Raw genomic sequence first — 144179 nt, 5'->3', positions numbered from 1 at the left:
AGAGCAAGACTCGGGTGGATCTACCACCTGGGCCAACATGTCCTTCAACTTATCTTTCAACCCCCGATAAAACAAGGTACTGCGTTTCTCTGTAGGCCAACCTGCTTCTGCCACTAACCTATTAAAAGTCGAAATATAGGTAGCTAGATCTTTATTTCCCTGTCTTAGATTCAGGAGATCAGTGTCAACAGAACGGACAAATGAGTGTTTATCAAAAAAATTTCTAAACTCAGTTATAAAGGCAGAATAATTCTGCAGCAAAGGAACGTTTCTCTCAATTAAAGGCATGGCCCAGTTAGCAGCAGGACCACTAAATAGGAAACAATAAATGCCACTTTGGGTTGATCTGACGGAAAACAGGAAGCTTTACACAAAAAATGTAACTGGCACTGGCTGATAAAGGTTGAAAACTTCTCTGCATCCCCTAAAAACCTTTCGGGTGAGGCTAAAGGAATGGATTGTGGTGTAGTGCCATGAATACCCGGAGGACCTGCACTAGACATTTGAGTTGGAGGCAGAGAAGTTCCCCCAGAACCACTCATTGGTGCTTCTGCCCTTAATCCATGTTGTATTGTATCTACTCTAGCTGAAAGGGCCTGTGTTTCCTTCTGTAAATTGCCTATCATGTGTGCTAAATCCTGAAGGGTCACCTGGTTCAAATCCATGACGTTCAGGCAAGAGAACTACTTTTATATGGCTTCGCGCTCTGTCAAACTTCTGTCTTTTTCCTGCAGGAACGTCAAGGACTTGAAGCAATATCCACTACCTCCCTTCACCATCCATAGCACCCAATGAAAATCAAAGTGCCAAAGGTGATTCGGGGAAGGAGGGAAACAAAACAAGGGATAGAGGAAATTCCTTCACTGGATGTTTGATGACTTCGGACCCGTCAGTAAACAAATAACTAAGAAGAAACAAAAAGATAGAAAACAGGTCAACCACAAAGCAGTGTACAAGGTATCCTATATCCTCCTAAGGGATCTTTCTGTAGGCGTTTAATTCTTACCTCACACTAAACTTAAAGGGGCTTGCTTTCCCTTCTTCTAAAGGTCGTCATAAGGTTCTAATCATACTCTGTAACACAAGAATAGTGGCAACACTAAATCTCTAGGAAACTATGACGAGAATAAGACTGTAAGGAAAAGAATATATAATTTGGGACCCACCTTAAGGAGCAGCTTTGCTGTAGTTAGAAGATGTTCAAATGTAAACTAAAAAGGTAAACCTTAACTCCAGGTTTTATGTTTCTTTTACAGAAATATCATAAGAAAAAGGACGGATTCCGCAGTCGCAGGACTACACAGGTAAGTAAATAACAAATTAATAGAAGTAACATAAATATAACAGCGCTAATGCGCTGGTACCGTGATAACTTTCTTTTCTTGTCTTTCTTGGTTAATCTACCCGGCTGGTTGCAACACATCCAGTGCCAGAAGTCCTTCCGCAGAAACAGCACGATGAGAAAACAGTGCAAGCCTGGGGGTCGTCCACAGCAGGACAACGCCGACGATGACGCCGAACACGAAGGAAACCCACCGAAACAAAAGGTGCGACAGGGAAGAAGCCGTGACGCCGACTGGGACCCTCTGGAACGAGGTTTGCAGGTAAGTATGTGCAAACGCTGGATTCAGGACGCTGAAGCTCTGAAACCGGAAGAGCGCGAAGCGTCTTGCCGCCTCGGGAGGTCGGGTTTCAAATACACGCCCGACCTCCGCGCAGGCGCTCTGCATCAGCCGCCATTTTAGTAGTTCTCTATCAGCACGCCGATCGGGACGGGCGGACGAGCCGATCCTGACAATCCCTACCTGCCTTTGTGCTACTGTAACTAACCAACCTGGTTACCCTTTCTCTGCTCCTGCTCCCAAACTACCAACATATAACAAAAAACTACAGCCAATCCCGGCCAACTGTCAACCACCCCGCCACCAAGAAAAAGGCGGGAGAGTAGGCGGAGATGCCGCCTCCCCCTTTTTCTGCCCCCCACAACACCAGACCAACTCACTTCTCAACACCTGTAAACACCCAGTAACCTGGCCAATACCTCCCACAATTCCAATAGGTACAAATTCATTCCCATCCGTGATAAATGGACCCCGTAATCTCCAAAGAATTCCGGTGTGTCATATCTAATCTCTTTATGCGCGATCCTGCAAATCCCCGTCTGCCTACAAAACCTCACCATTTCCGTGTTCAACTTTTGCCTGGCCTTGTCTACCGCACCCGGGTTTACGGCCCCTCTCTAGACCCTGCGAGGAACAAACTCTGTCTATACAATAGAACAACCAGCCCACCGAGCGTTAATCAAAGCCAAATCCCTCTTCATGCAACGTATAAGTGCCGAGCCCGTCTCCCTGACCATGTCGTTTTCGCCTAAGTGAAGTACCAGAACATCAGGGCACCTACCAGCCACCAAAATCCCATTGAGAACCTGCAATAGCTCACTCCAGCGCATACCGCCCCTGCCACACCATCCCACGGAAAACAGATCTTTATTAAACCCCAAATTTTCCCCAAAATAGCTCGAGCGGGCCTGGAACTGCACCCGTTTCACAAAAAAATGGCCGACAATCCAAATGGACATCTCCCTGGCGAGAGGACCCATCACCGAACCTGCAATGAGAAACATGAGTGAATAGCAGGAAAAGAAGAACAAACGCGCTAAACCCCTCCATGTACGCTGTGCACATAACGTTGATTGCAGTCCGAAGACCACCTGCCCAACCTCATAATGTCCCCTCGCTCCCAGCCCCTAGAGTGAGCTTCTGAAGCTGCCCCAATCCGGAACGAATGCGTCCCAAAATCCTTTCCATCAATCCCCAGCCTGCTCATTGCTTTCCGCAGTACCGCTAAAAGCTGGAAGCATTGACACACCGCCCATCCCCATGCCTAAAGACCAAACCCACCACAGCCCCAGAAGAAGACCTCCACCTCAAGCCCCACTGAAAAGGACAAATCTGAGGCGCCAGCCCCTTTGACAAATATACCCATTTGCCCCTGCCTCTCTGATCCGTCTTAGCCTTCCTGAGCCAAATGTGAACGCTATTGGCACTAAAAGAAACCTCCCTCCAAAACAACCCCTGCTCCACTTTAGTCCCCAACAGCTCCGAGACCCTGAAAGCCCCAAAAAACATCCATGACATCAGTGTGGAGAAAAGTATCACCTCCCCATGTCATAACAAAGACCAGGCAAAACCCCAATCACCCCCTGCACCAGCTCCCATGATAAAGAATTCCGCACCCGGGATGCGCGCCCACATTCCCGCGTCCGACCTTCCAATATATACGTGCCCCAAGTTCCCCCGCAGAGGGGGCATAGCCCCACAATAGCTTCCCGACAAAAGCAATTCCCGCTAGCTTGCCTGCTATCGTCACTTTCGTAAGACCCTTCTCCACTAAGCCCAAGATAAACTGAATAACATCTTCCTGCCTAGCCGCTGACGAGGCCCGCCGCCTTGCACCAGAACGTAAGAAATCCTCCCATGCCGCCCGATACGCGACTTTCGTGGTGTGGGCCAGGGAACCTAGAACCAGTTGTAACATCCTGTGTTGCCTACGTACCACAGCTGGTGCGGCATTCTGGTCGGGGTCCTGTCCGCGTCCTTGGCGAGCCCATGGAATCTCCCCCACTGAGAAAGAGACAAAGCATCCGCAATGTCATTGTCCACTCCCAGCACATGCACTGCGCGAAAAGCAATATCATGCCTCAAACAGCCCAGCACGAAGACCCTCAACAACTTCAGAACCTGCTCATCTCTGGCAGACTGGCGATTTACAATGTGCACCACCGCCATATTGTCAATTCGGAACGTGACTTTCTTATGCACCAGGAGTTCCCCCCAAAGTGTGATTGCCACCACCAGAGGGAAAAATTCCAAGAAAGCAATGCACCTGACCCCTTCCAACCACTCCTCAGGCCACTGCTCGGCACACCACCTCCCTTGCCAGTACAAACCAAATCCAGTATTCCCTGCTGCATCCGAAAAAATGTGAACATCCCACAGTATGTCAGCCTCCCTCAAAGGAACACCATTGAAATGTCGCAAGAAAAACTGCCACATCCTCAAGCCCCCATGCACTCCTGCTGACAGTCGTATGTGATGATGCGGAGGCCAGTGCCCCGCCAGTGCCCTACACAGTCGCATACAAAAAGTCCGCCCTACTCTGACCACCCTACAGGCAAAATTGAGGTGACCCAGCAGTACTTGTATGTCCTTCACCGTGACCTTCTGCTTTGCCGACATGGTCTCCAGCAGCTCCAACATTTGCTGCTTTTTATCTACCGGAAGGCGTGCCTCCATCAACCGTGAATTCAATTCCCAAAAAGAAAGGGCCATGCTGGATCCCATCATCTTCTCGGGAGCCAACGGCACGCCTAGTTCCCTCATGATCTCATTGAAACTGTCCAGAGCTGTCTGGCAGTCCGTGGAGCCTGAGGTGCCTACAAGAAAGAAGTCATCCAGGTAGTGCGTAACTCCTTGGTGACCCGTGCGTTCCGTAAACAACCATTGTAGGAATGTGCTAAAACACTCAAAAAGCACGCATGACATAGAGCAGCCCATCGGCAACGCTTTGTCCACGTACCAGTGACCGCCAAACTGGATGCCCAAAAGATCCCAGTCATCCGGGTGGACTGGAAGCAGCCGGAAAGCCGACTTTATGTTGCACTTTGCCATCATTGCTGTTGCGCCTGCGATCACTACCAGTGACATGGCTACGTCAACAGACGAATACGACACAGCGGCCTCCCGCTCGTCAATGAAATCATTCACTGACCCTCCTTCAGGCCACGACAAGTGTTGAATGAGCCGAAACTGACCTTGCTCTTTTTTAGGCACCCCAACAATGGGTGACACAATCAAATTAGGTAAAGGCCAGTCATGAAAGGGACCTGCCATGCGGCCCTCACGCACTTCTTTATCAAGCTTGTCTTGCACTACCTGAGAGTGCTCTCTTGCCGATTTTAGATTGTCCGACCACCTCCTCACCCTAGGCCCCTCGTACCCGAGTCTGAAACCCTATACTCAACCGCTCCGCAGCCTCCCTCTCCGGATACCCCTGCAAGGCTGCCAACAGGTTCTCCACATTAACCGGAGTACGAGCCCTTGGACCCAGGCCCCTTAGCCCCTCGCCCCCCTCCCGGCTGCTGCTGCTGACCCCCTGCTTTAAAACCTCCCGTCTGCCACTGCTGGGAGCCCTGCGCCACCCCAAGAGTTAACCAAAGCATGTCTTCCTCCACACCCGGACCACTCATGTTGGAAACGGCAATACTCCCTGGTGCACAACCCTTTGTTGAAATCCCAGCAAGCCCCTTTTGCCCCCAACTGTCCTCTGCCTGTGCCCCCCACCTCCCCATGGGTGGGGCCTCCTTGAAAGGGCCGATAAACGAGCGGGAGCCCGCTAGCCGTAAAAATAGTTATACCAGACCCCGCTAGCCCCATCGTATGTTGCCACAAATCAGAATCAAGCTCACCCCATTTTGCCTCCGGGTCCCACGCCATGCGTGCCCGGAATTCCTCATCGTTCTGCACCCAGGCGTAGCCACCACCCGTAATTTGCGCCTTCCTGATGACGTCCATGTACTTAAACATGGCTACCGACCGGTCTGGGAATTTTTCACAATATATGCTAGCGTATATGAGAAAAGCCACCGTCCAATTTTCTATCGTCAACAGCACCTTCGGCCTTTTTGCCAACACAAATTCCTCCTCTTTGGAACCTTCCTTTTGCCCTCACTTCCCTATGGAGGAGATTAAGTATCTCCACATATTCCCCTTTCCAGATCTTTTCTTTGGTGGATAACATCAGATGTGCACCCAAAGGTTTAGTCACCCCCATGTATGGCAACCGTTTTATTTTCACCTCCTTGCTCTCCAACTTTGTCTCCCCTTCCCCTGTCTTAGTCTCCCCCGTCACCTTCTTGTCCGTCATACTCTCCACATCTTTGACCTTCTTACCTGGCCCGTCAGCCGCACCCTTACCTGCATCCTCGGTTCCTACCACAACGTCCACCACGTAAGCACCTTTGTTTAACCTACCCCCCTCCCCACCCTCAGCCCCACCCACGCCCGCGGACACCATCACTGGACGCCCGAGCAAAGATCGTTTACCTGGCGCCAATGACTCCGTCCTTCGTTCTACCCTGCGTCCTGGCTGAGGGTCCGATCTGTCCTCCCATCTTGATGTCCGACCCGTGGGCAGTGCCGGGCGTTGTGACACCTGGAAAATACTAGACACAACATTACTCGTCCCCCCTCTCCCGCCATGTCAACATCTCACACCTCTCCCTCTTCCATACTATCCTCCTCATAATCTAACTCCTCCTACCTCACGCCCCCAGCGCTCCCCGCTGGTGGCGCAGAATGAACTCTGCGAGACAAACACAGCTCCTCTGCAGCGTTGCTCCGACTACTGCGTTGTCCCCCGGGGCGCTGCGACCCCATGGGTGTTGGGGCAGGCGAGCCCGTTCCGGGCCTACTTGTGCCAGCCACGCCGGGTATCCCTCGACGGTACTGGGTACGCCGCCCGAGGGTCCACCCTCCCTTCTCCTTGGTGCCCAATGGGCCGTTCCCAGCCCTACCAAGTCTGGCGCCCCGTGAAGATCTGTGCGTTGCTCCACCGCCTGCAACAAAAATGAATGGTCTGGTGTGCTGGGCCTACCTCTCTTCTCTTTCCCATCCCAACTCCTCTTACTCGCCACCCCCAAAGTGCACGCAACCCATGCCTGCCCCACCGCGCTCAAATCTACAACCTCCTCCATGTCCCCCATGTCCCCTTCCCCTTCACTCCACTCCCATCCCCCCGCCCCATACCACCCGAAACTTTGCTCCGCACCCCCTTCTCCCAAGTCCTCGCCCCCCTACTGCACTGAATCATCCTCAACCCCCTTGCCCAAAACCTCATGGCCGGTACCCAAAGGAAATCCTTCCTGCGTCACCCTCCCTGGCACCCCCGAAACACCCTCCGCCCAAGATGGGAAAATGTCTAAACCCGCCCAATCTCGGTCGCTTCCGTCCGACTCTATAAGTAAGGGAGAGGCCCCCCATCTGTCACCTCCCATGGGACCCCACACTCCCCCAATATGCATGTGCCCCCCTACCACACCTCCAGATAAGTCCTGCACCCCGAGTCCAAAACCCCTCCCTCCCTCCCCGCCTGGTAAACTTGCCACCCCCTTTCCCCTACCTCTAACTGAGTCTCCTCCACCGTTTGACCCCCAACCCCCTCCGTGGCCCCCAGTACCGATGCCTGGCTTTTTGCCTTAACAGGGGCCGCTCTTCTGACACGGGAGCGGCCCCTCTCCAAACGCGACCTCAGATGGGAGCCACACGCCAGGCTCCCTCTCCGCTCAGCAATCGGGGCAGCCTCTCTCCCAAATGAGCCTGCTTCCCCCCCACCCCGCCTCCCTTGAACACTGCAGGCAGCGCGTGCCTCGCGCACACTGCCTCGCTTACCTCCCGCCTCCTCCCGCAACAGGGCCGCTCCGCTACTCGGGCGGCCCGCTACCCCAGAATATCTCGCCGCTGGGGCCGCTCTCCTCGCATACGAGCAGCCCCCATACCAATGCCTACCCGGCGGGGAGACGTGGGACGCGCTCCCCCGCCGGGACACTTTACCTGCTGACTGCAATACAGAGTGCGCCCCTTCCCCTGCGCCTCCCGCGAACCCAAGCGCCACACCCTCCGACATCGGGGCCGCGCTCCGAAGCAACGCGCGGCCCCTCCCGGTCACCTTTTTGGGGGGCGAAGATGCCGCGACGGCGGCCGCACCTCAGCAGCCACGCGCCTCACCAGGCGCAGAGACGCGACCACCTTGAGGGCCAATAGATCCGTCCGCCCCGCCTCACGGAGCAGACGCATTGTCTCCACCACTCGAGGGTCAGTGCTGGCCATTCTATATCAAAAAGGAAAAGCCTGAGAGGAGCCTAGCGCGTGATCAAGATGGCCGCGTAAGCTCAGAGCTCCCGAGACCCTCGCTCCCTCCGGCAAATATCCTGTGAAGAATCCTGTTTTTAATACCCGGAATATTGGAGGCGAGCCGTTGCTGAGGCGATCGTCGCTGTCCGGACTGAAATCGCCCACCAGAGGCCGAAGTTGTGCCACATGGCAGTTTGCGGCCTACTCCCAGGAAGATGCCCGGGGCTTGCGCTGGCATGGTGCCCGAGCACTAATTGAACAACAGCGGCCGTGTGAGGGGCGAGCCATCGGAAGGACGGTGTCATCACTTTCGCTTTCGCTTTCCTGTTTTCATCGCGCCCTGGCCTGGGAGTGAGTCGCGCCGGTCACTTGTTGCATTGTCGTCACGTGCCCGGGCCCGGCGTGGGTACTGAAGGTTCAGAGGGCCCCGTCTCCTCTGGATGGGCAAGGGGATTGTTTCTGCAGCAGATCACGATGTCGGCCAAATCGGAAGCCGAAAAACAGAAGCCCAAGAATACCAGGCGGGGAGGATACACCCAAACCAACAACATGGATCGTTATGCCCAGCAGAAGGGGTCACCGGGCGGATCGGGATGGCCATTGGAAGCCTTGAAGGATGGTTTGCCCCCCGCTACGGAACCAACCCTGCAGGATATCATGGGGGCCATCGAGGGGATGCAGTCCTCTATTGGGCAGCAATTCGAGACCCTGGCACACAAAGTGGACACAATCTCGATCGACGTCAACTTGATTCGGGCAGACCTGGGGAAAACCAATGAACGGGTTCAATCCTTGGACCTGAAAACCTCTGGCCTCATGGGAGATGTCTCTGATCTGCAGCTGGAAGTCCGTAATTTGAGGACCGCAAACGACCTCTTTGCCCGACGGCTGGAGGACTTTAAAGGCCGGGCACGGCGCAATAACGTGCGCATTATTGGGGTCCCGGAAACCTCGGAGGAGCTGTCGGTGGACCTGTTCGTGGAGGACTTGGTGGTAAACCATCTGGCGCCCAAAGGCCTCAGTAAGTTCTTTACTGTTGAACGTGCCCACAGAGTCCCTGGTGGGAGGCCCAAGGTGGGGGCCCCCCCGAGACCGATTGTCGCCAGGATCTTTAATTTCAGGGACCGTGATGCCATTCTAGCAGCATCACGAGTGTCCGGCCCGATGACTTTCCAGAACACCACAGTGAGTTTTTATCCTGACTTTACCCAGGTGGTGCAGAAGCAAAGGCAGAGCTTCCTGGCGGTTAAGAGACGGCTAAGAGGGATGGGACTGAAGTACGCCATGCTCTTCCCGGCCAGGTTGCGTGTGGTGTATGAAGAGCGGACTTTCTTTTTTGAATCACCGGACATGGTCGGAGACTGGCTGGACACATTGCCCCAACGACGGACTAGCGGGGAGCATGCTGGTGGAGCAGAAGGTGGCCGTGATGAACAAGAGTGAGGACTCTGGTGCCAGATCATTTTGACTTTGCCCAGGACAGTGAATCACAGTTTTCGGTCTTTCCGGGAGGGTAGTAGCCCGGGGGGCGGCGGGGGTATGAAGGGAGCTTTTTCCTCCTCTGGGGTTCTTTTTGTAGACTAGTTTTAGAATAGGGCGACAGGCACACTGCAAGTTGGGGGGGCTTCTTAAGCTTACGCAGGGGTGCAGGGTGGGGGGTGGAATGGGGTTATTGAGGTGGTTGTAGTTGGTTTTTGTTTTGCTTCTGTAGCTCGAGTGCGGTTCTACGGGGGGGGTGGAGGTCTCCTTACATTTCGGGATGGGGGTAGGGGCTTAAAGATACTCAGTTGGAATGTTAACGGCTTAGGGGATCGTATTAAGCGAGGGATTGTCCTGCAATTTCTGAAGCGATGCTCCCCTGACATAGTTTTATTGCAAGAGACGCACTTGATAGGTAACACGTGCTACGCACTCAACAGGAAGGGCTACAAATTCGTTGCACACTCGGGGTTTTCCTCGGGCTCTAGAGGGGCTGGAATACTTGTTAGGGCCTCGCTGCCGTTTGAGGTTGACTCCACCACTGTTGATGAAAGGGGGCGATTTGCGGCTGTGGCGGGGAGGTGGGAGGGCAGGACGCTGGTCTTGGTTTCTGTTTATGTTCCTCCTGCGCTGCAGCCCTCCACATTTGCGGACCTGGGGAGGGCCCTGTTGGATCTCCCAGAGGGAATGTTGGTGGTGGGTGGTGATTTTAATGCGGTTGGCTGCGGATTGCTTGATAGACACCCGCCAAGAAGCTCTGGGGGGGGCGCAGAAATGGCTTTCAGACTTTGTGGATACCCTTGGTCTGGTTGACTGTTGGAGACTGCTGCATCCCACTCAGCGGCAGTACACTTTCCACTCCGGGGCGCATGGCAGTCTCTCTAGAATTGATTATGTTCTTACTTTGGCTGCACACGCCTCCTTTGTGTCCGAGGCTAGGCACATGGCTAGGGGTATTTCTGACCATTCGCCGGTGTGGATCTGTATGGATGTTGGTCGAGGAGTGGTGGGCAGGGTGGCTCCGATTAACCCCTGGTATCTCCGTGACCCTAGGACTCGTAGCGCGGTGCTGAAGGCGGTCGATCTCTACTTCCAGGAAAATCTAGGCTCGGTCACGTCTGTGGTGTCTTTGTGGGAAGCGTTTAAAACTGTGCTGAGAGGAGAGGCCCTTTCCTTGATAGCGGCAGCCAAACGTCGGAGGGATGCGGAGGTCGCACAGATCGAGGCGGAGATAGCGGCTCTAGAGTTGGTTTTGGAGGAGGAGGTTACGGCAGCAACGCTGCATAAATTGAGCCTAAAGCAGTCGGAGTATAAGGCCCTGGTGACGAATGCGGCCAAAGCCCTGAGTAGGGAGCAGCAGGGGCGACTGTATGATGTTGGGGACAAGGCCGGGAAATTAATAGCGTGGCTGGATAAAAAAGAGCGGGTTAATCGTGTGGTGCCAGAACTAGTAACAGAGGGTGGCGTTATTGTCACTGAACCGGATGGCGTAGTCCAGTGCTTCGCAGAATATTTCCGCACGGTCTATACCTCTGTGTCGGACAGGCCGGTGGAGGACTCGTGTGAACTTCTGCGCGATCTGGCTCTGCCTTGCCTCTCTGACATAGACAGGGAAGATCTAGATGGTGACATCACAGCTGACGAAGTCGCGGGTGCTATTCGTTCACTGCGCCCGGGCAAGGCCTCGGGCCCGAATGGCCTGCCAATTGAGTTGTATAAACTCCGTCCGGACAAGATCGCTCCACACCTGCGAGCTATGTTTGTAGAGGCGCGGGAGATAGGATGTCTTCCATTCGACCAACGCCTGGCGACAATTGTGGTCATACACAAAGATGGCCAGCCCAGGAATAAATGCAGCTCATATAGGCCGATCTCGCTACTTAATGCCGAGCCGAAAATCCTCGCTAAAATACTGGCCAACCGTTTGATCAGGGTGATCGGGGACCTGATCCACACGGACCAATCCGGTTTCATCCCGCACCGTAACACTGCGTTGAACCTTAGGCGCATCCACGGCGTGCTTGCAAGGACGGGGACGCTGCGGGAGTCGACCATTGTGGCTGCACTTGACGCCACGATGGCTTTTGACACGGTAGAGTGGGCATATCTGTAGGCTGCACTTGCAAAATTCGGCTTTGGACCTGGCTTTGTTGGCTGGGTGAGACTACTGTATGAGGGACCCTTGGCTAAAGTCGCGGTCAATGGTAGGGCGTCCTGCCCGTTCGAGCTGGGGAGGGGCACCAGGCAGGGTTGTCCCCTGTCGCCGTTGTTGTTTGCTCTCGCTCTTGAACCGCTGGCGGCATGGATACGATGGCACCCGGACATAAGGGGGATCCGATGGTCACCAGATCATGAGGACCGCATTTCTCTTTATGCCGACGACATTTTGCTATACCTCACTTCACCCAGGAAGTCTCTCATAGTAGTCTGTGACGTTTTGACTTCTTTTGGTAGGAACTCGGGTCTCACCATTAACTGAGGGAAGTCGTATCTGTATGCCCTAAGTGGAGACGTCCCTGTTCTCCCGCGGAATTGCTCGATCCAGATCGCCCAGGAGGGCTTTTTGTATCTAGGGATCTATATCTCCACCGATCCAATTGTTCGATATGAGAGAAACCTGCTCCCTCCATTGACGCGCCTGCGGCGGGATGTGGCGGGTTGGCGGCGGCTGCCGCTTTCCCTCCTAGGCCATGCCGCGCTGTTCAAAATGATGTCTCTTCCCCGCTTTCTCTATGCCCTGCAGAATACCCTGGAGCTGGTCCCGGCCAGCTATTTTCGGGAGGTCGAGAGCCTCCAGCGCTTGTTGCTGTGGGATGGCCGACCGCGTATAGCTATTGCAAAGCTGACCCTTCCGTGGTACGATGGGGGTATCGCGCTTCCTGACATTAGAAGATATTATTGGGCCACTCAGTTGAGTGTGATCAACCATGGAGTCTACGGTCCGGCGCTGAGCCCCGGCTTCGCTATGGATCGATGGTTGCTGCGCGGGGGTAATTACTTTAGAGCACTCTACTCCAGGTCAATGGATGGGTCCCTCACGGGGCCAACCAAGACGGCGGTGCACGTGTGGAAGGCTGTTACGAACTCCCTGGGTTGGAAGGATAGGCTTACCCTCGCTACTCCGCTGTTTGACTCTGATATGTTGGGGAAACTTTGGCACACGAAGGGGTTCGAGAAATGGGACCTGATTGGGATATCCAGGGTGGGGGACCTGCTGGTTAAGGGACGAGTGAAATCGTTTGACGAGCTACGGACGGAGTATGATCTGGAGGGTACGGAATATTTCCGGTATGCACAGGTACACCACGCTCTGCGGTCCGTCCTCGTCGAGGGGGAGACTGTGCCTGAGTCCTCTCCCTTGGAGGATCGGATCCTGGATGGCCATATGCCGGAGAGTACAATCTCCTTAATTTACAAGAAGCTTGTTAATGTCCGGACTGACCTCCTCCTAGGGGTGCGTGATCAGTGGACTAGGGACGGCCTTGAACTGGATGATGAGGACTGGCAGTATGCCATCTCCTCTCCTAAGGAGGTCGCGATCCCGGCACGACTAAGGCTGGTGCAGCTTAAGATACTTCATAGAGTCTATGTCACGGGGCCCCGACTGATTCATATGGGTTTCTCCGAGGATGGCTTATGTAAGAGGGGCTGTGGGATGGTGGGCACCTTCCTACATATCATATGGGAATGTGGTGTGATCACGGAGTTCTGGAAGCGAATTCATGTTGTGATGCAGGAGGTCACGGGTATTGCACTGCTGCCAGAGGCACGGCACTGTCTTTTGAATGTCTGGGGTCCTACTGACTATGATGCGGCGCAGACTCAATGGGTGACCCTAGGAAATATGGTGGCGAAGCGTGATATTGCGCGACTGTGGGGTTCTCAGAGACCTCCCGCTATGGAAGCATGGATGGAAAATATGGACTGGAGCATGTTTAGGGAGAAAACGGTGTATAGTGCCCGGGGGCGGCCTAAGAAATGGCATAAGATATGGGGGCGATGGAACCAGTATCCAGTATAGGGGTGATATATGTCTGCCCCCGGCCACTGAACCGTTAGAGGAGCAACTTTCCCCCTAGCTTCACTTCCAACTTGGGATTTTTATGATGATTATATGCTAGAATGTTAGCGCCTCTGCTTCTCCCTCATCCACCCGACCGGTGGCTTTGTTCTGACTTTGGGAATGGGGCCGCGCCCCCATCGGGAACTGGCACGAGTTCATTGTGTATACTGCCTTGCTTGTGTTATTTATTTTAGGTTGTTTTAAAAAAAAGGAACCTTTGTTTTTTCCTGTACCAGAGCTGTGGACACTTCCATGTGTTGTACTTAATTGGCTGCCGGACCTCCGGGATGTCGGCTGAATAGCTGTGTTCCAGACTGACATAAATAAAGGTTTTTAAAAAAAAAAAAAAAAAAGGAAAAGCCACAGCAAAACCGCGAAAGCAGCACTACGTGACAAAAACCTAATCTTGTGACAGCGCTCCCAGCCACCAGGTCACCAAACCTAAAATGGGGGCTGGGGAGGCGCGAAAATGACCTATATACCTCCTGGGCTATATTTACAAAAATTGGGCTACATGTGGGCTAGTCCCAAATGTAGCCCAAAACCTACAAAATGGCGCTCGCCGGCCACCCCCCCCCCTCCCAATCTGCCCGGGGGGCAGACCTCGCCGTGCTCGGCTGCCCCCCAAGCCCCCAATCTGCTCAGTGACTGGACGCATGGTTCTTCCTAGTGACAGGAAGGGGTTAAATTTCAATATATGGCGTTGAACAGTATACCCTCCCCTTGGGCGGGAGTATGCTCTGGAATCCTCTATTGAATTTTGCTGAAGTTGCCTGAAGGAAGGTCACGCCCATTGTAGGGAGGAATTCTCTGAAACTCGGCGTCAGAGAAGCAACCTCTGACATACTTCGAGAGAAAGGCCTGCCTGATTTTTAAAGGAATAAATCAAAACGCTATGAACCAGAGGCCCCGGACTCCATTTCCTGGCATCCCTTTGTGGCGCCGGTGACAAGTTCCTGCCGCGCCAGGAGGTGCTCTAAAGGGGCCCAACACTCCGGCAGTGTGGGACATGCGCGGGCGTGGGCAGGCGTGCCCAGACCGTGCCCATCAAAGCCCAGAAGAGGCTGGGCTGTGCCACCCCCCCTAAGACCTGTTGCAGATCTCTACTGTCTCGAGTAAGCAGCCATCACGGAACAAGGTAGTGTTTTCTATTCTGTCCCAGATATTTCTTCCTCATATTTACGCCTTGAGATTGGGGCTAGCCGTGCTTATCTGGTTTAGCCTTCGCTTGCCTATTTGCTCCTGCTTTTATTGGTCCACGTCTTTCCAACCAGGCTTGTAGTATGGACAAGAAAAAGGGTGCTTCATGTGCTTCCAGCGCGATACCTCCCCCATACCCGCTCAACTATTGACAACTACCTAACTCAGGCTGTGGACATGGGTACTAATGAAATTCAGCTGGTGGAACGTCGCCTTTCCCTCACGACCGTAGTGATCACTCATATACCTATTGACCAAAGCTCTTGAGAGCTGCTACCAACGCAGAATGCATCATTAGTAACAAGCCCAACTGCAGCGTTAAGTGACTATGTTTGTTCTGCAGAGCTAGTTCAAAATGTGGGTGACGGCCTAGATTGCATGGGGGCTGGATTGGGGAGACTGAGCTCGGTCCAACCAGCACAGAGGGTGGCGACAAGTTTTGTGATTCTGAGGGGGTGAGTGGCCCAAAAGCTAAGCGCAGGAGGAAAACTGCCAAATCAACCAAGTCTAGAAATTCTGCCACAACTAGCAAAATTGTCTCGTGCCATAAGGCTGGTGATGAAGATCGGATTGGGGGTTCAGCAATGGTTAATGAAAACACCTGGTGTAAACTGAGCAAGTGTATAGGTGAAATTTTGGACTCCAAGTTTCGCACAATTCTTGAACGCTTAGCTATAATTGAATCCAAACTGGCGAAGCCCCTGGATTTCAGGACTTCCATTTGTACTCAGTATTTGAGCTCTGATCTTACCTCTACTATACCTGTCCAGAGTCCAGAGTCGTTCTACATCCACATGACAATTTACCAGCAAACCAACCTGCAAAACAGCTGTGCCCCAAACCAGGCTTCTTTACCTGTGATAGATCTTCCCCAGCATCTGCCCCTTGTGTCGTTGCCTTGACTAATGTCCCTAGGCTCACAGAAGACAATAGGGAATCCACCAGGGGCCTGATGAACAAATCCATTCATTGGCTGAATAACGTCACTGGCAATTGGGACATATCAAAAGAGTTCTTGATGGCAAGACGGGTGGGGGCATTGGTGTTGGGGGTTATGGGATCAGTGGAGATGTCATTGTGGTCAACTTCTGTAATCCTACGGTTGTTCAGTGAATACTGCATAAAGCAAGTATAGGAATGGTTAAAACCAGCTCTATTAAGATAGTCCCACTAGGCTTTTTTTATCAGCTCCTTGTGAAGCAATCCTGTACTCCTGGCAGTCTTATTCCCCGTATGACTGTGTTGCCCAGACTCCGCCCTCAAGTGGCTCTCCCTTTGAACAACAGATTTTCTACACTGGCTGGGCTAGAAAGGTATTGATTGACAGTTTAGGGAGGAGCCTATCTACTACGGTCCCCAGGAGGTGGGCAGGATATTTAATAGTCCAATTTTTGTTGCCCAAATGCCCCCCATTCCCCGACAGAATCTTCTGCCCATGGTTCCAGGTTCACTAGAGAACGGTGAGACCTCTTACAATTTCAGTTCCGCTGTACAAACAAATATTACCCTCTCCCAGAACCACTTATGTGTAGGACCCTGCATTTCAAATATTGATGAGGCACCTGTCAGTGTGACCCCTGCTGTCCACTTGTCCATCACTCCTACACAGAACCCTCCCCCTTTAGGGGCCAGTGTGAGCATACAGTATGAAAAAGGTCCAATTGGTAATGCTTGCTTGAAATTTTTAAGCTGAAACATAGCGGACCTGGCCATAAAAACCTTGATAGATGGATAGCAATCCCTCATCATGAACTACGATATAGTATTCATGCAAGAAACTTGTGAGATTAATGACATTGCATTTAATGGGATTATGTGTCTTAGCTTGCCCGCTACTCCATCCGCATCGGGCAGAGCCAAAGGGGGCGTGTCGGCCTGGTTTAAAGTGGATATTGCTGGTTCGATTGTACAGCTTTATCAGGAACAGGGGGAGGCGCAGGCCTTCTACCTCACTTGGAAAGATACCCATAAGATATACTTGCAAAATTTTTATAACCACAACTTCTCGTCCAAAGGTGACTTTCAAGGTCTATTCGTGTTAATTGATTTGCTTGTAGAGAGAGAGGCTCGATTGGAATGCCCCCTTAAGCTGTTGGTGGCGGGGGAGTTTAATGCAAAATTGGGGTACCCTCCATCCCTTTCTCCAACTATATTTGATCCATTTACTCGCGAGTCAGACCATAATGTGATGGATGCTAGGGGGCAGATTCTATTCTCCTATCTGGTAGAATGGGGCATGGTTAATACGGTTTCTAAATTTACTGGTCAACACATCCCAACCTTTATAGGGCAGGGTGCAGGAAGCACTATTGACTATATTTTCACCACCTGGAGTATGTCTCCACTTATTAAGGATTGTGAGGTCCTCATTCAGTCCTATAGTGACCACAATCCTATTTCTGCAAAGATAGTGCTACCACAAATACTACAAAAGCTCAAGCCTCCGCCTTCCCAGGTACTATCTACTAAGGACTCAGGGCGTAGGGTGGTATGGCGAACTGCGAACATGAACAGCATAATGTCCCAGGTGTTATTTAATAGTTCTGCCCTGGTGTTTAGCTGTAATTGCATAGCCCCTGTTCCGGTCTGCATCCTATCTGATTTCACAGTTATCCTAGGCAAGATCAAAATTCTGCTTTCTAGACCCATTCCCCAGTCACATTAACATGTACAATCATGGTTTGATAATGCCTGTAGAGAAGCCAATAACACACTACGTAGGGCCTCAAAGCAAAATCCTAGAGACCAGATCGCGATTAAGGAAAGTGGGAAGTTATATAAGCATGCCATTAAAATAAGAACGTGGGCCCTGAAGGAGGAGAAGTGGGATTCCATAGTGGGCGCATGCCATTCTAAAGACCCACAAACTTTCTGGAAAGCAGTACGGTCTGTCTTATCCCCCACCCTACCAGCTGATAAAGTAATCGTCTATATTTCGGCTGAGATTTGGCTGACGCATTATGCTGGTTTGTATTTCACTGATCTTATTGCTGTTGACGCCCTAGCACAGTTGAATACAGCGTGCCCAAACCTTGTTTTTAAAGAAGAGGAGGTCCTAAAAGCAATTGTTAATAGCAAAGGCAAGAAGGGTCAGGGGTAAGATGTCTTCCACTGGATTTATTCAAGGAAGATTCAGTGTTCTGGACCCCGGTGCTTACTTCAGTTTTTAATTTTGTTTGCAGCGAGGGAGTGCCAATGTCATGGTGTTCATCTGTTATAGTGCCTGTATTCAAAAAAGGAAATGTGCACGATCCTAAATGCTACCGCCTGATATCCCTTTTGGATTCCTCAGTCAAAATAATTGGGAGAGTTGTGTAGGACCGCTTACTGGACTGGATTAATGCCAACCACATTCTTGCCCCAAGTCAGTATGGGTTCAGGAAGGGGTTTGGCACAATTGAACAGTGCCTCAATCTCCATCTAATTTTGGCAAAATACAAATACGCGAAGGGCGTTTCCATTCTCCCGGCATTTATGGACCTAACCAGTGCATTTGATTATGTTTACCGCTCAAAGTTGTGGGACATCCTAGTAAATATTGGTGTTGATGCGGGTCTGGTCTCCTTCTTAAGGCTTCTCCATTATGATCTTTCTGCTTCAGTTAGGTTCTGTGGTGCTGGAGAATGTACAGAGCCATTTAGCATCAAGCACGGGGCGCATCAAGGTTGCGTCCTTGCCCCAATCTTATTTCTCCTTTATACCAACGACTTGGAGAACACCTTAGTCTCTGTTGGGGCGGACGTTCCTCAAGTGGAGCTTAAGGCTGTGCCAGCGCTACTATACGCTGACGATGCAGTCCTCTTGGCAAGGACTGCAAATGGTCTTAAAAAAACTCATTGTCACCTATGTTAGTTTCATGAAAGACCTGGAGCCAAACTAAAAGAAAGCCTTTACTATGATATGTGGTCCTAAAAATACTAAATCCCGCAGTCTGAACATAGAGGGCAAACTTCTGGAGAGGGTTAGCTCCTTCCCTTACCTAGGTTTGGAGTTTGATGAAGGTTGCACATGGCACACTTGTATAAAAAACAGAATAACTCGATATAAACAGGGACCACTTTCTCACTTAACCCCTTCCATGCTGCGCAGATTCCGCCGCTGTGCTGACGGAATCTTGCGTGGGCGTGGTCATGACGGAACGGTTCCGTCATGAGCACAGCTCAACCGTGGCTCATGACGGAACCGTTCCGTCATGAGCACCGAAGGGGTTAAAATTGCCATAGGTAAAAAGCCCCTTGCTCCAATATTAGAGATTCACAATCATAAATGTGTACCGATCTTAACAAATGGAATGGGTATTTGGTATTTGGGGCTGTAGGGATGTACTTGTTATGCAGACTGAGGAGAACAGATTTTGTCGTAGAGTCCTAGTGGTTACCCCCTCATCTCCGCATTTTTACCTCCATCTGGAGCTAGGTCTTGATTATGTCCGAGACACTATAAATGCAGCCCCCTTAGCCACCTGGTGTTCAATCTGGTCCAATGAAGAAGCTGTTTTTAACCGGGCGGTTATCAGAGACTGCTTAAGTTGTGCCCGTGGCCTTTCCATCCCTTGGCTCCAATATATTAAAACCTGCTTCACGGCACTTGATTGTGCCACACTGTTTGAGCACCCAGAGTTAATTGGCAAAGTAGGTTAGAGATAGCTTCTGTAAGCATAAGCAATCCTCATGGGAATTATCTGAAGTGTATAAACCCTTTGTCAGAGAATTCTGCCTTATTCAAGTAACTCCCTCAATTGCTATAATATCTATTATATGTAACCAATGTTTACGCAAGGAACTTGCGGACTAGATTCTGGTTGGGGTCATATCGCTGGATGATATGTTTTCCTCTGGGCCAGTATTCTCCTGAAACTATCGCCACTTGTCCATGTGATGAGCAATTGAGCCAAACTATTTTTTTTTCATTTTTTGTAACTGTTATCTTCCTTTTACCAGGAAATGTTTATCACCGCTATTGCACAGATATACATTTTCTACGTGCAAAGCGGCCTACTATTACCTTTTGCTACTCAATGACTGTAATGTTTGCTTTGCTGTCCCGAGCTTCTTGAAGTGCACTTTAGCAAAGAGAAGGAGGATGCTGTTTTAATACAAAAGCACTTTAGTAGCCCCAGTATTTATTGTATTTGTATTGCTGTTTAAATGTCTATTGCTGCTGCTATTTTTATTATCCTTTCATAAAAATGATCTTAATATTGATCATTAAATGTCTAATACTCGCTGCTATCCATGGATCCAGTAGAGGTGCACTGCCACTTTAGTTACAGCCAAATTACCGTCCTTGCCTGCTATTTTATTTATCTTAATGGAAAATATGATTGCAATCTTTCTAATGAGTCTTGATTATAATGTTGTTTGTCTTTTTTATCTATTGCTGTGTGTATCTTTTATGATCTGTCCTCGGAAGATCGAATAAAGACAATTGATTGATTGCAACGTCCAGCAAATTGAAAAAGTAACTGAACAGCAAATTATACGCTGCCTGAGAACATAAAGTAGGGTAATTTTTATTTCAATATTTGAAAACATAATAATTTTCATAACTCTCACCATAATTATAACGTAATGGAATATGCCTTTACCATTCATGCCGTTACAATAACATTTTTGTTGTAAAGGCATGTGCAGTGAATGCATAATCGATAAAAAGTACTGTGGGGTAAAGGCTTACGTCTTAAAGATGCATTCGTGGTAAAGCCTTCGTTGTTAAGGCATGTAGGATTCAGCCTTCGTTATAAAGGCTGTTACTCATTAAGTCGATGTCTTCATGTAAAGTCGAGAATTGAAATTGATCTGATAATCTGTATTTATTTAAGTATTTATTTGATCACATTAGTAGGCGTATTAGTTAAAGTGCGATGGCAGTGCGATGGCAGACTGTATCACAAGAGGAGATGGGATAACAGGGAGCAGACGCTGCAGTTACAGAGATCCAAGGGCATGCGCATAGTGTAGGAGAAGAGGTTGGTGTCTCAGCGGCATAGATAAAGGCAGGGCGTAATATGGGGCACAGAAGTGCTAGGGATAAAACAGTAGTGGAGTTGTAGAAAATTGTTTTTAGGAAAATGGATGGGAGAGAACTGTAGACGAAGGTAGGATGATCGATATGTTTGGAAATCAATGCTTAATTTGTGCCAGTGGCTGCAGTTGGCGGGCACCAACGCTTGTTTTTGGGGACTTGGATCACTTTTCATCATCAGGTTTTGACTCTGATCAAGGATCAGAAAGGCTTAAATGGGTGAAAGAAGGAGGAAGAGAAAGATAAGAACACTGTGACAAAGGGAGAAAGCAGGGATGACAAAGATGTGGAGGCAATACGGCACTGCCTTGGTACTCATCACTTCCAGCATTCAGCAGTGTCAGCGGCAGGCACTTGAGAAAAACTGGAGGAATAAATGAGTGGCACTGCCCACCACCTGCAACCACCAGCACATTTAAGCAATCACACTGTACCCAGGGGTTCCAGGAATAAATTGAGGAGGTTCCGGGCAAGCTATAACCATATAGAGCCATAATGGTATGAGGGGAGGAGATTAATCGAACTATCTCCATTGCAGGTGTTTGTGTACAGTTTTATGGGAGAAGGCAGCCATTTTGGAATGTCACATGAGGAAGTGACAGGGTTGGTGACTTGATACTTATTGGGCCTAAGGTCAACAATGCTGAGAAAGAGATGGATTCTTGGATTTCTGGCCTGAGCGAGGGATGATATGTGGAAGGAGGGGAGTTAACAGAAATAGTTCCAGATTTTAATAGGACTCCACCTCATTTTTGGGCTAGAAAAAATAATAGGCGACACTCAGTCTTTGCTTATGTAATGGCTCATATGTTAGCTTTGAAAGCATCTTTCACTGTGGTGGTGACAGCAATTGGGATTCACACCAGATATTTTCAAGTGTGTGACCGATTCTTTTATTTACTTTTATTTCCTTTATGCTCCATGGAGACATCTTGGAGCTGAGAGGTCGAGTTCCTCTGTTTCGGTTTGAAAGGGTGCATGGGAGTCTGCTGCAGGGGATAGTGAAGAGTTTGTGAGTCAACGTGTTCAGAGGAGCTAGGTGATACAAACGGGCATAGCTTCGGAGGACGGGGGGTTTGGGCATTACACCCCCCTAATAATGTTTTTTATGATAAATAGTTGGGTACAGGTTCTTTTAGCTGGGTATGGTGAAGTGTCTGTTGGATTTCACCTGGAATCTTTACACACAGACTTAAAACACACACTCCCTCTCTCTGTTTGGAAAGCAAATGGAAAAAATGTTGGTTATTTCTCAAAATAATGTGTTTTCTCACTTAGTACACCTACCAATCTGCATTACTTTCCTTTTTCACTGCCCTTAAGCCACACTTGTGACCCCTGCTTGTCGTGTAATGTATTGTAACATTATGGGGTATCTTTACAAAGATTTTGTGGTGTGCTTGTGTGACGCAAACCAAAATAAAATCTTTTTGCCCCAATTTACTTTACAGCACAAAACTTGTTTTGCACTGGAAATTCACTTGGAAGTAATGCAAAGGAGCACATAGAGCTGCTTTACCTTACTTAGCACCAAGCGGACGTTCCATGGGTGGTGCACGGGCGTTCCCATGCAACCAACCATGGTTTTTGATGCACAACCCTATTTACTAAAAAAAACAAGAGAGTTTTATGCCAAAAAATAACACCCATTTTAAATAGACACTATCAAGGAGAAACACTTTTATTTCTCCTTTCTTTTCGACTTTGCGTGTTTGCTGCACTGTACAGCACACACACTAAGTGGGAAAAGTTTTAAAGTACATCTATGCATTGTATTTTGTACTGGAAGGGCATCCTTCCAGTACAAAACCTATGCTAGACTCACGCAGACACCCTTGAACTATGGTATAGAGGTTTGTACATGGCACAAAGCTACCAGATTGTGTGCCAGCGTAGGTGCTATATGTCAGTAAATATAGTGTTCTTCTGTTCTCTCCTTCTTGTGCAGCATCGTGCAAAAAAATTCTGCTGCGCTGAGTGAGAATTTGCGTGATTGTTGGAAAATCTGAAGCTTACATTTCCCCCAACCTTACTGACCAAGCAGTGGCTGCAGCTTTAAAAAAAAAGGTAGGCGTGAACGTACACAACTCACCATTAATTCGGGAGCTACACTTGTGCAACACTTCTGTTTGCTGTCCACGAGTAGGAAAAGGAAGAATTTCCTTCCTACTCATGGAACACAACTTCAACCAGTTTTGGAGTTGATCTAATGCTGCTAAAGAAGGTCCAAGATTGGTGGGAGCAGGTTCACTCAGTGCTCATTTTGTGGCTGGGGGCTTGTGGCACCAATGGCCAGGCTATTTCACAGCCTTCGAATAGAAGGGTCTACAGTGCGCATGTCGAGCTGGCTGTCACAAGACGGCAAGCCAATCCGTCATGCGCACTGTAGACCGGTGTTGTAATCCTGGATTATAATATCAATGGGTACTTTAATACCAAAAGAATTCCAACAAGGATAAAGATAAGATACCTATTATCACAAGTGCACAATTTATCGGTCGGAATACTCTATTTCCCCTATATATATATATATATATATATATGATAATTGGATGCCATTTTTGTTCAATATATATCTCATGTTTACAGACATTATTCAAATTGGACCAGGCTTCCTGAAAGGCCTGTCTCTTGCTTGGATGATCTCAACCACCTCCCATATACTATGTCCAGCACCCTGATGAAGGTGGCATGACTGATGCTTAACTGTATCTCACCGAAACACGCATTGGAGCAAATCTTTTTGTGTCCAAGTACCCATTGATAATATTGATGATATGTTTTAAAAGACATTAATTTAGACACATTTTGTATGTATTATGTGGAATGCCAGTTGATTATTGTGCTATATATAACCAATCAAGGAATCCGAGTAATGCCAACATGGGAATTAAAGCATTGTTTTGAATGACTAGGTTATATGTATTTTTTTGAATGAATGTGCCAGGATGTTTTGATGTATGAGTATGATTTCTAGATTGTTGCAGGATAGGGAGCCCAGGATAAGGAGCCCATGAGAAACAAATATCCAAGTTTATGTACAGTAAAAAATAAACTTGTAGTATGTAATACAATAATTTTTTTTTAATATGTCTGAATCACGATACTGAATATATTTGGAGTCATACCTATCTGAAAGTAAGTGGAGGAGCACCGTTGTTTCCTTGTATTTTGATTTCCGACTAGGTATTTTCCTCATGGGCAGCCAATAATGTGGGCAGCTTGTGTCTTCCTTAAAATCCTCAATAGAAAAGGAGATGTCATTCCTGCAGTGCCTTCAAAAGACAGGAGAGCAGTCTGGCTGCTGTGATGGATCTTTGGCAGATTCTTGACCATGAAATGGATGCCATGGAGGTGGACCGCTTTGATAGCCTGCATTGATGGCCCATGAGAAGTGAGCATGTTGCATCTTGAATCCTCTGCCTATTATCTCATTCACAAGAGCCTTCCTGTAACCCAATAAAAGTAGTGTGTGAGACCAGTGATGAGCCAGGTGTAGGAGTAGGCTTTTTTAGCCTCCTGCAAGTTCCCTGAACAAGTATTACAGGCCTACACTACCTGCAGACTGAAACGGTAGCTGTCAGCATGACAGCGACATTGCTACCTAATGGAGCGGGGGGTGGCTGTTTTGGTCACTCCGCCTCTAGGAGACACCACAGTCTGAGGAACAAAGACCGCCAACAGTGAGGGAGTTCCTGGATGATGGGACCATCAGGCCCTGATTTGCTGCCGTGTCTGAGAAAAGGAGGCAACGCCTCATCCGCACCGCTGCTGAAGAACTGCACACAGGACCACCTGCGCTGTTGCTAATGGCAGACCTCACACTCAGAATCTCAATGCTGCAGATAAAACACATCCAAAAGAACAAAACATTGACTGTGTGTGTCTACTGGTAAATGAGTAAGTGATTGGTTTTACTTTATCCAAAGTTACCCTATTTGAACGGTATAGCAGTGGGACACCAGTGAACTGACTTCTAGGTTATTGATCCAGGAAGGCTGCTCATCCATGCCATAGGAAGCTTCCACCTCTGCCTTAATCTTGCCTTGTTACATTCTGCTGATTATAACCACATAGCGTCAGTTTTAGGACTGTGTGCCTCATACACCTTTTTAGGTCTCGCCTAGGCAGCGTACATGCGCTGCTCTGGGAGGGTCTTTAGCCATCGGTCTTCACTTTTCAAGCACTGAACTCGTGCTTGTGGCGGCATCCACCTTGCGGGAACGAGCAGCGGCGCACCACAAGCACGAGTGCAGTGCTTGAAAAGTGAAGACTGCGCGCACGCACCACTCCCAGTCTAATGGGATGCGCAGAATCACTCTGCGCTGGCTTTTTAATTGTATAATTTTTAATAAAATGCCTGCTCGCGTTGTTCAGTGGGGCACTTTTGGCACAGACACAGATCTATGCTGTGGAGCAGGCTGCATCGCCAAACTTTTGGGCAGTCCAATAGGATCCCTCTCAGCCTGCTCATCAAACACATCATAGCCAGACGTGAGACCGCGTCTTCTCTGCTCCTAGAGTTCTCACTTAGAGCGCTTCAAGGCCTTTGATGAATCATGTCCCCCGCTGCCATTGTAAACTCTAGGGAGTGAGATGAACTCCTCACCAAATGCCTTTAAACTTTATTAACATGTACAGGCATGGTACGGCCCTACATCGGGAAGCCCTGTCACAGTGAGCCACTGTTCTGCTGGGAGCGGACATGCTGAGATCAGGGAGGACAGTCTTCATAAAAGCAACTGCTGTTTGGTATGATGAAAAGGTAAGCGTCTGGTTCTTTTGTTAGCCTAAATGGGGCATTGTCTCCGAGAGCGTTTAGCCGATGTAATTACTTCAAGCTGCTTATTATTTTTGGCTTCTCTAAGGCGCTATATGGATTCTGCAGTCACTTTTACCAGAAGCGGTTTAGCATTTCGCCTCGGTTTTTGAGGCACATTTCTGAATTTGTATGCATGAAAGTGTATGTTGTTTGCATGTCTGCCGAGCCATATCTTCTATTTTAGAGGTCGCCCCCCCTCCTCTGGCATTGTCTATTTTGGTAGGTATGCCTCTGCTTTTCTTCGGTGAAACTGTCTGTTCTGTCTCGAGCAGAAGAAGGCCCAAGATGCAGCTTGCCTCTCGGCCGCGGCTTGTGTCACCAACCCATGCATTACCACTTACAGTGCGGCTTCTTTGGTTGTCCAGCACAACCTCTGCCCGATAGCTTTGAGTTTCTCCTAGCCATCTGTTGGCGGAAGCACCGCACTCAACACCTACTCTCAGAGAAAGGGGCAGGTTTCAGAGGGCCTCATTCCGACCCCCTGGCAGTTTCATTAGCTGCCACAGCATGCCTTGCACCGGGATGCCAGGAGCTGTCGTTTTGTTATTACAACTGCTAAGATTTGTAGGTCGTTTGGCCCTGAGGAGAGCGTGGTGGTGGTGCCAGTTTTATTTTTTTGATCATGCCAACTACAATTGAGCCCTGGCCCATTTGCCACGTGTCCGGTGATCTGTAAAGACAGTAACAGTAACATTATGAAGATTGTGCAAATGTTTTCTGTTTGTAAAGTCCATCCTACTTCTGTCTGTTTTTAAACTCTTTAATGGTAACGAAGTTTGTTCCTCTAACATAGAAAAAGCGTACATGTTCTTATTTTTGTGTGACATCGACAGCTGCTATGAAGTAATTAACAGATCTTTTCATTTTTTCCGCTAATGAAGATGCATCTTGTGTGGAACGAACATAAATATATGTTTTGTGTCTTTCATCCAATGATGCCCCCATCCCCCTCAGACACACGTTTTAAAACTATATCTTTCCCTTCAGATATAATGTCTCTCCATAATGCATGGTCTGTAAACTCAGCCTACCATATATAGAGGCTGTTTGAAACACGATCCACCTGAAATATTTTCAGTGAATGAACAGTATGAAGTGCACAGTAAAATAGCATACTGATGGCCACCATCGTCTTTCTTTTTATGACAATTTCATGGCTACTTGTGCCAATAATGCATATGACTGGTTTACATTACTCTAGCCACATCTAATGAACAAACTTTTTTCAAAAATGATTTGCAGTTTAAATATTGCGACCACTGTATAGGATTTTCAGGAGTCCATGACGATTGTGGGATGGCTTTAGGAGGGTAGTTGCTAAAGTAAGGGTAACATGAGCTTGTGGTGGTGGTGTTTTTTCTACTTTTCTGTGCGGGATTTTCCCAGTTTTTCCAGTCTCTAACATCGGGTTAGGGGCATGCTTGAAAGACATTTTGCCACTGAAAATCAGCATCTAGGTGGTCAATAATTTTATCCAATTGACTTTTTAAAAAAAACTTAACGTAGTCAGTAAAAAAAAAAACAAGCATTGGCTTAGCCAATAAGTCTCGCCTTTGGGACCTTATAAGTATTTAGTTATGCAGCACAATATCCTTGGTGCAACAACATCAACTGTTGCGTGGATAAACACTTATAAGGTCCCAAAGGCGAGGCCTATTGGCTATGCCAATGCTTGTTTTGGTGTGTAACTAAAGTACTTCGCTTTTAATATTTAAAGAAAACAACCCTGGGATGGACAGCATTTCATCATGTCTGTTGTACAACACTGGCGTTCTGAGTCTCTGCCCTTTACGCTACTTTGCTGAGAAGGCTTGGACTGCTCATCCTCGCTACCCTGATAGTCAAGTGCAGAAAGGGTGAACTTGTCACCAAAGTCACGGTGCCAAAGCGGGTCAGTTCCCAGAACATTAGTAGTGAGAGGCTTCAGTCTCAGGAGTTGAGTTCCTGTACACATGCTTTCCCTATGTCCCTACAAATTAGTCGTGACACTATGGAATTAAATGGGGTTGCTTTTTAAGCGTGCCTGTGATCACACCAGAAGAAGTGGCTTGCCGTAGTCCCACTGCCTTATGGGGCTGCGTTACCTGATAGGAGCCACTGCTGCCGCCATTGTGAAGGATTACTCTGGCATGATTTAGTGAAAGCTGAAGAAAACATATAACACTCTCACAGATACATGCAATAAACGTAGTCCAGAGTATGATTATTCAATTGAAACCCCAGTGGGCCGCTTCATGAGCACATTTTCTGGGCGCGAGAAGTAAGTTACTGCTCCTTTCTCCGTCACCCAGGTTTGACATCAAGAAGAATGGTCAGTGCTCCAGGGCCAAAGCGGAGGTTGATTTGAAAGCGAAGTTTCCACTCCTTACCATTCCAGTGTCCTGTCCTGGGCCAGAAGATACATGCGTGTCTCCACCTTTGTCCCCAACCATCTCGCGTGCAACTGCCCAAGCACACTCACATTAACAATGGGAAGGACTTTTTAAAATCACATACCCGACACCGCACTAAGTCTCCAGACTGGTAACCTCCACAGACAATCTGACCACATCACCCCTACTACACTGCAGAGCCTCTCCTGCTGGCCTGCATTGAACAGAAACCTACTGCATCATCTATGAGGCTTCAACACACACGATCCAGAATACCCTGCCAAGAGCGTGTGATCCATGGAGGCCAAACACAAACCTAATCTCAAGATAACCCATCTAGAACTCAATAGAGCCAATGAGGGAAGACCTTGAAAATACCGAAATTCCTGCAGTGTGACCAATCTCTGAATGAACTTCACCACACCAAAGACTGTCTCCATCAATTCTCCTGCTCGTTCCAGTTGTGCCTTCATCCTGCTGAGGACTTCTCATGTGAAAGGCCCCTGAAGACAAGTTACCTACTCATACTCTCATATCAATCAATCTATGAACAGTGACTGAACTGTAAATCCTAGAATCAATATTTTAAACGGTGTGAACTTATATAGATGTATTCTACTGAAAAATTGAATTGGAATCCTTCTTTGTATGGCACAATCATGGGGCCGCAGTAAACGTCTGCAAGTGTGTCATTCCCATCTCATTCATTGCTCTTTGCAGGACTCCGCTGCCCCCCTCACCCCCCCGGGGGCCAGGTTTGCACTTAACAAGTAACACACATAAAATAAATGTGAAAATCTACTATATTAAACATAAGCCATAATTTGAGAATGTCAAGTCCCTTGGTTAAGGGTGTGCTGAATAAAGCACAGGCATATAGTGCTTTGTATTCTAAATCCGGACTCAGCCAATGGGATTTTAGTGCTGGATATCAAAAGAGCCTCCCTGCTTTTATTTATTAACCAATTCAATTGGATGCAGTGCAAACCAGCTGCAGAGTTCCTGCCTAGAACAACCTTTCTGTTTACTGACAACATTGATCGAGGAGCATATGAAATGCAACCACCTTCTACCAGCAACTAACAAAGACATAAACGAACTCTGCAATATTGGCAACAGAAAGAACCACACCCTGTTGGCAAAGATGTGAGAAGGGTACAGCGCCATCTGCCAGAGAAAATGGCATACCAGCGAGATGCCAGCGGTATGAGGGCCTGCTACTTTGCAGAGGTTTCCCGGGAAGGTCATTTAGAGGACATTGCCATGCACTTTGCTTTCGCTCTGTACTGTAGGTTAAACTTCTTCAGGGAGTTTGCACAGATAAAAGGCTGGTAAACACGAATCACATTCCACCGGTATTAGGTGTACTAAGATGCACCAAAGATGGACAGTAATCGATGAGTCAGGAGAAGCAATAAAGACAAGAGCTCGTGTTTTGATCACAATTAGAATCTTACCACCTCCAGCATGCATTCCTCTAAAAACCTGGCAATGTCACGAGCTTAAAGAATTCTAGAGTTTATCGAAGTCTACTAATGAGTAAGGCCAAGATGTATCAAGCATTTTCCCGTTCGCAATCAGGCCGATTAGCAGAATCGGCCCGTTTGTGAACGGGGAAAAAGCCTTTTGGGATGTATCATCCCAAAAGGCAATTGAAAATGGGGAATCACAATTTTTGCGATTACCTTTTTGCGAATGCGTAACTTACCACCAACTTCAAGTTGGTGGTAAATTGCAAATCCTTGGAAAAATGCACAATTTTGCATTTTTCTAAGTGCCATGTGGCACACATAAATGCCCTTAGGGCATGTATGTGCGCCACATGTGATGTATAGTTCAGGGGCTCAACAGGGTGTCCTTTTGGCACCCTTGAAATTGCATGCGCAATTTGCGAGTACCTATTGGGTACTTGCAAATTGCGCATGCAATTCCCATTCATCCCTATGGGCCTCTAGGCCCACAGGAATGAATGTAATAGGCATTCCTTAATAGCGAATCACAATTTGCGACTCGCTATAAAGAAATATGTGGGAATCCAAAAATATTTGCAGAAACCTACATATATTGCATTTTGTGAGTCTATAATAGTGAATCAGTAAAATTCGCTAATATAGACTCGCAAAATGTAATCTTGATACATCTGGCCCTAACATTCAAAGGTTACAAGAAGGTATGAAGGTCGTGCGACTGTTAAAAGGCTAAGAAAAGAGAAGGAAAAAAAATACCTGAAAGTGATCACCAAAGACCGCAGAACCTTTTTGCACAACTACAGATTCAGAAACAGATACCAAAATCTCTGCCTTACATAAATATCTCCCTACAAAAAAAAATATCTGCACCATATGCCACTATCCCTAAATAACTCATGTTTGGAGTATACTAATAAAGTGACACAGCCTTTTATCACTTGGGATAGCGAATTGTGTTGGACGTAGGAATTGAAGGCTGGTCGAAATTTTTATATTGTGGAAATATGCAGAGTCACGATTTTAGCAGTCTGCATTTTGGAGTCAATGCATTTGCAAAATATGTTTTGAAGCCAATTTTTCCATCTGGGGCTCTTCGCCGCTGAGCTGTGGTGACTTCGGCAGACCTTCACTGCAGCAGTCAGATTGGATTCACAGCAGTATTATAGATTATTCCCCTAAAGCAGCCATTCAGATCTGAGCACTGGGAAACATCAGAGGCTTGATAAGTACTGAAAAAAAACCTTGAACAATCTTTGATAATACTATTCTATTTCCATATTATCAACCTATGAATTGGAGCCATTGTGTGCTCAGGAATAGCGCTGGGTTGTTGAATACTTCGGTGCCTCCGACAATTCCGGTTTGTTCGATTTCGCACAATGCTTTGTAAAGAGGCCTTACCTTCTTTGCTTCTCGAAGAAGCGATTATAATCCTGAGACCAGGTACTGCAGAGATAACTAGCTGCTTTTAAAGTGAAAAGATGAAAAGCCATGGGAGGGAGAAAGACTGCCTGAGCTTCAGTGAATCTACAGCTTGTAAATGACAGGATGTATGGGGTTTGTCAGCGTGTGAGAGAGGGTCCCATGGAGCACCCCTACAAAACTGGAGATGTTTAGTAGGAAAGGCAGCTCTCCCATCACAAGCACCATCTGTCGGAACACGAATAGCGACAGACCTACCCTCAGACTGGAATAGAAGTCAGCGTTTCGACTCCGTAAAAGAGACAATTACTATGAGCATTAGAGCAAGTTCACATTCATTGTGTTTCATATTTATAAATACAGACACATACAAGCACAGCAGGCACTGCGCTTTCACATCTGAGCCATACAATATGTACAGAAAGGGCTTCTCGCAATCAGTCCGTGCACGGATTTAAAAAAAAAATAATACAGAATGCCAAAGAATACGGACCAGACATGAGAACCTGGAAACAATCCGTAATACAGCAGGTGACACCCAGAGAGCACCTTCCCTCCCACCCCTTAAAATACTTTAGAAATGGACACAGTCTGGAAAACTTTGTTTTGGGCAAGGATCATGGCTGTCCTTCAGGACTATATGACCTTCCACGGTTTTGCAGCAGTTCTTGAAGACCCTGATTACCACAGAAGTAGGGAGCTTTCCATGTTAGCTTATACTTCTGTCAGATATCCTTGCAGAAGGTATCACACCCATGGAATAGCTTACATCAGAGTCTCAGAGGACCAATGTACTTTCTTTTTGTTGTCCAAGTGGTCATGTCCCAGCATCATCTCAAGCCATCTTCGGGTTACCACTGAGAAGGGCCACATCTGAGGAACATCTCACATCACTGTGTGTCCAAACATTTGAAGGGCTTTCTCTGCACCACAGAGCCTGCTTGAGGGTCATCATCTTACATCATAGGGTCTCTTGGTAGCAGGGATCCTGCCCAACATGCATCCTGCAACATCTCGGAGTCTTCCTGAAGCATGAACTCTGAACTTCTCACACCATCTCGGTGTACCAGCAGCAGTGAAGCTGACCGAGGCGCATCTTTGAAATTGTTTGTGTGAACTTCAAGTAGGGGTGCTGCTTGAGGAACATCTCAAACCACCTTATGCAGTCCTTACAGCAGGGACAGTGGTTGGGGTGGTCTTGCACCATGTTCTACTGTTCTTTCACCAGAGATCATGCCCAGAAGTCATCATACCATCTCAGGGACAGTCGGGGTGGGGGGAAGTTGCTGTAATTGTCACCAGTTCGCTTTGACCGCCTTGATGTCGCTGATGAGGTTCTGAGCCAAACAAATTCCAAAGATCTGAAAGGTAGAAATACAATGAATATCAACACTGTAGAGTGAGGGTCACTGATACGCAAGGCAATGAGAAAGAAGGGAAGTCACAGAAAGCCCCAAGAGGAGACACGGGCAGTTAGGGGGCTAAAGCGCAGACTGTTAGGGACATAAGTTCTATAGCTGGGCTATAAACTACAGACAACAGGTGAGAAAGCACAGGCAGCCAGGAGAGGAAAGCATGCTGGTAAGGGAGCAAAGAAATGAGTCTTGTGCAGGAAACATGGTAGCCAAGGAAGAACCTTAAGGCAGCTATGATTGGAAGCATAAGCATCAAGTACAGGTTCATGGGTTAAAGGACAGACACAAATATCAGTCTAAAGAAAACTGGGCTGGAGGAAGGTTGAGCAAAGGCATTAAACTTGTTAAAGGTCAGCAATGAATAGATCACAACACAAAGTAGGGGTGAAGTTAAGTAGTATAGCTGGTGTATTCCTGAATGATGTGCAAGGGAGCCCTTGTAACACTGAGAAGAGGGTGGCAGAAGTGCACGCAATGTACATGATGTATTGTCGTGTGAGTATGTAATGAAAGAACCTTTGTGGCTCCTGATAGACTCCATACAACTGTGACCTAAGCATTAGGGCGTGGTGATTTGAATGCAGGTTTAGAATGTTGAGTTCAGGGTTACACCCAGAAGAATAAAGACGTGTTATACTAAGCTCCATGTGTGGTGTAGTCATTGGCGAGTACCCAGGCTGAGGACGACGCTACAACTGGTGAATAGATAGGGCATAAGTAACCCGAAGATCAACAGTTCTCTCCCAGACAGTTTGCTGTGTTACAGCAAACTGCTCATCTGTGCCTTCGCCTAAGTGCGGAATTGACATTTGACGTATGTGGAGTCAAAGCATAGCCCCAGACTTGTGTATAGCAGTTGAAGTTGATGAAAGCTTCACTGAAGAGTCTACACATCAGTGGCCGAGAACCTGCTGGGAAGGCCACACAAAGAGGTGCTGGGCTACTATGCAATTCAAAGTCATACATTCATACAGCGTGATAATGCTCTAGGAGGATGCAACCAGGTTTTGAAAGAGAAGCAAAGTGCAAGATAATACTACAAACAGAAGCGCTGTGAGGCAGAGATCAACCAGGTGCCAGACAGTACAAAGAGACGCTTAAGGGCAAAGTGATGCAAGAAACAGTCATCTGCTTAACAGTGCTGAGTGAAGAGAATCATCATTCCACAGCGCTTGAGTGAGTGACCCAAGAAAAAGCACTCAGGGTTGTGTTTGCAGAGCTGTGCCTATCAGAAGAGGCACCCCATCAAGCTGCCGAGCGGGGCTCAGAACAACTCCAAAGGTTTCCAAAGTGCTGAAAGCTGAGAGCAGTGATTTCTCCAATGGAGATCAAGAAAGGGGTCCCGTTTTCCTGTCCTTATCAAAGATGATTCAGAATCCAGTAAATTGCAAGGCCGCAGAGATGGATTGCACAAACAAGATCAACAAGCAGCGGTGGAGTGAACTATACTCTCCACGTCAGTAAGTTCCACCAGTGTTTACAATGCCGCCGCCGCCTTCTTGAAACCACCACCGCCAAAAGGCTGAATATTGGCGACAGATGGACTGCCTGGATAGATACATTTGATGGATTCATTAATGTGATTGAAGAAGTAGATGACAAAAGATTTTCAAGTATCTTAATAATCTAGCTGGTGAAGGAGTAAAAGGAGTCAAAGAAAATGCAGTGAGCTGACGAAATTGCATACAGTAAAATCAGAGCAGCCTTAAATCTCAAAATTCAGTCAAGAAAGACTGAAAGCTGGTGAGACCATTGACGAATTTACTGAGGGACTGGATACGCTCAAACACTAAGTTCAATAAATTAATTATGAGGTAGCTATACGCCTCATAGTGATTTAAAGATGTTTGTCAGATTCGTACAAACAGATGCTAAGAGAAACTTTTAGTCTGGAGCGAGATCTCATGGCTGCCAGAGCTGAAGAGGGTGCTGATTGACAAGCTGCTGACATGGAGGCCAGAGGTGCTCAGAGTGAGTCAGTCATGAATATGAGAAATAAATCAAAGCACAAGGAAGAGGGACACTGAGGGAATTCTCCACGGAAAAAGAAGTTGTGCTTCAGGTGTGATGTTTAATTTCCGCACAAAGGTAAATGTCTCGCCATTGGGCAGATTTGCAAAGGCTTTGGAAAGGAGAACCATTTTATGATGGGGTGCAAGGCAAAGAAAAAATAGGTGTGTCATGAGACGAAGGCAAAATGGCCACCCAGGAGCGACGTTCAACGCACACCCACAAGGGTAAGCGACCACATCAGCGGAGGCAAAACGACACCAAAGGAACTCGATCAACATCTAAATCTTCTAGAAACAGCACTTCCCTCTCAATATCAAGTGAAAGTGTAGAAGATGGGTGTGCCTTGTCGAAGTTTACCTCAGGGAGGCATCCGCATGTTGGACTGGCCAACTGTGAGGAAAAACACAGGTCCAATTGACATGACAAAGCACCAAAGTCGTTCAAACATTGTCCGAAGATCACACTAAAAGTCAATGGCTGTTGGATACTTTTCATCAATGATAGTGGTGCGTCAATAAATATTATGCTTGAGAAGAAATATACTGAACTGCCTCCAGTGCCCCAACTTACACCATCGAAAGCTAAAGAGTATACGTGAGCTGTATCAACATCACTACCAAGTCAAGGTTCATTTGTAGCCACAATGAAGCATAAAAAACAAAAAAGTACAGGCACCTACTTATGTACTTCAAGGTACGGTGTCAAGAGCCTGCTCACTCAGCTTCGGAACAGCCGTCGATATGGGACTGATATCCATGAACTATAGCATGACTGCTCATTACAAAATTTTAAGTCAAATCCCTTCGTCGTTCAATGTGCTGGGTAAACTTAAGACTATGAAAGTCCAATTACACATTACCAAGGACGTCCGTACTATTGCTCAAAGACACGGCCAAACTGCCTTTCACTTACAGGAAGCTGTTGAAAAGTAACTTGAATCTTTACTCAAGCATGATATCATTGAGTATTCTACTTAGACAACTCTATAGGTTTCTCCCATAGTGGTAGTACAAACAAAGGACAGTGAAGGAGATGTACGCAATCATTTGTGGATATGTGTCAAGTAAACAAGGCAATTGAAAGAACAACATCCAGGTCCACACATTACCAACATGATAACACAAATGAATGGTGCAAAGGTATGCTCTCGTCTGGACCTGAATAAAGGACATGATCAGTAGGAACTCGAGAAGCATTGCGGGTACATTACAACCTTTTTTACACATGTTGCTCTGTTCCATTATAAGAGATTACATTTTAATATGTCATCAGCTGCAGAGCTATTTCAGGATGTCATTCGACATATCATGCAGCCTGTCATGAATGCTTTCAATTACAGTGATAACATATTGGTTTTCGAGTTACACAGAAGGAGCATGAGAAAGCTCTCACACAAGTGTGTCAGTTGCCCACTGATGCCAGTTTAACTTTGAATGCTGAGAAATGTGAGTTCCATAAGACAAAGTTAAGATTCTTTGGGTATATCTTTTCTGATGGGGGCATGACAGCCGATCCAGCTAAAGTGAAGCGCTGTCAACAGCCACTTCCCAGCAAGATGATTCGATGTTGTGTTCATTCCTTGGCATGGTCGGCTGTTGCTCTAGATACATAAGAGACTTTGCCACGGTCAGTGCGCCATTAAGAGACTTGACAACAAGGAATGATTCTTTTCTTTGGTCACAATAATGCGAGCACAGCTTCTGGAAAATCAAGAAAGATATAAAGAACCCTCCTGAAACTGCATATTTTGATCCAAAGCTTCATACTGAGGTTGCGGTTGATGCTAGCCCTGTTGGGTTGGGCACCATCCTTGAACAGCACAGCAGACACCCAAATGCGCGAATATGTATTGTGGCGTATGCCAGACAAAGTTTGTCCCAAACTGAAAGTGCTTACTCACAACCTGAGAAAGAAAGTCTGGCAGTGATGTGGGCGTGTGAACATTTCCACGTATTCTTGATTGGGAAGCATTCATGCTTGTGATCGATCATCATGCATTATTGGCTAACTAACATTATTGACTAACTAAGCAAAATTGCCTCCCTGAATTGAAAATTGGGGTCTGTGATTGCAAGAGTACAACTACACCATTGTGCATTGTCCAGGGAAAGATCAGAACACTGTCAACTATTTCTCATGAGTGCCTCTACAATGCCCTGGCACCCATTCTAAGGGAGCTGAAGCTTACATAATTTTCATAGTGAAATCCAGCACTCCAGCTGCCATTTCAGTGAAGCAAATTGTCACTGCCACAAGTCAAGATAGTGACATGCTAAATCTAAAAGACATTATTACGCATCTGTCTTGGCACTAGCACCCCCGGCCTCTTACCAGCAACAGTGAATATTAAAAGTTTAAGGACATCAACGAATAACTTTCTATTACTCTGGAAGATATTATTCTAAGAGGGTTGAGATTTGTCATTCCAGAGTCTGCAACAACAGATAATTGAAGTGGCCTATGAAGGACATCATAGAATTGCTGCCACGAAACAAACGCTCAGAGGCCGAATCCATTTCCCACATCTCCACAAGAGTGTTGAAAAATAATTAAAGGCCTGTCATCTAAGCAACTGCCTGTCATCAAAAACCACTCAACACCCATTAAGCATGTCAGAGTTGCCAATGCATGCATTGGAAAGAATTGCAGTGGGCTTCTTCGGTCATCTTGACAACAGACATTACCCGATGGTGATCGTTGATAAATATTCCTGTTTTCCATTGACCAAAGATCGCTCATCCATCACTCAAGAATGTGTCATTGATAGATTAGATAGCATATTTGTTACCTGGGGTGTTGCTGAGATTTTAACGTTTAACAACTGCCCACCTTTCAACAGTCGAGAAGTCAAAGATTTTCTCAGGCACCTTAATGTGAAGCAACAGAAGAGCACCACTCTGTGGTCATAGGCCAATGGATTTGCCAAACGTTTCACGAGTACTCTAAAGAAAGCTGTCTAGCGGGCTGTACTAGAAAAGCTCAACCTTTAAGCTATTTTAAATTCCACTATTCAAGCTTACTGATCGACCCTTCACTCGACCAGAGGTGAACGCCCTGCAACCTTGATGTTTGAGAGAGCCATGACGACCAAGTTACCTCAATGGACCAACAGAAGAGCAAATACTGAGGAAGAAACACGCATTAAAGACTTGGATCATAAGGAGAAAATGAAAGCCTAGGCAAACAAGCATCGACAGGCAAAATATGTCACCTTCACTAGAGGAGATCGAGTTCTTGTTCGTCAGCAGAGAAAATGAAAGTCTGATGCTACTTTCGATGCTGAACCATTTCATGTTGTGACCAGCAAAGGAAATATGGTGACAGCCCAGCATCCTGGTAGGTCAATTAAATGAGATTCCTTGCATTTCCAGCGTGTGGGCTCATCACTCGTCACTTACTGATGTCACTGTAGAGACTGGGTCTGAAAGTAAAAATGAAGACCCCTTGACTGCTGCTGTTTCTCCATCACCACTGCCAGCCATGGGCATTTCTCCTGCCTGTCCCCATTTTCTGAAGACACCGTTGACATGTGATTCAAGCACCATGAGGCCTCTCTGAAGAGCTCTAATTGGATATATTTGTGAACATTTTTTCATCTTTTATTTAACATTGGGGGGAGATGTAGTGTTGTGCACGTATGTAATGATGGAACCTTTGTAGCCCCTGATGGACTTCATAGAACTGTGACGTAAGCATTAGAGCGTTTAAAATGTTGAGTTTAAAATATTGAGTTCGTGGTTAAACGCAGAAGAATAAAGGCGTGTTATACTAAGCTCTGTTTATAGCGTAGTCATTGGTGACTGCCCAGGCTGGGCGGGACCCTACATATGAGGTACAGTGCAAGAACTAAGAGTGGTACAGGTGAGGAGCTGCACAGATGGCCACTCTAAAACAGAGTAGTGTAATTGAAAGGGATGTGTGCACAGGGTCCCTGAATCATTGAGAAACGTGATAGGATGCACATTGAGAGATGAAGAGAGAGGTGGAAGAAGTTGGGCACACAGAAGAGATTTCAAGTAAGAATGGTGTGGAGAGAGACTATCACATTTACGGAATGTGGCAAAAGTACAGGGTGCATATAAAGAGACTTCAAAACATAGGCCTGGTTGTATGACAGAACCACTCATTCCATTGCCATGCATGCCTTTACAATGAAAATGTAAGTATTTATCAGGTAAGGTTAATAAATATATATATATATATATATATATATATATATATATATATATATATATATTTATTTTTTCTTCCCTCGAGGTGGTTTTGCTGCCGGATCGCTCAACAGCGGGTGCAGGCGTTGGGCCAAAACCAATAGCCAGGGTCAATTTTACAACAAAGGACGCCGCACTCTGGAACTTGTCTTTTTAGATTTTATTCCACAGAGCCCAGTCTGTCACACCGACGCGTTTCGACTTGACGGCCTTTCTCACGGTAGGTGGCACTACTTTTTGCATCTGTTTTATTGCATTTCCTGTCATTACGCCATCCCCATGACTTCTGGAAAATGTAGTTTCAATATTATTAAATACAGATCACCTTCTGACAGATATCATCTTATATGTGTGAAACAAGGGAACGCTGTGATATTTGCATTAAACAGTTACTGTTTGAATTTTGCTGATATTAAATCCCAATTGCACATCATTATGAATAAATTCCAAAAATCAAAAGTTAAATGACTTTCAAAAATTGCTCATTAATTCTTAGATTTGTTTGAGCACTTCTGAGTGTGAAATATCAAATCAAGAGAGAACATATCAGTATGTGACAATTAAGCAATTCAAGCTTTGGCAAACAACACAAACATAATAATAAAGCCCGCAGATAAGGGCGGAAACATTGTGATTCAAAATACAAGTGACTATAAAAAAGAGGCATATCGACAACTACATGATCCGGCCAAAAACAGAAAGCAAACTATCAATCCAATACATAAAATGATTGAGGAAATCAGAAAAAATCTAGACAAATGGCATAAACACAAGTTATTGGATTTTGAGGAACGTACATTTCTCTTCAAGGAGAACCCAACAATTCCCACAATATATTTTCTGCCGAAAGTGCATAAAACTTTGATTAACCCTCCAGGTAGACAAATCGTGTCTTCATGTGATTCCCTATATGAGAATATCTCCTCATATATAGATCACTATCTTGCACCTATGGTCAGTAACCTAAACTCATACATCCAAGATAATGGAGCTTTTCTTCGGGTTCTCTCCAATATAGCATGGAACCCATCATACTTATTGATCACGATTGATGTGGTCTCCCTTTACACATCCATTGAACACTCAGTGGGACTAAATGCCTGTGCATACTTTTTGAAACAGAGATATATAAACAAACTAGAACATTCTGCTATGTTACTTACAATGATCCAGATGTGTCTAAATAATATTTTCTTTTTTGATCACAAGATATACCATCAACTATGTGGCTGTGCTATGGGCATGTCCTTCTCCCCCAACTACACCAATCTGGACTATGGGTTGGTGGGAGAAGGAAATAGCTTGGGGCCCCAATAACAGCACAGCCCTGGACAAAATAATACTCTGGACACGATACATAGATGACCTGTTCCTAATTTGGAATGGGAACAAGGAAGAGTTCATGAAATATTTCGATTCACTTAATCAAAACGAAATTGGACTCTCTTTCACATGCACTACCAGCTGCCACAAAATAGACTTTTTGGACATCTCAGTTTACATAGATCAGGGGTAAATACAAACAACATTATATAGGAAGACAACCGCAACGAACAGCATTCTTCACGCTGAAAGCTTCTATCCTCAACCCCTAATAGGGAGTATCCCCATAGGTGAATTTATGAGGGTGAGAAGAAATTGCTCGAAAGACGAAGATGTGGCAAAAGAAATAAGGAATAGTGCCAATAGACTAAGGAATAGAGGCTATCGAGAACGAGATTTAAATACAAGCATGAAGAAAACCCAGAAGATTACACGGACTGAAATTCTGATTAAAAAAATGACGCTACCAAGAAAAAAGAACAGCGAGTCAAAACAATCAGCTCCCAGATTAATACTATCATTTAGCAAAGAGGCTTACAAAATACGTCAAAGTGTGCAAAAATATTGTCCCTTGTTGCAACAAGATCAAGACTTGGTTAAAATCATTGGCACAAGACCACAAATCACCTTCAGGAAGGCACCATCAATCAAAGATATAATAGTCCAAAGCCATTTTCAATCAAAAGGGAAAACACAGAATTGGCTCGAACAACAGAATGGTTTCAAAAAGTGTAACACCTGTAAAGCCTGCAAGATTGGTGTAAATAAGAAAAACATAAGAGATCCAGAGGGAAGATTGATTCAAATCAATCAAACAATTACATGCTCAACAAAATATGTGCTCTATGCCATACAATGTAATTGTGGCATGCTGTATATAGGCAGCACTGTCTGCATGTTGAAGAAGCGGATCCTGGAATATATCAGGGCAGTGCAAAATAAAGACTTAACATGTGCAACTGCCAAACATCTACTAACCTGTCAAGGTGGGGACTGGCGCAACATGAGCTTCTTTGCTATAGACACAATTGAGTACAACGAAAGGATGGGAGACGAAAAAAGAAATTGAGACAGCTGGAGTCTAAGTACATTATTAGACTGCGGACCAAAAATCTGAGAGGCATGAACTTTGATGAGGAACTTTACGTTCGCCTATAATAGAACAATGTGGAACAAGATGAACTGTTTCTGGGGTATTGACAATCTCGGAACTGTAGTTAAATCTTGAAAAGCTTGAAAATATGAATTGCAAAATGATATCCTGCGTAAACATAACTGCATCAAAATGGGGAACGGTGTTGATTAGTTCATGGGTACCAAACCCTCTATTGCTGCATTTACAATAGTTAGAAATCCCAATGCACTGAGTATGGTTACATTTGTGTACTAAACACATTATATATATATATATATATATATATATATATATATATATATATACACTGCTATGCACATATACACATAATGGGCGTATCACACTAAGAAGTGCTCAAACAATTATAAAAATGAATGAGCAATTTTTTTAAGTCATTTAACTTTTGATTTTTGGAATTTATTCATAATGATGTGCAATTGGGATTTAATGTCAGCAAAATTCAACTGTTTAATGCAAATATCACCGCGTTATGTTGTTTCACACATATAAGATGATATCTGTCACAAGGTGATCTGTATTTAATAATATTGAAACTACATGTCCCAGAAGTCATGGGGATGGCGTAATGACAGGAAATGCAATAAAACAGAGGCAAAAAGTAGTGCCACCTACCGTGAGAAACGCCGTCAGGCCGAAATGCTTCGGTGTGACAGACTGGGCTCTGTGCAATAAAATGTAAAAAGACAAGTTCCAGAGTGCGGCATCCTTTATTGTAGAAAATATATATCGCCAGTAGGTAGTTATAGTTAGGACCTATTTTCCATAGGAAAAGCATTTTTTGTTTTCCCAATAACTTTGGCATCGTTTGACGAACCATTGCAAAATTTTCAAAACTAGTGGGGCGATTCGGTCTGCTCCAGTCTTGAAAGTCTCGGGGTGATTTGCCAAGCGGGGCCCGAGAAAAAAGGGGGTACCCAAAACATGTTTTCTCTATGTTAATTTCCATAGGAAACTTTAGACACAGCTATAGCCCGAACTGTTGAACGGAATTACACCAAATTTGGCAAAAAGGTAGCCCTTGGTTCAGAAAGAGTCCTTTTTGTTAAATGGTGTAAATCCATTCAGTAGTTCCTGAGAAATTCAAAAAATAGAGGTCAGAAAATCAATTTCCCATAGGAAACTTTAGCCAAAGTTACAGCCCGAACTGCCCAACGGAATTACACCAAATTTTGCAAAAAGGTAGTGCTTGGTTCAGAAAGCGTCCTTTTTTTTTTTAAATAGTGTAAATCCGTATAATAGTTGTTGAGAAATTGAAAAAAAAAAGAGTTTCGATATCTAGGGACGCAGTGGATTTGCGGCCCCTCCCGACCACGAGCTTCACTGTGATTGGCTGCCAACACTCCAAACCAGGACGTGTTGGCAGCCATCTTGTGACTCAGTAGAACCGAGTCACAAGAAAACAGTAAAACAAAGTTGAGAAACAAAAAAGGGGTCAGGGTAGAAACACCCTGACCCCCAGGCCTGCTCAGGGAGTCCCACAAGGACCCCTAGGGCCAAAAAAAGCATTTTTAAAAATAATTTTGGGGGAAGTCTTGTTGGGGTTGTGATTCCCACTGAAATTTTTTTTTAAAACAAAGCACGGGCTCCTGCCCCTCGTTTTCTATAAGCCGCCGGGTGGGCCAGGTCCCGGGGGCGTTCTCCATTTTATATTTTGTAATTGTGGGGGCCCTCGGAGCCCCGGCGACCGCCACCACCCGGGGCTTGTACTTTAATTTGTGGGTGGGCCTTGAAGGCCTCCCCAAGACCCGGGGACTACCACCCCCCGGAACTTTTCTAAAAAATGTGCAGGACCGCTTTTTTTTTTTTTTTTTTTTAATAACTTTAAAACTGTGTGGGGGCTCGAGCCCCCCCACAGGCCCCGGGGACCGCCACCTCCCCGGGGCACTAAAATGCAAATGCAGGGGTCTGTTACGGAGCCCCTGGGACCACCACCTCTCCGGGGCTGTGCAATAGTCGGGAGGGGAGCCGCACGGCCCCACTACAGGAGCCCTTGATGGCCCTGTAGACCGCCACCCCCCCCCCAGGGCCGGGTCCTGCAGTGTCCCAGAGTGCCCACCCCCAGGACACTGCTGTTTGCAATGACAGGGCGGGAGCCATGCGGCTCCCACCCTGTCATTGCAAACTCTGCTTAGGATTTTGGAAGCAAGAGCAGGTTTCCTGCTCTGACTTTCAAAATCCAAAGCAGATTGCTTTTCCACACGGGGAGCTGTATGTCAGCAGCTCCCCGTGTGGAAAATCAATGCCGGCTCCCGCAGGAGGCAGGAAGCCGGCGGGACCGTGGGGGCATTGGGGCTCCCCTCACGATCCCCAACGGAGTGACCAGGCCCCAAGGGATGGGGTACGCGGGGCTAGACGTGGCCCGGGAGGGGGTCATGCGGCGTGTTTTAAGTTGGGAGATTAATTCCCCTTCAATCCTGAGGGTCCCTGGGGACCAACTAGTCCACCAGGTAACTCTTGTAAACGCCACAGGGCTGCGTTGCAGAGAGGTGCTCCGAGGCCACACCCCTTTTTACACCACGCTGGAAAAACGGCTTCTGTGGGGCGATGAGGTCCTCTTGTGTCCTGAGGACCTCAAGACACAAGTGGACTTCATCCTCTGAGCAGCAGTGCACCAGAAGCCGCATGTGCAGTGTGGTGTAAAAAAGGGCGTGGCTTCAGAACACCTCTCTGAAACGCAGCTCTGTGGCGCTTACTGGATGTACCTCGTGGGCTACTTGGCCACCAGGGACCTTCAGGATTCAAGGGGACTTAATAGGGATGTCAGTTAGAAATAAGCATTTAAAAAACCATTGAAATTCACTGAAATAACCATAGGTTTCAGGTACGTTATTGTCAGAAATTAGCATTTAAAAAACCTTAGAAATTCACTGAAAAAACCATAGGTTTCAAGGACGTTATAGTTAACTGTACATTTCACTCTTACAAAACCATAGAAATTCCACCGTTGCAGTTAGTTCAGCTAACTAGAACTCGTGCACCCACAATGCACTACTCATGACGTCACTGACCATGTCATGAATGATGTGATATGTGACATCACTGATGACAAACACACAGTCACTGGATGATGTCATCAGTGATGTCGTTTGAGATGTAATCAGTGATGTCATCACTGATGTTACTGACCAGGTCATGAATGATGTAATATGTGACGTCATGAGCAGTGCATTGCGGGTGCGCGAGTTATAGTTAGATTAGGTTTTGTAAGAGTGAAATGTCCAGCTAACTATAACGTCCCTGAAATCTATGTTTTTTTCAGTGAATTTCTAATGTTTTTTAAATGCTAATTTCTACCTATAACGTACCTGAAACCTATGGTTTTTTCAGTGAAAAAAAATAATATATATATATATATATATATATATATATATATATGAAGAAAGGGTTTGCCCACCAGATAGGACGCTCTTGCAGGGGAACAGTAACAAGCAGGTAGGACAACTCAGGTGAGCGTTCATGCACAGCATTGTGGGATTGGAAGTCCTTACACATCAAGCCCATGTGGGCTGCAGTCATTTCCATAACCAGATATTCTCCAATTATATCACTCGCCAACAGTAGTCCTCCCCAGTGCAGACACCCTCACCTCTGCTCTGCCAAACACAGCCTGCCATCAGCTGTCACAGACCCGCTTTGAAGCGGTAGTGCATCCCGCGACCGGGCACGGCCGCCATAAATGAGAAGAAAGTGTTTGCCCACCGGATAGGACGCACTTGCAGGGGAACAGTAACGAGCAGGGAGGACTCTGTGATGAAGCACGTCTCAGCAATCCTGACGCGTTTCGGGCCAACGCCCTTTGTCAAAGGTAAACTGCTGGGAAATGATAGCAAGGGACCTTCAATATTTATCCTCTCTTTATTTCAATTTTGCAGATTCAACTCAGGTGAGCGTTCATGCACAGCATTGTGGGATTGGAAGTCCTTACACATCAAGCCCATGTGGGCTGCAGTCATTTCCATAACCAGATATTCTCCAATTATATCACTCGCCAACAGTAGTCCTCCCCAGTGCAGACACCCTCACCTCTGCTCTGCCATACACAGCCTGCCATCAGCTGTCACAGACCCGCTTTGAAGCGGTAGTGCATCCCGCGACCGGGCACGGCCGCCATAAATGAGAAGAAAGTGTTTGCCCACCGGATAGGACGCACTTGCAGGGGAACAGTAACGAGCAGGGAGGACTCTGTGATGAAGCACGTCTCAGCAATCCTGACGCGTTTCGGGCCAACGCCCTTTGTCAAAGGTAAACTGCTGGGAAATGATAGCAAGGGACCTTCAATATTTATCCTCTCTTTATTTCAATTTTGCAGATTCAACTCAGGTGAGCGTTCATGCACAGCATTGTGGGATTGGAAGTCCTTACACATCAAGCCCATGTGGGCTGCAGTCATTTCCATAATCAGATATTCTCCAATGATATCACTCGCCAACAGTAGTCCTCCCCAGTGCAGACACCCTCACCTCTGCTCTGCCAAACACAGCCTGCCATCAGCTGTCACAGACCCGCTCTGAAGCGGTAGTGCATCCCGCGACCGGGCACGGCTGCCATAAATGAGAAGAAAGGGTTTGCCCACCGGATAGGACGCACTTGCAGGGGAACAGTAATGAGCAGGGAGGCCCGAAACACGTCAGGATTGCTGAGACGTGCTTCATCACAGAGTCCTCCCTGCTTGTTACTGTTCCCCTGCAAGTGCGTCCTATCCGGTGGGCAAACCCTTTCTATATATATATATATATATATATATATATATATATATATGTCATTTGATCAAGGCCAGAGTGCTGGGCAGCTAATAACAATTCTCTGAATTGCACCAAGAACTTTGGGTCCGCTCTTCGTCTTTCCATATAGAAAATTGGAGCAGCTGTTGCTGAGGCGAATCCTGCGATAAATGTATATATGTATGATTTGTCGTGGTATTTAAACCAATATTATTCAATTGTTCATGACCATGCATTTGCACGTTGCACTTTGTTAAATATATATTCACTCTGGGATTCATCCAGCAATTATAAAAGCAATGATAATGATATTGCCTTTTTTTTTTTTAAATAACAATTTTAAAAATAACATGAATCTCACTGAACATCAAAATTATTTACCTAAAAAGTATTTATTCTACCTTCACCAAATCACGTGACGCAATGAGTGGTAAAAAAATGTGTTTAAATACTGTGGGAGACGAGAGTCTCGTCATGTGAACAAGCCCACCTGTTGGGCGAAATGCATCATGCCACCGTGCCAAAGCGTCTGCTTTTTTGAATAAAGACAAAAATCATGCACCAACCTGGAGTCCGTGTCCCTATCTTTGCCTCGAGTGTGGAGCAAGTTGTGGAAACTCTGGTGTATGTATGTATGTATGTATGTATATATATATATATATATATATATATATATATATATATATATATATTCTATTGGCGGTCGCCAGTAGATAGATAGTTAGGACCGTGTTTCCATAGGAAATCCGCAACATTCTATTTGGAATAACTTTGGCGCCGGTCGACGAATCCTCGCGAAATTTTCAAAACTAATGGGGCGCTACGCTCCGCTCCTACCCTGAAAGTCTCGGGGGGATTCGTCAAGCGGGGGCTGAGAAAAAAGGGGGGTCCCAAAACGCGTTTTCCCCATGCATTTTCCCATAGGACCTTTAGTCCAAGCTACAGCCCGAACGGCTGAACAGAATTACTTGAAATTTGGCAGAGAGGTAGTCCTCAGGTCAAGGATGTGCCTTTTGTAGGTCTGGTGTAAATCTGTTCAGCAGGTCCTGAGAAAATTGCATTTAAATCAATATATATATCTGTAAGCGCGCTCCGTGCGCTTACCGTAAGCTTACCGTACGCGTACGGTGCCGTGCGCGAGCTCAATTCTGATTGGTGGTTACATGACTGTAAACATTCGAATCGGTCGAAATCAGGAAGTGTCGGCCGCCATTTTCTGTCTCTCGCACTGAGAAACAAAGGTGGGGAACGTGAAAAGGGGGCAACGAAGAGAGTTGCAGACCCCCTAGTGTTTGTCAGGGGGTCCAAGAAGGACCCAAAAGTACGAAAAATACATTTAAAAATTTTTTTTTAAAAACCGCGGGGTGCGCGTACGGTAAGCTTACCGTACGCGCACGGGAAAAAAAAAAAAAATAAATAAAGAAGTAACAATCACATTTATTAAATAAATTAAAGGACCCACAAGGGAGAAAAAAACAAAATGTTAATGTGTAAAAAAAGGCGAGGCGCGCACGGCATGGACTGCGCAACGTGGGTGCTCGGTGCGCGAAGCGCACCGAGCGCCCACCGCGCGTGCACGGTGCGCGGCGCGGACCGTGCGCGCAGGGTGTGCGCACAGTGAAAAACCAGAAAAAAAAAAAATAAATAAATACATAACTTAGCATTTAAAAAACCGTACAAATTCACTGAAAAAAACATAGGTTTCACACACGTTATAGTTAGGAATTATCATTTACAAAACCTTGCAAATTCACTTAAAAAACCATAGGTTTCACACATGTTATAGTTAGCTGTACATTTCACTCGTAAAAAAACAATGAAATTCCACGTTATAGTTAGATCAGGTAACTATAACTTGCGCGACCGCAATCCACAATGTGTAATTTCAGATGTCATCATTGATGTCATGAGTGATGTCACTGACCATGTCATGAGTGATGTAATATGTGACGTCATCAGCAGTTTATTGTGGGCGCGCAAGTTATAGTTACCTGATCTAACTATAACGTGGAATTTCATTGGTTTTTTACGAGTGAAATGTACAGCTAACTATAACATGTGTGAAACCTATGGTTTTTTAGGTGAATATATATATTAAATGAAGCCATACACAAAGGGAACGCTTTAATGTGAAAGCGACTGCTTGAAGTACAGCACACAGCATCTGTTCGAGCCCGACGCATTTCGTGCACAGAATGCACTTCCTCATGGGCAAAGTCAATGAGCACTCGCACAGCGAAAGGAGCACTAATATACCACATGGACCCGCCCCAATGGGCGTAGGCAAAGCAGTTGCTTGCTGGTCCTCGTAGTACTGTGCAATCATCCTCATAGTGAGTCGCCTGTGCGGTGCGCATACACAACACTATATCCCCCAAATGGGTCAGTGAAATGTTCAAAGAACTCCAAGCGTATATCTTTTTTCCCCACTGACAAAAACAAAGGTTACAGGGACCTTATAGTTAGGCTCAGATCTCACTCGTACAATGCCAGTGAAATTCAGCAGTTATAGTTAGCTAAGATAACTATAACTTACACCACCACAATGCACTGCTTATGACCTCACATTACATCACTCATGACATGGTCAGTGACATCACTGATTACATCATTGATGACATCTAAAATGGCATCACTGATAACATCATCCACAGAACTACTCACCCATCCACTAATTGAGCCATAGAGCCACTCACACACCCACTTATTCACCCATACAACCACTCATATACTCAGTCACTCACCCATACAGCCTCTCAACAGAGCTAGTCACTCACACAGCCACTCACTCAGCCACATAGCTATTCACACACCCACTTATTCACCCATACAACCGCTCAGACACCCACTCACACCCATACAAGCACTCACATGTGCACTCTCACCCACACAGCCACTCACATAGACACTCACTCTCCAATACAGCCGCTCACACAACCAGTTAACTAAACACCCACTCAAACAGCCACTCAGTCACCCATACAATCACTTACGCACAGTCACTCACCCTAACAGCCACTCACAAAGCCACTTAATCACTGAGACAGCCACTCATATCCCCTCACCGACCCACACAGCTCTCACACATCCACTCACTCATCCATACAGCCACTCACACACCTATGTAGTCACTCACTCACCAATACACTCACACACACACTCACTCACACACCCACACAACCACTCACTCACCCATACACTCACCAATACATCCAGTTACACAGCCACTCCCTCACCCATACAGTTACTCACACACCCACTTATTCACTCATACAGGTACTCACACACTTATTTACCCATACAGCCACTCACACACACACACATATATAGCCACTCAGACATCCACTCACACACGGATACACACAGTCACACACATAATATGTTGGAAATAGTATCACTCATTAGTGGTGCGCAAAGTATAGTAATTTACCTTTTGTAGTACCTTAGTATATATGTATAACACTCAAAAACTTTTAGAACACTCACAATCACTGGATGATGTCATCAGTGATGTCATTTGGGAGGTCATGAGTGATGTCACTGACCATGTCATGAGCGATGAAATATGTGAGGTCTTAAGCAGTGCATTGTTGGGGCATACGTTATAGTTAGCTCAGGTAAATAACTGCAGAATTTCACTGGTTCTGTACACGTGAAATTCGGGCCTAACTACAATGTCCCTGTAACCTTTAGTTTTTTTCAGTGAATTTCTAAAGGTTTTTCTAAATTCTATTTCCGAACTATAACATTTGTGTAAACTTTGTTTTTTTCAGTGAATTTCTAGATATCTTTAATTTTAAGTAAGCTACCCATCGCAATGCACGGTGGGGTCTGGGGGGTGGGACACAGGGCCTGGCCTGGTATTGTGTTGCCCGCAGCTAATCTTGCTGCTCCTGTCCCCCTTCCGCCTTGCCATCCATTGTCCAAGTCCACGCTCCTGCTCCCTCATTACAGCCCCATGTGGATGTTGTTCTGCTACTGCCATTCCTGCCTGCCCTAAACAGATTGCTGCCCCATCCACCACCTCCCCAATCTCTGTTGTCCGAGTGCATGCACCAACCCCCTCCCTCCCTCCCTGTGTGGTCCAATGCGCTGCTTCTGCCCTTCTCTTTAGCGTGATGACCCTGCCCAATCCTCTTGCCCTCCATTGCCCAATTCTATGCCCCATCATTGCCCTCCTGCTTAGCTTCTGTGCTTAGCGTGCTGTCCCTACTCTCCTTCCCTCTGATGCAAGTGTGCATGCCCCTGCTCTTTCATTTTTGCCCACAATATTCCATAGACCTGCCCCCCTATCTACTCAGTGTTCTGTTGAGCTGCCACTGCCGCTCCCACCTGCCTAGCTTGGTCATTTGACTGCTGCCTATCCCTGCCACCTCCACCCAGCCTGTCCAAAGAATGTGCCCCTATCCCCTCCCTCCTGTCCTCAATGGTACATTTTGCTGCCACTCCCTTCTACCCTTCATGCTTTGTTCTGCTGCGACTGCTCTTTCTGCCTGCCCTGCGTGGTCTGTTGTAAAGCCCCTTCCACTGCCCTCTTTTGTCCGTGTCCATCACCTACCACCCCTTCTGTCCTCAATGGACCTTTGTGCATGCCTCTGCCCCCTCCCTCTTGGCCAGCATGGCCCTTGTGCTGCCGCTAACTCTTTCACTTGCCATGTGTGGTCTTCTGTGCTGCCACAGCCCCACTCACCAGCCCTGTGTTATCAGATTGCCACCCCTGACCCCCTCCCACCTTCCCTCCGTGGTCTGTGTGTATACAGTTTTAGTCTCACTGTTGCCCTCCATTGTGTGTTGTGCCTCCAGTGTCCATCCTGCCTGCCTTCCATGGTCACCTTGCTGCTCATGCATTTCCCCCTTTCCTCCGTTTTCTATGTGCAGACCCCAATCCCACTTTCCTGCCTTGCCTGGTCCGTTGTTGTGTCCCTGCCCCCTCCCTCCTGCCCTTCATGGTCTGTTATGCTCTAACTGTCCATGCTGTCTGTCGGGTATGGTCAGCTTGCTGCCCTTGCCTCTTTCCCCTCTGCTCTCTGTTGTCCATGTGCATTGCCCTCTCCCTATTGCTTTCCAAGCTCCGTTGTGCTGCATTGTCATACTGCTTGCCCTGTATGGTGTATTGTGCTGCTGAAACCCCTGCCGCCTGTCCTGTAAGGACTGCCCATCTCCCTCCAGTCCTCTGTTACCAGAGTCCATGTCCCTACCCTATTCCTCCTGCCCTCCGTGATCCAATGTACCATACTTGTCAATTTTGAACTTGGTAAGAGGGTGATTTTGAAAGAAACCTGAGGAATTGATTTTCCCCATTGACTTGCATAGAAAAAGAGGAGATTTTAAGGTAGGAGACAGATAAAATAAAGTCCTTTTTGGCTTAAAAACATTGGGAGTCTCCTGCCTCAATCGGGTCTGTTGGCATGTATGGTTGTACTGCCACTGCCTCTTCCATCTGCCCTCAATGGTCTATTATGAAGCTCCCTAATTTCCTCATTTACTGCAGCATTCTCTGAAGAAAATGCATTCAGTTTTTCCTTTCAATTCCATCAAGAGGGCGTACAGATGTGCCACACACTTTTGGCTTAAATTCAGAATGTTAGCACTATAGGTGCTCATTAGAAGACTGTAGTAAAGCTTCTGATCACCAGGGAGTTAACTGGCAGTCTGCTCCTGGTGTTGATAGTGCATGTTTCAGTATGCATGTTATAATGTTTTAATTAAAATGAAGATGAAGATATTTGAGAACTCACTTAAAACGTGACCTAATTTTTCTCTTTACTGAACTAACCATAATTTCGATTACAAAATAAACCACCTCATTTTGTTCCTTTTTCAATTAAACGTTTTACCAGTTTGATTCAAACAAGATGATTTCAAGTGTGCCACACTATTGTCATAGGTAAGACTATTAAGCGCTCTAGTTGTTCTTTAGATCACTCTAAGAGGCTGCAGTAGAACACAAGGGAATCAACAGATAGGCTGCTCCTGTTGGAAGTACATGTTCTGCTGAGAATGTCAGACTTTATTCTGACATGGCTGCGAAAGAAAGTGTGAATTTACAGAAAATATGCTCTCATTTTAGCTTCTGGAGCACCTTCCATAACCTCTATGGGAAATCATGAGAAAACAGTTTTATCTCAAATATGATTCATGAAATCCCAGCAGAAGGCTTTTTCACAGGGTAAATTCATCTTAGAACACACCACAATTTCTAAACTTACTATGGTACCATCAACAAGTGATTTATATTGTAACTAAAATAGGATAGCACCCTTTATACGTTCTCCTTTTTGTGACCTTCAAAACCTGCCATTCAGTACAATGCATTTCATTGGGGTGCTACCATGTATATTGGTCCCACGATGGCTGGCAGCACTTCCTGGATGAAGTGCTGACAGTCAATCAGATCTCACCATGAGATCTGTGCTTAGGCTCCTCCAAGATATACAAATGTATTTTTCCTTTAATTTCTCCAAAACTAATGAACAGATTAACACCAAATCCCAAAAAGCCTTCTTTCGGGACCAAGAGCAACCTTTCTGCCAAATTTGGAGTAATTCAGTCCAGCGATTCTGGCTGTAGTTGTGTCTAAACTGTATATGGAAAATTACATGGGAAACACTTTTTTTTTTTAAAACCCCTCCTTTTTCTCGGCCCCAGTTTGATGGATCACCCCAAAACTTTCCATGCACATCAAGAATCACCTGCAAACCTTTTATGGAAAATTTCATAAGGATTCCTATATATATATTCTATCATTTTTCTCTAAAAATCAATACTTTTAATCAAATGTATATTTTAAAATATTCCTGCAATGCAATGTTTAATAATATTGATTATTAAAACAAAATTAGGTAAGTTTTATTAAAAACATGTCTACATAGTGTTTATTTTCTACATATTGGGAGTGCAAATATGAAGTAAATAGTTGGGGACATATTGCTTTTTAAATTTTTCTAGTTTCCATTGATGAAGCGTTTTTTTTGTTCTGTTAATAACAGCGGCATTTGACAAATCTTAATGAAATTTTCACAACTAGTACGGCAATCACTTCAGCTGCTGTCTGGAAAGTTTCAGGGTGATTCGTCAAGCAGGGGACAAGAAAAAGGGGGGGTGGTCCCAAAACACGTTTTCCCCATGCAATTTACCATAGGGATTTTACAGACAACTACGGCCTGAACCGCTGGAAGGAATTACACCAAATGTGCCAGAAAGCTAGCTCTTGATCCAGAAAGAGCCCCATTTCTAATTTGGTGTAACTTTATTCAGTAGTTTTGGAGTTATTAAAGAGAAAATATTTATGTATACCTATAGATGCAAATCCTCTGCAGATCCGACAGATCTCATGATGAGATCTGATTGGCTGCCAACACTTCAACCAGGAAATGTGCCATGTCCCCCAAAAAAATGAAAAAAAATACATAAGGGTGCAGGGTAGAAATACCCTAACCCACTAGGTCTGGTAGTGGTGTCCCAAAGGGACCCTGCCTGGGGCCAAAACCGTTTATTTTTAAAATGTTACTGCAAAAAAAAATTGCAATCATAAACAAGCGCAGTTTCCCATGCTTTTGTGTTTTTTTATGCCCCCTGGTTTGGCCAGGTCCCAGGGCTGGCGGGTGATAGTTAGATTTGGGAGGAGGGGGTGTACAAGCCCCCCCCCCCCTCGCCAGGGCGATTTCATCCCTGGGGACCCCGAAGGCCCCAGGGCCCATTCCCCAGGGCCCAGCTTTTAAAATACAATGGGAGGGGGTTGCTGTGCCCCCCCCCCAACTGGGACTATTTCGGCCCTAGGGACCCATGCCCCAAGGCCATGCCAAAGGTTCAGAGGAGGCAGGGGCACAGAGCCCCCCCCCCCCCCCCTGCTCCTTGGACCGATTTCGGCCTGAGGACCATCTCCTGGGGCCCGGCTGTGAAGAGAAATGGGAGGACAGGCTGTGTGGCCCACCTCCCGGAGCCATTAATGGTCCTGGGGACTAGGTCCCCAAGGGTCGGCTCCAGCTATGTCCTGGGGTGCCTGCGCCCGGTCGGGGACATAGTAGTTTACCTGCCTGTACTGGCGCAGGCAAGGAAGGCTGTATTTACTCTCGCTTGTCTATAACTCGTGCCCTAAGGTAACTATAACTCGCACCCTCGCTATGCACGGTTAATTACCCCACGTTACATCAGTCATGGCATTTTCTATGATATCATTGATAATATCACTGCAGCATAAAATTATTGATGAGAAAACTGGCAAGGGTGCAAGTTATAGTTACCTTAGGGCACGAGTTATAGTTTCCTGAAATAAGGAGAACTGCTGAATTTCTATGATTTTGTGTGTGTAAAATCTGAACCTAACTATAACGTCCCTGTAACCTTTGTTTTCAGTGAATATGCATATTACCTTATCAACCCTCAACCCAACCCACCCTAAAAATACCATTTCCATCCAAATAACCCTACCTACTCTAAACCTTAAAAATAACCTTAGCACCCCCATAACCTTACCCACCCTAAACCCTAAAAATACCCTTGGCACCCAAATACCCCTACCCACCCTAAACCCTAAAAATACCCTTGCCACCCAAATACCCCTACCCATGCTAACCCCTAAAAATACCCCTGCCACCCAAATACCCCTAAACCATCTCAAACCCTAAAAAACCCTTGCCCTAATATTTACATATATTGCGTACAAATACGCACACACACATACATTATACAATTAGCTGCGAAATACTCACATTTTCTTTGCAAAGGCATGCGTCGTAAAGGCATAGGCGGGGTAAAGTTTTGCATGGTGAAGGCATATGCTTTGTAATGGATGTGTGGTAAAGATTTTGCATGGTAATGGCCGCATTGTAAAGTGTGTTTCCCTTAGACTCTCATTAAGAGTCAGCTAGGTGCAGGTGTTTCCAGCCTGTATCTCTGCCCCAAATTCTAGTAAATCCTTTCTCTCCATAATGACTGGACCCAGAAATTAAATGCCCTGTTACATGCATTTTTTCACCATTCCAGGGAGACAATCGCTGACATTTTCCTATTCCTATCACAGAGCAGGAAGAAAATGTCAGCAGGAGGGCCGGTGAGGAGAAGGGTTAGGGGTCTGGGTTTAGTGCTTTCTTTAACCTGTCTGGGGAGAGCATAGTTTGCTCCCCCAGTGCCACTGCAGGAGCCGGCCATGGGCCAGACTGTGCTGCTGCCCACAGCATGACAGGTCCAGCCCCATAATTATCTGTCCATAGTTTGTAAACCCAACAATTGCGGATACAGAAACACTTGCGATTGCGGCTGCATAATTCCACCTGGTGTGTTCTCTCTGGATATAAATGTGCAACTAAACATCCTATGGGGGTTGTGCAGGCACAGAGGTACGTGTAATGGGATCTCAGCACTAGGAAGTATGCCTAAAACAGGAAGGTTTGTGAAAGAGATTATCTTGGTGTCAAGTGCTCAGTATACTATATGGACTAAAAAGTGTACATTTCATGAAGCCTTGTTGTGGCCGCATCAGGGTGAATGACCTGTGTCTAAAGCATCCAATGGGCACGCAGCACTCACTTTTCAGTCATCAACAGCGTATGGATGGACTCATAGACTGCTCTATATAAAAGGTAAACATTCCTTCATGCCTTCATTCACTTATCCCAACAGCTCACACCCAGTATGCTCCGAGTTGACCCCTTGGGTGCTGCAGTTTTCAAACAAGCAATACCTGAAGCAAAGCTACTCCCACAAAAATTCCGGCTACCACAATTAAATTATCTTGCAGCCACTTCTCAAACTGTCCCACGCAGCCCTTGGTGTAGATATAACCCTGTTGCTCCAGGTCCTGCAGAGAAAACAAAATTGATAAAATGGCGAGAAGGAGTAGTGAGAGCAAACAAAGGCCAGAGAACAGACTGAAAAGGCGGAATCTGAGAAAAGAAAAGTCAAGGGGAGAGGGGGGTTGAAAGAGCAGGGAAAAGGGGAAAATTGAGCGACTCGCTAACAGACAAGGAGAAAGAAAAGGGCATAAAAGTAAGGAAGGTGGCAGAGAGGAAGGTGGCAGAGGAAGACATGGAGAGGGGGTAAGGGAACACTTATGGGAAGAAAATAAGCTTGTGAATATAGAGCAAGGGGTAACGCAAGGTCAAGATAATGATGGAAGAGAAGAGACTAGGCGGCAATCCCTGCAGTTTGCCATTTACAAATGGATTTGTACTTAGGAATTTGTTGCAGTTTCCACAGCACAGTTGCGATCCTTGAAAACAGTAGTGACTGCTCATACGCTATAGCAGGAGGGCGCTCACCTGTTTAAGGCGGACATCATATCCACACTGAGTGTTGGGTACGTCCTCCTGAGGAAAAAAGACAAAACCATCAATGGACTGTGACATGTAACTGTTCACTAGGGGACGTGGAGTCCCTTTCCCCCACACTGTAGATATTTCAGTCACCCCCCCACAGAATCATTGAATGAAAACTAACTTAACAATTGTTATTTCTGGTTAAAAGTGTTCGGCATGGGCGGGGTTCGCAGAGTTCTGCTCCGGGGAGCTCCGCCAAGGGCCAAAAAAACTCTCAGCTACAGCAACACCTGCTAAAAACTGGAAATACATTGCCACAGAGAGGGACCTAAGAGTATCGGATCTAGCATGGCACATATACTTCCTTACATTCCAAGAAGGGCTTGGACCGAGGGGCGGAACAGCCTGATTTCACGATGGACATCTCCTAGAGCATTTGTAATTCCTAAACACAAAATTCTCATAATTAAGCGGGGACAGTGGCTCCTATGACTGTTCTCCTTCTTGCGATTAAAGGGATGGATGGATGTGATATTTGTATAGTATGAACCTGGAAAGCCTGGAACACCCTCCCCTCCTCCGCACCACACCCTCGCTGATCCATTTCAGGAAGGAGCTCAAGACCTGGCTCTTCGACTGAGACCCGCAACAAGCGCCTGGCTACCCTCTCGGGTGATAAAGACACGCTATACAAGTACTACTTGATTGATCGATATGAACCTAGGAGAAAGATCAGAGAGAGCTGCACAGGGTTGAAGGGTGTAATACAATCAGAGAGTGAATGCAGTCCAGAGTGCTTGGTTCTGAGAGGTGGGGAGAACTTTTCATTACATCGGGATGTTGTGTTCTTTCAAGAGATCTGCCTTCAGTTAATTCCTAAACTGAATGAAAACAGGAGCTCTCCGGATGAATACAGGGATCCCACTCCAGAACTTAGGTGCATAAGTGGAGGAAACCTAGCGCCTTGTTTGCTTCATGCATTTCTTCATCTCCAGTATGATGGTGCCCTCGTCGCTGCATCTATGCAGAGAGCCACCAGCCTCTAGTCTTTCTTTGACTAAAGGCCTTCACTTCTGAATACACCTCTCACAGACCCTTCACCTACCCAGTGTGGGAACTCACAGATCAGCCATTTACAAGCAATAGATTCTGAGAAGTCTAGGCAGGGTAATTTACCACCCATCAAATCAAATTGTGTTATTTCTTTCACCATGCATAAAGCAAGGGCCGTTCAAAAACTGATATCTATTAGCATTTTTGTGAAAAGCGCATGTGCAGTGATCATGCCAGCCAGTGAAACACAACAAGAGTGCTTTTCCAAGTGTGCACAGAGTAGGGAAAGGCCCCTTTAAAATACGTGCAATGTAGCAGGAAGTTTAATCCAGAAAACACCTGTGAGAAAATATAGACTCTAGTCGTTGCTACATTAAATTCCTAATCTAAATGCATTTTGCTAAATTTTCTGGGAAGGGAGGAGGCTTGATGTTGACGAGGCCTCTCTGCCCACCGAAAGAGCTGGCAGAGTGCAAGTGACAGTCTAGATTGGGAATAATGACAAAGGGTGAGACAACCATTATAGGTGGCATTTCTCTGGACTCAGAATGATTTCTCCAGGGGAGAAATTTGATACTATTTCACACCTCTGGTCCCACCATGGATAAAAATCTCAAATCGAGAGAAATCATTTTGAAAGATGGGAAATATTGCAATGTGCAATGCTGATAGGCCCAAACCTTTGCCTAGAGTATAAGTGAAGGGCCCCGCTTGGCCACGTTCAAGGCGAGGCATCTACAGAAGGAGGATCAAGTGGCTGTCTTAGATATTTCAGACAACTGAATTTCAAGAGGACTATTTAGTGCACGACCAAAACTCTGACTGCTTCTAGGCAGTTCCTAATGGAAATGGTCCTGACGCAGAGGTGCAGCTTCAACTTCTTTCTGAAGGGCAGGTTGTGGAGCTAATGTTGGCAGAGAGCACACGGCAATGTCTACGGCTCTGAACTACAACGCGTCATCCACCACCTTTTAAGGTCCATGTTCTGGGGATGTACAGTAGACAGTGACTGCCTGAGGAGGAACGACAGGTCCACCATGGCATTTGCAAGGCTTTCGAAGGGTGCATCTGTAGATGGGGCAGAGGGCGTTGAATGTGGCTGCGGCATTCATGGAGGGGCAAAGGGAGTGTTGTAAGGGAGGGTGTGACTGGGTTCTAGGATTTCCTACCTACAGCAATCTGGAATCACCATTCAAGGCTACTTGCAAAGGTACTGATTACCTATGTTGACAGAGCTTGCCACGTGGCTTTGGGAGTGTGCTTTGGTTAACTGGACTAGTAATTTGTCTTCAGTGGATGAAGTGAATTCGTTTATGGTACTTGGTGTGTTGACCTGTCGCAGAATGAATGCGGAACGAGGGTGGCACGAAGTGATCCTTTAAATGTCCGTTTCATGGATTTCACAAATGGGAATCCGCCTTTGCGGCCCTATGGCCAGTGCATGGCAGGAGTGCCCTCTTATTATCGTAGCTCATGGCAGGACACTCACGGTCAGACTGCTCCGCTCAAAGGATCCAACTGGAGCTATGGGAATGGAGTCCTACAGGAAACATTTCCATGTCTAGAACCTTCCAAGTACTTCACCAAGAGACCTGGGGATAGCTGGTCCTACATAATTGGCATGATTGATTCATTCATTCATTCATTCATTCAAGATAAGGGAATGTTTAGAACGAGAACAATGTAGGGCAGTGATTTCACATGTCCATCTTAATGGACAGGGGTAATTGTCAAGTAACCCAGGTGGCTGCTGCTGCTGCCCCTTCCCTCCAACAACGGGTGTGGGGGGAATGGCCTCTTACTGGTTGCTAGCCACTGGACAGCATTCCATAATGGTCAGGCGGTCAAGTGGCCACTATCAGACTACAATATCTTCTGGTTATGGGATCTCAGGTTCCTGGAGCCACAGCTCACCTCACCTCATGCTATAGACCATCACTCCTTTCCAAGAACCTCAAATTACCCAAAGGGCATCTTCAGATCATTCTACCCTAGAATACGCTGCATGGGACCAAATGCTTATTTTCTCAAGTGCTCTCTTGAATGCTCAAAATCATGTGTGGAAAGGGGAGTCAGTCGAGCTGAGATTTCTGAAACACAACCATCTAAACGGGAGCCAATAATGCATGCCCATTGCTGCAGAGAAGCAGTTTAAAGAGAAGCTTCAGCACACTCCCTCTCAAGCTCAAAGAAAAACTGCTGCGGTTCCACAGAGGGCTGAGGAGTCACCCGTTCGGGGCTGCTTGTGGATAAAGGATGCCTCAAAGCTCTGAAGAACTAGACCATAGGTACTCCCAAACATTTTCCCAGGGGCCAAAAGGTTTTGTCTGTGATGTCACAGAGGGCAGCATTGATGCCAGCAGGGTAGTGGTCGGGGAGAGATGTGCCGGGGGCAGTGCCAGTAAGGTGGGTGTGGAAGCTAAGCATATACATCCAGCGGCTGAATTGCACCATGTGAAACCAGAAACCTGGGTTTAATCTTGGCTATCCCACTTTACCAAACTGTGTGATCCTAGGCAATTGTTTAATTTCACTTTCACTCCTTTTTAGGTCTTGCCTAGCGGTGCAGCGCATGCGCTGCTCGCTTTGCGAGGCATGCAGTATACACTATAGGTGAGGGAAGCCCCGCCCACTCCCCCGTCCACTCCCCCGCCCACTTTTTCATTGGCTTGTGGCGTTGGTCTTTCTAAATGCTGCCTTCTGATTGGTTTAGAGGCTGCTAGTCCCTCCTTATGACAGCCATTTCTCCTTCCATGGCTATTGACCCCTTTACTGCATATTTCCTGAGCACTACTTTGTGTCCTGCCACCCCTCCCGCTGTCCCTGCCTTCTCTCCCGCCCCCTCCCACTCCCGTTGTTCGTGCCTTAATCATGCCCGCCCACCCGCACTCTCGTTTTCAATTCAAGAGGTCTCGCGTAAATGCGAGTACTCTTGCATTGCAAATGCTTGTTCTTCATTGTCATATGTAAAACAACTTTTAAATAGATGACTTCTGAATGTGTATTGTACAAAATCTTCTCCTGCGTTTGATTTAATAAATTATGTTTTTCATGTATAATAGGAACCCAGCACAAAGAGGGCACTTAACAACTGACTTGCACCTTAGTTCACTATTGACATCACTGTCAGGGTAGAGAACCAAAAAATTAATGTTTGTAAATTCAAGTTTGAAAAATATTGCTTTAAATTTTTTGTATTTCTCAATGCACTGATGTAATGCGATGCACTAAGGTGAAACGAGTCTCCATGTTAATGAAATACACTTTTTGAATTTTGAAGAGACCTTATCATATTTTTTCAACTTAGCTACAAGATCTCTTTCAATATAAAGGTGTTTCTAAAGTAGGGGGTGCAGGATAACCCAGCTACTTTCTTTAACTTCAATTAACCTTTAAATAAAGGCTTGATGGCTTATTTAACTTATTTCTTAATGTTAGTGCTGAATCGAGGAAACAGCAGCTCGGTTCTGCTGTTGTCCAGGGGGCCGCATGTAAAGGTCCGGAGGGCCGTATGCGGCCCCTGGACAGTACTTTGGTAAACAATCAGAAATCTTTAAGATAGGATGGGGATGATGGCTTGCATTTGTTAAAGAGAAAAAACCCTGGCTGGCTGTAAGTAAAGAGAGCTCTTTCTTGCACATCAAACCCATAGGAATCAATGCCCTATGAACTGGCAAAGATGTCCGCCAACAATTGGGGTGAAACCACACAACAGCCCACCAACCACGCACCCCACCTCCTCACCGCAGGATCCTTGACACAGCAAGAGAAGGGAACCCCACAGCGCTCCCGGCTCGGGTTCCGGTCAGTGCAGTTGAAGTAAATATTGAGGTTCCAGTCGTTGGGTCCATGGGCTCCACAGCAGGACCACTAGGGGGCATCATGAGTGGCACCGAGGTGGCAGAGAGGCGCGAGGAGGGGGAGGAAAAGGGGTATGAGCAAGGAAATGCGTTTAGAACAGAGGTGCATGGGTAAAAGGGAGCGGCGCGAGGAGAAAGAGGTTATAGAAAGGAAACAAGGAGGAGGCGCCAGGTGCAGGGCAGTCCAGGGTGAGAGGTGCAGATTGTGGACAGAGTGCAGGGCCAAGAAGAGGAACGACGAGGGACCGGAGGGAAAGAACGTCCAAGGGGGAAAAAAGCAGGAAGAGGAAAGAGAGCAGGTTAAAGAGAGAAGGGTTTTTGATTTGTTTTTTTATGAGGAGGTGGCACGGTGCGAGGGTATAAGAGGCACAGGGTAAGGAGAATAGGAACAGAGGTGCATGGCGAGAAAAGAGGTGCAGGAAGCGGGGAACACCAGAGGAATGCAGAAAAAGGTAATTAGAGCAGATGAGGGAGAGGGGTGCAAGGCAAGAAAGCGCCATGCAAGGTCAGGAAGAGGAGGGTAGGAATGAATGAGAGATGGTATGGAGTAGGAAAATAAACATACATTATTTTTTTTAACAATCTTAAAATTTCTAAACAGTATCAGAACACAAATATGCAGAACACGTCGATTGGCAGTACCACAACACCACCAGAAGAAGTACAATACCAGGCGCAGTAAAGGGAAAACGTGAGGCAGGGCAGAAGTGCTCCCATCAAACTGACAAAACAAGGGAGGCTTAAGGCCTTATTATGACTTTGGCGGATTGGGATCAGGCCAGCAGGCCACTGCCCCACTCCAACACAGCCAAAGCCACATTGAGACCGCCCACCAGACTCCGACTGGAATCCAGGTCAGGCAGTCCTTTGACAGCTGGCTCATGGGAGTGCAGCACTAAAGCTCATACGTAAGCCTTAGCAAGGCTTTACAATGGGAAGGCCATTGCACGTTCCTGCAGGAACTGGGGGTGCATGCAGACAGGGGTGCACATCATGTGCCCCCCCCCCCCAATGCATCCCCTGGCGCACAGGCAACAGAGGGCCATATAGGGCCCCCTTTGTTTCCTCATCACAGAGCGGCACTGCCAGCATATTACCAGCCTCACACCGCTGCAAGACCGCTGGGGATCGCGGATTCCTGGCAGTAGCAGTGGATCTGTAGTGGTCCAATCACCAGTCTGGCGGTCCACTAACCGCCACCACAACTACGGCGGTCCAATAGACTGCTGTAGTTGTAATAAGGCCCTTAAAATGACAATATCTGTGTGTGTTAGCATGGTATCCAAGACTGAGGGTCTCTGAAGCACAGGCGTGGCAGAGACTGTGTGGTGTTCAGTGTTAGAGATAAAACAGAGTGGGAGCTTTGTGTGCGCGCGGTGTGCGAATCCAAGCCAACTAGACAACAGGAAGCGCTAATGTGAATGCAGTGTGGGAAAGTAATAAGGACTGGTCGGTGGAGTGGACGATGGAAGGTGGAAAGGCACATGTAGGAGGTGGAATTTGATGTACAGGGCCCCCTATTTTTTTATGGACAGAGGACCTTTGTAGCCTGAGTGAGTCCACTGGTGGCCGAGGGGTGATTATGGTGGTACACTGTGCCCCACCACCACCGACGCTTACAATAGCAAACAGAATAGTTTCACATACGGATGTAATGTGGACTCAGAATGGTTTAACCCTTCACCGCACTGGCAGCTTCATCTCATCTGTGTGAATGGCAGAAGGGAGGGCTAGATGTGGATCACTCAACTGCACACCATTCACCCTTCCACGGCTTGACATAGGATCAAACGCGCTAACAGCAACTGTTTAACCCTGTAAAAATAATACAGTCCGCACATTTCATTTACTCTGCAAAAGGCGCTTAAAGATGTATTTCCCCGAGTTCTATAGCAATTTTGAAACGTTGTCACTTCAGTTATTTCTAAATTCAGACATGCAGAAAAAATAAACGATTTATAAATAAGTCTCGCAGTTTCCCGTTTTTACTGATTTTACAGTAAAATACATTCAGAAAACAATGTGTTTTCTGTCTGCACTGATTTTTTTAAATGGAAAACTAAAGAAAATTGGGCTTATTTTGAGTGACTTTCCATGCTGTCTCATCAATTCCAGGCCAACAGCTGAGACAGCATGGGGAGTTAAAAACAGGATGAGAGTTCCTTAAATAACAGCATAAGTCAACATACATTGGTAGTATAATGCTAATATTTGCCTGTGGGTGTATTGTTTAATTTTAAAGGATACTTAATTTTTCTAAAACACAATGGGCACCAAGGTAAGGGTGCACGTTCATCAGTTAAATAAATATGAAAATATACATTTTTACAACTTCATTTATTGACAAAACACAAAATAATTATGGCTAAATACCGATAAGAAGATAAAATCATAAATACAGACAATTTTTTTATATAGCACACAAACAGGAGCATTATTTATAAACAGTAAAACTGAAATCAAAAATGTTTTTCATAAGTTTGCACAACTGGATTGATTTGATGTTTTTGTACAAAGCACAGGCAATGAGGTTGCCACCTTTCACCTAAAAAACACTAGCCAATTCTTCACGTTTTAAGCTTCTGCAATGGCCAGGCATGATACTTAAATAAAACGTTATTTCAAATTGCCTGTTTCTATTTTTAACATGGCCTTTCTATCTGACTTTGCTTTAATTATCAGCCAGGGATCATTAAAGCAGCTCTAGATAACATTTTAAAGTGTTTTCTTCTAATATTTACTGTTTAAGGCATACACTGATCAGTGATAAATACCGGCATTAGGTGATTTTCCAATTTTGTGTACCTGCCTGGGCATTACAATACTGCCAGCCAGGTGGGAACCCTAACAGCAGCCTGGAGGATACTTAAGAGTTTTAATGAAACATATACACTACTGCAAACCATTAGAACATGTTTTAATGAATCATAAATAATTTCATTCCAATTTGTATATATGCGAATTGCGGCCCTCGCCAACTATATTAGGCCTTTGGATTTGGATGAGGGATTAGGGGGTATTATGAAGCAAAGGTGGTAGTGACGGAAAAGACTGGATAGAATGGAGGGGGCAGCTACGAGAGACATTAAAGGAGGCAAGAGAGAGCGTGTGAAGTGGATGGTGGACAATAGGGAAGTATGTTTGTATGGCAGCAAATCAGGGTCGCCAGTACCTCAACTCCACACACGAGGGCGCTGCCGCCCCTCCTTAAGCAGTCCCTGCTCCCACTGGTTAACATCATGGGCTGCTGTTGCCATGGTAACAGGTAGGCCTGGGCCGTAGTGGCTCAGGAATAGAGTCATGATGACAGACCGAGAATGCCACCAGCGGCCCCAGGGCGAGGAGGCAGTATTCCGGCCTCTGTGGGGTCGTGTTTTTTAAGGGGGGGGGGGGGGGGGGGCAGGCTGAAATACAGGGACCTGGATTGAAAGTAAATATATAGCTTGAAAGTCCTTAGAAAAATATCGTACGAAATAACAATATAGGCGTGTACAAGACGCACATTGGACAAGTAATTCTTGCCATCCCCAAGTAGAAACCCAGTGGGCGTCTCGCTTTCCAGATACCGGTGTATTGGTTAAAAGCTTCAGGCGTGGCATAAATACGAGCACGGCAACGGGGTAACACAAAATAAGGCATTAAAAGCAAACGGGGGATAACAACCTACGTCTGATGGATTGTGCAATTTATTTAAAAAGAAAAAAAGACGCCATGAGCTCATTGAAAAAGTAAGATAACATCTTAGAAGTCATGCAAACGATTGTATTTCAGTAAAGAACTGGCAGCCATGTTGTCTCGCAGCTGCTTGGCAACCAACACCCTGGGCTAGTGTAGCTTTTTTCGTTAATACGCGGCATCTAAACGCCTCAAGAGTCATCGAAAAGGGACATTCTGAGAGTACGTACACACAGTGAATTCGCTTGCAATATTTAATCCGATGCAAACTTCACACGTGGTCTTGGACCTTAACAGGCACAGTGTGTCAATTGGGGCAAGTCAGGGGTAGAAAAAACTACTCCGCAGACACTCAGTCACTCACTCCAAGGTCAGCCCCAGGCATACCGAATCACCCCAGCCTTTGTTCACGACAGGCGATACAGCGTTGTGCTTCCTAATGGGCCTCCCAAGCCGTGGCTAACCCAGACAGAGACGTTTTACAGCATGGGCAAAGTGGGCTCTGGCCCAGTGCCCCCACCTTTCTAGGGGCCCCATCATTAAGCTTTCAGGACAGTCCCAGACTGTGGTATAATGCAAAAATGATGGGGCCACCTGCACAATATGTGAAGGGACTCCCAGGTTTCCAATATCTCAAATATTCAAAGACTTTGCAAGGAATGGGGACACCATAAAGGGTTGAGGGCCAACAAAGAAGGTTGTCAATGATCAGACCATAGTTGCGGAGGGAGTGATTGAGCTGAAAATGGAAAATAAACAGGGCTTTAAGTGGGCCGGGTCTCATAGGGTCTGAGCACCAGCATTTTTTTTTAAAGAGGGTCTCGAAACGGTTCTCTTTCAGGCTCTGTTTTGTGCCCTGGCACAGCCGGACCCTTTTTTTCCGGACTGCAGTGACAGCAGGCACAGGGATGTGCGCGTGCTCACACTGCTTACTTCTTACTAGTGGAGAAGTTAGGGCATGCCGTCATGCCAGGTGAGCATTTTAGGGGAAGGGAAATCCTTTAAAGAGAGTCATTTTCCCTTTGGATTTCACTTCTCTTTTTGAAACTCCGGATCAGCAACATTGTCGTGGCGTCACCAGGGCTTTAAGAGGAAGCTTTTTCAATATTATATACAAGCAATAGTCGCTGCTTATTTATGTTATGCATCTAACAACCATTGACAAAGCCAATAGTCCTCACTTGTTGTAGGTATGTTGTTTTTTGTTGTATCATGTATCTGGATGCAATGACAGAAACAGCAAAATACAAGTCGGGCGGTATACTATGCTAAGCACAGATTTTTAGCTAACGTGTTTTAAAGCCACGCCCTTAATTACATTGGCCACGCCCCTTAGAGAGACCACCCAGATTTTTCATCCCACTTGAAGCCCTGATAATAAATTCAGAGGGGCTCCGAGCAGGGGGCCCCAAATTATGTTTGGCCCTGGGCCTGCAAAATCCTTAAGGTGATCCTGCACCCAGAAGCATAAAAACTGTTCTAATCAATAGACACCCGGAACAAACACAGTAGGGAGGACAGCCTTACATACCCTACTTCATCAAGGGTTGAGATTATGGTAGCTTTAGCAGCCAGAATATCACAGAAGTGTGGTTCAGCAGCCAGTCTTTGCCACTATTTTACTGTTTCTTTACGAATGCTGCAGTTTTTAAATTTGGACATTAGACCATTTTCTTTTCGCTTACTGGCAAGCATGCAGTAGGTAGATAAGCACAGTCATACAATATCCTTCAGTAACAAAAACACTTTCCTTTATCTGTCTCTACATTGCTCATGGGTGATTCTGAGCACTTTTTCTCTGCGTCCGTTTCAAACTTTTAATTTCTCCATTTGCTTGAGGCCAGCATTGGACCATTTGGTGGGTGGCGGATATTTCTGGATTTCTCTGGCCTGATGGATGACCACTGTTGTCCTGAAGCTCTTTGGGGACTCCGCAATTAGCTTTCATCGCTTCGACTTTCGAGAACATCACTTCTGAACCAACTGAAGTCAATTGCTGGGTATTTGGACCCATTCATCACCACAAGTATATGGGATCCACTTTTAATGCACAGAGGCTTGGCTTAAAACCCTGCCACCATTTTCCACCAATACAAGAAAAACACTATTTCTTTTGCAGCCTGGCTCTGATCTTCACCACACACTGGTGGTCTTCAATGGCCCATGGTTGTGGTCTTCTGCATCTACCCCCTTGGAATAGTCAAGCGTGCGCTATGCAGAAGCAGTTCCTTATCGGTCATTAAACATGCAGAGTGAATATTGGGCCCTCACAGTTAACAGAGCATTCACAACATTCTCTGTGTGCTCCTACAGGGCACAGAACTAGCTGCAGATACTTTTCAGTGGCCATTCGTGGGCTCACCTCTTACACCAACACATTATTAAAGAATTTGATTTTCCATGAAAATGACAAGCTATTCTCCATTCTTAATTTCAGTTTCTTCTGTATACGTAGCCCCACACATTCTGCTGGTCTGTCAACCCCTGGCTGGTAGAACACATCCAAGTTTAGTTCTTGTAATTTAAGAGTCAATTTGTCGGTCCCGGCTGGGTGGTATGGGGAAGAACCACCGGATGTCTGGAAGGGAGGTATGAGGTCTGTGACCGCTATGAAAGTGCCATAAAATAAACGCTGAAATAGCACTACATAGAATCGAGATGGCTTATTGTTTGAGTTGAAAAAAAATGTTGGCTGCTTGAAGGTAATGCCCTTCTGCAATTGCAACATAACTCACTTGTCCATCCCTTGATTTCTGCAACAAATTCGCATCCAGGGCGCTTGGAGTACCACAGACTTCTGCTTACAGAAACACGACACAGGGTGTCTGACAAAAGAGTCTATTTTTACATCATAGAACACATATCTACTGATGACTCAGACAAGAGGTCTATTTTGCATCATTCATACTCCAATATCTTCTTTGTCAGTCGCACCCAGTAGCAGCTGGTACCGGAGGGGAGCGGGATTAACAGGGGGCGGGCAGGAGGGGGGAAATGTAATATAAAAAAGGACTTACCTTTAACGCCGCCTCTCCTCGGTCCTCATTCTCTTCATCTTCCTCTTCACCTTCCGGGCCCGGCCAGCAGCAGGAAGCACACGGGCAGACAGGCTCCCCTGAGCCAATCCCAACGCTGCAACGAAGCGTTGCGATTGGTCTGAGCGCTATGGATCAGCGCTCAAACTGGAACAGGGAGCCTGTGCATGTTGCTGACCAGGCTGTTCAATGCAGCCTGGTCAGGAACATGCAAAGTGCACATGAACTGTTTGGTTGGCCCAAGAGGGACAGCCAAACATTTAATGCGCCCTTAGGGAGTGCAGGCCACGCCTCCCCTGCTCTGGCCAGCCCCGTCCTGCCCAGCCACTGACTGCAATAGGAAAAATGATAATAACAATACGTTATCAGCTTTTTATTTTTCCTTTTGAGCAGTGGGGCGACGCCACTGCTTCCACCCTCTGCCTTCCTGCTCTGCTAACTCCAACAGGAAGTCTGCCTTAACCATGATGGTGCTTGTAGTTCAAGTTAGAGATTTTTCACATTAAAGTACTTTGCTCTAAGGTGAAGAAAAATATTTGTGGGCTTGCAGTACGGAGTGTATTTCTGGCTTTAAAATGTTAGGATAGGAGGCTCAGTACATGTTGAAGCATTACAGAAGGGGCACAGGGGCCAAACACCATCAGAGGTCAGAGACACGTCACCCTCTGCAAACTCCAGATCACATCGATTCCGGAATTCTGAATGTCCCTCAAGTCCTGGCTGTTCAAATAAGCCTTCGGGGCCTGCAAGTGCCTGGATACCCTATCAGGTGATTCGCCGCATATTATAAATCCCGATTGATTGATTAAAACAAGACAGCACCGGTGTCACAACATTTTGATGTTCCACGTGAAGAAGCATGTAGTAGAACTTAAGAGATCAGGCCTGTCCTTCAGATCCAGGTGTCTCACCCACACAGCATATCAGACTGTTGTGTACACCCCATAACTCTTCCATATACACACACCGCTCAAGCACATATGGCTTTTCCCATGGACATGGAGCATCTGCTGAGAACTAAACAAAAGTGCGTAATTCTCACCTAGGCTTGGCACCTTAGCTCACACCAGGGTACATACAATTCTACGGCTCCTATTGGAAATACATGACTACATGTCCCAGAATGCAAAGTAATTACGTTAAAAAGTCCAATCTGGATGAATATCTAAGAGCAGCCATAGAACGATGGTTATAGACTACATCCAATGAACATGCCATTTGAAGCACATAGGTAGAACAGTTCTTTGTGGGGTACTCACATATTCCTGAGCAAAGTCAATGAGGTTCTGCAAGTCAATGTCATCCCGGTACGCCTTCACATTGTTGTTGATGAAGAGGTTCAGCTGTTCCTTGATCCAGTCCTTGAAGACGAAGGCTAAGATCCCAGCAGTGAGCTCCAGGAAGAAGATGAGTCCCAAAAACACAGAGAACTGCAGAACGGTGAGGCAAGGGGAAGTGAAGAGGTGTATGGGGCAAGCATGAGACATGGTTGAGAGGAGTATTAAGGGAGGAGGCGAAGGGAAATAAAGGATTGAAAAGAGCAGAGAGGAAAGTGCGATGGCAAAGGGGATGAAGGAGAGACAGGGAGATTAAGGGGAGGAGGAAGGAAGAGTTAGAAGGAATGATAATGAGAGGAAGAGTGTATTGGGAAGTAGAAAATGTGTGTGGGGTAGATATAACAGGGCAAGAGAAGGCAGAACACATTTGTCAAAGGTGGAGAGTGAGGAAAGTCGAGGGCAGGGAGGTGATGGCACAGAGGAAGAGGAAAGGACAAGGCAAAAGGGAAGAAGAAAAGAGTGTCAAGAATGAAGAATGGATAGGTTGGGGAGAGTAGAAATGGCACAGCAAGAGCAAAAAAGATGAAGTAGAGGACATGGAGACGAAGGAGAAGGTAGGAAGAGAAAAGAGAAGAGTAAATAGGGGAAGAGAAGCAAAGAAACAGCAGAAAAATAGAAGAAGGGAGGAGCGGGCAAGAACGAGAAAAGAGCAGAATTAAAATATTCACATTGACTGCATGAGCATCATCTGAATATGACCACATATATTCTTAATTCTTTCATTACTATATCACTAAATGTCTCCATATCAGCAAGATGGCAGTGTCGAGGAGTAACCTCATGAGATCATTGGAGCAATGATTGGTATACACCCTGCTCTTTTGTTGAATGGGAGTTCAGTCACTCTGGTTTTAGCACATGTGCTTGCTGCTTACATACATGCTATCTCTGTGTAGGGAGGAGCAGCTCGAGCCCCACTGTCTCCATGTTGCCAACTACAAACTGTTCTACTTTTTATGCAGCCCCAGAAAGGGATTGGCCAATATAATTTGATTATCTACCTGTGACGGGTTGGGATCTGTCATTAGACCATCCCCTGAACCTATCGAGAGAAAACCTTAGGATGTTTTTTGCGCCAGGGGCGTAAAGATGTAGAAGGCGGCCAGCTGCGGCCCGTGCAGGTAAGAGTGGTGGGGCGGGGTGGAGGGGATTTTGACAGATGCCGATGAGGGAACATTCATTATTTATTTAATTTTTCCTTATGGTCGTCTATCAAACCCTCCCCTACCCGGCACCATCACCCCACCGCTCTTACCTGAATGGTCCGCTCTTGGGGAAGGCGGAGGTGGTCTGTCCTGTGTGGGTCTGACCTGATGCTTGTTCATAACGGATGTCATGGTTCCTTCCTGGTGAGTGCGAAGCAACAACACAAGCCCCGCATTCACTGCTCGCTTACAGTCGTCTACTCTGTTGTAGCAGAGAAAACATTAATCCGTACCCATGGAGCAACTCAATCATGATTGAAAAGAGACCTACACCTAACCTGGGGTGTTAGAAAGAGGAGAAAGGAGGCACCTCCCCGGAAGACCAGATGTGAGATCTTACTAATACTTTTGCTCTCTTTCGGCTTCTCAACATTGGTGCATCCATTCAAGTCTGCAAGTGAAGGCAGCCCTAGTCAACCGTCAAGGTCGATCACCACCGCCAGCCCACCCCCAATGAGCAACCACAGAGGACCACGTAGCTCTCAAAAACGTCTAGGCGGTGCCTGTTCATTAAACAGGTTTTCTTACTTCACAGTTCTCGGCGGAGGTGAAAATGTGTCTGGCAACACTAACAAGCCTTAATCTGATGTTTGCCGGCACAGTTTAAAATGCTGGAAACGTTGACATGTTTCCCTACTAGTTAAAAACTTGTGGAGCTTCATCAGGACTAAAATCAAATGCTTCTCACAACGATTTAAGGGTACCCTCAACGTGCCTCCAGTGAGTCATGTGGTGTTTCAATAGCTTTTAGATTTGCCTGCTCCGATAGGACTGGTTTATGGACTTGACGCAAAAGACAGGAAAATTGTGGCGAAGGGACCGGTGGTGCTTTGTGCAGTGTCGAAAAGATACATCTTTTTCTTTTCCTTTGAGCGGACTAATGACTGTGGTTCCTGGTTTGCAATCCTTGCCACCTCTCTTAAATCACAGCGAGGGCAGAAGTGTTACAATCCCTAGAACACAAGTGGCTGGCATTCATTCAACTATTCACCTACTGCACATGCTGATAGACTTCAGGTCCATACTAGAAATGTCTCCAGTACAGCAAAAGAGGTGAAAAGACAACCCAACTGAAGCTTGCCAAGCAAATCTGTTGCGAAGGACTGATGCCTGCATGATAGAGTTTTATAAGATTGCACCTTATGTGACTTTCAGAACTTGCATTTGCGCCTTAAAGTTGTGTTTTCCCTAGTGAAGACGTTTCTACTCTTCACTTTGTCCCCAAAGCCTCGGAGAAAGGGGTGCTCTTTGTCTAGACCAAAAACAGACTTCAAAGGCGCTTAGTAGCAGAGCCAGCCTCACTGTGACACTTTTTGTGCCCTTAGCATCTTAAGCACAACAATAAACATTAAGCTGGCATATAGGGTGCCGCTAGGTGGGCAATGCTTTCTGTTGTGTTGACAGTGACAGGACTTAAAAGCAGGCAGATATTAAAGTGGAGCGAGTCAACATTGTTTTCTCCATCTTTGCGTATAAATTATAATTCACAAGAAGTCCCCTCAAGAAAAGAGGTTCCTCTAGCATGCATAGGGTATGTTTGATTAGAACTGAATGTAATGCAGTATGGGTACCTTACGAGGCAATGTTTTTTTCCCCCCACAGAGAACCCAGTGTAAGAAGGAATATTTTCACTCCGCTTTAGTAGTGGACAGTTTTTAATCCATAGGCTAGATGACTGACAGATGGGGAAAACACCCCCGAAATTACACCTTCTATAAGTAAAACAAAAGTTGTATCTTTGAACTAACGCCCTGCACGCTTCACACGCAATAGGTCACTGTGAGTGAAAGATTGTGCTACGGAATGTCTAGATTAGGACCGATCCTATTTACTGCATGACTCAAGGCTGAGGCTGACAAAAAAACTAGCAAAGAGCTAATACGGGGCCTGCTGTGAACAAGAAAACCCCGTCACAGTGAAGAGGAACCCGGTAATGCAGGTGCCCCTAAAAAAGAACGAGCGTCCATTTCATGTTGTTGTAATTACCCGATGGTATTTCCCTCCCTATCCCCCCTCCATTCTCCTCTCTTTGGAACGTTCCCTGTTCTCAACGGTCATCCTCAAGATTCTACTGCAGACTCTGACAGCTCATTGGGAGAGGTAGGTGAATTTTATTCTGTACCTTAGGCTGTAGCCATAATGTTTCGAGTTATTCACGTACATTTTGTTAATGTTAGATGCATCTATTGTTTTCCCATCAAAGTGAGATGTGCTGTAATCCTATGATGGTATTTCCCTCCCTATCCCCCCTCCCTTCTCCTCTCTTTGGAATGTTCCCTGCTCCCAACTGTCATCCTCGCGATTCCACTGGAGCCTCAGACAGCTGCTCTGCTGACTGGATTTGTGATGGTGCATGCCCTGTTCTAATAAACCCTTCCCTTTGACAAGTGCTGTGTCATGTACTTCACCTCATAACTCATTTTTTATAGAAATGAGGCAACAGAGAAGAAGTTTTATTGGGAGAAAATGCAGACACAATAGCTTTCTCCACAGGCTGAATTAGCCAGGGAGCTTGAAGTTCCTAGATATTGGTTTGTCCGCTCATTATAGGAAGAAAGAATATATTGGGGAATCTAAATAACATTATGACCCCTTTACTTTAGACTGACCCTCACGATTAGCACCGTTGGGCACCTGAAGACCTTTGCACCTAGCACACTGTGCCCCTCTACACAGTGTGGGGCTACTCTCAGGCATTCATTCATGGAGTATGGAACCTCTCATGCTAATATCGCCATTTCCCCTGCTTCCTTTCTGGACAATAGACCGGGAGTGGAACAACTCTGTCCATACAAATCCCTCTCTAGGGGGCTTCATGGGAAAGTACACATTCACATCTCAGCAGGTACCTTACAACAGAAGGGCTGTTTATCTTGAAGGCTGACTACCTTTGGCTGCTACAGTATCGAAACAGAAGTTCATACGACCGACACAACTCGGGGCCGGATGTATACTTTCACGGACGGCCAGCGATATTTAGATATCTTTGACCACCCTGCAGAGATCCGAAACCTGTAGTTTGTTTTTGAAAAACAAAGACATTGGGAGTCATTTTTCTATTAGGGTCTTCCAGTGTTACACTGGCCGTCTTGAACAGAAAAAGAAACATACATCAGATGATCCACGCCAAATAGGATGGATGGCCTGCTGTACCTCTAGTGTCCTCCCCACCCGGGTACATGTAAATGATCACGCCACACACGAAGCTCTGTATTACACGTTTTGATTCTTCAGAGTGTAACTGTTAACTGAACGTACTATGTCATGAAGTTTCTTAACCACACCCAATCACTTACGTCACTATTCTATGTAGTCCGCCAGGGACCAGAAGGGTCCCGCTATCTCTTACACACACAACACTACAGCACCTACACCGACACCCCCAACTCTATCTGACTGCTGGTGCAGAGTTTCTGACCGTAGAGCCGGAGGGGGCACAGACAAACATATGACGGTCTGTCCAATACTAAACAGGATAGGCGGACCGTCAGATTGGCAGACAGGGTATTCCACCGCATATGTGGCGATGTACCCTGTCTGCCAAACTCTAGATCTCGCACCTAATTTGCAAGAAATGAAAGCAAAGCAGCCACAAGTTTGTCAGAGTTTAGTGTCAAGAAAGAGTTCAGTCACAAATTGTTTAAGTGCATTTGTATTTGATTAAAAGGGTAATAGCTTGCCAGGACTGTAATCCTAAACCACAAAGCGATTCACATTTAACTTCCAAGTACAAAAAAAAGCGAGATTTGAAATGCTTTACCAGATTCGATCAGACAGCACAGAAGATTTGCATACAAAACATGCCTTCTTTGGGGTTTGAATTGGGAAAAACCTTTTTAAGAAATCTAGTAATCCAAGACCATTTTTTCTGTGAGGGAGGTTGAACGGTCTTGCTCCTTGTGTTACACAATGTATTGGAACCAGACTTCTCATGATTAGGGGTCCCTTCCGCTCTATGCATGCACTGATGTTTAATCACCCATAGGCAGGGATCCCTTTCTTTTGCTCAAAGCAGGATCTGCCTGACATTGCTCACCATGCTGCTCTTGTCTCACAGCTGCCATATTGGGGATTATGAGCTCAATCTTGGTTTCAACCATCTTGTAGGGTTCCATCAAAATGCTGATTTCAACCGTTGGTTTCAACCAGACTGATTTTGAGCATTAAGTATTTTTTGAGGATGGCGCTGACCCCAAGGCAGCTGATGTTTTTTTGACTCTTCAACTGGTTTCATTTATTCAGGTTTTAGTCAAAATGTTGGTTCTAACAATTCTGTTCTCTGGGTTGTAACCACACTGCTAGCTTTAATCAATAATATTTATTCTACCTAGTGTGACCAGATGACTCCAAGACAAACAACATAACACATTCCCAGCCCTAAACTAACATTTCCAAATATGAGTATCATGAGCTTGCAATGGTGTTCACTTAAATTGAGCCAATTGGGCTGGTATTCAATTAAGAAAGGAATTACAGAGGCTTGAAAAGGGATGTTTTGCTTGCTTAGAACCATCTGGATAACCTGATTCTATTGTGATACAGTAGTTACAATTGGCACATCAAGCGATATTTCAGATCGTGATGTGTACTATTGAGTTCGGCAAAATTAAATACGTTCCTCCCCTCTTCCTCAATGGAGTTGTTGCTACTCACAAACTTTAGTAAGAATGTGTTCTCGCGCAGAGCTCCAATGCAGCCAGCGAAGCCCAAGATGAACATCACCGCTCCCACCACTATGAAGAGCCAGACAGGGTCAAAGCCCCCGAGGTCCGTGATGGAGGAGATGTTGGACAGGACGCCCTGTGGAGAGAAAAGGAACATGTCTATCATGCAAGTAATAGCAGTAACTCCCCATGACCGAAACTGGCTTTCCAGGTGTGGGACGGCATACTCACTGGGAAGTATCAGCTGCAACCCAAGGCAGAAGGATGAACTTCCTGAGATAAGAACTCTGACTCTGATGTGGCACTCGTTTCCGATCTCAAAGACTAGTTCCACAAGAGAACACTGACCCTTTTCCCGCATTAAAGTCCAATAACTTAAGAGGAACATTCTAAGTTGGCTCTTTGTAGCCTCTGAATGTGTGGCAGCTTTTATAAGTCAGTGTTGAACCTGCTCACCCAGTAGCCCTCCTTTCCTGAACTAGGGCATCATTAAAACAACTAGTTCTTTTGAATAAAAAATCTGTCACCCACCCAATGCTACAGTTTTAAACTCTATTGCATTATTTTGAACCTGGTTAGGGTAGTTCTCCCAACTCACAGACGGCCTGTGTGAGCACAGAAAAAGTCTCTTATCTGATGACAAACATGTAACCCTGCCTTGAGTGCCCCAGCTGCAATTATATGTGTATCCGTGGTGCTACTTTTTGTTGTTATGGGCAAACATGGATCATGCACATGTACCATGACATATGTCCGTCTCATGGATTGCAGTCTGGTGGGAGAGAGAGGGGCACACAAAGTGCAATCCTGATCGTGGTGAAAGGCTACTGCCTTTGCCAGGACTTAAGTAGCACTAGCACAGTGGTGGCATCATAACTTGCAGTGAATAGTAGAAGTGAGCAGGCTTAGTTTACCAGGGTCACTTGAGTGAGACCTAGAGGCTCACTCATGTAAAGTTCTGCTGCTGTGTACAGAACTCATCCTTGCCCTACATCAAGGGAGTGTGTGGTGCATGTGGTGCATGTGGCGCGTGTGGTGTGTGTGGTGTCCATGTGCTGGGTGTATGTGTGCTTGTGAATGGTACAATACATCACAAGAGTAGCCAGAAAATTAAAATACTCCCCACTATGATCTCAAGCTTTGATGGCACCAAGCAAGCACGGCACGTGAGCCCGTACCTCGCTATAAGAGCTCTCTTGACTAATTTTTCCAAGATTAGATCTATTTATCTTTTCAGCCTTTCATCCACACAAGGATATCCACCATTTGACCTTCACATTTTCTCATCCATTCATTCTTTCATCCACTCAATCTTTAACCATTCCATCCAGCCATTGGCCAGTCCATCCATCCACCCATCATGTATACTTGCATCTACCTATACATCCATTCACCTAAACATCCATCATTTAACATACCCATCCATCAATAAAGCTTTTCAGACATCAATTGATCCTTTTGCCCATTCATCATCCACCCTCTCAGATTTACCATGCCATCCTTCCATCCTCTCAATTTATCAATTACTCTGCCATCTTTTCAATTCACCTACCCATTCATCCTTCCTCAGAATTCCATGTACTCTGTCATTCTTTTACCCATCCTTCCATTCTCTCATTTTAATCTTTTCATCGACTCACCCATCCACTCAGGTTTCCATTTGCTCTGCCAACCTTTCATCCACCTATCAACCCATCATTTCACCCACTCATCTACCCATCCTTTCACCCTTACAGTTTCACCTGCCTATCCATCCTTTCAATCCAGCATTTTACTCACCCATCATTTGAACCACCCATCCATTTACCGACCCATCCTTCCATTCTTTCATCCATCCATCCATCCATCCTTTCACCCACTCATCCATCTACACTTTCATACACCAATCCTTTCATCCAGTCATCTATCCATCCTTTTGGTTGATGCGGTCAGCGAGATGAGAGGCCGGCATGGTGATCTGTGCGGGCCTGAGCCCTAACTGAGAAATGCAGAGGACACCCAGCTGCTGCCCCTGCAGAGCCGACAGTGTTACTCACCGAAGGCAGCTGCTACATACTCCATGCCCGGGGGTGAGATGCTCTCAGAGACTTCAGCCAGGAAATCCCTCCTGGTGCAGGTAAGACCGATCTAAGGGCTGGAAGGCCCCAGGGGAACTTGTCTGACAGGTAGCGCTTCAGCATTGGGACACTTCTGACTTTTCTCAAAGAGTCAAAGTGGGACTCCTGAGAATCAGGCTGGAAGTGGGCCCTGATCTGAATGTCAACTATAGTGAATGAGGAATAACCACTACCGCTAGTGAGAGAGAAGTGGGACTCAGGAGCCTGCCTATTGAACAATAGAGCCCTGACCTCTGGGAGAGGGTTGTACATTTTTATGTATGCCTATTTTCACTTTGTGTTCATATATAAATGCTATTTTTGTCAGAAAAACAGCGTTTGACTGGACAATCATTTATTGCGGTTATTGAACATACTTTGAGTTGTGAGCTTGGGTTCAACCCCTTGTATCTACCTCCGCCCCGTCCCCTTGAGAATCCTTGGACAGCTCGATGCGCACTACCACTGTCAAGTGCCAAAGGGGTACTTGGTCCTGTTCCTCAGGATCCATAGTAGGTCAGGCCATGGGGCAGCAGGAGTAAAAGGCCTCAACCCCCAGGTTTAGCACAGTTGTTCCTGCTTGCCCGATGGTCCTTTGTGAGGGGGGTTCTGACATACAACTCATGAGTTCCTAATCCAATTGATGGTGACATTTGCATAGCTTGCATGTGCTGGTGGCAGCAAAAAGCAGGTTTACATTTTATTGCAAAAAGTGAATGAGGTCTGCACAACATATGTGTCTACCATAAGCATTTTCTTTCAGAGCACAAGTTTCAATGTGCCTGTGCTATACAATGCCTATGTGTTCTGGCTCTAATGCATCAGCAGTGCTTTAAACTCTGACACCATGCTTTTATTAAGAGTATCAAAAACAATACTTGCACGTGCCATGCTCTGCATCCATATACATGAGACCTTTCACTCCCCCAGACTCGGGAGCCAGTGAGGGCAGGAGATGAGTGATGGGTGGGTGAATGCCCGAGTGTCTGCGAATGGGGTAATGCAACATGTGCCTAAATACATGAATGCTGCAACACTGGAGCCTACTGACGCCACAATGACACACTGTAAAATGCCAAATGCAGACCAGTTTAAACTGACTGGCTCTGAGTTCCAGCTGCAGCCTAAAGAAATGAGAGTTCAGTGCTCAGGATTTGCACTCCCTTGTTGCATTGCTTCCCTCGAATTCACTCGCTCAAAGAGCTACAAATACGATCTATGTACAGAATTCTCAAATCTCAATTGGTTGCTTTCATCTAGAATCAGGAGTAGTATTTTTGCACAAACTGATTGGTAAACTGGGGATGGCTGAAAACTTAAAGTTCAAAAATTCTTGCTGTGTAGCTCCAGCATAGAACACAAACCCTCAGAACTCCTCCTCACAGGAAACAAAGCAACCTGTAAAATTGACTATCTTTTACCAGTGTACATGCTTTGTGTCAATGGCGTAGCCATTTTGTGAGTACGTGTTTTATACAAAACATTACTTGTATTGCTGTTAACAGAGTGCGGGCTTTTTGGCATACCAGAGTGTGGACCAAAGATTGTGAGGCCGTTGGTTTTAAATCACTGTTTTCACTTTTTCAGCGTGTGGGCACAGCCGACTCAATCTTTCTAGCATTTGCGTCAGACACCTACAAGAGAAGGCTCTAAAATGACTTTTTGAGCAAGGGATCAGCTCCACGCCTCTTTAAATGTTTCACTCCCTGGCCTGTTCTTTGCTTCCTTACCGGTACTGTTCCTTTGCCTTACAAATCCCAGAAGTGTTTGTTCTCTACAAACTTGCCAACAAGAGTTGGATGTACAACACCAACTTTTCCTCCATGTGCCACTCTCTTCAAAACTGCTGAATACCCATTTTTAAAGAAAGACAAATCTTACTCATGGGCACTCCTTCAGCCTCTTGTCCCTCCGTCAGGAACATGGAAACATTTCCCCCCAAAATCCCATGCCCTCAGGAACCATCAGCAAGCCTCTTACCTTTTCAGCCCACGCCCAAAGACCAATGGCCAGGAAAGACGCCCCGAGCAACTGCAGAAGAAACAAACAACAAAGATTTTCAGTGCTTCAGAAAGAGCTCCAATGCACACAGCGACAATGCACCTCCATAATCATCGCTAACGAAGCACTCAGCCATCTTTTGCTTTGATTGCGAGAATTAGGCAATGGTGTGGTATCGAGTCAAAGATTGTCAACCTCTAGCGCTCCAGGGCAAAAGGACTTCATCCTTTCTCCCTTCTACAGGACCCTCATAAAGGGTTCTTGGGCAGAGTAATCGCCAGAAGTGAAGAAAGCCATGTCAGTCACTCTGACTACAACTGTTCCAGAAAGTACTCAAAGACTACCACTTCCATGCCAGGTTACAGCTGCTCCTCCAACATTCAAGTCCATGAAGAAGAGGCATGTCCATTCTCAGCCTTCCAAGCCAACTGCCACTCCACTCCACTCCACTCCACTCCACTCCACTCCACTCCACTCCACTCCACTCCACTCCACTCCACTCCACTCCACTCCACTCCACTCCACTCCACTCCACTCCACCAAAATCTCTGCTAGCACACAACCTAAATATTCTAGAATTCAAATGGCTTTCACATGCCACACGACCGAACGAGGCACCTAGCACAACTGTCGCTTACTGAAGAATTGCTTTTTTTCTCTCAAGCAAAGGGGCTCTTCATATGCTGAAAAGAGATTATAAACAGATATGGTAAGTAAAATATGATGTATTTAAAAACATAGATAGAGGGGTATGTTTACTAGAGGACTAAACACGGTGGCTAAGATGAGAAGGCAGGGCGAAGGGATAAATATGGGAGAGGGGTGAGTGAAAGGGGCCTTCTGGTCTGCTTGAAAGATGTATGTGAAAGAGAGCTTGGGGTCACGGTCTGTGACTCCCGGATAGAGGGGAGCAGTGCACAGGTGGATCCATCCAAGGAAACCCCTGTGCATTACCTTAACATGCTACTGAGAAGACCAGTTAATTAATCAGCTAAGGGACTGGGACAGATTAGAAGAGGACTTGGGAGAAACCAAACCAGAGCAAAGCTGATACTAGAAATACACATGGGATAGTTGGTGCATATGGCCCGGTATATAATGTCCCATCTTCAAAGGATAAGAGCAGCGTTTGGATTAATCATCAGTTACTTTTCCCCTCCAAAGTAATAAATACAAATTACCACAAAACCCAGTTCTCTGAACTGTGGAACATGATATAGAGGTTAACAGCAGCTCTCTGGTCTGATGCTAAGCCAACTTCAAGACCACCCACCGTGATCGGTTTTCCAGATTCCACTTCATGTAGGAATTGAACCAGGACATTGACATTACAGCAGAGATTTGATCATTATTTCTAAAATGCACTCTCTCTCTCTAGTAGCTTTCCACATATATGTACTTTATTTCCACCTTTTTCTGCCATCGATGTACGGTTTTTATGGGCTTTGAATAAACAGGGATTTCTAAGTCTACTACACTGACAGGACCAGTTGATGTACTATCAGAGAAGAGAATTTAAACCTGAAACCAGTCATTCAAAAAGTCACTATGCCTTTTTAAACTGAAAATGTGTGTGTAGCGGGTGGGAAAGAGAACCAGTCTGGCTTATGGAGAACCTACAACTTACAAAATAGCGAATATCCGAGCATCTTTATGAAGCCAAAGATTGCTTCATGAGCAGCAACTTGAGATGGGACTTGTGATGACATAGGGAGCACTCCCAACCAGGAGTGAAGAAAATGGCGAAGAAAAGGCCATGGGAGCCGTACTTGGCAATAAGTGTTTGGGGCAGCCGCCAAGGGGGAGGACTGTCCCCAGGATTATTGAGGAAATGGTGCAGTCCAGAGGACTGTGCACTTTTTGGTCTACATTCCTTTAGAGGAAGTAGCCCAAGGAGTTTAAGCAGCAATTTTGGGCTGCCACCCAAAGGCGGTTAGGTGACCCGGTGTCAGCCCATTTGTAGAAGGGGAATAGATTTTTGGCGCAGCAGTTTTGGAGAGATGGCAGAAGACATTGTGCAGCAGGCAATCCGCTTGCTACACGAAGCGGATGCCTGGGCCTTCTAATTGACGGAACGGCCTCTTCCTGCCTTAAGCGAAAGCGCATTGGGCAGGATAGCCACCGCAGTTATGGCATGCTCATCGCCAAGGGTAGTTTGCGGGGAGGGGCCTAAATTAGAGGTGAGCGAGTGGCAGGGAGCCACACATATAGCGCAGGAGGTTCCCCAATTGGGCAAGCGGCCCACAGGGGAGAGTATGCTCAGGTGGGAACCGAGGTTGGGTGGGGGGGGGGTCGCAAATTCAGCAGGTAAGCTTTGAGGGCGGGGAACAGCCTCCAGGCCTCCCGTACGTGGAGAGACAAGCCGCCTTGCTGAGCCAGGACACAGCAGTATTTAAACCAGTGACAGGCAGTGGTATACCACTGCAGAGAAAAGCAGAAGGCTGGCAAGCAGAGCAGAGGGCAGCCAAGAAAGAGCCCGGGTGTGTGGCAACGACAGGGGAAGCCAAGTTGCAAATGCCCATGACAAGGGAGAGTTCAATTGTGGCAGAAAGGCCCACGCAGGTTGGGGCAGCAGGGCCAGGAGGCCTTGCACAACACACAGCTTCAGGACACAATGGGGTGGGAATAGGTTAGGAGTATCCATAGAGAAGAGGGGTTGGTTAGACAGGGCGTGGCCGAGTTTGAGGTCAAAATGGACAGGTGGAGTCACATGGTTGGGGACAAAGCTGGAGAGAAGAAAAGATCAGGGAAGACTGGGGTTTTTTAAAGGACCACAGGGCCGCGACTGGAAAAGTGTGGAGCGGCCTCAGGGTTGGTGGTGGGGCTTTTAGAATGGAGTGAGGAAGAGGAGGAAGAGGTTGAGGAGGATGAGGAAGAGGAAGAAAAGCAGTCAGGTTTTGGGCATGAGGCGACTCTGGAGACAAGCATGTGCCAAACCAGGCAGGTGTACTCCCACATAGGTTGGGGGAGGCACACGCACAGAGAGGAAAGTGCACAAACGTAGTAACATCAGATGGCAGATCAGAGAGGGATGCCCACAAACATCTTACCTCGAGGAAGCATGTATGGGGGTAGGGGATTTCAGGTAGTGGAAGCCGAAGACCATGGTGTGGGAGGTAGGCGTGGGGATTGAGGCAGGATATAAAGGTACAGGGGGTAGCACACCAGCCCTAGCCTCTTTTTTGCAGGTGGCAAGGCACAACAGAGCAGCAGACTTCGGCCAGCACAGTGCGGCTAAAGTACTCCGAGGGGAAGCGCAGGCATAGCACAGAACAGTTAGCTGGAATATGTTGTGGGGCAGCGCAAAGGCTGACTAAAAAGAAGGTCCGGTAAGGCGTAGTCAGTGCTTCACGCGAACATGTGCAGCGCAACCTCAGTAGAGTGGACCTTCGGGTCACGATAACCTGGATCAACAGAGTTATGGGGAGGACTCATGACGGCACCTCATGACGAGGTATAACTTTATCCTGCTGCAGGGCGCAATTAACTCAAGCAGATGAAGGCTTCACCATAGGCCGGGTGGAGGATGAGGTGGCGGATGAGACAGAGATGGATTATGATGAAGGAAGATTAGAAGAGGCTGCGTTGGTGGACAGTGATGTCCCAGTGGAGGTTGAGCAGAGGTGGTAGCAGCAAGGGACAGGAATGACTGGGGACGGATTGCTAACCAGTTTCCACCTAGTGTTTTGCAGGGTGCAGTCGAGGTACAGATCTATTCTTATGCAGCAGGAGATGTGGGCTTTGGTTTGTATTGGCATGGACGTTGGTGTGTGAAACAATGGCCAGTGGCTTGGAAACATGGAGGCTGCAGTATTGCTTTTATAAAATGTTTCCCATTGGTAGTAGCAGCTCCCATGTGGGGTTCAGCGTTGGCCCACAAGAAAGTGATGACCAGGATTCATAACATGGCAGTGGTCAGGACTTTGAACAGGCAGTCAGCCAACGAGGCAAAGGTGCTAAAGCTGTTAAGGGTTTTTGTTAGGGGATGTTTAAAAAATGACATTTTATTTAAAGCAAAGCATGTGCCGGGGTTGGACAATGACACTGCAGATGCTTTGTCTTGTTCACAGTGGGACAGATTCAATGGACTGGCCACGGAGGCGAACAGGACGCCAATGCCGACAGATCTCTGGACAGTAGGAGACCGAGGATGTTCCATTTGGTGGTAGGGTCATTGGCTGAGTCTACCAGGTCGTCATATGCGCAAGCCTGGGAAGAATTTTTGGACAATGGGGCTCGGAAAAGGCCAGCGGATTGAGTAGAACAGAAGATCTGGTTCAGTTTATTTGGGCATTGACAGAGAAGGGGCTTTCATGAATCACAATTGCGGGGAAGCCAACAGGCATTGCGTTTATGGGGAAATTGTTCTGGGGTTATGCACTGTCTGTGGGGGAATTGGGGAAAAGGATGCTCGAAGGTTGGGCCAGCGAACAGCACCATACAGGGCCAAAAAAGAAGCCACTGACTTAGCAGTTGTTTACAAAAGTGCTTCAAATATTGCCTGAGATTTGCGATGAAGGGGAGGATCAATTCTATTCACAAAACTGATAACTTGGATGTTTTTTGGCACCTTCTGGGTGTCGAAATTACTGGGTGAAAGGGGAAGTACAGGTCTTTTATGGAAGGAAGTGGTGACAGAGATGTGGTCTCAAGATAAGGTTGTGCCAGTCAAAGATGGATCAGAGATCAAAGGGGAAGACAGTGTTACTACAGACTTACCCTGAGGAGATTTACTGTCCTGTAAGGTGGGAAGATAAGTTATGTACTCGTGGCAGGAGGACTGTGGGAGTCTTCAGGCACAGAGAAAGAGCCCGAGTGACTGCATTACAATTATTATCGGTGCATTCTTACAACTGGGGACGGCAGCGAACGAATATGGCACTCATTTATTTCGGACTGGGATGACGACCAAAGCGGGCAGGAGAGGTTGTCTCGGGAGCAAATAATGAATCTGGGAAGGTGGTCATCAGGCAGTTTCAGGAAATAGGTTAAGCTGGAGAGAGGTGAATGCTGAAGACCACTGCACTCCTTTAGCCTTACTGCTGTTGCAGTTTTTTCGAGAGTCAGTTCCGGGCAGGTTAAGTTCATGGGTTTAGCTAATGTTATTCTTCTTGCCATCTGCAAGCCAGGCTAAAAGGGAGGGTGTGAACAAGCTAACACCTGAACAAGACAGGAAGTTAAAGGTTACATTATAGGAGGTTTTTGTTTATTAGATGTTAATAGATGCACTGATAAGTGGTAGAGCAAGCTGAAAAGGTCACAAATTCAGAGGTGCAGTACAGTAGGAGGTAGATACTTGCTGGGTTAAGTTATGTGGGGGACAAGATATTTAGGGGTTGGAGGCAGGAACACATAGGTGACCTACTTTTGTATAGTGAAGGTTTAGTTTTGTAAGGTGGAATGCCCAGGGAATAAGTGTGATGAGCACCGGTTTCAATAAAAGCAGCTAATTTCACGAGAAAAGCATCAGTGGTCTGTGCTGCGCCTCTCTTACCCAATAGGGGCTTGAGGACAGTCGAACATGGGAAGGTATGCCCCCCGGGATTATTGGGGGAATTGTGCAGTCCAGAGGACTGTGCCATTTTGGTAAACATTTCTTTAAAGGAAGTAGCCCAAGGGGTTTATAAACAGCTATTTTAGGCTGCCACCCAAAGGTGGTTAGGTGACACGGTGGCAGCCCATTTGTAGCAAGGAATAGGATTTCCGCCCCACCCCTCTTCCCTAAGCAGGGCAAAAAGGAGGGCAATATGAAGTGGTTTGGGGTTGTAGGTTTGGTAGCTTTTGGTTGGGACAGAAGCACAGGGGAGGAAGAGCTATTGTAGGATTGTTGATTTGAGACAGGTGCAGTGGTGGTTGGCCAAGACGTTTGCATGGGTTTAGCTACTGTCATTGTTGTTGCTATCGGCGAACCAGGCTGAAAGGAAGGGTGTGAACAAGCTCACACCTGAACGAGGCAGGAAGTTAAAGGTTACTTTATAGGAAGTTAAGTTTAGTTGATGTTTATACATACACTGATAAACTAGGGAAAGTTAATAAGGTCACAATTGCAGAAGTGCAGTACGGTAGGAGGTAGATACTTGTGGGTTAAATTATATGGTTGGCAGGACATTTAGGGGTGGGGGTAGGAAAGGATAGGTGACCAACTTTTGTATAGTGAGGTTTTAGTGTTGTAAAGGAGAATTCCCAGGGAATATGTGTGATGTGCACTTATTTCAATAAAAGTTGCCTTTTTGTCACAAAAAATATGGCAGTGGTCTGCGCTGCACCTCTTTCACCCAATCTAAAGTATAACGAAAGGTACATTGTGCGCAGTCAAGCTTTGGGAATGCCTGAATGTTTAGGAATGCCAAGAAGGCAGTACAGTGGTGTACCGTGAAATCATGGGTCTCCTGCAGAAAGTGGGGAGGGGCCCCTGCCACTCCATGCCCCACAGATAACCATAGGCCTGGAGCTGGAGAAGGGGGGCCTTGAAGGGAGGGGGGGGGCTGCGTAGTGGGGTCTTGCGCCTTACACCTGTGAGGCAGCAGTTTAGTGTGTTGTACTGTATTGCCCTGCTAGAGTGACAAGATGAGGTAAAGAATAGGAGCACAAATAATTAGGGAAACTAAATGAAGGGATGAGGGAAGCTAGGCAGGGGGGCAAGGACAGCACCAATAGCAGTGGAGTGACGAGGGGTGGACGGGCCTATAAGGCAATGCCTGAATGGCGGGTCTGACAGATCAGTGTGTGGCCTGTTTTTTTGGCTCTTAGTAGGTAAGTTTAACAGAATTGTGGGTTGTTTTTTTACTGTTTGGATTCCCTGATATTGCCACAAACATCGCCTGCAGCAAACACAAATGCATGCAGTCTCCCATCCCTTGCAAAACACACAAACAACTTGTCCTACGCTTGAAACTGCCCTAATTTGCAAATGCGGGACAACATTTTAAGCTGCCTGATTCGCGACTTTTAATTTGGTTCCAGGGCCCATTATGTATTTCAGTCCGCCCCTGGGTGTAACTCTCCATGGACTCATCCTCCAATGAGGCGAAAGTCCTTCCATAGATTTCAATAGTATGCCCTGTAAATCTTATTCACCCACCCAAAAAATCCCGTTGATTTCAATAGGATCACCCTCCAAGACAATAGTGTCCCTTTCCATGAACAATCAAATGCTGGAGAGGATTAACAATGCAGTGTCCCCTCTGGGGGGAACAGCGTGAGGACCACAGCGCCCTCCAGTGACACTACCCGCATACAGCATTTCCCCGCTGGCCGAATGCTGTGAAAGCCGGTAACCTGAACTGTTCAAACCCACACACCAGGAAGAGAGCACAGGCGGCCCACACAAAGACAGGAAGCAGGAAGTCACAGAAGGGCCCACTTTTCTCTTGCAATATTCCGCACCTCGCCCCTTTCAGCAGTTCCTGTCCTTTGTCGCTCCTCCTCTCAGCACTGCACGTTTCCTCTTTCTATTCGCCACTCAGCGCTCCCTCCTTTCACCACTACAGTTAACGCTCTGCACTCAGCTGTTTCTGCTTTTAACAGTCACCCGGCCTTTCAAGATCTCTCCTGCTTTTACCTACTACCATTGCTGTTGCTACTGCCCCTTGGTTCCCCTTCTCCCCCTTCTCTCCCACCAGTTGGAACCCCCCCCCCCCCCATTGCTCAGCCGTTCCTGCTTCCACCCCCCCTTCCTCCTGTCCCTGCCACATGGGTGGGTTCTTACTAAAGAGGCCATCTTAAATGTGGCATCAATGGACAGCCCCTCTGGTGAAGGGGCAGGTTGGAGTTTTACTACTGGCTTGCATCAGGCTAAGGGGGCTGCCGTCTCCTTAATGGACTTCGAGCTGGTTTTCCCTCGGCCAAGACAAGGGGGAGAGGCGCTGCCGAGTCTGCTCACTGCACTGGAGCAGGGTCCATGCACTAAAGCACTGCTGTGGTCCAGATGCACAAAGACCGGAGCACATGCTTCTGTTGAAGGGTTATCGAGGTACAGTTACGCATTCTAGGAAAGACCCTGGCTTTACAGGAGGCCCAGGCACTCGTAGACCTCCTCTGGACATGGATAGAAAAGGAGGTCTGTCTGTTACCTCTTTATTGGACTCAGAATCCAGGTCCTTCCAGAACAAAAGAGGATGAACCCACCCTCGAGTCAGGTGCTCCCCTGACCTCACAGTGATCTGAACAAAAAAGGGAGGTCAGGAGTGGTTCTCAGGCTACCGCTAGATTGAAAAGTCCCTGGGACTGAATGTTCCTGCCGACAATCATCCTTGTTGAGAGAAGGTATATGATGACTTTGCTGCCCTGCGTTCCCTCTTAGCTTCTGGTGAACCAGGATTGAGGATGTAAAGAGAGCAGTTGGTGTTGTGAGGCAAGGTCTAGCTAGACCCCACCACATACAGGAGCTCAGACTGCCTAACCAGTGCTAAGCAAGAAAAACTCCCCTATGACCTATATTGCTTTACCAAAGATTTAATCTAGTATGGGTTGAAGTACAGGTCAAACTTTGCATAATTATGACATTCAAATAAACATTAACATTTTCTTTTTTTTTTTTAAATCATTTTATTGTTCATTCTTATTACTTTGTCTGTTTATAATCAGTACGTATTACTCTATTTTTTATATTCACTAGGAAGACATTTTTTAACATTTTGTTGTACAAAAATTATTATTACACCTACATACAGTGTGAAACTACTATATCGTCCCCCAATAAATAAATCAGTCAAATATCAAACACACTCATTCCTCACACTCGCTTACAGTCATACTGGACACATACACTTTTGGGTATAAGAAACACAAATATGTCAAACGTATCCAATGGACAAATTCGATGACCAAAGCCAAAAGGTCTGGGCGCACGTGGTCTACGCGCGTTTCGGTGGAGTAAGGCGAGTGGGCGAGGTCCTGATGAAGGTGGTTTACGGTTGTGTTACTCCACCGAAACGCGCCTGAAAAAGCGAACAGCAGAAGGACACAGTAATGAGTCCATGCTCCAGGGGAGAGACAAACATGAGAAAAAGAAAGCACACACTAATGAATAAGAAGCAAGCAAAGGTGAGTGACAATCAAGCCAACCAAGGGTAGGCAATTGGCGGCTCTTAAAGCCCACTGTAAGCTAACAATTTGTCTAGCAAAACACAGCACATGTGCTGTATTAGGCACAACGTAAACTGGGGTTAGATTTTAGGGTTGGGTTTTGTTGGGGCTAGACTAAATCGGAGGTCTTAGATTAGACTTGACTATGCTTATGTTTGGGGCTTAATTATGGGCAGTTATCATTGGTTGTGGTAAGGTGTAGATAATGAAACAGGAAGGAATCGGTGTTAGAGGGCTACCTGATAGAGATAAGGGTTAACATTTAGTAGAAAAAAAAAAACTTACTAGGCATTGAGAGGGAAGTGTTGGAGAATGACAGCAAACAGTAAGGGACAGGGTTGAAGGCGAACAGGAAGAGTTTTGGGGCTGTTAAGATACCAGTGCTAGAAATTAGTATAGCAAAGTGAGAGTAGCAGCCAGAGGTAATGGTGGAAGCTTTGCTGGAAGAGGTAGAAGATAGAGTTTTAAAAACTGCGTTTACAAATATTGAAGTTTGCCCTCCATCTATGGTATAAGGTTAGGAGTAGGTGGGGTCTAGGTTATTACTCTGATTTTGCTCCAATCTGGGATTCTCCTGGGACCACATTATGTCTGAAAGACAGCAGGAGTATACCAATTAGAAGGGCAGGTATCCCAAAATGGTCTGATATCATCGGGGGCACTCACCCTTGGGAGGTTTTGAGAACAAAGATAGGGGATGATTTTTCCAGGTTTAAGTTTATGCAATTAACCTCATGGTTTACGTCCGAAAGAAAAGAAGCTTGTGGTGACTGGGAATTGGTGCCATCTCTTCAAGATGTTAATCTTAAGAACAAGGAAGTCTCCAAGTGGTGTCAGAAACTCTTGGAGGTGGATAAGAAGGAGTGTTTATCACAACATCTGGTTTGGAATGGGGCTTCCCCTGAGTGTGACATAGAGAAAGTTTGGCACCATTCTCTGAAGCTTCTATACAAATTTGTAAATCCAGCTAAACTGAAGAGGACTAATTTCTTCATCATGAATCGTCTATATTGGACTCTGGCTATGATTGCAAAGTTTGCCCCTATCCCCCCCCTCCGCCACCAAATGTCCAAGATGTGATTGTAGAAGAGCTAACGATTTGCATAACTTTTGTGAATGTCTGAAGTTGAGAGATTATTGGGATGGTATTGAGATCCCTTTTAGGGGAATTTTCAGTAGAGAGATCACCCTGAACAGGGCTCTAGTCTTATTCGGAGAAGATGGAGTAACTAGTAAGTGCCTGATGAGCACGCATAGAGGGCTGCTGCTCAATCTGATCTTGATAGCAAGGAGGGAAATCTGTAAAAAATGGAGGGACCCCTGCCCCCAAAGGTGGAAGATTGGTTCAAGGCAGCCATCAAAATCGCCCGATTAGATCAGGCAGCGGCGAAGGAGAACAACTCCAACATCTGGCTTGAATTTTCGATATGGTAGAGCCCTGGGTCTGGATTATTTTTCATTGGTCCAATGATTACACCATGACACCAATAAAGGTGTTGGTTGGTAAGGTTTGCAGACGGAAGCGAATGCAGTGGCCGCAGGGGGCACAGTGAGAGGACGGCTCTATAAAGTATTGCAGATGCTTTTTCTTGTGATATAAAGATTTTTTTGGAAAAAAAAGCAAAAACAAAACAAAAGAAGATAGAGTTTAGAGTTTGAGATGAGCACGTTAGTGCTAAAGGTTAATGGGTTGTATTGCAGTAAAAAGGTCAAGATCAGTGATTTTCAAGAAGCAGCTTGGGTTAGCTTTTAGCAGGAAGAAGTGAGAGGTTAGGGCTGCTGCTAGCAAGACGTGCAGTAAAGACTGTGTTAGATGTAGTACTAAGAGGCCCTGCTTATGGGCAAGTGAAACAAGTAATGTTGTGTATACACATATGTACGGGTATACAAACCCAAGTGCAAAGCAACGGAGTACTGTACTTTTTTATTTGACAGTTGTGTCTTACTCATTCAGCTTTAGGGATACAAGAGAACTTTACTACCGATATGTAGAAGTTTAACCACAACAATAACAATCAAGGTGAAAATTGGTGAGAAGAATCTGAAACTTTGAAGCAATAATAGGACATTTTATGTCAATTTGAGTTGACAAAGCAGTTTGTCAGGTATAGGCCTTTTAGATTAGGTATATATGCTGTAAGTGATGTTTTTATCCTCAAATCCACCGACAGGGATTCCAAAAGGAGGTTGCAGCTCCTGAGAAGGACTAGTTAGGTGGCTCCCTCAATAGCCGACTGATGTAAAGGCGGGTGGAGGGGGTGGATCTTACACAAGAAGGCGATGCAAAAAAATAAAGAGTAAGTGCCCTAGTGAAATGAGGGGGAAAACACAGATTAAACGTGTTGATCCATCGGTAACAGCATTTACAGCAGTGGTACAGCATTGTTCCGTGTAGGAGGGGCCCCCTGCGCACAAGGGACATTTGAATATCTATTAAGTGGCCACACTCAATTAATTGTTATGGTCAGAAAACCCCATCTAACTTTGCAGATGGAGCATCGATTTTGCATTATACAACTAGGTTGCAGTTGAGGGTTAACACAAAGGCCTTCATTATGAGTCACAGTAATCCTCGACAGCGCCCAAATAGACGTAGGTAATACATGTGCACACATTTTGTACATTTTCAGGAATTTTTCCCCACACAAATTTCGACAACATGTGCAGTATTACTGTGTTATGCCCCATTCCAACCTGTAGAACTCAGAATAAGGTGGCAATACCACACTAGGGAAAACCAAACCCTGCAGTGTCTGCAGTGCCCAAACAGGTATTATTACAACAGCTTTTGTAATGATGGCCAAAGCATTTAATTCTGACTGGGACAATTATACAGCACTGATATTCAAGCTCCTGGAATTACTGATCTCTCAAGCATCATTAATTTGAGAGGCAGGATGTCGTTTTCAGAGTTTCTTTCTGAGAAATATTAAATTACAGTGAAAAACAGTTATTTTCTCACCAAAACCCTCTGCAAATCCTTATTGTTGGACATTTCCTCTCTTACATTCAACTTGCTTTTTACCATTGATTTTTTTAGAGTAAAAAAAAATATCATGAGTCTGGTTTACCTGCCCTACTCTTACCGGCTAAATCGAGTCCGCCTCCCTACTTAGAAAGAGGGACTAAAAGGTTATGGTTAGAAGTTAGAGGGAAGATGGAAGTGATAACCTGAAGAAGTCTGGTTTACAATCCAAATCTTAAAAAGCCTACTGCAGTGAAAAATAGTTACTTTTTGAATACAATGTATTTCTAAAATAAAGAATCTGTGCGAAGATACAAACTATTTCTTCGTTCACTGGAAAGTAAGAACTACAAGGGAGGTGGAATGATACACCGAACAGCCAATGACATACGGTAAAACCGTGTATAATCCTCGGGGCGGAGCTAAATCTCAATCTCTGTATATTTTGAATAACTGGTAACAATGGGATATGCAACAGAAGGTCAAATCCAAGTTCCAGAAACACTGAGCCGGCCACCACCCCGCGGACAAATTTGGAAACATTTAACAGCAGCGCAAAGGCACATCGAAGGGTCAGTGAGCGCCATGTGGTGATAACTTCCAGCTGAATTGGCCAGTAAACTATATTCACACTACAGCATGCATCTAAACTGCCCCGGATGTGGCGGTCAAGCTGCACCGGAAGTTAAATGTCAAAGGAGCCTCGTTGCAAATTTCACGGGTTGTGAGACACGTACATGTGTACATCTGAAGACTGACGCTCAATGTTAGACAGAGTACTTCAGGAGCAGAGATAGTTTCAAGCAATCAGCAAGTTGTTAGGAGTTAACAGTAGGGTGACCAGGCGTCCCTGATTTGCCGGGACGGTGCCAGTTTTTCAACAGTTGTCCCGGCAGATTTCAGTAAAAGAGTCATGTCCCGGGTTTTTGAGAGAGTAAACTGAAAACAGTGCGAGGTACTTTTTTTTAGGTGTTCCAAAGCAGGGCTAGTAAGCAGCTGTTATGAGGAAGCAATTTAATTAACAGGTATGATGCTGGTTTTAAAAATTACATTTCATGTATTTACTTAGTGCCTCTTCTCTGTTTCTATAGGGGTGAGGGCTGTCATTCTTTGCCTCTTTATTGATGTACAGTTGTAGTCCTTCCTCTATTTTTGAGAAATGTCCCGGTTTTTGAGTTGCATGATCTGTCAACCTAGTTAAAAGGGAGAGGGTATAGTTAGGGAAGAGCAGAAAGCGGGCAAGGCTGTGGTTTCATGTAAAAGTTGCAAGGACACTGACTATCAGTACAAGAGCTTCACTTCTCCCTCTCTCATCTGTAGTGCTGATGAAAAGGCTGAACTTTTTACGCCCATACTCTGGCCAGTAAAGGGCCGGCGCTAAGCATGGGCAGTGTGGGCAGCTGCCCAGGGCCTCACACTCAGCACACCAGCATGGGGCCCCGCACCGGTGGTGTGTTGGTGGTGCCGATTGAACTGAAAGGAAGGTGTCTTCTTACAATTAGGGTCCATAGGAGGGGACCCTAATACAGACATCTCAATAGGTATCTGAATGGTGGCGCAGTAATACTGATCGGTATGACTGCCAACACACACAATGATGCAAGCGGACCCACCTAGAAGGCAGGACACCCCGGCAACTGCACAGACCGGCAAAAGGAGCACACACATGCCACGCTTGCATAGGCAGTGGACTGGAGCGGCACAACTGTGCACAAGATCCTAACACCTGCCCATAGGAGTAACACCTGACATACGGCCCCAACACAGTCGAAGAAACATCAGAGGCAAAGACCTGAGCGTTGGGAGAAGATGGGTCCATTCAGTGCTACATGACAATTGCCCTGACTGCACACGGAGGCTGCCAAGTGGTCGGTCTGGACTCTGCCTTGAATCAGAGGGTTACAAAAAAATAGGAGCACTTTGTTGTGTTATGATCCTATAAGGAGAGGGTATGTTCTTTGGTTATGTATTTGTTGTCATACCGTTCTACTCTAGTTGGAATGTGTAGACATAGGAACGGTGAGGGTGCAGTGAGGGGTATTCGGAGTAAAGACAACGGTAGGTTTGGACGTTATTTCCGTTCCTACGTTCCTGTATACGGATGCCAAAGTCTTCATAAGCATTAAACTACCAAGAAAGAAACTAGAGTATGTCAGTGGTTTATTACTCAAGAAACTTCTTAACAAACATGACACAGACAGCAATACAGTGCTGAAGGGAAAAGTGGAGCCACTGTACAAACCCCCTAACAAAAGAGATGGCATCCATCTTGGCAACTGATCACTTCGTGGTGTAAGGGGCACCATTTGCTGAAGCACCGAAATGGAAATTATGGATTGGGAGACTGGAGATGTCGTTCGCAGCCACAGGCATGGAAGAGAATTGGAAATGCCCACTCCTCCTACACTTTGAGGAGGAATAAGTACATGAACGTGTCATGCAACCTGACAGAAGCATGGCCCCATACATATGCCACCATGGATGAAGCACTCACAAACCATTCAGAGCTTACAGCCAAACCAGACTGAGTGATTCCTATTACGCCAAGCCTGACAGGGCCCTTACGAATCCATTGATTTCTTCTACACCCGTTTGAAAGAGCTGGCAAGCACATGCACAATACATGAAGAGACAAACTAAAGAAGAGTCCATATCACCCAATAGTGTGCCACCATGAAATTAAGGGAGTAGATACTTCAGAAACCCAGAAAACCCCCGAGACTCTAGGCCAAATCAAAAAATCTCTCAAAAGCCAGAGCATCACACAAAGACTGTCCAACAAAAAACAATCAAGAGTGAACCAGTAAATCAATTACCACAACCTCAAAAGGGATGCAGCCGACAAGGCTCGAGAAGGCCTTGTGGATACTGAGGAAGACCTCCCTCCCCAAACGTGTGCAGTGCCCAGCAAAAGGCAAGAAATGCATAGCGTGCAGGAAAGATAATCACTTTGCCAAATTGTGAAGATCCTCCTGTCGACTAAAAAAACAGAAGAAAAAAAACTGTATACGTGATTGCCCAAAGCTCTGGGGTACTAGAATAGGCAAACATGGATGATGACAAAAAGGGGATGGTACATTGATGCATACTATAGCCCAAGCCCTAAAAAAACACAGGAGTTCTTCCAAAGAGCCACATGCTCATAAACAGCCAACTGATAACGGCCATCGTAGGCACAGGGGGCTCTATCAATGTCATGGCAAAAGACACCCACAATAGCCTACCCGACTGACCACTGTTAAAGTCTATAAAAATCTGAATTTATGAATATGAGCACTAGTTCACTCCCACTGGTCGGGATGTTCACCACCCAAATAACCCATGACAAGAGGGAAACAGAGGCAAAAGTTCATGTCACCTATGAAGGGACCGGCATGCTCCTCATCTGCCAGATCACAGAAAAGCTCCACCTCATCCAATTTACATTCAGCGTGCATGCCATGGTTTTAGAGATATTGCTGGAGGAATTCCACAGTATATGCAGTGGTATTGGGTTTCTGAAAAAAATGGCACAACTACATATTAACTAGTCAGTGCAGCCTGTGGCCTTAAGATACATGAGGGTAGCTTTCCATCTCCGACCAAAAGTAGAATAGCTGAGAAAGTTCAATAAGGAAAACATCATTAAAAGGGTGGAAGGGCTCACACTCTGGGTGTCCCTGATCATCATAGGCCGAACACCTTAACAACCAAGTGACATGCACCTCTCAAACACATCCATAAAAAGTGAAAGTTACCTCCTCTCAAGAGCAGATGACCTGGTCAGCAAAATTAGTGACACTTTCTGGGTCTCCAAGATGGACCTCTGATCAGGGTACAATCAGATCCTCCTAGACCATCGGCTTAGCTATATCATGACATTCTCGACCGATCTTGGCCTCCGCTGGTGCAAGAGAAACTTTGGCATATCTTGCACCACAGAGGTTTTCAAAACAAAATTCAGGAAGTTCTAGCAAATCTTAAAAGGGTCAGCAATATTAGTGTTGGCATTCTGGTGTATGTTGGATCCCTGGAGGAGCACAATGCCAGTCTTCAAAAAGTACTGCAGAGACTTAATGACTGCTGCTTTAACCTACATCAAGAAAGGTGTCAATTCCTGAAAAACTGCATCAGATCCTTTGGATACCACTTCTAGGCCCCCGGAGTGGCCCAAGACCCAACCAAAGGGCATGGCATTAAATTGGCGATACCCCCAGCCTCGAACACTGACACCCACAGCTTCATAGGCATTGTCAGCTACTGGTGGAGATTCATTAAGAACATGACATGTCATGGATTCACTATGTGGACTCAACAAGACCAAGGCCGTTTGGTCCTGAGAGCCGCCACATGAAGCTGCGTTCCAAAAGACCAAAGACGACCTCTTGGTAGAAATTATGCTGGCGCAGTGTAACCCTGCCAAATACTCACAAATAGTGGTAGACGCCAGTCCCACCAGACTATGGGTGGTGTTGGTGCAGAGGTAAACCCTGCGGAAAGTGAGCCCCAGTGGCTTACGCAAGTCAGACAGTGCCCAGACAACAACAGGTTTGGGACAATCCAGACATTCGTAAAACAGCTGTACATTTAGTAAAGCATTGTATGATATGTTTACAACACAATCCCGGGAAAGACTAAAAATGGATTATATCCAGTTGGAGCGTTGCAACAACTTTAAGTATGCTTTAGTGGTGGTTTGTTCATTTAGCAAGTGGGTAGAGGCCTATCCGACCAAAGATAATACAGCTTTGACAACAGCCAAACTTTTTTTGGAGGAATTCTTCACTCGATTTGGAATTTGTAGAGTCCTATGGAGTGGCAATGGGCTCTATTTCAATGGTCAGATAATAGAGTACCTAAAGATAGGTCTAGGGGTAATCATCAGTCGAAGCGACAGGATGCACACCTGATATTTTCTATTTTTCTTCGTTTGGTTTATCCTATTTTTCCATAAGTGTGTGCAGACTGGTTTGTGAGTGTCATGCCCAGCAAGCACTGAGTAAATTAACACTTTCGATGATGGGGCGTATATCTCGCCCCACACAATCGCACAGCTAAATTGTGCCATTTTGGCGATAATAATCCTCCACAGTAATCCAAGTAATCCTTATGTTTACACTTCTTTGCTCCTAACGTTTTTCAATTTTTCATCAACTGTTTATCAGAATCCACACGTGGAGTGTAAATACTATTTCCCAGCTTTCTAATGTTCCAACCGTGTCCATCCAGACCTCTTGAAAGAACACGAGTAGTGCAAAATTCATAAAAGGCAGCGTTTATTTGCTGACTTTTATCAATTTTGCACTACTCGTGTTCTTTCAAGAGGTCTGGATGGACACGGTTGGAACATTAGAAAGCTGGGAAATAGTATTTACACTCCACGTGTGGATTCTGATAAACAGTTGATGAAAAACGTTATGAGCAAAGAAGTTTAAACATAAGGATTACTTGGATTACTGTGGAGGATTATTATTGCCATGATAGTGCAATTTAGCTGTGCGATTGGGCGGGGAGTGATGTATGCCACATCATCGAAAGGTCTAGGGGTAAAACAGAAGTTTCATGCTGCCAATTACCCCCAGGCAGCGGGACTTGTAGAACGATCCAACGCCACACTGAAGCTTAAACTTGCTAAAATACAGGCGACAACAGGCCTTAAATAGCCAGATGCTCTGCCCCTATCCCTGTTATCAGTTTGTTCCATCCAACACAGTACGATTGATCTCTCCCCTTATGAGGTAGTGTTCGGAAGGCCTATGAATATGTGGGGACCCCCCCCCCCCCGAGACCAAATGTAATCAAAGAAATACAGTTCCCTGTCCTTAGTGATTATTTAAAAACACTTAACTGAAAAATAGTCTAATCCATCAGCAGGTACATGAAGCCATACCTGACAATTCAGTAGGTCTAGCCCACCGTCTTCAGCCTGGTGATTTTGTGTTGACAAAGAATTTTCAACGCTCCAAAAAGTTGGAATCCCGCTGGAAGGGCCCCGAACAAGTCTTGCTTATAACTCGGACCACTGTCCGCGTCACCAACGGGAAGAACTGGATTCCTGCCTCCCATTGCAAGAGGATACCAGCAACTGCTCTCCAACCAGAAGGCAGAGGTGATTCTAAAGAGATACTGAAAACCCAGAAGAACATCACCCCTACGAATGAAGAAACTCTGTTCTCTGATCAGACTACGCCTGCGGTAATAAGGTACAATCTACGACCAAGGAAGGGAAGGAGCAGATAGAGACACCGGAGGACCTGCTCCCAAATAGTGGGGAGGTTCGGCTGTGGCACGGTGGGATCACAGAATCGGCTGAACTAGGTTCAGTGCGGGTTGTGATACGTGCTCAGTGATACCTGGGTCTCTCTCCGACCTGTGGTTGTACTAAGTACCGTTGAAGAGAATGCATAAAATAGTATCCAAGTGGAGAGCTAAGGACAAGACTATGTGCATGGTGGTCCTGATGATTCTGTTAGTAATATTGTCAGTAGCATTATGGACAGTGGAGGAGGTAATCCCAGCTCGAAACTTACTGTCTGCCACAACCACTCCTGTCCCCACAGAACATTATTACTTCACTCTTCCCCATCATGGGAGGAAGCATCGATTGTCATATCACAATAATACCTTCATACAAATGTTGCATCATACTCATAATGCTACAAATACTACCAACTGCTGGGTATGTGGAATATTGCCAGCCCATCAGAAGAAGGGAGGAATGCCCCTCATTCCCTTGCCATTTTCACGTAATGGCTCCTGTAGAGCCTGGTTCGGACTTCTGTGGGCCTCTAAAATCAATAATATTACTACAGCTGATGTAGGGGGACTTAATACGCAATTGAATAGGGTGTGTTACCCCGATGATGATGGCCTCCACAAGCCAAGGGAACTATATGGGAAAGGGAGGAATACAGCAAGGGAAATTCCTCCACAACACTCGAACAGCCAAGGGGAATGGGCCTCCTGTTATCGCTGTTAAAAAAGCCCGAGCAAGTCTCTGTGTAAGCAGTATCGGCAGTATCCCTGTGGGAAAAAGTGACTGTGCTACAGTATTGAATATCACTGGAACAAACAATAGCAGTTTTCTATCATCATATAACACTTACTTCATTTATGGAAACAAAGGCTACTATCATTTGCTAATCAAATGGTCTGGAATATGCTATGTGTCCTTCTAGCTTCCTCCTGTGTTTTTAGCACCTGCATCTTATCACAAAGATCGAAAACTGTTTAATGACACTTCCTTGAAACGATTCAAAAGAACTATAAATGGTGATGAAGTGGATCAAACTAACACTTCATTACAGCAGTATGTTGATTTGAATTTGGGACTCAATTTCTTTGTTGGTCCAGCCCTGAATAGCAGAAAAGTAAGACGCTTGACCCGAGTGGTAGAGGCAATGACTAATTAAACAGCAATGGCTCTTGGAAATATCGCAGAACAGCTCCAAATTACCAGGATTGTGGTTTCACAAAATCGAATGGTTTTAGATGTGATATTCGCTGATTGTGGTGGAGCATGTCGCATCATCGGAAGTAGCTGTTGTGTGTTCATTCCTGACAATGCTCCTTCTGTCTATGACGCGGTTTCCAGATGTGCATAAAATAGCTGCAGAAACACACCAGCAAAAAGGAACATGTACTTGGTCCGAGTGGTTGTGGGGTATTGTATCTGCTTAGGGCTGGAAATTATTCATGGGGATAGTAATTATAGGAGCCATCTTTCTCACTTGCCCCCGTGATATGTACAGCTTGTATAGCTACTTGTAACAGTATCAAGCCTTCCCCAATTAATGTTCATGAATCAAATAGACAAATGATGATGCAACACGAAATTGATGAACTCATGAGGATTGATATACAAGATTAATATATGTACTTTAAAATGGATTAGCATAGGCTAAAAAGGAAGGACTATTGAAATATAAAATCCGATCCCTCTCGTTTTTTAATTTAGCAATGCGGCCTCCATTGTACCTCTGCCCTCCTTTCCAGCCCCGGCTCTATCCTTGACACCCCACCTGCACAAACATTTGTAAAGAATCTAGATTGGGGTACTGCAGGCTGTGTATACATGCAGTGCAAAAGAACAGCTGGTTTCTGCTCGGAGTTTCCAGACAATAGTTAAGTCCTGAATAAAGTTTACACAGATAACATATCTTGTTGTGAAGCCTCAAGATGCGAAGATTGCTCAAAACACCAAGAATTCGATTCTCACCATTACCTCATTTGTGTGTTTTTCTCAAAGCTCTATTTACACCATGGGACGTTACCCGTTTGTGATCTTTTCCTATACAAACCCATGTAATCATTGCTCTGTGTGCTTCCTCCTTGAGTATCCCTTGGTGCTTGTTGGACGAGGCCCCCGCTCATGAGTGTTAATAAATGATCTGATCTTTACTTCTCTACAGTGTCGATTCTCCTTACTTGTTTGAACCCGTGGACCAAGGGTGACCCTGCACCAGTGTGTCTGGCAGAAGGCACACTTCCACAGGGTTACGCAGTGACGCATGCTGTGGTCCTAGTAGGCAAGTCACTAGTAGGGTCATTTTCTTAATCAATATAAAGTAAATACTTTGTGTACTGTACTGTGCTAGGTGAGGGTTATATTGTTAGCATGGCAGAAAATGGTTTACTGGTGAGGGAGGCATTGAAGAGCTTGATGCTGGATGGTGGATGGTTGGGAAGAGCTTACACGCCTGGTCTCAGGTTTAGGTGAGCCTCGCGCAGCCAAAGAGAGAGGCAGCGAGTGGGGTGTCAGCCACAATGTTGTCCTGCTCACCCTCTAATCCAAAGGGAAAAAACAACCCTCTAGGTGGGTGATGGCACACACGGGCAGCACAAGAAGAAGATTTACCTCAGTCAGGTCCCGGGGAGTCAGGTCCTGCATCTGGAGGATGGGCTCACACTCTGCCGTAGAAAGGAAGTGGCCATTCAGCACCGGGGCATTGCTCAAGGAGGCCCTCACCACAAGGTATGCCTTCAGGCAGAGTTGGCCCCACCTTGAGACAGGTAGCGCGAGAGCAGGCACCAGTTTTGAGAAGCACAGGCTACTTAAACAGCCAGCAGGCCATGCTTGAGTGCTCACGCGATTGCGAACCTCAAGCAGACAATGACAGGGAAAACTCTGGATTCAGGCTAATGAAGTCTGAAAAGCTGATTACAGAAGCAAAACGGCACATAGGAACAGTGCAGGTTTGTAATGATGGGACACTTGCTTTGTTTGTCCTTCCTTTGTTTCCAACCTTTCCATCTTTGTTATGTTTTGGAATGGTTAGGATTTGTACTCACGGTTGTGCATGCAATATACTGGTTTATATTTGATATATGACCTGTGACTGTGTGCTCGTCGGGTGTGTTTCTAATGCTAGTGCCAGGCAACTGTGGATTGGGAGACACCGGACAAGGGCACAATTCCATGGGATCCTGTTTCTTATGGAATAAACTTATGAAGAAAAAGTAACTGCTTGCTTCAGCCCCGTTTTACTTACATCCCACCTACTTTACATCTGGTGACGAGTTCCTCTGCAGGAGTCCACCATTTTTGCGCTTTTCCTCCGTTCTTCTTCGTACTCAGGAGAGTACCAACGGATTGCTGTGATGGTCCGTCTCTCCCAAAATTGTATTCGCGGCACAAAGTTATCATCTAGATTTATTGCAGTCTGCAGTTCCGCTTTTTCTGCTTTGGAAAAATTGCAGCAGTGTGGAGAATTATTGTCTCGCGCCCTGATGCAAGAGCGTCCTTTGAACAGGACATCACACTCCTCCAGCACTCAACGTGACCACTCTCATTACATCTCCACGCACGGAAGCCACTTTGGATTGGCCATTCTTACATCGCCTTTCATTTGGAGAGATTAGTTTTGTGTTTTGAAAAGACGCTCCTGCTGGCAAACGACTACACAGTGGGACAATGAGCTTTTCACATCGCTGTGGTCTTGCCGTGTTGTATGGTAGATTTATTGCCCGATTTCAACAATAATCATTGCACATCGATGTGGCATCGCTTTGCCTGTGTGGTAGGTTCATTGCCTCATTTCAATTGTTTTGACTTACGTGTTCCTGCTTCTTACTGTGGCTTCTTCTGAACAAGTAGTTCAGCTTGCATCATTTTTAAAAGCACCCGGGAAACGAAAGATGCTACGGAAAATGTGGTTTTGCTCATTTGAAACATTTGTAGTAGCAATTGATGTGGAGATACAGTCGCCCAAGAGGAAATTAGCACTTCAGTTATTTAGGCACCGAAGGTCACCACATTTTTTGCAATTAACCCGTTTTAAATCCTCCTTCTCTTGATGGATGGAATGTATGCACTAAGGCAGTTCAAAGATTGAATAACACATTTTTGGAACATCCTAGTGTCATGTTGGAACAATTTAATTTTAAGAAGAGAAAGCAGAACTAGATGAAACCATTGAATAATACTTTTCACACAATACAGGTCCTCTAAGGTGCTTATACAACAGATGGATAATATACCTAAAGCATATGGAGACAATGACATGGATATGTTGGGTTATTTTCTAGTGAATTTGACGTGCTTGGGTAGACACATTAACCCTAAACTTTATGTAGCAATAAAAGGCAAAAACATTGTAGGGTGGTAGGATTTAGCACAAATGGGTTTAAAACGTGTTCCAGGTTCAGTGACCCCTGTTCAATCGAATGAATCACAAGTTGCCTTAGTAACAGATTCCGATGATGATAGTGAAGACTTACAAAAGGTTTTAGGAAGGTTTTCCTGAAGTTTTTGAGGCAAAGATTGGTAAAATCACTGTGTTTGAACATGTTATAAAGCTCAAACAGAATGCCATTCCACTTGCACATAAGGTCAGGCCATTGCCCCTCAGTGTAAGGGATGATCTTGGGTATTTATTAGATAAATTAGTCCTTGAAGGCATGATCATCTTCACAGATTCCTCAGGGTGGGTCAGTCCCGTTGTATTAGTGCACACAAAACTAGGGATATTCGTCCACGTGGGGACTTGAACACACTCAATAAACATATTGTGGTTGACTGTCACCCACCCCCTAAAATTAAGGATTTGCTTACCAGCATTGGGTGTTCTACATTCTTCATCCTTCTGGTTTTAAGGTCTGCATATCACTAGATCCCTTTGACCCCAGAATCAACTGATCTTCCCTCTTTTGAATCCCCTTTTGGGGCATATACATTTCTTAGATTACCTTTTTGCTTGACCTCGGCAACCAGTGTTTTTCAGAAATTAATGAATCACATTTTGGGAGGGATTGATGGTGTGCAAGCCCATTAGGACTATGTCCTGATATTTTTTTTAAAAAGGCATTGGATCATATGACAATTTTTAAAAAGGTTTTAACCATCTTTTAAGGTGTTGGAATCACCCTGGATTGCAAATTCTTAACTGACAGTCTTGATTATTTGGGTCACACTATCGCTTCTTCAGGAATTAAACCAATCTTTTCCCTCACTCAAGCTATTTCAGAAGTTCATCTCCACAAGAACAAGGATACCTTAAGATCATTCAAGGGGATGAGCGAGTATTATTCTAGGTTAGTATGCTCAGGTTGTTCAGCCTCTGCGTTCTTTGCTTAAGAAGGATGTTCCATTTAGTTGACAACCTGCTGACAATGATGCATTTCAAGAAGCGAAGAAATTCTTAAAGCACCTGTGTTGTCGTCTTACATCTCTGTACAAAAATCTTTCCTCACTGTTGATGCCAGCCAATACGGTCTAAGTGCTGTGCTGTGTCAGTGGATTTCATGCAATGAGCATTCAATTGATTTTGCTTCCAGTAGCTTGAAACAAGCGAAGTGTCATTATAGTACGATTGAGAGAGATGCTCTTGCCTGTTGGTGGGTATTGGAAAAGTCTAAAATATTCCTCTGGAAGACACAGTTCGAGATATTTACTGACCATAAACCCTTATTACATATCTTACATGGCAATGGAACAGACAAGGCCTCTGCAAGATTGGTGAGACTTGTCTCGCTTGCATGAATTCAATTTTGTTATCAGATACATTTCTGGAGGGATGAATGTCAGGGCTGATTGCCTCCCCAGATTCTGTTGTGGCTAGTGTTGATGACATGTTGGAATCACATGGTACAGTATGTTACAAGGATTGGATTGATGCTTTCAAAAAAGATGAATTGCTAAAAACTGCTATGGACTTGGTACAAAAAAAAAAAAACAGATTGGCTCAACGAGCGTTCACCTCCAGCTCCTCTCACATCGTTTGCTCAGGTTTCTACTGAATTGTCAATAATGGGGTAATTATGCATGCTGATCTCTCAGTATTCCATCACTGTCTCAGCGAAACAAGCTCATGGAGGCTGTGCATGAAAGACATTTAGGAGTTGGTGGTACCTGCAGAAAACTAAGACAGCACTTTTGGTGGCCTTCAATAGACAATGCCTTGCAATGGGTCAAAATGTGTCAAACCTGTTGGTTATCTGATAGGAGAACCACTCTTACTCCTTTGCATGTGGTACCTATTCCTGATGAGGCTTGGACCAAATTGCATTAGATTTTGCAGACCCAATTGATCTCGTCTACTGACAAAAAGTAACTCATGGTTTTAGTGGACTATTATTCTAAATGGGTTGAATTTGAATTTACGTCTGCTCCCAACACCTTGTTGGTGATTCAATTTTTAAACAGGATTTGTAACTCTGAGGGCAGTCCAAAAGTGGAGAAGTGTGGCTCAATGGTTAGAGCTGTGTATACAAATGGCTATTGAAAGACGTTTTTCATTTGCCAGAAGGGTGGAGAGGATTCTGGGTCAGAGTAACACCTCCCTATATAATCAATAACACTATAAATTTACTCCAACTGACCAAAAACTGGTCAATATCAACACACGTAGATGGAATATTGTGAAGAAGCTATTGAGGGAAAATATTAACTTCACCAATAGGTAAGTAAGGAAGCAATTCCTTTTGATTTAGGTACCCTCACACACCCTAGTGGTGTCATGCTTCATCATCCGGTCACCCCGACGCCTAAAAGTCGGGGTGGGCTCAACCACAGTGTTGGGAGCTCTTTGAAGATATTGTAGACCAGGGGGGCAGAAAATTAAAAAACCTCAGACAGATCCCTGGTATCCCTTTATTATCGGGTCTGTCTGGGATACTAAAATTACTTAAATTGGGGTCTTTATAGGATTGTTATGGTCCTATGACCCTAGTGCCAACATGTTTCAGTCCGTATGTGGCCGTGAAGGTCGAGGACGCCGGGGATCGAGACCAAGTAGGTGGACAGACGGGGCAGGACTCTTGACGAAGGTTTGACTACAGAGCTACCCCCAATAGCCCTACGATCCCCTGAGAAACGGATATCATTCGAAATTCGGATGGAATACGACGCATGACAGATTAATTAATCAGTCGCTCATACAAGGAGCAGCTACTCTGCCCTTGCTACGAAAAACAGGTTAGGGAATTCCTTCCTCTGTTATCCAGGGTGGCCTTCTGTTTGCCCTGAAGAAAGGCCTGGACCTTCACGGCCACATACGGACTGAAACATGTTGGCACTAGGGTCATGGGACCATAACAATCCTATAAAGACCCCAATTTAAGTAATTTTAGTATCCCAGACAGACCCGATAATAAAGGGATACTGGGGATCTGTCTGAGGTTTTTTAATTTTCTAGCCCCCCCTGGTCTACAATATCTTCAAAGAGCTCCCAACACTGTGGTTGAGCCCACCCAGACTTTTAGGCATCGGGGTGACCCGATGATGAAGCATGACACCACTAGGGTGTGTGAGGGTACCTAAATCAAAAGGAATTGCTTCCTTACTCACCTATTGGTGAAGTTAATATTTTCCCTCAATAGCTTCTTCACAATATTCCATCGACGTGTGTTGATATTGACCAGTTTTTGGTCAATGGTTAGAGCGGCAGACCCTGATGCAGAAGTCTGGCCCGGGACCAGGGTTCAATTCCCGCCTCGGCGGGTCTTGGGCTCAATCTCCTCAGACCTGTTAATTCTCGCCTCGATGCCTATCCTAATCATGGGTCCCACTCTGCAACTCTGGGCAATAGCTAGCTTAATCTCCACAATGGCCCCAACAACGCTAGGATGCCTGGCCTCACCTTGGGGGTGCCCAGGAGTGAACACTTCACAGGGAAAGGCCAGGAAGGGTTCCTCAGCGGTATTCGTACAAGCGGCGAGATGCCTCCGGGTAGTCGTGCGCTATACAAGTACCTCTACATTTACAAAAGAACTAGATAACGGGACTCATTTCATGTCAGGTCTGATGAATAAGTTACTTTTATCCTATCATGTCAAACATCTTAGAGTAGCTCTTTATTCTCCTTCATCCAAAGGTCTTGTTGAACAAATAAACAGGTTCCTGAAGGAGGGATACAAACCGCTTTAGCCAATAATTTACCCATAGAGGACTTCTTACTCAGAAAACATTCGTCTTACTATATTACCCCGCCACCACTGGCATTTCTCCCTTCCGTCTTTTCAGAAAAAGGAATCCCAGGTGAATATCGGTCCGGAGTGGGTAAAAGATTTAAAAGACAGAAATCTTTCTTATTGTGCATGTAGTGACAGACAGAAAATGTTAAGCACCAACCCTCAACTGCAAAATAGGCAAAAAAAGTATTACGATTCAAAACACAAAGTGAAATGTCAAGACTTTGTGGTTGGTGATTGGGTCGTGGTCAAAGCTCTGTCGGGGTCAAAAAAGAATTTCTGTGTTTTCTCCACCTGTTCAGGTCTTGAAAACATCAAAAGTTTCACTCTTTTTGGATAAAAAGAGGTGATGAGTAGGAGCTCAGTAGTCAAGTTTACAACCGACCAGGCAAGTAGGATTTTGTCCAACTAAAATGTACTTGGAAATGATGCAGATGATTGTTCTCATTTGTTGTGAGATAAGTTGTCAATTAAGGACCAGACGTTGACTCTGTTATTACTTACTAGTACTCACACCTAGGTTTAACATCTACTGATATGGTCAGTGAATAAGAAATTCATCTGAATTCTACTCAAGTCTTCTCAAGATACATTGGATACAAGTGCTCCTCTGGAGAAAGTTTGTACTGTTTCCAGGAGATCACGTAATAGTTCTGTACCAGTCAAGTGCAGAGATTTTTATCTTCATTAATTTGTTTTTGCTTAAAAAAAAAAAAGGGAGAAGATGTAATGATGGGACATATGCTTCGTTTGTCCTTCCTTTGTTTCCCACATTCCCTTCTTTGTTATGTTGTGGAACTGATATGATTTGTACTCACGGTTGTGCATGGGATATATGTGTTTATATTTGATATATGGCCCATGACTGTGTGCTCGTGGGGTGTGCTCCAAATGCTACTGCCAAGCAGTTGCGGATTCGGAGACACCAGACGAGGAATCACTCCAGTGGGCTCATGCTTCCTTCTTATGGAATAAACTTATGAAAAAATAGCAACTGTTGCTTCTGCCTCCGTTTACTTCCATCCCACCTACTGTACAAGGGTGATGTAGGAAGTGGAGTGTTTGAGCAAACGGCTCTTAACGGCAAAAAGCAAGTCATTTGGGACAGATTTGATTTTGCAGTCTAGCCCTTATACGCAGGTCAAGCGGAGGTAAAGGTACTTCAACAAGAAGTTTGAAGGCGGGTTTATATATCTGGGGAAGGTGACAGTTGCATAAGGAAGATAATCTGTTAGGTGACACTGACAGGACCACAGTCCCATCATGTTGAAGGGACCTGCAGGGCAGCGTTGGGAAGATGCTGGATATTGATGCCAAGCGTGGTCTCTGACCAGGTTTATTTCGGCCTGTGGGCATTGGACTGAAGAGGGGGAGGGGTCTGGAGCGTGCCAACATCACAGGAGGACAGGAGAAGCAGTGAATACAGCACTGCGTCTAAAGCAGATTAGAGTAGGTGGGAGTAACAAATGAGTTTGGGTTATGCAAGAAGTTCTGGAGTTCGATTATGAAGGAAATGAAGAAGAATTGGGAGGAGAGCAGATTTCCACATTGGCATGGGGTAAAGGCTCGGAGTGAGACATTGAGCCAAGAATAACGGGGGGCAAGTAACGTGATACTTTTCAGCTTTCGAGTGGCAAAGCACAGCTTGCGGGGTTGGAGACACTGGAGAAGGAGGGTAGAGGTGAACGGGAGGACGAGGGAGAACAGCTGGCACACAGCAGCATTTATACCCAGTTGAGGCTGGTTGGTGGAGCTGCTGGGATTTAAGGGTGAAAGGCAAAAGCATAACAGTGGTGGATAAAGGTGTGGGTACAGACTTGGTCGACGAAAGGGTTGGAACAGAGGACAACATGTGTCTTACACTTTCAGGAGAAAAGATATCAGGCGACAAAGAAATCTAAGAAGCAGAGAAGCAGGAGCAATGAATGAATATCCAGGAGGGAAAGGTTCCGGCTAAAGAAGGTGATGGTAAGAGCAAATCAGATAGTTTAAAAGTTTACCCTATATGTTATTAGGTCGATTAATATGGCACAACTTATCACCCATGAGGGTATCAAGGCATTGGAGCAGGAAATTAGTTCAGATGTTAATTTCAATTGATAAAGAGCTTAATACCAGCAGGTCTCTAAGCGCCATGCTCTTAGTTGAACAGCCAGCTCTTCAGTTTCTTGCAGAAGTTCAGTAACCAGGGAAGGCGATGTAGAAGAAGCAGCATCCTACCGACTTTCTACTTCGGACGGTGTTGTGGAGGACTTTTTGAGGTTAGGTTGTTTCAGTTGTGCATTGTATGGTTATTTTTGGGAGCTTTTGAAGTTTCAGAGTTGCTGGGTAGGGGTTCAGATGGATGGGTTGAAAGTTAAGGATGTCTAGAAAAATGAACTTGGCTAAAGCTGTATTTATGAAAATCCAAGACAGGTCAAGTTGGTAAGGAAGCAAGAATTGTCTTGCATAGGATACAAAGCAGTGTGTGTCCAGTGCAAGCTTGGCATAAGTTCAAAGAGGTAGGGGGCGCCAGGTTAGATTTTGCCTTTTGTCATGAAGATGAGAAAATGTAATTAACTTCACAATTGCTGCCAGTGATGAGGAAAGTGTTAATGTGCATGGGAGAAAGCCCAATGGACTTTGATACCCATTCTTTAAGGACTGGAGCATCACCTGAGGCTGCCAGAGGTGGGAGGGCGTGGCTTGACGCCAATGTAGGAGGAAGCGGGTCTCAGAGCTCTGGCCCCAGGCTTCCTCGTTTGCTATAATCCTGAGCCTCCGGCATCTGAAGCGGATACGAACTTAGCAGCTGACCCCCCGAACACCAGTGGGAGCAAGGAGGCGAGGCGACCCATGGTGAAACGCTGCGAAACAGCAAAGTTCGGTGATGCGGAGGCCCCAAGACGTGGCATCCAAGATGGCACCTGAGACCGGAGGACGGGCCGCGGAGCCCGAGAACTCATGGGAAGGTGCGGTGAGGGGCACCCAGCGGGGAGCACTACTGCTGCCAGAGCAAATGAGGACCATTAAGGGACCGCTTCACCACTGGCAAAACAGAAAGGTGAGCTGGGCCCTGTGAGCCGAGGGGAGCTGTCCGAGCGACCCGGATGGCTCGAGTAGGGCGTGGTTGTCAGCAATCTCCGTGCCGGGGCGCGCTTCAAGAAAAGTAACTCACTGCCCAGCAGCACCATTGAAGTGTGAGGTGTGGGCCCTGGGAGGAGTGTGTGTCTTCAAGATAAGGTTAAGTAAAGTAAATAAGAGTGCCTTCTGGGGCCTGACACTATAATTCTGAAGAGCGAGTGCACTGAGATGGCAAGGGGAATCAAGGCCCTCACCTTAAGTGGGCTGGATCGCGTTGAATGGCAGAGGGACTCCCCGCTCAGCAGGCCAGGTGGAGCGCAGGCAGTGAGCCCTGAGAGAAACGGAGACCCTCAGGCCATTGCAGCAAGGATTGGATGAGTGGATGTACCTGTTGGGACCCGATGGAGGAGCCCTGCGCGGCGACTAGGCCGAGCGGGTGAAGGGAGTGAGGGCCCTTGTGTATAATGGGCCGGAGTGGTGATTGGCATCAGTGGGACTCTGTGTGGGGCCCACGAGGCCTGGTGCCCCCTCGCAAGATACCAGGAAGAGTGACGAGGCCCCGCAGGGGTGAAGGAGGAAGCGCGTGGTGGCACAGAGCACTGAGAGGGGCCACTCAAGGCATGTATTGCCTGCTGCGTCGACGAGTGACGACGGCTCAACTGCGTGGGCCCTCATTGTGGGTGGGTGTGGAGGACATCACTGCACCATTCACTCGAGGCCACCAAGAATTTGGCACCAGGGGGTGACTACAATGGAGGCGACCTATAGGCAGGTTGAGAAGGCTCTCGAGCAGATGCCACAGGCAGACGATGACCAGGGGGAAAGTCACCAAACGAAGGGGCCAGAGCACTGCAGCTGCAGGAGGTGAGGGCACCCAAACTGATGAGGAGGAGGATCCCATGGACCCAGTAAAAGATGGATCCTCTATGAAGACCACATTACTTATATAATGGAAGCCATGAAGGCGTCCCAAGAAGCACTAGAGACTAAAATAGACTCCATTGGTACTGACCTTGGCCTCCTGAAGGATGATCATCGTCCACTAGTAGGTCACTGGGAAAGAGAAAATGATCGCAGATATTCCCTCGGAGGTTATGGAAATCTCTCACGAAGGTGGCGATGAAAGTTAAGATATTAGAAGTCCGCGCAGAAGACAGTGAAGGAAGATCATGCCGCAACAACTTGTGCATAATTGAAGTGCTCGAAAGGGAAGAAGGGCGATGACATAGTGCAGTATTTGGAGGACTGGATCCAGAAAGATGTAGCACCTGAAGGGCTGTCTCGATTCTACGCCACTGAAAGAGCGCATAGAGTACCAGCCAGGCCCCCCAAACCTGGACACCCCCAAAACCAATTTTTGCTTGCTTGCTTGCTCCATTTCAGGGACAGGGACCATATCCTTAAGAAGGCTAGACAGCAGCCGGACCTGCACATCGGAAACGGCAGGGTGATGATCTTTCCGGACTTTACCAGGGAAGAGCAGCGGCAAAGTTCTATGTTCCTAGCAGTAAAGAAGAAACTGCGCCAACTTCAGTTCCCCTATGCCATGCTGTTCCTGGCCAGGCTGCGGGTTGTGAGACCCAAGGGCACATTATTCTTTCAGTCGCCACAAGAGGCCTGGGATTGGCTGGATACTGTACCGGAATGGAGATCGGGGCAGCTTGCCGAAATAGACTACGGGAGATAGTGAAACGAGTTGTAGTCTGCTGAGAGCCCCAACCCCGACGGAGGTCCGAGTCGAGCAGAGCAAGGTCATTAGGGCGGTGGTGGAGCTTAGTCAAGCAGGATCCAGTCCCAGGTCAGCGAGAAGTGATCGAGAGGATGGAAGATCTGAGAGCTCTCCAATATTGAGTGCCACAGAGAAATCAGGAATGGAGGTGCCTGCTGTGACACCTCACACTGCAGATGAGTTGGGATGACTTTGTTGATCCAGAGCTCAGAGACTACAACTGTTGGCGAACTATATCCTTTCCTAGGAAGCTACGCATGGGGACATATCGAAGACAGGGGGGGTGTCAGTGAATAATATTGGAAACTCATGAGTTGGGGAGCTGGGCGAGACCAATAGCTCTAGTATGGAGGGAGTCCGGGTGGAGGGGGTTCCGGGGTAGGGCGACAGCCACTACACACATATACACAATTTTGTTGCAAAGTTTGGTTGGGAGGGGGCTTCACTTCTACCTATCTTGGGGAAGGGTAGTTGGGTAGTTTATTTGTTGTGAGAATGTTCACTGGGGACCAGGCATGACCGGAAGAAACATTTTGATAGTTTTTGCTCAATACCATTCCCATGGGATCCAACATAGATTATAAATGTATCTCCTGGAATGTCCGTGGGATGCACTCCATGACGAAGATACACAAGGTGTATGAGCTTTTGGCGCGTAGAGGGGCACAAATTGTATTATTACAAGAGACCCATATCAATGCAAAAGAGGGGGCTGCTTTGAAACATCGCTGGCGAGGGAATTATTTTACACAAGCTATGTGGCTTTTGCCAGAGGGGTGTTGGTGTGGGTGCGAGCTGGAGTCCCCTTCCAGTGTACAAGGGAATTTATTGCTCTGGAAGGGAGGTATGCAGTGGTGCTGGGTAAATTAGATGGGAGAGAAGTCACGATCGGGAGTATATATGCCCTAAATATGGACCAGGCTTAATTTTTAGCTGACCTTTCCAGATTGCTGGCGCACGTACTGACGGGGTCGGTGCTCCTGGGAGGGGCTTACAATAGTGTTGAGGATGTGGGGCTTGACCGATCGCATCCCTCACTCCATAACTCCCCTGCTCAGAGCTGCAAGGGCGCGTAGTGACTGCAACAACAATGGGGGTTAGTAGATTCTTGGAGGGCACAGCACTCAGGGATACTGGACTATTCTTTCTTCTCTCCCATGCATGAACTACATGTCAGATTAGACGCCATTTTATGCAAGCCAGATGTGCATGGGTATTTAAGGAACAGCGAGTATTTGCATGCTCAGTCTCCGACCATAATCCCTTGCTTGTCTGTCTTAGTTGGTCTAGGACTAGAACAGGGATTCCCACTTGGCATCTTAGGCCGGATAAGTTGGAAGATCAGGTGTACCAGGCTGAAACTCGCACAGCTATCGAACAATATTTTGCAGAGAACGCAGGGACGGCCTTGACACTCATGACTGAGTGGGAAGTGTTTAAAGAGGTGCTCATGGGTAGATGCATCGCGGCAGCGGTGGGGGTAAGGAGAACTCTTTTGGAAGACACACTACAGGCAGAGAAAAAGCTATGTCACATTGAACGCGACAGACCAGAGAATGAAGCAGCACAGAGGGAGCTCCTGGATGCCAGGGAGGAGGTGGCAGGACATGTAGAAAGGCTGCGCTGTTTTGATGATAAGAATTATATGTCAAGGGCGCACTCCGAGAGACACAAACCTGGAGCCCTACTGACTTGGCTGGCCAATCCAGCTAAGAGGGGATCGGTTATTCTAGAAATTACGAGGAATCAAGGAGAAGTATGGTACCGCCAGCAGGATATTAACCAGCATTTTTGCAACTACTATTCCAATCTTTATAGGAGCAAAGCATCCCCCACAACTGCAGAACGTGCCAACTTTATTGAGGATGTTGAATTACCATCCCTAGATGCAGAGGTCTTGGGAAGGGAGACAGAGCTTAGCGAGGTTAGAAGAGCTGTTAAGACCATGGCAAGGAACAAGACGTCGGGCACGGACGGGTTCCCTTTTGAATGCTATGCGACATACATAGACCTGCCGGGACCCCAGTTGGTAGCCTTATACAATCAGGCACAACAGGAGGGGAAACTTCCAGGAACCACTAGGGAGGCACTGATCGTTCCCTTATTAAAGCCAGGGAAGCAGGCATGGGACAAGACGGCATATCGACCTCTGTCGATGCTTAATCTTGATTATAAAATCCTGAGTAGGATATTGGCCACTCGCCTATAACCACATATGACAGGTCTCATACACTGGGACCAAGCCGGCATCATACCGACTCGCACTACGGCAATGAATGTACGAAGGCTGCTACGAATGATGGGAGCAGACTCTTATTGTAGAGAAGAAACTACTATCCTAATAATCGAAAAGGCTTTCGATAGTCTTGAATGGCAATACTTATTTAGTGTGATGTGAGCCTTTGGGTTAGGACAGGAGTTTGTAGCATGGACTGCTCTGTTCTATAGGGACTCCACAGCTCGGGTTCGGACAGGAAAACTTATATCAGACAGATACGTGGTTGAAAGAAGAAGAACGAGACAGGGGTGCCCGCTGTCGCCCTTATTGTTTACGATGGCTATGGAGCCACTAGCAGCCAGAGCTAGGACTGGAAATTGATACTAAGGACTAAATGCAGAGGGGCGCTTTCACCACATAGCCCTATATACATATGATCTGATTTTATTACTCGGCAACACAGGAACAGACCTCGAGGGAGCCAAAGACCTGCTGTTGGCCTTGGAGAGAGTGGCAGTCCTTAAGGTGAACCGGAATAAGTCCTGTCTATTTCCTATCATGCAGGGACGGGATAAAATGTAAACAGTGGAGGGAATCGAGTGGGAGGGGAGATGTATCCCGTATCTTGGGGCGCAAATATACCATGACAGAGCAGATCTCTTAGAGGGAAATGTGGGGAAGGTCATACGGGGGACAAAGGCTAGTTTTGACTTTTGGGGCGCACTCCCCTTGTCGTTAATAGGTAAGGCTTCCCTGCTAAAGATGATGATTCTCCCGTGGCTCTTATATGTGTTTGGGTTGTTACCAGTGTGGATACCTGCAGAGGAGTTTCAGCAGCTTAGGATGTTTGTGACGGAGTTATTGTGGGGGACTGGGCGGAGGCAAGTGACCTTAAAGACCTTGATGCGCCCCATAGCAGAAGGTGGGATAGCGGTGCCGGACTTTGAATATTACTATGTTGCAGCTCAACTGCAATGGCTGACGAAATTGGTGGCTGGCCAGCTTTGGGGTACAGTGCAGCAGGGTGATGGGTGCCCTGCACCAGACCTCCTGACTAGAATAGTGCTGCGACTTCCTATGCCAGAAATTGATATGTCGGCGGAACTGCGGGTATCCCGTAAGTGTTGGGTTTGTAGATTACAGAGGGCTAAAACGAGGTGCCCTTACATGCCGGAGATACCTTTGAAATATTGCATGGACTACCGCATGGGGCAGATTGGAGGAGGCTGGAGTACTCACTATGAAGATGATATGCTGTTACCATTCGATATATTTAGTGAGAAAACCAAGATACCTGGGGGAGACTTCTTGCTTCATGCGGCCCTGATGGCAGCTATCTGTAAACACTGGGGGAGCGGCCTGACTGAACCTCCTTTAAATGAAGGGTGTGGTGTCGGCAGCAGGGACATTTAAAGCGGTTACCTGTTTATATAGAAGGCTGAGCAGGGCAACGCTCCTACCGCTTCAGGAGCTGCAACAGAAGTGGGAGGAGGATTTAGGGGAGCCCATAGAGGACAAAGAGCGGGCAGAGCTCACGGAGAGGGTTAGTAAGGTACCCAGGAATGCTAGGTTCCAGCTAGTAAATTTTTACATCTTCCATAGAGCATACCTCACCCCTGGGTGCCTCAACAAGTTTTTTAATATAGTAACGGCGGCATGCCCCAGATGTGGAGAAATAGGCACAGAGTTCCTTCACATGTTTTGGAATTGCCCAGAGATAGGACATTTCTGGAAAGAGATGACGGATGTGTTAGCCTAAATTAATGAAAAGGAGGTGCACTTGAATCCAGGACATTGCTTACTTCACAGATTCCCACACATTGCTAGGAATAAAGTCACTAGTAAGTTTCAAGACCTGGACTGATACTAGCGAAGCATGATAGCTCGAGTCATTGGAAGGTGAGAAGAGGTCCTAGCATAGGCAGGTGGAGAAGGGAGTTTGAGCGCTGGGCAGGTAGTGAGTGAACAGCACGGCTAAGAGATGCTAGGCGCAATGGGAGTGAGAAGACGCCGGATGCAGCTAGGGCTTGTGAAGCTTTGACGCCACACTTTAATCAGCTAAATGACAACACAGATGAGAGTAACAGAGATGCCCCACAGGCAGATGGTTTGTAAGCTGTATTGGAGGGATGCATGCGAGTGGAGAGAGGAAATAGTGGAGTGCTCCTCTATCGGCAATTGGCTGGAGGAGACCATGGATACTACGATAACGGGATGGAAATTACAAGAGAGCAGCCCTGGGAAAGGTCCCGGAGCATAGAAATCCACGGTTCGCCTGGGGGGGGGAGGGGGGAGGCTAGAGTGGGTGGGGTTACCAATACGTTATGGGTGGGGGGGATAGTTTCTGTTAATTGCACTACGTATCACTGCGAGATATGAACTTGGTTGTAAATGAACCCCCTGAAAAAGTATTGCATGACTATGAAGATCTCTTCAGTAGTGATAAGCTGCATTCCTGTTAAAAGAGGATTTGTGTTGATTCACATGCTCACTCCAAAGATTATACTGTATTGGTATATGTAACGTAAATGCCTAATAAAGTTTGTTTACAAAAAAAAAAAAATCTGAGGCTGCCGGAGTGGGTTACTCAATAGAGAATGTCATGAGCAGTGCTTAATTTGTGCCGGTGCTTTCCAATGCTGAGCACCGGCACTTATTTTCCAGGCCCGGCACTATAGCTATCTTTTATGCAGGCAGCTGTGGTGCAGATAATTTTTCAAAGGGGAATGCACGCAGCAGGTGTACTTTTCCCAAATCATCTTCCAAGCTGTTTTCACTTTTACCCATTCTGTCAAAAGGCCTGCACCCTGCCTGAGCCTCTAATTGGATAATTAATGCTAGGATCGAGCTCATGACTCAGCCGGGGTGAGGTAAGCTCGAAAACCCAGGCCCAGGACGAGGATGAAGGAACGTGACGAGCAAACGAAAATGAGTACATTACGTTAGCCTGTGTGCTTAGAGCTTAGTAATAAAATATTTCACAGAGGCCCACGACTGTGTCTCTCCATCCAAGCCAGCAGTAGGGCGGATCTCCGTTCTTCTCACCCCTCAGACACTGCTTGTGTCATGAGTGCCACAGAAATGTAAGTAGTGGGTGAGGGTAGGTGGGTGAATAAATGTCGCTGTGCCTTCTTTTTTCAATTATGAATAATGACTCAAATTTGGACCTCTTGTTTCCCTCACTCGTCGTGTGCAGTGGTGACCTGCCTTTGCATGCATCTGCAGCATCTTGCTTCCTGGGACAGCCTCTTGGGCACCTTGTTGCCGGAGCTGAGCTGGATGGTATCACTGGGATGGACTTCACTGTGAATCTGCCAGTGAATGCATCTTTCTGCCTCCTCCTGTACCGGGCCTTGTTGAACATGCTCGGCTACACAGAAAGAGAGAAGCCTTTCAATAACTAATTAATGTCAACTTAGCTCCGGCAACAAATACGTGTGTTTTTTTATTTAATAATCGAGGGGTGCTTACTTTAAATAATCAAGTAAGGCCCGGAGAGCCAAAGTCTAGGCCCATACCACTATCATGAATCCAATTTCCAGTGCATAATTTGAGCTGGTGATTGCAAGTGGTGTCCAGCAGCACTTATTTTTAGGGACTGGGACAGAACGAGAGAGAAAGGTAAACATGGGTAATGATGCAAGAAGGGAACAACTGGAAAATAGCGATAAAGGGAAAAGATAGGAGTGAAAAGTACTAGCAAAACAGAGATAAAGGGGGAAAGATAGTGTCTGGTGAAAGATTAGACAAATGGCAACCCCGCATTTGGCAGCGCTGGTAACGAGGTTCTGAGATAAAGCTTTGAGCCCCGGCACTTATTTTTTTACAAATTAAGTACTGGTCATGAGTTTGGGTAGATGGTCGTCTGTCTGTTGTAGAGGGGATGTTGAAGAAAGTGATGGGTTTTTACTGTAGTAACATGTTTCCTATCTAATTTCTGGTTGTGTATCAGGACCCTTTATGGCGGCTTTCTATATCTGGATTATCGGCCATTCTTTTCTTAAAAGGGCAGCGAAGAAAGCAGGGGCTTGTCCTTTTGGGAAAAATTTAGGATTTAGATCAACAGAGACTAAGATTGAATGGTGTGGTGGAGGAGTACTAAGTGAGGACAACTAATCAAAAGGTGCTTGCAATAAGTTTAACCACTGGCAATAGCTCGGGTAGCGCTCCAACCTATTGTTCTTTTGCTCACCATGCCACCTCAGTTTGAACCCAGCCATAGGCAACTCAGTCTTGACAATGTTCCTCGAGGGAAAAGTCCAGCCCGAACTGCCAAGCCAGGTCCTCCATGAACCGAAACACAAGCAACTGGGGATAGGAGTGGGCCTAATGGCTAGGGCGGTCGACCTTGAATCTGGGGAGCTGGGCTCGAGTCTCGGCAATGACGCTGAACATCCTGCAATTCAGGGCAAATCACTTAATCTCCCCGTGCCTAACAAAAATGAATGTGTCCTCATGTAAAGCAATTGGTGCTATGTAACGCGCTCTGATACCCGACTCGAGTCAAGTTCGCACTATATAAAACTCTGTTAAAAAAAATAAAACAGGACCGGTTTCACCCTAGTTATAGGCTCATCAGCTGGGTACAGCTTCATTCCAGTGACACAGTGAGCACAGGATCCACATCTGGGCATACTCATGCCACTTAGGGCCGTATATGAAACACACAAAAGGTGATGGAAGGCTGCTTGCACTAAGTCTAACCACTGGTCCGGGGTTGCTTCTGATACGGTTCAGGGAGGACCTGGCTTGGCAGTTCAGGCTGCACTGTTCTGATTGAAGCACGGTTAAGTTTGATTTGGAGATGGCTGGGTTAAAAGTAAAGTGGCATGGTGTGCAAAAAAAGGAGGGAGTGGGATGCTGCGCCGAGTAATTACCAGTGGCTGAGATAAATTCAAGCATTCCATCCATCACTTTTTGTATACTTTAGTTGGGTCAACTACTGCCCACAGTTATCTAGCCGAGTGAGTGCAAGTCTTTGCCTGGACATTATATCTAACTATTTGGGTGAAAATGATTTAAGCCAATCATCTGGCTTGGGGATATTGAAAGAAATGAAAAACGAGCTGGATAGGCTTGCACATATGTGGTCGGGGACTTTTGTTTGTATGGACAGCGTTGGTGGCAAGGAGGGCTTAGCCTGGGGCAGTGAAATATAACAGGTTATTAAGAGACGGGTATAAAGTTAAAAGAACTGCGTAGATTTTGCCAAGGTAGGGGACATGGGGTAGTAGAACATGGAGATATTAAATAAGTACTTCATGTTTTACAGACAAGAATCGATTCACTTATCATTCCTGGCGAACACGTTATATTTGCTAGAAATCAGAAATTGCTTGGCAATGAAGTAGTCGGTTTCAAATGGTACTATAGATATTCTAGTTTTGGGGGAAACAGCCTGGTTGATGGATAAGAAGGAGGCTGTGGGGTGACAACCTGTGACCCGAATCAAATCCATTAAAGGGGGGAGGAACAAGAAAATACACATGTCCAGGGTATTTCCTGGATTACAGAAAAGCATAGCAATCAGGAAATGGGATGCAAAGGTTGAGGCAGCCCATGGCAGACCTTGACAGAGTGTACACAGGGGCGATGGTTGAGGCGCGTGGGAATGGATGGCAAAATTAATTGGATGGCAAATTAAATGATAGGGGTATGGTGAGAAAGGTTTGGGTGGTTTGTTCATGTGGGAGGGGAGGCTTGTGGGGGGATTCGTTTGAAACACTGTATTAGTGAGGTGGGGTAAGTTAACATAAGTTATACAGGATATAAGTTTCCGCTGCATACCTATCCCAATAAAGCGGCATACCTGTACCAATAAAGCGGCCTTTTGCCCTTAAATTGGCTTGGTTATTCTGCGCCATCTCGCATTGATGAGGATGGTGGAAGTTCCTTTATACACGCCAACAGACCTGATTCAGACTCCTGGTGTTTTTTATGTCTTTATTTTAGCTATCACGTGACCCGTTTGGCTTTGCTCCAAAGTATGTCAATAGAGAAAATAAATACCCCGTTTTTTTTTCAAAAGCTCCTTTATTCAAATTTTAAAGTGTTGGCCTGTATGTTCCTTTAAAGGTTTGGGGCAGCTTGTTGCTATTTCTAAATGTGTGTTGCTTTGGGAGGAACGTAATGTTGGGGAGAATGGCGAATAGTGTTCCCAATGATGTAAGTGGGAGAACTCTCTCCCCAACACCGGTAAAATCATCCGCGTGACGTAACCTAAATAATTCGAAAAAATACAGAGAGCCCGGAAACTCGTGCACTGGTGGTCTCTAGGGCGCAGGCGTGCCCCTTACAGTCTGGTGTGTTGCCCAGTGTCCAACGCACTCCACATACTCCTCAGCACTGTGCAACATTTTTTATGTTTCAACTCTGCATATCTCAGTAGCAATTACAGTATAGTGACAGAATTATAGGCGATGTGTCGGCAGGGGCTTTAAAGGTCTCGTTCGCCGCTTAGCAGGAAACGCAGAAGCGTTTGGGGAAAACAGGAAGCGGCTGGGGGGGGGATTAACAGGAAGCCGGAAATGGTTAGCGGAAGAGGATTTCAGGAAGCGGTTCGGGTTGGCAGAAGTCGCTGAAGGACAAAGCGGCATGTAGTTAGGAGGACATAGGATGGATTTAACATGGAGCAGTGAGAGATTAGGGCTGGGGTTGGCGGGAAGGGCTGTGGTTTGGGAGTTGGAAACGGAATACGCTGCACGAGAGCAGATATAATATACAGACACTCGTCTGGAAAAAAATAGAAGTGAGGGGATATAGAGGCGAATTGAGGTATTAACACATACACTCATGAGAGAACAAGACAAACTGCAAAGAGGCGAGGGGTATGCTGGTAAGAGGTACAGTGCAGAAAGGCACCGCAAAGTATTGGGGGCATGGCAGTCTGGTAATAAAGTAGATGCCAATATGCTGGCACACTAGAAGTGAAAGGGAAAATTGCTGGGCAAGCTGGCGATGCCGAGGAAAAGAGCTGCGGTAGGAAATAGATACAGGACAGAGCCCAGGGCAAACATTGTATTGCAAGGTCGGGCAGTTTGGCAGCGCAGCGAATGAGGTGCAGGGCAGGCAGACGGGTTATATGGCAAGTTGCGGGCCGACTGACAGCACTGAGGATAAGCTGCAGAACGGACAGACCGCGCAGAGAATGAGTTACAAGACAGGCTGACAGTACAAAGAGGATAACTGTCAGCGCAGAGGATGGCGTGAAGGGCGAGTGGATACTGCAGACTCGGGAGCATGGCCGCCCGGCAGTGCAAAAAAGAGGTGCAGGACAGGCCGTGCTGTGCCGGGCAGTTGGGAAATGTTCAGGATAAGCGGGACAGACTTGCCGCGCGGAGGATGAGATGCAAGAAAGGAAGTTCGCTGAGTGGAGAAGCAGAGCACAGCTCTCGTGCGTAGAGGCACTTCGTACAGTGCAAGAGGACAGCGCCGCGGGAGAGGTGCAGGGCATTTGTGTGGTGTGTGTGTGTACGGTAAAGATGTTCGCGGGAGCCAAAAGCATAACCACACACATTACAACGACCCTGTTGTGCACGGTGACCTCTGGGCTCATGAGGATGCGTTTTTGGCTGTGAGAAATCTACCACCATCGTCCCCTGTACTACTCCAAAACTTCTGCTCTGCTGAGTGCGGGCGATCTGCCCCCAGCCTCCACCCCAAACAGGCTCCGTCCAGACAAGAAGCCCAGGCATCCCAGCGCAGCGCCCACATGACCCTCGTACTGAGGGCCGGACTGTGTTAATTTGATCCTAACGTTTAGTCTAATAACGATCAAGTCTTCGCTGCAGCCCGCCGTATATTAATCCGGTGCAGCACATCTCAAAGAAAAGTTCAGACTGGCCAACGTTTCAGTGTCATTAGCAACCTCGGTACAACGACAGAGAAAATAAAAGTATGATTCAGACTCCACCATGCCCACACAGCCCCCCCCCCCCCCAACACACACACACACACACAGCTGACGCCAGCACAACAAACATACAAACAACACTTATTTTTGAGACTGTACTGCTCCACCGCAGAACAATAGAGCTTCAACCGCTGTGAACAGAGCCCCTTTCACTGCACCCCCCGGGCCTGTGCCCTGCTGCCTACATACATCGCCCCTAACACATACGACAGTGTTCCTCACACATCGCATACTACCCACACACACATAGCGTACTGTTCTCGACATACACAACAGCTCCCACACAGCTGCCATGTCACGTGTGGTACCTTCAGCCGGTCGTGTTTATTAGTTCTGGCTTGAAAGCGCAGTTGTCTCCGTGACTTCTTGTTAGCAATTCTTTAAAACCCACCCCGAGTGGCATTTGGCTCATCTCGCCTCATGCAATTTGGCTCTTTGGTGCATCATCTGGCGTTTTAGTGCGTGTTTCCATTGGAATGTACGAGGGACTCTTTTTCATGTTAAAAGTACACGCAGTCATCACACTGTCACATTCAGTTCCTTACCTCCTATTCGCATTTTGTACAAAAACAAGGCAGGATCCATTAGTAACTCTTAAAAATATACAGAAATTGACTTTTGACTCTACCTACAGGAGTGTTTTTCTCTCACACACCTCTGTTGACAGTTTGCTGTATTATTCCACCTATTAGTAAATATGTTCACTGGAATGCATGAGGGGCTATTCTTGCATCTGGAAACTACAATCACCACACTGTCTGTCACATTCAGTTCTCTAGCTCCATATGCACTCTACACAGAAACCAATTCTTTTTTTCCACTCTATCCCACAGTCTTGGTAAACCCACTAGGTGGAGCTTTCATGTGCCAAATATTTGTTCTTGCAATGCGTGCAAACCGCTATTTTGCATGCCTGTATTTGCATATATTAGCAGCACATGAAAAGCAGAATGCCGTTGCCAATGCTTTTTTTTTTTTTATCTCGCAGCACTCTATGTTTAGATTTTAGAACACGTACGTAAAATATTGAAAAGTAAACTACAGCTCCTGGAATAAAACATGCAATTGTCTAAACATCCAGAACTGGCTCAAGTTGTCATGGGGCCACTCTGCAGCTCAGCGCGCATGCTCACCACACAACAAAACGTTGTTCCTATGCATAGCACAAGCTCTCTCCTCACACACGCCAAACGCCATACACTCCTCATCAACACATCAAACAGACTCACGCCTTTACTTGCCCCTCCTGCAGCGCACAGCCCTTCGCACGCTATTGCCACAGGCACATTTGCCCCCAAAGACAGCACATGGTGCTGCCCCCCTCCCCCATCGCACACAGATCCTATCTCTCTCGCGTGAAAACACACACAGCTCACAGGTGGGCGGCCCACTGACGTGTGAGACACCTCCAAGTGCTGATGTTATAATCCACTTTACATGCAGACGCCCCTTTTATGTCTGCCCTAAATGTAAAACTGCAAGTCCCGGCATGCAACCCACCGTTAGCTGCAAATCCTAGAAAGGGAAATATGGCACGTGACAAGAAGTCACATGGCGGGTATACACACAAAAACAATGTCCCTCAAAAACAGACTCATGCCCCAATCCCCCCCATCCCCTACACACACACACAAAGGACGCAACTACCTGGCACACAGTAAACAATATCTGTTCGCAGCTACCGATGCAATCTGTCTGAACATAATTCTTGTAACTAACTTGCTGTGCCCTTGGTATTATGCTACTGTTATAAAGCGCTCTGATGCCTTCGGGCCATGTCCGCGCTATAAAAAATTGCAATAAAACGCCCAATACACATTACAACACCGCACAGGGGACACTCACCCAGAAGATGATATTGAAGGCGAAGAGGGAGTACTTGACGCAGCAGCTCACGTCGGGCCCCCTGTATGGCTGCTGCTTGCTTGACATAGTGCAGGGTGAGATGTGGGGGGCAGGGGGAGGTGAGCGGACACAGGGGGCAATCAGAGGGCACATACAATGACCAATGAATAGATCGGGGGCACACGGTAATGTGGGCAGCAGCAAAGCTAAGCAGGCTGCAGGGTCCTGGGTAGAGTGTCAGGCTCTGAGAAGAAGGGAAATATAGAGCTTGGCTACAGGAGGACGGAGTGGGGCGCTATGAGTATGACAGGTCCTGAGAGATACCCGGAAGTGTCAGGGTTCAAGTCCAGAGTGTCGAGTACAGTAGGCGAGAATCTCGGGCTCTAGGGGGTAGTGTGGCACTCCAGGCCCTGTGACAAGACAATGCTAGGCTGGAAGAAAGTGTCAGTGTAAAAGAGCAGCTGCCAAGTTGTAGGACGCGTGTGTTACGGATACATACTCTGAGAGTGTGTCAAACTATAGAAACTGAGTGTTAAACTGAAGGAGGGGAGATTGCCGGGCTATATAGGAGGAGAGTGTCGGGCATAGAATTTTAGACTGCGAGAGACATGAGTATCAGGTTTAAGGGGTGTTTGTCACTTTCTAGTTGGGATGTGAGGCTTGAGGCGAAAGTGTCGGCCTCTAGAATAGAGCGTTACTCAGAGTGGTAAAGCATCAGGGGGTGAGCGAACCCTTGGCTGTAGCAGAGCGTCCCAGGCTTGGAGAGAAGGGATTTTAAACTTAAGAGGAGTCGGAGTGCGAGAACTAATGCTAAAAGAGAGCATCGGATTCGATGGACATGGTGCTGGGTTCGAATGTCAGTCTCTGTGAGCACCCTGTGACGGATTATTAAGGCAGGGGTTGGCAGTCCGTAAATAAATGAGCGTTGTCGTCACCCCGATGCGCCACATACTCAGTCTCGTAAGGGGCAGTTTTAGGTTGCGTGTGTTTTTGTGTGGAGAGAGCACTGGCCTCGGCAGTCACAGATTTTCAGGAGAACAACATAAGCACGTGTGAGCTTGGGCAAGTGCAAAATACAGGGCATGGAAGTGAGAAGGGTCCGCAGCAAGCAAGCAGTTTCTGGGGGTGAGGGTCCCGCAGGCAGCAGGCTCCGAGCGTGAAGGTTTCTCAGGCTCCGGGCTTGAGGGCTCCGCAGGCAGCAGGCTCTAAAAAAGGGACAGATGCAGGAGGTTTGTTCAGGCGAGAGCAGTCACAATCCGAGCTAAGCAGGCGACAGTCGCTGTGGGGTAGTCAGAGCCAGGAAGCACTTACACAGGGAGCACGCTATGAGAGGGAAGAGGAGAACACACAGGCAGGGAACAGGCACAGGCGTCCAGGGAACAGTCACATGAAACATCCACTGCCTGATAGGGAGCCTTCACTGACGGGGAATTCTAAGGGGCACAGGGAGGTTTCGCAGTCAGGGCAGTAACAGGGTATGAGGGAGCGTTACAATCAGCTGCCACGGTTAGGGGGCAGTCTCTCACAAGTAGGGGGCAGTCTCTCACAAGTAGAGTGCAGGCACAACTCAGGAGCAGTTACAAACAGGATGTCACCGCGGGAGGGTGGCAGGCACATAGTAGAATCACGGACAAGATGCAGTCGCATGTAGAGGCCAGGCACACACACGAAATAATCCCACACAGGGAACACTTTCGGGTAAGGACCAGGCCTAGACAACAAACAGTCGCACAGGAAGCAATCGCAGGAGCAGGCTCATGTGTGCAGCAGTTACAGAGCGCAGGGACACAGTTGGAGGCCAGTTACAGTCCACGAACAATCGCAGGCAGGAGCAGTCACAGACTGGAAGCAGAGACAAACAGAGAAACGATGCGGTCACAGGCATGGAGCAGTAACATGTAGAGAACAGTCTGCGGATGGAATAAGGGAGGGGTCGCCTGCAGGGGGCATTCGAATTCGGCGAGCTGTTACAGGCACGCGGTACTCACAGGCAGGGCTGGCGCAGGCAAGGGCCTCACACGAGGAGGCTTCGGGGACCAGAGGCAGAGCTGCACTGCCCTTTGTTCGGGAGCATCTTGGGGGATGTGGGAGCCATGTCTGTGGCGCTCTCTCTGCCTGTCTCCCTGTCTCCGCCCCCTACAGTGTCTGCTCCCAGACTCCTCCCAGGCAAAGGGGAGGGGGGCTCCAGGAGACTGCAGCACTAACCTGAAGAGGACCCCTACAGGCACTCAATTGTTACTGCTGCCTGTCTGCGCCATTAACACCACAGTCCTCCACCGCCAGTGACAACTGCCTGCTCGCGCAGTGCCTGTGCCGATAACGGCATATCCGGTTTCCACGAGTGACAACATACCTTGCTGGTGCAGTGCAGTGCAGTCCATCTGGCCGCATTAGTGAAAGCGCAGCCGAAAGGTAACAGAGTCGGGGACCGCACGTCCAGTCTGCACCAGTGACAGCACACCTGCCTGCACTAGGTACATCATACTTTTATTTTTGCAGTTTTTATATAGCGCGAACTCGACCCGAAGGTATTGGAGCGCCTTACATGAGCCCCAGTTACATTAAACAAGGTCACATTCATTTTTTGGTAGACAGGGGGATATTAAGTGATTTGTCCAGAATCACAGGTTGTTGAGCCGAAGCCGAGACTCGGACCTGGTTCCCCAGCTCCAACGTCTGCAGCTGCGCCAGGGACAGCGCGGCACAATATACACCAGTAACAACTCAACACGGGCATCTTGGCTTCTTGAGTGTAAGAGCACAGCCTGTGAATGACAGGACACTGCTTACACCTTAGGCTGCACAGTCTGCCTGCACAAGTAACAACTCAGCCTGACTGCAAACACGTCACAGCAACCAATGGCAGTACAGTCTGCAAGCAATAGACAGCACTGCTTGATGTCACGTGACAGCAAGTTCTACTTGCACAACCAGAACACTGTCTGCATCATACACAGCACAACCTGTGACCACACCATACGCCGGCACAGGGCTTCAAGTGGGATGAAAAAAGTGTGGTGGGGGTCTCTATAAGGGGCGTGGTATATGTAATTAGGTACGTGCCTTAAACACAAACTACATGTCTGTGATTGCCATAGAGTGCCCCCAACCGGTATATGGGTTCCTCCCTGAGCTTTCTGTTATTGTTCCCAGATATATAATGCAAGTAACACACAAAACAGCCACAACTATTGGCTTTGTTAGTGGTTGTCAGTTGTTTAAGATAAAGGAGTAAACACCAATGATTTTTCATATTCAAAATGTTTCAATTCTGAGATTGTGAATTAAACAGGACAGGCCTGTGGGAGGGGTCGCGATCTTCAGAGTTTCTCATTCCCTCCTGTTATATTCACTGTATGTTAGACACGTATGCCCTTGTGATCTCCACAACTCGTCCACCTGCGTATTTTACATCTCAGCTCTTTCCCCTCTAGCACCTTCTTTTCACTCTCTCTTGAATGCACTTCCTCGCATCTCCTTCACCCCACCACTCCCAACATATACACCACGCTCACGCGCCTCTAAGCACTGCATTTTCATTTACTTACGCCATGTCAATATTCTGGCAACTCTGTTTCTCCTTAACACATAGTTGCACACACTTGCAATTGGAGTACATGTCCATTGCACTCTGTCCTCTGCAGAGGCCAAGGATTGGATGAACATGACTTCTGAACACCCTTTTGACTAGGGGTGGGCGGAATTTGCGGAATTAAGGTACGCAAATCTCCGCGAAACGGTAAAAAATCTCAGCGAACATGCAGAAATTCCGCGAACACGCGGAATTGCTTGTTCGCAATGCTTTTTTCCTGTTCACAATCGCTGTTTGCGTGCTCGGGGAGAAATATGTCGCAAACACGCATTTTGAGAACGCGAACAAGCAAAAATTTTCGCGAAGTCGCGGAAAGCAGAATTTTGGGCAATTTCGCGTTCTCTGCGGAATGCAAAATTACCCAAATTCCGCCAGCGGAACGGAATTTACCACCCAGGCCTACTTTTGACCCAGTGACAGGCACGATAAGAAGAATCCTGCACTGCTTTCAGCCTCAACTCGGGAGAGCTCAATCATGTTATCCGTTATAAATACCACTAGGAGACTCAATTCAAAGTATGCGTGGTACAAGAATAACTATGCTACACTAAAATAAAATACACAGATACAACATCCTGGTAATAGCCAACACTCTTAGCGAATGCAAGATTAAGTAAAACGTGAAATATAAATAGGAACTAAGTTGCTGACCTTACCGTAGCATTTTTACATTCATTGTTCAATATTCGATCAGTGTTTTTGACATTACGTCTAAGGACATGAATAGAGGGCACAATAGGGCCCATTTCAATGTCTGTTTTTAATTACTGCTGGGTCTGAGACCAGGAAGGACCCGGCCCACTTAAAAACCTACACTGGTACCAACAAAGCCTGGGGCAACTCTTCCTCCTTGCAATGATTACCCCTATTGACTGCATAGTTTACACCACTGACAAGCAAACTGCCAAGACCAGTATCAAAACAATTTATTAGAGCAGGGGTACTGACAAACTTTCTCTCGGGGGCCAAATTTAGAGTGTGGTTTGTGGCCGAGGGCCGCACCAGTGGGGAAGGGGCGGGGCTAGAAAAAAAACTGTGACCATGAGCTTGAACACAGGCCCCTGCAGCAGATGCCTTCGTCCACTGAGCCACCAGACCCGGCATGCACATCTCTCTCTCTCTCTCTCTCTCTCTCTCTCTCTCTCTCTCTCTCTCTCTCTCTCTCTCTCTCTCTCTCTCTCTCTCTCTCTCTCTCTCTCTCTCTCCGCCTCTATCTGTCTGTCTCTGTCTCTACCTGTGTCTCTCTCTCTCTCTGCCTCTATCTGTCCCTGCCTCTGTCTGTCCCTGCCTCTATCTGTCCCTGTCTCTATCTGTCTCTGCCTCTCTGTCTCTGCCTCTCTGTCTCTATCTGTGTCTCTCTCTCTCTGCCTCTATCTGTCCCTGCCTCTCTGTCTCTATCTGTCCCTGCCTCTGCCTCTCTGATGTCCCTGCCTCTATCTGTCCCTGCCTCTATCTGTCCCTGCCTCTATCTGTCCCTGCCTCTATCTGTCTCTGCCTCTATCTGTCTCTGTCTGTCAGTCTGTCTCTGCCTCTGTCTGTCTCTGTCTATCTCTGTGCCTCGGGCAGTGCACACGTACTGTGTCTACACGTCCCCGTCACCAGCCCAGAGACAGTCCCCCCCACTCCCTCCGCTCCCTGTGTAATGTAAAAGCTAGCTGTCACTCCCTGCTGTCCTCTGTCACCTCACCCGTCTCTCAGTCCCTAATGCCCTCTGTCACCCTCTGTCCCCTCCTCTGGCTCTCAGTCCCTGCTGCCCTCTGTCACCTCACCCGGCTCTCACTCATTGCAACCCTCTGTCACCTCACCTGGCTCTCACTCCCTGCGTTCCTCTGTCACCTCACCCGGCTCTCACTCCCTGCGTCCCTCTGTCACCTCACCCGGCTCTCACTCCCTGCATCCCTCTGTCACCCCACTCTCACACCCTGCTGTCGTCTGTCCTCTGTCAGCTTACCGCCACAACACTTGGAATAGGGCCAGGGCACTCGCAGCATGAGGAATCCATAGCTTGCGGAAGACACTGATGTCGCGGAGGAACGTTGTCTCGCTACCTTTATAATTGAATTGTAGCCTAATCTTTCTATTAAGGCCTTTTATTACTGTACTGGATGGCGGGCTGTGGCACCCATGGAAAAATGCGTAGTCTGTTGGTGCAGGTGGTTCCTGTTGCGCTTATTTATTAATCACTGTATTAGCATACATGCCAACATTTCAGAAGAGCAAAGTGGGAGATTCTTTTTTTTAAAAAATCGTGAGAATGGGGCCTTGAATCGGGTTACTGTCATGTATGGGCCTTGGAAGTGTGCTGCTGCAGGAACGGACATTTGAAACGCAAATGCACGTTTTGTTCTTAACTTTCAGAAGCGTGGAGGCAGTGGCAGGCAGAGAGAGGGTGATGCAAGTGTTGTGCACTCACTGGCCTGGCAGGTTGCTGCTGGCAGTGCATATACCACCCACCCCCCACCTGTGTGGCAGCCCAGGCGCACACACACAGCCGCCCCTAGTACTTCACAGGTCTTTAAAAGACCATTCACTTGCTAACAAGCCTTTTTTGTATTTCACCTCTTAGCGCCCCCACAGCTCCACTCTTACTATCGCTGGAATTGCCGGCCCCCTCTTGGAGTCCGGGCTGCTGCAACGGCGGTGTTTGGTGACACTTTAAAAAAAAAACAAAAAAAAGAACACCGGTATATTGCCTGCAAGTTCCGCGGGCCGCCAAGGAAGGCTTGCCGGGCCGCGGGCCGTACTATGAGTACCCCTGTATTAGAGCAACACCACAGCCCCTTGTGTTAGTGGTTGCACTTCATGTAAAAGTGGCACCAGGGTATAGCAAGTACCAGCATGCTCAAGCAGTGCAAAAAAAAAAGGTTCGCTTAATAGTGACATCATTTCCGCACCACTGACATCACAGTCTGCACCGCACATCAGGCAACTGGCATGTTTGTACCAGTAGCAGTGCACACTGCTTTAGCGATTGCAAGCTTTCTTGTATCAGCGGCAGTAATTCCTACCTGATCAGTGCCACCTCACCGCCGAACATCTACCATTGCCCCTTTCAAAGTAAACACAATGACCATCAACAACTCCCAGGCACAATTGGTCCTTTCGTTGACAAACTTCACTTGAATCACTTAAACAAATAACTCCAATCTTCCTTCTAGGTAAATCCAACCTCTCTTTCATTAAGCAACTACAATAGATAATATTTTCACAGCTTTACCCAGATCACTCCTTAATCAGCATACACTCCACACAAACATATAGCCAACAAAAACACTTAAATCTTACACTCATATCCAAAACACTTTCCCTCTTTTGACCCCTGTCCATGTGGTCACACCATCATCCACATTTTGGTCACAATCTCATCGGCTCCCACCCTTCCTTTAAATGACTCCGTCTCCAAAACGAAGCATACTCCTAATTTCCTCTCTGTGTTCCCTTATCAAATACAAAATGACCTCACTTTACTTCAAAATACATACTTTGATTTCAAACTGTTCAAGAACACTCTGAAACAAGCATTTGATTCACCCTATCCCCTGTGCACCTTCTCCCCTACCGTCGCACAGCCACAAAACTGAATTTTGTCTAGCACCTACAGTCTGTAAGCTGCAATCCAAGCACTTCTAAGTAAATGGCACCTGGAGGCCTAGAAACAAGTTCTGAGAATATTATCTGGCATCATCGACAGTACCAAATCCTCTTACTTCCAAGACCATATCACCTCACTTCAACATCATCCTGAATGACCTACACAATGCTGAGTCCACCGTGCAGTCCTATCACACACCCATGTATAAGAGCTAATGGCTCTGCATCTTACTTCTCATCAAACTATCTAACATAAGAGAAATCTTGGCTACATTACTCACTACTCCACCCTCTTACACCCCCGTACACTCAGACATGCTCTGGCAACCACACATCTCCTACTGAACGTACTTCAATAATCCGCTCTGGTAATTTTCCAGGTTCTTGATGTGGTCCTTGTAACCCGCAGCCCGTCAAGCCTCTGGCTCTCTCCTCTGATTGTTCTCTCAGCGTAACCTCTCTATGTACCTCTTCCCTCACAGCTGTGATGCTTTAAATCTGCTATGGTTCTACCTCTCCTGAAGAAGCCTAGCACAGATCCTTCTTCACCTTCCAACTACAGCCCAATGACTCAACTCCCTATCATTTCCAAATGACGGATACTACTGCGTTGAATCCGTCTCACAATCCTCTCATAACCACCTCAAGCGCTACCACTCATACTTCTGTGCCCGACACTCCATATAAACTGCACTTTCACAAGGAGGCACCTGCCCTTGATGGTCCCCTTCCTTCTATCCTCTTACTTCTGGACCTGTCCTCTGCCTTCGACACGCTTGACCATTGAACTCTGCTATTTTCACACAGCTCACTAGCATCACGGGTCTAGCACACAGATGGCTTACCTCATACCTCCCCGACCACACTTTCTTCCTCACCATTCCACAACTGCCCAATCTCAGAATCTTCTCTGGGATTAAACATCCACATAGAACGTTGGGCATAGGATTCTACAAAGATGGACGTGACCCGCTTAGTGCCTTACAACAGACACATAGATGTTTTTCTCCTTTTCTACCTTATCACCCCTCTTGCAGTCGCTCGAATCTAAGTGCCTCACAGCCATCTGTCACTGGATGGCTTTATGGTCCCTCAGGCTAAAACTACTTCAAAACTGGTGTCCTTTTACATTCCCACTTCTTTAGCACTTATCTCTCTTATTTCATCCACTTTCCCCCAAAACTTTAAGTTCGCACCTCTCACTAGAAACCTGTTGGTCCTTTTCAGCCCATCTGTGAAATGCAATCCTTCATATCCATTACAACCCCTTCCGCAGGACATCAAATCCAGAACACGTGTAAGACCCATTCACACATCACAATTAATATACAGAGAGAGCTCTTATCAGCTCACTAATATTCAATAGACAGGACTACTGCAATAGCCCAGCAGTGGGCAGAGCTTTAAGTGGGATGAAAAAACTGGGGGGTCTCTCAAAGGGGCGTGGCCAATGTAATTAAGGGCGTGGCTTAAAACACGTATGCTAAAAATCTGTGCTTAGCATAGTGTGCTGCTCAACTGGTATTTTGCTGCTTTTGTCATTGCATCCAGATATATAATACAACAAGTAACATTACACCTACAACAATCCATGACTATTGGCTTTGTCAATGGTTGTGAGTTGCATAAAATAAAAAAGCAACAACTATGGCTTCATTGTAAATAATATTGAAAATGCTTTCGTTCTGAAATGATGAGACTGTTAGGGTGACCATCTGGCATGGTTGCAAATTCAGGACGGTGAATGTAAAAATTCAGGACAAAGGGTCAAATTTCAGGACAAAAATTCAGGACTGAAGGTCAAAATTCAGGACAAAAATTCAAGACAAAGGGTAAGTTTTACAGACACATCAGAGGAGGCCGCGCAATATTACATAAGTAAATAGACAACCAACACACGTACAAGTCAAAAATAGTTTATATTATGGAGACAGTCGTTCATTTCATGGTTATTTTGGTAGGCATGCAGCTTTGATCAACTGTGCAGGTCTTTTTGTGGTATTTCATATGATCATGATCTATTTATATGGTTACTTCACTGGGTTGTCCAGTCTGATATTTTGTTTACAGTTCATGGTCCTGAGCAGGCATGTTTGGTGAGAGAAGTGGTCAGGAAGATCTGCTCGGGTGGACTTAGTTACTAGCATCTCATATCTGAGTGCCATTGTGAGATGTAAAGCAGCATGCATAGAATATAGTTAATTAGGACCGGTAGTGGTGGACTAGAGTGCAGTTCTCCAAGTGGTCAGCCGAAATAAACTGGGTTTCTGGTGCAGTACCCCCCACATTTTGCCTGGCTTTTGATGCAGGTGTACTGGGTCCCTGCTGTCCAGGTTCCCAGTACCTGTGTTCTTTCCCTACAGTCATGGCTTAAGGTCAATAACAGCTATAAACTACCTTCCTTTTTTGTCCACAGTTGAACATAAATGTGTCCGCCTGCTATATGTCATCACTTGATGAGTGCAGTCTACGGTAGTGCACAGATGCTGTACAGCACCTGCACCCAGCTGCACACGGAGGCCCACCTTAAGAAGCACAGACACGATAATTTTAAGTTCTAAAACAGTCAACCTCTCTTGCCACGCCCACACCACCTCTCACCTCAGGGAACTACACTGGCTCTCAATCAACAAACGGACCTGATTCAAACTGCTCACACACATACACAAAGCACTTCACAAAACCAGTTCTGCATACCTGAATATCAACATACACTTCTACACACCTCCCAGAAACCTCCACTCAGCCAGACTCTCACTAGCAAGCCGGAGGCCTTGCCTTCTCCCATGTAACCTCCAAAGCATGGAACAACCTCCCTTTCCACGTCGGAGCCTCCTCTTCAATTCTCGTGTTCCCCAAGAAGGTGAAAACCTGTCTCTTAATGTCTTTGCTGTTTTTTCTTTACATCCTGGTATCTGTAGTTTACCATTCATAATAGAAAATACAACACAAATATCAGATTTAAATGAACATGTACAAATGGATTGCTTACTTGCCTGCCCAGGTTTATCTTGAGTAGTCCCTTTGGTTTTCACTGTGGTTCTAAATCTATATCTGGCCACATCAACAGGGCTGGACTGGGATAGAAAATAGGACCAGTCATCAAGAATAAAAGTGGCTTCCATCAGCGACGCAGATAACCAATAAACAGTGGTCCATATTTACAAATCGGGACAGTTTTGATCTTCTGAAGACACATCAGAAGAACAACATGCCCACCAGACATTAGAACAGGCCAAAAAGCAGACAAAAACAATGACCTGTCAGGCCAGCCCTTCTCCACTGCCAGATTGCCCTAGTTTGACCCTGCACACCAATCAATGCCAGTCAGTCAGAATGGTTCAGCAAAAAGTGTGCGGCTGGGAGAGGGCTGACCTAGCCCACCCTGATTGAAATCAGCCAATAGAGAATTAGTGTCTCTTCCTGCTTGCGAGTGTGGGGCGCCAGGGGGGTGGCTCGTGTGGCATTATTGCTGCACCTTTACTGTAGTAATAGTGACATTCTTGAAATACACTTAAGTAGCACTCACAATAAGCAATACTGCTGCCTGCAGCAGTCCTTTCATGCAACATGTATAGTCCTTTCATGCAACATGTATGACGGTATGGCCTTTCACAATCAGGGCAATCATGAAGGCACATTTTTCTTTGAAGAACAGGTGATCTATTACATTTCTGGTGCCACCCTTTGGGAAATTCTCAAATTCAGCATTGCAAAGAGGTCTGTGAACTCTGAAAGTAGAAGATGCCAAAGATTGTAGGAAATGGACGTCCAACACTCATTTTAATAGCTGCATTTATTGCCTTTTTATGCTTTGTTTGACATGCTGTATTGCTTTAACAAAGTTTGGTTTCGCAATTTTTACGCTTATACAGCAGTATGCCAAGAAAAAAATCTCCTTTCCGCTGGGCTGTTTTCAACCTGTCACTTGAAACATCCAGGAGGTTTGTGAAAAGCCGATTTGAAATTACTTTCACTAAACAAACTCTTCCTTAAACTTCCCTCTTCAGCATGGACTAAGGTGCATTAAGGGCATACTAATGTACAAAACACAAGCAAGCAGTGTGATGTTGCTAACACACCTCTTACAACCAACATGTGCCTGTTTTATCATTTCGAAATGCTTCTACAGCTCCTGCTGTTTCATAAAGGTTGCTAAAATATTCCCCTTTTTTTATTGATTTGTCTTTCACTTATCCGCTTTATTTTAAAATGTTTCTTTACCCATTTTCAACAGGATTTATAAAGTATGGCTTTTTTTTTTATTCAACTGGATTTTCAATTGACACCCGCCACTAAACAAAAGAAAAATGCCATGCCCATGGTCACTGCAGAGAGGCCCATTATCATTCTGAATGTGATAATTAGGCCGACATACAGAATGATAATGGGCCGATAGTAATCTGTGTCAGGTTGGCGAGGGGGCGCTGCAGGCCACTGATCACAGCAGGAGCGCAAGCTGGCCCCTGCAGTGAGTTACAGAACTCTAAGGCTGCTTGCAGGGGGGCGGCCAGATCACTCTGATGTCTGAAATTACGGACAAAAGGCATCCGTAAAGGAATTCTTCACTATTAGAAATGGGATTTCTGGCTGGCTAAGGCTTGCGCCAGAGCCAGGCAGAAACCACCACTCAAGTCAGGGCAAGGGAGTTACACGACAAAGATAACCCCTGCCACCCCCTTGGTAGCTTGGCACGAGCAGTCAGGCTTATCCCGGTGGCAATGTGTAAAGCGTTTGCGCAACACACACACAGCAACAACATACTAGGCACACCACAAAAGGAACTCCACACATGGTTATATCAAAAATAGCCTTTGTATTATCATAAAACACATTAGATGGTTGTTAGAAGGTGGTTCTGACACTATGGGCCGCCCTGATTTTTTGCTTTTTGAGCACCTAATTGTTGAGCTTTTTCTGTGGGGGAGCCTCATAAGTTGGGGCTCACCCACAGTGAACTCAGGATGTAAGAGACTGCATGGGGATTTTACTGGTGTCCCTCTGGCTTGACCAGGCCACTGCGCAGCAGCTGGAGTAAGGGACACCGGGCTGGTTACATGCAGACACATGTGTACATGCGTGTGCACACGTGTACGGGCTGCGCAGGGGTGATTCCTAGCATGCGCAGTCCAGGAGCAGCTACGAAATGAATGGTGTGGCAGGACTTATGCAGTATTGGGTGGTGACATGGAATAGTGTTTATACACTGGAAAGAACCATGCCAGGGGAAGTCAGTGTGTTTTACTGTGTTTTCACTTCATTTTCCACTATGGGGATGTGGGACCCATGGCTAGAGTGATTTCCAAAAGGCCTACAGATTCCAGACATGCACTAAAGTCCACTGTAGCTGATGTGAAAAGAAGTATTCTGCAGAGTCCAAAGTCATATTTGTACTGCTTTTGGGTCATCCAGAACTGTCATATTTCTCTGAGCCAGCCATGACCAGACCCAGGCTGAGAGCTGACCTCATCTGGATGGATTGATAACCTTTCTTCCACAAGCTAGGGCCTCCTCTCTACGAAGAGAAGATGGGTGGGGCTACAGGCTCATCCATTAGCAGCTGTCACTGGGTGCCAGGCACCAGGCTGCACCAAGGAGGGAAGGCAGCGTGGGGGGAAGGGGCTTCAGAGACATGTGGCCAGAGACCCTGGATGACACCATTTTGAACAAGCCCAGAGGCTGGACAAGAAGGAGGGAGCAGAGGCAGGGAAGTGATGTGTCACTGTTTGATAGGACCAACAGAGACTTCCTGCCAGCCCCCTACACAACTTTTAAAAAGTGATTGCACAGGAAGAGAAGCTCTCTCTGGGGTGTGGTCTGCTGGAGCTGAAGATGCTGGAGCCTGGCGCAATGGGCAGTTGGAAGGAGAGACCCCCTGACTGCCCCCAGGACCCTATCAGCACCAGAAGAAGAGCCGAGGACTGGTGCGCAGAAGCAGTGGCCTCTGCGCAGGGAGAAGAGAGGCCAAGGAGGAGAGCCAGGCTAAAGGCTGGCGCAGGGAGCCAGTGAAGACAGCTCCCTGCTGAATCCACCCTCTTTGAGACCTGGAGGGCGAAAGGAGAGTGCTCCCAGTGGCTGAGAGGCGCCACCAGGAGCAAGAAGACACACAAATGGAGAAGATTGGACCCCTAAGGGCTGAGATATGCCCCTCAGAAGGTACGCAACCTTTGACCACCAAAAAGACTGGCGACGAAGCGCGTGGGGCTCCGCCGCCGGTCTCAGAGATGCCCCCGGGGTGGGTCAGGTCCCGGGGGCTGCCCCCAGAAGAAGGGAAACTGGAGAGCGCCGTCGCGCTCCCCGTGAAGGTGCCCTGTGGGGTGCCAGGAGCCCACCCTGGCCCCCACCGAAGATCAAGTCGGGGAACGCTGTCGCGCTCCCCATGAAGATGTGCGGGGAAGGGGCCCGGGACCCCATCCCCGGGCCCCGGTGAAGAGGCGGAAGAGGGGGGAGTGCCGTTGCACCCGACCCGCGGCCAGGGAGGCCGCCTCCATGTCTGCCCGCTCCAGCGGTAAAGAAGTCTCCGGCTCCCGCGGACACACCAGAGGGTGCAGACTGTACAGGGAGTCGGCAGGGGCAGCCGGGGGTGGGCTCCCCGAGCTGTCCTCCACCAGGCAGGCATGCGGGGGTCCCGGGTGGGACCTGGACCCCGAAAGAAGAGGAAAGGGGCCCGGGTGGGACAGGGCCCCCGAAAATGGGCAAGGCGGCCGGGGGTAGGCTCCCAGAGCCGTGAAACTTACCTGGGGGTCCAGGTGGGACCGGGCCCCCCAACGAGGCCTGATGATGAGGCAAAGTCGCAGGCAGCACACCGCGGCTCTCCCCAGCACAGCGGGAGAGCTGCGAATCAAATATTCATAAAGCTGAGCACGAAGCGCCCCACAGTGCCTTGCAAGGCAAATGGAAATGCGGCATCTTTGGTGCCTGGTGGCCCCCAGGGGAGGGGGGGTCACCCTTAATGGTGAAAAGGTGCTGGGGGGCGCTGATGGAGAAGCGCAGTCTTCCCCCCCCAGCATGAAGAGACAAGTCACCCTAGGTGTCCTGGGGATTCGAAAGGAATAACCCCTCAAGGGCTCAGCCAGCAATTATTACCTTCTGGGCTGGGACTACTTGTTTTTCAGCTGAGGTTGTTCTGATAATTGCATCAAGGAGTGAAGGGCTGAGTTGCGGATGTCTGGAGAAGGGCATCCCCTGGAGGTGAAGAGGTGTAATTGCACTGAAATGCATTTACTAATGGATATTTCTTTTAGAGGGACTGAAGTTCACCTGTTCAGTGTGAAGTACTGGTGTAAGGTGATGTCATAGGCAAAGTGGGGTTATGTGACCAGACTTTCCTGCTAGGGTGTCTGGCTGTACATGTAATCCTGTGATTTCATCTGTGATGCCTTTAGGGCTGTAATTGCAATACATTCTAATGATCCACAAATTTGCTGAGTACTGTCATTCTAAAGTGTGCTTAAACATGCATTCTTGCTGCTGCACTTAGGTGAAGACCCCAGACTGCTAGCCCTTAAGATATAGAGGTGCATACTTTATGGTCAGTAGGAGATGCTCAGTCAGGGTCCTGTGTCACCAAGGCAGGTGTACCCATTTTTAATGCTTGTTGAGGTAATGGGGTGGGTCGCCACTGGGATGGTGCCAGTGCGCAGGGCCCACGCCCCAGGTTATGTTCAACTAATGGCATCGGGGGCAAGATGATGTGCATACATGGGAGTGGTGGTACTAGACCCCACCCCCAACGGGAGGGGTGGAGATGTTATGCAATGTCACAAAGTAATTCCAACAGCTTATGTATATTTGTAAATTGGTGCATAGTATTGAGTAGTGTGTGTGTTTAATAAATGTACTCTTACTTTTATAAAGCAAAGTACAGACTGGACAATCAATTATTGAGTGTTATTTTTGCGCACCTGCAAATGGTGATTACTAGCCCACACCACCTCCCTTGAATAAGCCTCAGACTGCTCTGCAACGCTACCCTCTGAGAGTCAGGTGCTACAATTGGGTGTTTGGTTCCCAGTGAAGGACAAATGTAGTCATGTTATTTGCGCAGGCCTCACAGATGCTGCCTCGTTTTCCAACAATGGTAATCACACAATATACACTGTGCTAACTGGCACTGGGCAATATTTACAGGGGATTATATACACATGACAGGGCCTCATGGACCACTGTCAGAACCATCATTTTGTAAGAATAGTAAAGGTAAGGACATATGGAATAAACATAGAACACAACCAGTAATTACTGGCAAACACTGTACTCAGCATCATCCTTTAACATAGACCATATTATACACAGTATCACATTCAGGAGTGAAATACATTCTGCGCCAACCTCACCAGCATAAACACATTATGCAATCTTCTCATAAGTCTAAACGTATTAGACCATAACCTCCTAAGCATAACTCACATTAGGGAATAATCTCACTAGCATCAACCACAGTAGGGAATAAATCACAAGCATCGACCACAGTAGGGCATAAATCACATGATGCAATGGGCATCGCTAACATACTACCTTATCCAGTCATCACCTGAGGCAGTAGGCCTCGCAAGTAAGAAACACATTAGGCCATCATAAATCATATTATGCAGTCATCATTACACTAGGCGTAAAATACATAAGCCTAGACACATTATGCAATAAACCTCATACATAAAACACAGTTTAAAAAATAATCTCAGACATAAAACACAGTATGCAAATAACCTCCTGCCTACACCATATCTGGAGGCATATATCACAGTATAGAATAACTCACACATAGACAGTATGCGCAACCTCATAATCATAAAACCACATTTAGAGAATAAAACAGGGTGCGTAAATCATACTACATGAATCACATTTCCTAGCACCACATAAATCCACATTAGGGCCTGGCGCCCTATAAACCTAACTGTCCCCCCTGCCAACTGGCCTTCTCAATGGGGCTCAACTGCCCTCTGTCCAAAATGTCAGGGCGGCTGCCAAGGCAGCTGAATCCACGGGCGCAATTGCGCAGACCTAAACGTTGCACCTGGACCTAAGTGCTGCGCCGCTGTAGAAGTACTGGGGCAGAGGAGTGCATCTCACTCCCAACTCACACCACAATGCCCCCAAAGAACCGACGGCCTAAACGTAGCAGCTGCCCACTACTTGCTGGGCAGCTGTGAAGATGAGCGTGGGCCTAGGCACACAGGGTGCCCTTAGAACAAATGTCCAAAACGTTGCAGCTGCCCTCTAGCAAGCGGGGCAGCTGTGAAACGGCCAGACTGGGGCAAACACGGGCCCCTTTAGGCCTAGATAGCACTGGTACTAACAGCCTGTACCACACAGGAGCGCGGACACCGACAATGTGCCCCGACGTGCCCCTCTCATCATGGACTCTCAGGAAAAAGAAATGGCCCCCAACGGTGGAGCATCCCCCTATCAGGCGGAGGCTACTCAGTACTAAGGACTGGCTTTGTAACCAAAGTGGCCCCCAATCCCCATCTGGGACTTTACTCTCAATGTGGCCACGTTGGAGCGGCCCGCTCTCTGGCGGGTCCGCTCAGATCACCAAGGCACTGACCCCGCACCTTGGAGGGCATCACAATACTCCGGCGCTCTTCCACTCACCGGGTCTGAGCGGCACTCTGGTCCCGTCCGGGCTGGCACTCGGCTCTTCACTAGGACCGGCACCACTCCTCCTGAGGAGCCCGCGAAGCTCCCCCTGCAGCGCCTTCACCCAGTCCCTCTCTGGGGACACGGGCTTGACAGGGGGGCCGCGAGGCTCCAGACGTCTCTTCCCTCCTCCGGCCGGGGACCTCGTGTCTCCGGCTTCACTGCCCTTCCGCTTCTGTCCGTGCGGCACTGCCCACAACCAGGTGGGCTGTGGACCGTGGCAGAGGTCTTTCATCCCTCTAATTGGCGGCAATGAGGGGTAGGCTCCCTCGAGTATCTCATAACGCGGGGTGGGCACCCGCAAATAAAATATAGAAAAAAGCGGGGTGGGCACCCGCTCGATCACGGCAATGTTGGGGGAATCCCCGCCCTGAGGGTTCCCTCCGGACCGATGGGCAGCTTAACGCCGCGAGGCTCTAGCGTTCCCCTCTCCTAGGGGAATTGAAAGAAAGCGCACACGAGGCGCTATATGGAGCAGGTCTTCTTTCCCAGGGAGAACCAGTCCTGGAATCAAAAGCAAAGCGCTCCCAGGGCACAGGATGTCCCATCAAGTCTTTTAGGAATAAAAAGGGCAAGGCAGGGCCCAGGGAGGCAGCCCTCCTGGGCCCCAGCAGCACGCCCCAGCAGGATTAGTACCGCATCATGGCATCCTGGAACTGAACAACCTCATGGGGTCCCAGCCCTTTACTTATACTACCAAAAGTCTTTGTTCTTGAGAGTCACAAATCACTCGAACCGGCCAGAACCAGTTTGGTGTCGACTTGGGTCACTTTATTTATGAGGCTGCATCCTCCCTTTCAGGGAGAGGGGGCCCACCATCAGACACACAGTGGGAGGTGGAGCCATCATTTACTTTGCCAGGCACAGCCCTGCTCGGATCAAAGAGTCACCCCTCCCCATACTCCAAAGCAGACCTCTCTATTCAACCCAGGTCTGGCTCAGCCTGCCCTGACCTTCCAAAACCAGACAGCCAATACACATCAGGCAGGCAGGCACATAGCACACAGAAAGGCCAACTTCTAAAAATGGTATTTCTCATATAGTCATAACGGATCTGCGCACACCCTTGCTCAGCGTTCATTCTCACGATTTCATACATATTAGACTTGACCACACTGCTCCTCCCCTAACAGGAATTACCACTGACACACACTTAGCAGGGAATCCCCAGTGCATCCCTATGGGAGGGCAGGCCAATCTCACCAAATGTAACACAGAGCGCACGCACTTCATACTGAACAGCAGTGTAAAAGCGCCTGGAGGCCTAAAACCACAAACACCGCACCGAGAAAAGGCTGGGAGAACTGCAAAAATTTTAGGGGTGAACCTGCAAAAAGGGCCAAGTCCAACACAACCCCCTTCCAGCCAAAACGCAGGGTAGGCCAATCACTACCTTGATGGGCTTCCCTGCTTTGGGCGATAGAACGCGGACGCGGGCCCGCACTGCAGGGACACCCTCCGGTTCTATGCCACTCTGAACCCACGCTGTTCCCTCTAAATAATTTTTAAAAAATTGTGCCCAACTAGGCTACCCCACTGGTACTCCTTAGTTGGCCAGGGCCAGGCCCTGGGCCATCTAGATGTCTTTGGCCCTTGTCAAAGCACAGAGTGGGGGGCAGTAACCCCTGGCACATAATAGCCATTGTCCACTCTCCCTTCTAGTGTAGTTCCAAACTGCCACTGATCCTCCAACCTAGGGTCCACATCCTCAGGCTGACCAGAGATCACGGGCGAAGCATCTCCTCACTCTACCTCTACTTCTGGGGTTCCGCACTCTCCCAGGAGAAGCACCCCACAGAACACAACTCTCCCACCAGTTCAGGACCTCTCTCCATCAACTGGTCTACCAACTGGGATCTAAACTCATTGGCTGCATCGGGGTCAGAGGCGAGGACTCCCTCCCTCTGCACCCCCTTCCAGAGCATGGTACCCTCCTGCTGAAGAGCAGGGTCCCTTCACTTAAGATAGGCCCCAAATAACGGACGGTCCGTGAACTTTACGGACGGTTCGTCACCCTAGAGACTGTGAAAGAACTATAACGAGTCTCTTTGAAGTTACATCACAGGCAGTGAAGGGTGGTACTTCTGCAGAGTTAAGGTTTTATTTTCACCCTGATGGTGAGGGCAAAAGCGGAGAGCCCGACATTGACCTGTCTCAGGCACCTTCTTTCTTGAACAGCCTGTGCTGAGCACCAACAGGACCCGTCCCAATTAAAGCCCTGCCAATGGGCTTCCCCCACTATTTGGTTGCCCCCCCTAGACAAGATCCTAAATTTTGCCACCCAAAACTTGAACAATCTACCTACGTATATCTTTCTTACCCTTATGGGAGAGGATGTGGCCAGAGCTGTCCACTTTAGAACTAGGGAACGAGGTTCAAGCATCAGCTCAACATCCTGTGGTTCGGGGCAAATCACTTAATCTCCCTGTGCTTTAAAAAAAAAAAAATATGTTCTTCTGTAATGTAACGAGTGCTCATGTAAAGCACTCCAATACCTTCGAGTCGAGTTCACGCTATATAAAACTGCAACAACAACAAAAACACGCACAAGCTGGCTGCCTTACAGGTCTGCCACTTGCAAAGCTGTGAATGGCATTTCCCAGACTACCTCTCTAATATTTTTTCTTTTACTCTCTAAGCCAGACCCTAAGACCTGCTATCATCTCGTTGTGCCCTGCTGGGTGCAGTGCATCTTACCTTTCAGTTCCTCTCCATTGCAGCACTGTTCCAACAGTCATTCAGGCAAGTCCTTCCCTTTGTGACCTCAAAAAAGCATTGGCAGGTCTTCTGATGCAATTTGGACACAAATGTTTACCAACCTTTTTCCCTGCTCTTGAATTATCCATATTTTTACATAGATCTGTGTCTGTCTTTACCAGTGGTACCAGCTCAACTAGCGCAATCAATCCACACCCCAACTGATAACTTCAATTGCCAGCCAATCTACCACTCTGTATTGTGTACCACCAGTTTTTTTTGTGTGTGCAGTGTTTTTGATAGAAATGCCAAGGATGCCAAATAAATAAATAGATTAGGCGATGTGCGAGTTGTAATAGAAAACAAGCATTGGCACAGCCAATAGGTCTCGCTTTTGGGACCTTAGAAGTGTTTAGCCATGCTACAGTTGCATAACTAAATACTTATAAGGTCCCAAAAGCGAGACCTATTGGCTATGCCAATGCTTATTTTTGTTTATTACTGCTCTGTAGTAATGGCGGCGCACGGGTGCCACCATTATAATAAACAGGAAAAAAAAACCTGGCTCACGGAAAACATCAAAGTGAAAGTGATCGCGATCAAAAATCAAAGCAGACGCGCGGCCGCGAAAGTGAGGCGCGCGCGCTCGCGCACATGCACTGTAGCTCTAGGCTACAGTGGTAGCACTTTTTTGAGCCCTCACAAAAAGTCTCGCCAGACGAGCGCATGCGCTGGGTCAGGCGAGACCTAATAAGTGGAGGGATGGGCTGCCTGCTTTCGTGGTAGGAGAGCCTCCCTTCATCACCGACAGCACACACTCTGCACAGAAAAACCCGCGTTCACCATTGCAGAACAGCCGTCCTGTACCAGTGATGGGACCCCTGCATCCGTTAAGTAACAATATGGCTCGCCCATTGGACTAAAGGTACTCCTGACTAGTTATACCTGTCCGGTTATTACATGCTGGAGGCTCACACAAGCACCCATGCACAAGCGGAGGATGCCACGCAGCCTGGGCATGGTTTCTCCACAGGGCTCGCTCCACCTATTCTTTTAAAAAGGTGCTTCCAGATCCATTTACGGTTATGCCAATGAGGCTCCGCCCCCTTGTATGTGAGGGATTATGGGAACGAGAACAATATCAATTAATCAATCCAAGTTCTTATAGAGCGTGACTACTCACCCGTGAGGGTCTCAAGGTGCTGGGGGGGACAATGTCTCTGACATCGTTTTAGGAGTCTGCTTGCACCGCTGGGCAAAAGAGCTCAAATGATACCGGTATCAGATACTGCACACACTTGCACTAGAAGTTACATGGTGCATTTATACATCTGTACAAGTATTCAATCTAAAAACATTAATAAAAGCTCACCACTCTTTTCTACTCCTCCAAACTGAATCATGCTAGTAAGTTTGGGAGGGCTCCCACATTAATTACAAGATCATCACATTTGTAGGAGTCCGAATTAAAATCCATGGCAACATTCGGCTACTTCTTTTAATCTGTCAGATTTACATATTTTCACACTAAATATTTCAAACCTCGGGGGCGCTCTCGTTTCGTAACCCGATTAGTGTTACTTCTTAGAAGTCATTTTGGAGGCGCCTGACTCCTATGTGTTCTGCGCCGTGTATTAGGCTTAAACTGCCTTTTTAATGCTTTTATGGTTTGCTCCTTTCTCCCTTTTTCTTTAATTTAGATGTTAGTTACCAGTAGTTCCCACCTGCGGGGGAGCCTGCTTTTGGGGAAGGAAGTTGCAACTTGCAGGACTCCAGTTTGGTTTGTTCCTTTCTCCACCCGGTTTTACCTCTGAAACGTCTCATTGCTTCTCTGAGCTTGACCATGCCCCCCCCGGCCACGCCCCCTTGATACCGGCCATCTTAAAGGACAGGGTAGCACTTCCGCACAGTGGACACACACAGCAGGTGCGCCAAAGGCACACCAAAGGCAAGCCCATCTGCATCTGTCAGTGGCTGGACTGTGCTGTGTGCTCGGCAACCCTGGCCACTTTTCCATCTGCAATGAAAAAATCGAAAAATGGCCAGGAGGAAAAAACATATATGAAAATCTTACTTTTCAATAGAAGACTGAATATTCCTCTATTTGTAGTGCATAGTCCTATTATTCATTAAAATACATTTCAACAAAGGAAACAATCACATACCAAAGAACAAATGATTACATAATTTAATTAACGTAATCCTGATTCACTTCATCATAACTTTGGGACTTCTCTCAATAAACCATATACATATATATACACACACATACAACACTTATATACAAATGGCAAAAAAAAAAATTTAATAATAATGACAATAGTATTAGGTTCCTTCCACCCAAATCGTCGAAAAAGGAGTGTTCACCTATTCCCTATAGGTACTACACTTAGAGGTAGTCTTATTCGCACAATTGGCTCTAAATGTCTACAGAACCTTAATCACAAAATTGTGCATAGAATCTTTTTAAAGTAAATCAAACAGTATCTCATCAGACTCCTCTTATCAGAATCTGTCTCTTTTCCATCTGGTCGTATTCAAAGAAATCAATTTTGGAACTTCGCAATCGCGGTAAGCACGATCAATGTGGTATCTATGACCTTAACAGTAATCCGGCCCGGTACTGTAGTCCCGGGTGTAAATTTTGCTTTAAACTGGGCAA

At 46.7% G+C, this 144179-nt stretch overlaps 1 protein-coding gene across 2 annotated transcripts; it reads right to left on the bottom strand.

Moving 5' to 3' along the window:
• Window positions 1-31082: 31082 nt before the first annotated feature.
• Window positions 31083-124123, bottom strand: TSPAN17 (tetraspanin 17). Of its 2 annotated transcripts, XM_085618299.1 has the most exons (9): window positions 123981-124123; window positions 121993-123197; window positions 78765-78815; window positions 74678-74824; window positions 68742-68912; window positions 60657-60782; window positions 55863-55910; window positions 55286-55402; window positions 31083-32125 (listed from the first exon to the last, which is right to left on the bottom strand). In XM_085618299.1, exons 2-9 carry the CDS (start codon window positions 122143-122145, stop codon window positions 32060-32062), a joined length of 879 nt encoding a protein of 292 aa, XP_085474425.1. In that variant the 5' UTR covers window positions 122146-123197; window positions 123981-124123; the 3' UTR covers window positions 31083-32059. The 2 variants fall into 2 exon arrangements, with proteins under 2 accessions (XP_085474425.1, XP_085474426.1); XM_085618300.1 differs by lacking the exon at window positions 55286-55402 and having other exon boundaries at window positions 123981-124122.
• Window positions 124124-144179: the final 20056 nt, after the last annotated feature.

This window comes from Triturus cristatus, chromosome 7, assembly GCF_964204655.1.
Source record: "Triturus cristatus chromosome 7, aTriCri1.1, whole genome shotgun sequence".
In the NCBI taxonomy this organism is placed as follows: domain Eukaryota; kingdom Metazoa; phylum Chordata; class Amphibia; order Caudata; family Salamandridae; genus Triturus; species Triturus cristatus.
Note: the sequence above shows the minus strand (reverse complement) of the source record. Positions and strands in the feature narration are given on the sequence as shown.

Excerpts from the sequence above, each read along its gene's own strand:
- TSPAN17 (XM_085618299.1), bottom strand. The coding sequence starts at position 122,145 with ATGTGCCCTCTGATTGCCCCCTGTGTCCGCTCACCTCCCCCTGCCCCC. Across the intron at positions 55,403-55,862 it reads ATGATGTCCGCCTTAAACAG|GACCTGGAGCAACAGGGTTA; the intron begins GTGAGCGCCCTC and ends TTTTCTCTGCAG. Across the intron at positions 32,126-55,285 it reads TGGGAGTAGCTTTGCTTCAG|ATCTTTGGAATTTGTTTGGC; the intron begins GTATTGCTTGTT and ends TCTACCTTTCAG.